Source organism: Rhinichthys klamathensis, unplaced genomic scaffold (genome assembly GCF_029890125.1).
Source record: "Rhinichthys klamathensis goyatoka isolate OS25496 unplaced genomic scaffold, OSU_Roscu_1.1 h1tg000281l_1, whole genome shotgun sequence".
Taxonomy (NCBI): domain Eukaryota; kingdom Metazoa; phylum Chordata; class Actinopteri; order Cypriniformes; family Leuciscidae; genus Rhinichthys; species Rhinichthys klamathensis.
Window position 1 is genome coordinate 4057605 of NW_026606800.1, and position 121836 is coordinate 4179440.

General features: G+C 38.1%; 5 protein-coding genes across 5 annotated transcripts; 4 read left to right on the plus strand and 1 right to left on the minus strand.

The window, feature by feature from the left end:
• Positions 1 to 28389: 28389 nt before the first annotated feature.
• On the plus strand, positions 28390 to 35151 carry hsf2 (heat shock transcription factor 2). Its single transcript, XM_056269343.1, has 12 exons — positions 28390 to 28591; positions 29003 to 29111; positions 29207 to 29334; positions 29509 to 29633; positions 30108 to 30183; positions 31474 to 31535; positions 32241 to 32319; positions 32648 to 32772; positions 32864 to 33115; positions 33942 to 34044; positions 34227 to 34290; positions 34375 to 35151. The coding sequence occupies exons 1-12, from the start codon at positions 28499 to 28501 to the stop codon at positions 34665 to 34667; spliced, it is 1509 nt and encodes a 502-aa protein (XP_056125318.1). The 5' UTR covers positions 28390 to 28498; the 3' UTR covers positions 34668 to 35151.
• An 871-nt stretch (positions 35152 to 36022) lies between these two features.
• Positions 36023 to 53049, minus strand: serinc1 (serine incorporator 1). The gene is made up of 10 exons (XM_056269344.1): positions 52910 to 53049; positions 50435 to 50596; positions 50114 to 50307; positions 49861 to 49940; positions 49449 to 49586; positions 42872 to 43041; positions 39528 to 39618; positions 39301 to 39442; positions 38987 to 39211; positions 36023 to 36622 (listed from the first exon to the last, which is right to left on the minus strand). Exons 1-10 carry the CDS (start codon positions 52946 to 52948, stop codon positions 36484 to 36486), a joined length of 1380 nt encoding a protein of 459 aa, XP_056125319.1. The 5' UTR covers positions 52949 to 53049; the 3' UTR covers positions 36023 to 36483.
• Positions 53050 to 57800: 4751 nt separating this feature from the next.
• pkib (protein kinase (cAMP-dependent, catalytic) inhibitor beta) lies at positions 57801 to 102850 on the plus strand. Its single transcript, XM_056269348.1, has 3 exons — positions 57801 to 57966; positions 98035 to 98203; positions 101796 to 102850. Exons 2-3 carry the CDS (start codon positions 98059 to 98061, stop codon positions 101879 to 101881), a joined length of 231 nt encoding a protein of 76 aa, XP_056125323.1. The 5' UTR covers positions 57801 to 57966; positions 98035 to 98058; the 3' UTR covers positions 101882 to 102850.
• Positions 102851 to 103332: 482 nt separating this feature from the next.
• On the plus strand, positions 103333 to 104970 carry fabp7b (fatty acid binding protein 7, brain, b). The gene is made up of 4 exons (XM_056269347.1): positions 103333 to 103497; positions 103911 to 104083; positions 104214 to 104315; positions 104718 to 104970. The coding sequence occupies exons 1-4, from the start codon at positions 103425 to 103427 to the stop codon at positions 104766 to 104768; spliced, it is 399 nt and encodes a 132-aa protein (XP_056125322.1). The 5' UTR covers positions 103333 to 103424; the 3' UTR covers positions 104769 to 104970.
• Positions 104971 to 105830: 860 nt separating this feature from the next.
• smpdl3a (sphingomyelin phosphodiesterase acid like 3A) lies at positions 105831 to 112141 on the plus strand. The gene is made up of 8 exons (XM_056269345.1): positions 105831 to 105984; positions 107880 to 108093; positions 108267 to 108411; positions 109203 to 109299; positions 110124 to 110287; positions 110476 to 110656; positions 110826 to 110950; positions 111692 to 112141. The coding sequence occupies exons 1-8, from the start codon at positions 105885 to 105887 to the stop codon at positions 112004 to 112006; spliced, it is 1341 nt and encodes a 446-aa protein (XP_056125320.1). The 5' UTR covers positions 105831 to 105884; the 3' UTR covers positions 112007 to 112141.
• Positions 112142 to 121836: the final 9695 nt, after the last annotated feature.

The window sequence follows — 121836 nt, forward strand, 5'->3', positions numbered from 1 at the left end:
CATTTTGTGTTCCTGGTTTCTAAATAATTTCAATTTCTGCTGTATTTGGTCTTGTTTTGCGGTCTTTTTCTTTTTCACAAAGATCTTATGAAGGGCAGATGGGTAGAACATGTGTTTGTGCCCTCTTATGTGATATAAAAGCGATGTGCTGAAGTCCACAATAAAGCACTGGGGCAGTTTGTCCCAACACATGGTAACCTGTCACAATAAAACTGATAAAAGAAGGACCTCTGCTGGAAGCTCCTCATTTTTGTCCGCATCTCGATGGTTCTTTAAAACAAGGAAACAGGGAGTTGCTTCAGGACATTCTTGACTTGGACATCACAAACTAACAAGAGGACACCAAATAACGTGACAAATGGAAAACACGTGACAATGTCCACTGTGATGTTTGTGAGATCTCACATTTTGCTTTGTACCAGATCTGACTTAACTGTTCTCATATGAGATCAAAAAGTTAGCCCTACACGACAAGTTAGGAAATCTGTGACTTTCCAGAAACAGCTTATTTTCATTTAAGAGCAGATGATATTTACCATATTGATGTTTATCATACGAATATTAACACAAACTGTCTTCAACCCTAAATGCTGTTTTAAGTCTCATGTGTCCCTCTGGCTATCACAAGGGTGATGTTTTAAGACCTCCAAACACTACAGAGGAGCCAGATGTCTGTGTCTCTGAGTGACAATCTTCTAACAGCGCTGTTTTTTATTTTTCATTTATTTGTAGAGCTGTTTTGTCTCGGTTCTGCGCACAAGAAATATCGCTTTTGTCAGCAGTTCGGTTAATTCAAGCGATGTGAGAGAGTGGTAAAAACGTGGACCTTTAGAGACGAATATGGTCAACGCTGTGACTGTATTTAAGCAAAACTACCTTGATTATAATCTCATAGGATCTAAATTGCATAAGGAGACAATTCACTCTCTAAAATTACACCTTTGTCAAAAGGTACAACAGTGAGGAAGGCCAGCATCTTATGCCATTGTCCAAACCATCACTTTGCAGTGTAGACACGTCATTGAATGCAATGAAAACGTGGAATTTAGTGTGGTCCCACACAACCATGTGTGGGGTTTCTCCGCCATTCAAAATTGCAAGTTAAATATGTTTTGTCCTCTAAGGATGCAGCCAGTGCATAATTAACATTCCCTAGCTGTTTACAGTTGATTATTTAACTCAGTGGTTTTCCATGGGAGCTGGTGATTATGCTGCTGCTCGACTACTAATAAAGAAATCCCTTTGAAAGTCAAAGCTCATATCAGGGAGATTTGGCGAAGAGGAACCAGTTATTACTGTAAGACGGAGAGCAAAAGATCAGCACCATCCTCACATTCAGGTTATGAAGCAAAGCTAAACTAATAATTGTTGAAGTATAAGACATGACAGACAGACAGACAGACAGACAGACAGACAGACAGACAGACAGACAGACAGATAGACAGATAGATAGATAGATAGATAGATAGATAGATAGATAGATAGATAGATAGATAGATAGATAGATAGATAGATAGATAGATAGATAGATAGATAGATAGATAGATAGATAGATAGATAGATAGATAGATAGATAGACGGAACAAAAGAGAGTGAGACAGACAGACAGACAGAACGATCGATATAACGTTAGAAAGAATGACAGACAGACAGACAGACAGACAGACAGACAGACAAACAGACAAGTGCCCACAAATAGAGGTTGGCTAGTAATGTGTGGACCACTGAGTTTGAGGACAATTTCTCACATTGGAGAACAAATGGAATGCACCAATAGATAGACAGACAGACAGACAGACAGACACACAGAAAAAGCCTCCTAACACTCTCTGTCCTCACATAAACACGGTTTGCAGTTTGGTTGAAGTGCCTATATGTCAAAACATTATCACATCCAGCTACAGAAATCTGGAGTTGGACAGCTTGTAGTCTCATGTTTGCTCTCCCCAGTCTTGCCACATGAATATACAGGTTTGCTTGCCAGTGTTTACAATTCGATAAGTGCACACAAGTTAAAGGCTTGTGTGCATATCGGCTGGTTGGTATAAAACAAGCAAACCACACACAAAACTAAACAGGCACATAGTGCTACTTTTTGCCAGGAACATGCAATTACTTGTAGTTTTAAGATCCAAACACTTCCTTTTTTTACACGTTTTCTTTTCCTCTTTGAGAATCCCATTCGGAGGAATAACCACATGTTGCACTGGAAGTGTCTTAAATGTGGTGACGGGAACACAGTGGATGAACTATTAAAATTCCTCTGGGATCATATGGTTGATATACACGAAAGCCATAAGGATCAGTGTCAATTTTCTTTAAGAGATACATGTTGTGTGGACTTCTGAACCCTGAGTGTTGAACACTTTAGCAACTTATATTACAGCAACCAGTGTAACAAAAAGCAATCCATGGCCATTTCAACATTTTTCTTTTTTATTGTATTCAAATATACTATGTTTTTTTTTTATTAGTCACCATTCATATTATTACTATATGTTGCTCATAACTACACTATCCTTCAAATGTTTTGGGTCAGTAAGTTTTTTTTTTGTTTTTTTGTTTTTAAAAGAAATTAATACTTTTATTCAGCAGGGATGCAAAAAAATTATCAAAAGTGACAGTAAAGAATTTTACATGTTACAAAAATATCTATATTTAAATCAAATGCTGTTATTTTCAACTTTCTATTTATCAAAGTATCCTGAAAAAAAAAATCACAAGTTTCCACAAAATTATTAAGCAGCATAAATTGACATGTTTTTAACATTGATAATAATAAGAAATGTTTCTTGAGCAGCAAATCAGCATATTAGAATGAAATTCAGCCATCACAGGAATATATTCTATATTTAAATATATATATTTTTTAAAACAATAATATTATTATTTGCAATATTTCACAATATTGCATTTTTACTGTATTTTAGATTAAATAAATGCAGCCTATACTGAGACTTCTTTCAAAAACATTTTTAAAATCTTACTGACCCAAAACCTTTGAACAGTATAATTTTAATAAATTCATAGAGAAGTGAACAGTAGGAAAACACTCTAGCAACCCCATAGCAGCGGTTCCAGAATCAAATCTTCTGAAATTAGTAAGGGTGCTCTAGTAAAGTGCAGATGTAATGTGTAAGCAGCTCTTGAGCACCACCAACAAGAATAGCAATGTACAGTGAAAGATTTACAAGATCATAAGTCATTACTTTTACAAATAATAATTACAAAATTATTTAATAAGAAAATTTGTTTACACTGTCTATACTTTGTTATAATGATTATTTGTTATAAGGATTCTTTAGCATGCAGAACTCAGAGTCAGCACTGAACATACATTTTGAGTGATGAGTGGATTCTGACTAACTTAAAGTTTCTAACTTAAAATGTTATCCCTTAAAACTCTTTGATCACCACAATTACACATTTAAACGTTTTTTTTCCTGTGAAAAAAATTAGTAATGCCTTAAAATAGCTTGAATGTATACTATACCCCCTTGCTTCAATTAGTATACGCAGATCCATGAATATGCAAATGAGCCCCGTCTCCACTCACTCATAAAGGCTTGTATACAAGTCTATGTATTAGAGTGGTAATGCGTTTAGTGTATCGCTCCCTACAACGTCGGACACATAACGGTGATTAATATGGTTAGCTTTTTGCTTGACTATGTTATCAAACAGCTAATAATGTGTTGCTAATGTTACACAAACCATGTTCCCGTTCGCATCTCAGAGTCAGACAGCTGCCTTCTAAAAATCAGCAATCTTACAAATGCTTTGAACAACTTAGAACGTCAGTGGAGAAAGGCGTATAGTTAATCATAACATCGTAATATGCATTATATACATAAGTCACCCGCTATATTGCTACATGTACGCGATATAAAAATAGGGATAACCTGGCTTCTCTTTTTTTTTTCACTGCAGATTTAAGGAGAAAATACTCAGCAATGGTGTTGACTTGTGAATTTGCACGTGGTTTGTCTTAAAGCATATTAGAAACACCACATAGACATATAAACAACATTAAAGACATGATTTTCACCACAGGGGGACTTTAAACACCTCTGAGGCCACTGTGCTCAAGAGATCAACAAACAGATGCTGCAAAAATGTTGTAAATAGAAACCTTTGACAATCTCTAGAGCACAAACACAGATATGCACGGGAGCGTTTGCCAAATCTATTTCACCAAAATACTATTATTACAGTTTCAAACGAGGATGCTCTTGCTTTTATTTTACACCCTTTAGGACCCGGCCTGCAGAAATGTCAGAGCAATGTGCTACAAGTGAAAAGCAACAAGCCAAATAGTTGATTTTCACCAAATGAAATTGAAACGAATAAGAAAGACCATTAAGGGTGGTCTTATCACTAATCAAAAGCCATAAACAAAAGAAAGGCAATAAGTGTTGGTTTTACTTGTAGCCAATGCAGTGATGGGAAAAAACTGTCCCATTGTTGTAAAGTCACATAAGGACTATACATCTGCTGAAATGAGCTCAAAGTAAACTACATCATATCTACACACCAACGGCTCTCACTTCCGATATCTACAAAATATTTTGATTATTTAGCCTTGACCCCTTTTAAGGATGTTTATAGAACAAATCACAATTATTTGATGTGCATCAATGACATTTCCAAGCGTCAACAAGTTGTTATTGAAAAGGTGGTTGTTATTAACACAAGCTTGAGTTCAGATGGCACGGAATTAAAGCCATTTATGTGAAATCACACTTGACATGGTTTATTTTTGCCATCTGGCAAACACTGCCCTTTTGATACGACCAACAAAGTAAAAATGCAGTGGGACTGATGGAAGCCATTGTTCACATTGAGTTCATCATGAATTATTTAATTTCCCCAATTCCTTCCTGTTTCTTAGATGCATTCATTTAATCCAGGAAAACAACTTCCAGTGTTCTTTAGTCTATTGCCTGATGCATGAATGAATATTATCTTAAAGCTAGTAAAATACAATACAACATTTTTGAATTACCTATATTTTTTTTTACATAAACAAATATTTGTCAGTCATACATAATATTTCTGTTATAGTATTAATAAACAATTTTTTTTAAATACACAATGTTTTAAATACACAACAACCAGATTTCTATATTTATAATCAATAAATCTAATTTGTTTCAATATCATACAAATAATAGAATATTGCTTGTTACACTCTGTCACAGTGCGCTCCGCGACGCCTCCTCCTGGTCTCTCCAGATCACTCTCCCCTGAGTTCTAGGACTTCACTTCCCATCATCCCCCTCACCACTCATCACACTCACCACCTTCCATCCCTGTCTCATCTCCATCATCACTGCCACCTGTTCTCACTCAGCTCCCTTTATCTGGACCTCGCTCTCCTTTGTTCCCTGCGAAGTCTTGTCTCTGCCACGGCGTGCAACTCTGAGCAATGTCCTGGTAACTTCCTCGTTTTCCTGGTTCCTCGATCCGAGCCCGTTTCCAAGGACTCTCTATTGAACGTTTGCTGCCTGCCCTGACCCTTGCCTGGTAACGACTTTGAGTTCTGGATTTCCCCTGAGTGTTCTTTAATTACTGTTTCTGCTCTGCTCTGTTTGCTTGTGTGTTTCAATAAAATATCTGCACATGGATCCGAACGCCTCTGACTCTGCATCACAGAAGACTTCGCCACCACAGGATCCAGCAGCCTTGCATCAACTAAAAAGTCTCAGAAGTCTCCAATCAAGCTTCAGTTCTGATTGCCCATCAGCGACAACTTGTGAAATTAACTTCACTTACCGAGGAATTGGTGAAATCCGTGCAGGCCCTCTCAATTCAACCCGCCGCTGCTTCTCAAACCACGGCACCTCCAGTTCAACCGTCTCCAAGTGTGAGTACATCTCCCAATAATCCTCATCTAGCCCTTCCTGATAAATACGATGGCTCTTCAGCAACATGTAAAGGGTTTCTACCACAATGCACTCTGTATATTAACCAACAACCCAACCTCTTTTCTAACAACGACGGCCGTGTGTCTTTCATCTGTTCGCTGCTGACTGGAAGGGCCCTGGAGTGGGCGACAGCGCTGTGGGAAGGAGGACACCTTGCTTTTCCCTCTTATGAGAATTTTCTCGCCCAATTCAGAGAGGTCTTTGAACACCCAGCTGGTGAAAAGGAAACGGGCGAGCTGCTACTGTCGTTAGGTCAAGGAGGATCTTCCCCAGCGGATTACACCCTCACCTTCCGCAACTCTCGGTCTCAGTCAGTTGATGGATCTAACCATTCGCCTGGATAACCTCATGTGCGTTCGCCGCACACCGCTCAAACACAGAGTCGTCGAATATCCTTCCGCCAGCTCTGAGTCAGAACCCATGCAAATCGGCTTCACGCGCCTAACTACAGAGGAGCCACGTGAGGGCGACATGTCCCGTGAGACCCACTTCAAGAGATTCTGCGGTGAGTCCCTGTGTTCTCTCTTCCAATTCTCTCACTTTAGACGTTTATCTCAGTTCTGATAAGGGGATTGTTAATGTTAATGCACTGATTGACTCAGGGGCAGCGGTCCTCATCCAGTGGTCCTCTCTCTGTTTAACAAACTGTCAACACGCTGTCCTTGGTCCTGAATCTGGTTCCAGCCGCTCCGGAAATCCTGATCTTCTGTGGGTTCCTACTGTTTATCATGATCTCGCTCGGGCTTTCAGTGGGGGAGAAGCGTCTCAACTTCCTCCGCACAGACCTGGGGATTGCGCCATTGAACTTCTTCCTGGAACTGTACCGTCTCGCGGGAGAGTCTATCCGTTATCCCAGCATGAGACCGACGCTATGAAGTCTTACATTGAAGAACAACTCTCGAAGAGCTTCATCACTCCTTCCACTCTCCGCCCCTTCATAGACTTTCGCAGTCTCAACGAGATCACTGTCAAGTACCGCTATCCTCTGCCGCTGGTTCCCGCTGGTCTGGAGATGCTTCGCACCGCCAAGTATTTCACCAAGCTGGACCTGCGGAACGCCTACAATCTGATTCGTATTCGAGAGGGTGACGAGTGGAAGATGGCTTTCTCCACGACTACCGGACACTACGAATACCGGGTGATACCGTTTGGCCTTTCCAACAGTCCTTCTGTCTTCCAGGCCTTTGTAAATGAGATCTTCGTTGACATGCTGAACTTGAGAGTCATTGTCTACATCGACGATATTCTGATTTATTCTGATACCCTCGAAGCACACATCCGGGATGTGCGAGCCGTACTTCAACGACTCATCGATAATCAGCTGTACGCCAAGGTCCAGAACTGTGAGTTCCACCAGACTCGGATCACGTTCCTGGGGTATGTCATCAGTGCTGAGGGAGTCATCATGGACGACAGTAAAGTCAGAGCAGTAGTTAACTGGCCTCGACCCACCACCGTGAAGGAATTGCAGCGTTTCCTGGGCTTTGCCAATTTTTATCGAAGGTTTATTCGGAATTTCAGCATCACGGCGGCTCCTCTCACATCCCTCCTACAGGGTCCATTCTGCCATCTACCCTCATCGTAGCTCCTGTCCAGTGTGACATCATGTCTGAGATTTCAGTCGCTCAAGGGAATCTTCCGACTCCTCCTGAATGCCCTGCTGACCGAGTCTGCGTACCTCCGAACCTCCGCACTCGTGTTCTCCAGTGGGTACACTGCACACCTAGTGCTGGCCATCCCGGGATTTCAGCCACTTTACAACTAGTCACTAACCGTTTCTGGTGGCCCACTCTTCACGCAGACGTAGTCAAGTTCATTCAACAGTGCACCACATGCAATATCGTAAAGGCTTCCCACTTAAAGCCGGCCGGACTTCTTCAGCCACTTCCTGTTCCTCAGCAGCCATGGTCCCACATTGCAGTGGATTTTGTCACTGATCTGCCTCTTTCTCAAGGTTTTACTACCATCCTCTCAGTGGTTGATCGATTCTGCAAGGCATGCAGGTTCATCCCTTTGGCTGGTGTGCCCACAGCTCTGCAAACCGCTGAAGCCCTTCACCATGTTTTCCGTTTGTATGGATTGCCCGAGGATATCGTTTCAGACAGAGGATCCCAGTTCACCTTCCGGCTCTGGAAAGCTCTCTGCAGTCAACTAAACATTAATGTCAGTCTTACTTCTGGTTATCACCCGCAGGCCAACGGACAGGTGGAGAGGCTGAACCAGGACCTCACTCGCTTCCTTCGAACATACTGCCACCGGAATCAACAGGACTGGAGTCGGTTCCTTGTGAGGGCCGAATATGTGCAGAATTCTCTTTGCAAGCCATCGACCGGTCACACCCCCTTCCAGTGCGTGCTGAGGTTCCAGCCTCCTCTTTTCCCCGTGGTCTGGTGAGCCCACGGATCTCCCTGCGGTGGACGCATGGTTACGGAGGAGTGAGGAGACCTGGAACACCGCCCACGTCCATCTCCAATGTGCGGTGCACCAGTTCAGGCTGCAGGCTGACCGACGCAAGAGAGGCGGCCCCATCTTCAGGCCGGGCCAGTGGGCATGGTTTTCCACCCGGGATCTGCGCCTCCGTCTCCCTTGCAAGAAGCTGTCTCCCCGTTTCATTGGACCTTTCCGGATCCTGAGACAGATCACCTCTGTCTCATTCAGGTTAGCACTCCCTTCCACACACCGCATCTCACCCACTTTCCATGTCTCCCTTCTCAGACCCGCTGCTACACCTAGGAGAGAGGACAACCGGGAGGAGATTGCGGCGAGCAGTGCTCCCCCCCATCGACATCGGAGACGAGGAGGCTTACCGGGTGCGAGAGATCCTGGATTCCAGGGACCGCAGCGGGGTTCTCCAGTACCTGATCGACTGGGAGGGGTACGGTCCTGAGAAGCGCTCCTGGGTGAGGTCCCAGGACATCCTGGACCCGGCTCTGCTCACCACCTTCCACCAGGATCACCCCGATCGTCCTGCTCCCAGGCCCCATGGGGGGGAGGGGGGTGGCTCTGTCACGGTGCGTTCCGCGACGCCTCCTCCTGGTCTCTTCAGATCACTCTCCCCTGAGTTCTAGGACTTCACTTCCCATCATCCCTGTCACAACTCATCACACTCACCACCTTCCATCCCTGTCTCATCGCCATCATCACTGCCACCTGTTTTCACTCAGCTCCCTTTATCTGGACCTCGCTCTCCTTTGTTCCCTGCGAAGTCTTGTCTCTGCCATGGCGTGCATGGGACTCTCTATTGAATGTTTGCTGCCTGCCCTGACCCTTGCCTGGTAACGACTTTGAGTTCTGGATTTCCCCTGAGTGTTCTTTAATTACTGTTTCTGCTCTGCTCTGCTCTGTTTGCTTGTGTGTTTCAACAAAATATCTGCACATGGATCCGAACGCCTCTGACTCTGCATCACACACAACTGCTTGTCCATATTTTTGCTACACTATGTTCATACATTTTAACTGAATAAATATAATTGTTTTTATAATGAACATATTTATGCTGATGCTAAGCTCCTTGAATTAATGCAGTTTAAAAATATGATAATTTAAATAAAAACAAATACAGTAAATGCAAATAGTTAATAATAAACTATGCCATATGTTTTTGAGTGAAAAAACCTTAACCGTTTCATTTATGCATGAGAAATATGCATTACATTAAGCTCATGTTAAAACTGTGTAATATAAATGGATGGAAAATTTATATGCAGTTCTTAAATTTAGGCCTAAATATTTTTTCAGTATACTAAAATATCTGACCGGATGCTGAGATTGACAATCAGTGTCAAGTATTCCAGAGAGCCGAATCAAATTCATACACTGTATACCCCCAAACACCATGTAAAAACTATTGTTGGCACTTCACATGTCAGTCAGGCGATAGCTTCCTGTCTAAGTGGCCAGCTATTGTCCAGAATAAGCTGCAAATGAACAAACATCTGCTGAGTGCGACTAGTTCTTAGATTTTTCATAGTAAGTCATTGATTCAACATCTTTATAACCGATCAAACATATCATACTGTTTCTAATTTAGCACTGGTCACCTCACACTAATAAAGATAATAATGTGAGACAGTAAAGAAGGAGAATGAATGAGACTAGTACAGTTTCAGTACACAATTGTGGCAGTAAACACTCACTACCACATGCTTTGAAATACTTGACACCCTGTGATTTGTACAAGTGGTTGGCTCCAAAGCACATATCTTTGAATTTGGGACCAATTTCCTTTTCGGTTAAAAGAGCATTGTTTGACAACAGGCTTTTCTGACAAATACCAGATAATTGTCAAGATGTTTTTTTTTTTTTTTTTTTTACATTTCTCCAAAAGGACAAAAACAAGTCATCAAGTCAGGGTGAATCATGGCTATTGACTCATAACCTCCACTTCAGAGTGATGTGAGCTGGAGGTTAAGTGTGTTGAATGCTTAAATATCTCCACAAGAGAGGAACATGGGAAAGAACGTTGAGAGATTAGAGCACCCACTGCGTTCACTGCTTAAACCCAAGTGCACCGGGGATCGAGGTCACGCTTCCAGAGACACTCAGGATAAGCTGATAACACAGGGAGTAGCTACAGTATGTGGATAAGAACACCTGTGAGTATACAGAGGACATGCTGATGTGCCGCTACAAACATTATAAGATGTATTGCCAATTGTTCCTTTGCAATGAGGCAGATACTGCTCTTTAATAAATAACATTTAATTACTAGGATTACTAAGTTACTTTTATTACACAGCTCTCCGTAATACTTGATTCTGATTGGTTAAATGCATCATTCCATTGCATTTCTCAGTCAGATATTTTTGTATAATGATGTTAAACTATATAATTGTTAAGGTTTATACTACATAGCTGTGCTAGATTCATGTCTTGTGGATCACTCTGTATAGCCTCTTTGTACTTAGATAAATAAAACATTTCAGTGAAAATCAGTTTTCCATGCCTCTCTTTTTTGATTGTAAAGAAATGAGCAACTTATAGGAATAGTTTCTGTTTTCATTTACTTCGCTGTTCCAAATATGACTTACTTGAAATAGAAAAGGAGACGTTTAGCAGAATGTTGACACCACTCTTTTCCATGCCATGAAGGTGATGGGTCATCATGGGGTTTCAAGCTGCAAAAAAAGACAAAAAGCAGCATAAAAGTAGTCCACACACTATATTTCGTATACAAGTCTTTTGAAGGCATGTAACAGTTTGAAAGAGGGAAATAATTAAAAATATAAGTCATAGTTTACTGATAATCTCATGTGAAAAGAGACACATTAACATTCTACTAAACTTTATTTCTGTTGTATTTCATTAAGGGTAAGAAATGTTTAATTTAGGCAATAAGAGGATGTACTGAATTAAAAAGGAGTCTTTAGGCCTCTAAACTTTAGTCCACTATTTCAAACAAACAAAGGGTTTCAGCAGTTATTTATCGCATTAGAAGAAAAACAAATGAGCTCAAGGCTAGATTATGAAAAGGCCTCTGTCAGTGTATCTGTAATCACACAAAAAAGCCATACAGAACGTCTTCAGCTGTATCCGTCTGTCACACTTTTTCAGAGATAATAGCAGGTGGCTACAAAGCAGATAATGAATGGACAAAGAACATTGTTATTGACATATCCAAAGCCAATATTTTTGCATGCTCACCTGCTCAGAACCAACACAACTGAACAACTGAGAAAATAAAGATAAACTGACAATGCCAACATCATTTGAAACATCAGTATCTTTAAAAAAAAATAATTCATTTGTTAATGGCTTTTGTCTAGTTTGTGTCCGATTGTACAACATTGAAACACTTCTGATTACATTCATTCAAACGTTCTATTGTACTCTGCAGGCTCCAAGAAATCCGTACAGAACAAAAGCAAGACTCAGATGAATCTCCATCTGATTTGTAATCACACCAAGCTTTTGAGTAGGATACAGTATACATGTGTAAGAAATTTAACTCTATAATAGAATACTATGATAAAATCTCACTAAACATGCCTTTAATATCTGGAAATCAGTTAAAGATTGATTCTAAAAACTATCCTATTCTTTTCAATGGTACCTGATAGTATGCGACTTGAAATCTGCCAATATTGCTTATGGGCACTCAGTTCTGTGGTTGTTTTGAAGCAATCGCCTGAGCAATAAATGCCATGAGAAGACCAGCTGAAAATGATATCATGAAAACACAGACTGTATAATTGCACCATAAAAAAACATGCAAATCCCCAATCCCTTCACTAGTGACAAACCTGAGCCCTATAAAAAATGATCTACTATAAAATAATGAAACAAATTGTGATATTGCTTGCAACAAACAAAAATTGTCAGAATGCAAAGTAACTTTTGAATAGCCGTTCATGTTGAAATATGCATTTTGCTGCCAAATGATACAGCATCTACAACACAGTATCTACCAGCATGGGCCACGCACTAGCCTAACAGTTGTCTAGGCAAGATATACACTACCATTTAAAAGTGTGAGGTCAGTACGAATTTTTTTTTTTAAGAAAGAAAGAAATTTATACTATATTCCACAATGACCGATGAAATTGAAAAGATATTTACAATGTTAAAAGATTTCTATTTAAAGCAAATACTGATCTTTTGAACTTTCCGTTCATCAAAGTATCCTGAAAAAAAAAAAATGATCACAGTTTTCACAAAAATATTAAGCAGCACAACTTGGGGAGCATCCTTGTGGAGCATAAAATACTTTCAAAAGTAAATAGGAAGTTTTACATATAGCATACAACAAAACATATAGCATTATATTTAGCAGCATCCGACTAATAAAGATATGGGTTGCACCAAATGACAAAAACATAAAATGCCCACCAAAGAAAACTATGTTCACTTGAATAGGTACTGTGTCTGAATGGGTTAACAAACCCAAAGGTCTGGTGGTAAAAACTGGCAGGTTTTATACCTTCATGTTCAGCAGTGGCTGTATTTCTTCTAAACCTAGAGGACACCCAAGTTGATGCCTCTAAAATGGTCACACTCCGTATCATATGCCAAAACAAGTCGTGGACCACGGGGGATAGAGTTGGATGTCAAATAGCCTGTATTAAAAACAGCTTTGCTTAGAAAGTAAATCCAGACAGTGGGTGGAGGACCAGACTTGCCCAGATCAAGTGGCTGGAGCTTAACAACTCATTCCTGAATGAAAAGCATAAAAAACGTGTGTAGTTCTTTATGCTGGATATGATAAGGGATGGTTAAGATGTTAGCGACGTGACTGTACACATGTACAGTACACATGTGCACAACAATGTACCAGAGAGTTGAGAGTTGAAATTATATCTAGTATCCAAAAATGCAATGTGCAGATCAAACAGGCAGCTGTTTATTTCCATTTTAGGCCACAGATTGTTGAATTCCATTCTCAGTGGAACTGTTGTTAGTTCATTTTAGGCACAATATCATGCAATGCAACTGTAAGATTAACAACAGCCAAGGAATTCGTTTTTGGTGTCGAAGTCAATTAAAAATAAGGCAACATGGATGTGATCATTAGAGCAGACGTATCAATATTATCGCACTACTTTCAGACACTTGCAATATAGTCGATATCATGGTCCCATTTGCCATTGCATGTTTAAAACAATAATATCTAAGTAAAAACCTAAAGTAATATTGCCAAACTATTAGGGGTGTAACGATACACAAACCTGACGGTTCAGTTCGTCCCACGGTTTTGAGGTCTCGGTTCGGTTCATTTCGGTGGGGTGGGGGGGTTTAGAAAGCTAAAATTGCTTTTATTTTTTATTAAACAGTGCTTTAATGAACAAATTGTGTCCTTGTCTTTAAATTAATTCAATTACAAGTAAACGTTTCTCAAGGATAACAAAATTATCTGCTAATGCTGTAAACTACAGCCCTTACTTGCACATTACTATAACATTAAAGGGATAGTTCGGCCAAAAATAATATTTAACACATGCATTACTCGCCCTCAAGCCGTTCGAGATGCATATGTCAATCTTGTTTCAGACGAACACATTTTCAGTTATTTTAGAAAATGTCTTAGACCCTTGAGTGGATATAATGTGAAGCAATGGGGTCCACCTCCTTCAAGTCCCAAAATGTGCATACATCCTTCACAAAAGTAATCCATCCGGCTCCAGGGGGATAAACGAAGGCCTTCTGAGGGTAATCCGTGCGGTTTTGTCGTAAAAATATACATATTTAAAACTTTATAAATGAAAATATCTGACTTCCGGCAACGATCGACGTGCGTTCACGGATGGAAGTCGGCGTACGAGGTATGACGTAGCCAGTGTTGGGGAAGTTACTTTTAAAAAGTAGTGTTTTCTCGTTACTCGTTACTTCTTAAAAAAGTAATCCGTTACTTTACTTAGTTACCCCCTTTGGAAAGTAACTTTTTATGTTACTCGTTACTTTTACGTTACTTTTATGTTGCTTGACTTTGGGCAGAACCCAATATCTGTTCCTAAATGTGTAGGCCTACATAAAATTCTACCATGAACTCTACTTATTGAAAAACTAGAAAAAAAAAAACTAAAAAAAGAGAGAGATTTTGAGATAGAAAAAAATATATATTTATTTAAATAACATTTGAAAAACCTGTATAAACTGAACACCAAAGCACAATATTAACTATTGAGCGGTGGTGACGCGTTCATGAAAAATGTCACAAAGAACCGGCAAAAGAAATGATTATGAATATCGAATATCAAATATAGCAAGGAGACATTTCAATTGTTTATTAATAAACAAGTGTTTTCTTTGTCAGTCAGTGTCGGCTGCAAAGATAAAGTTGACGATGCTGACTCGCAATCTTCACAGTAGTGAACGCGCCAGAGAGAAATGCACATTTCATACGGATTACATAAGCAGAGAGTCTGTTTTCTCTCGTTTTGAATAGTTTTGTTTTAAAGTACACATTTCAAGCTTTCTATATATTTCTCAGATCTTTGAGGCAAGTAGCTTGCGCTAAGTTTCGGTTCATTTATGAGACGAGCTCAGTCCACGCGCCGGCACGGAGCTCCTGAGAAATCCTGATTATATTGCCTGCTATATTTACTGCTTATTTATTAAAGACAATTGGTTGATGAAACATTGATTAAAATTAAGATACAATTAATACAAAACGAAATTCACTTTAAAGAAAGGCTTTCTACAAAAACAAACTTAATGAAGTGGTCAAAATCATGTCTGCCCACTCCATTTGTCTCCCGATTGCGCATCTTATGCTCTTACTCATGCTTTTCACTTTTCATATAATCAACATTGATGAAATTAAAAAATAAATTATTTTATTTAAACATAAATATGAAACTAAATCGTTTTCTTTAATGACTAGGCTACAACACGCAGGTCTATACAGAGAAATTTAATATCGGAGCGGGATTTGAGCGAACGCCGTCTTACTGTAAGCATGTGGGGGTAGAGGTACGATTTTCGAGCAATCATCGAATATTATTTTGCTTGATATGCCAATCCTTAATATTTGGTGTTTTAAATGCCTGTTTGAGGTCTCTGTGAAAGATTTAAAGCAGTCTTTTAGTGCCGCTTTCAGAGCGGTCAAGTCCGAAGAACTGTTACGTCCATATTGTTTCTTTGTGAAGTGATCCATGGATTACTTTTGTGAAGGATGTGTGCACATTTTGGGACTTGAAGGAGGTGGACCCCATTGCTTCACATTATATCCACTGAAGGGTCTAAGACATTTTCTAAAATAACTGAAAATGTGTTCGTCTGAAACAAGATTGACATGCATCTCGAACGGCTTGAGGGTGAGTAATGGATGTGTTAAATATCATTTTTGGCCGAACTATCCCTTTAAAGCTTAAAGGGGTCATATAATGGTACATGCACTTTTACAAGTTGATTGTACTGAAATGTGTGTTGGCAGTGCCTGTACACAACCATCATATAATGATAAAAATCCATCCAGTGTTTTTGTTTTAATCTCCTTATATGTTTTCCCCTGCCTCAAATTGAGCCGTTCGTTTTTGTGACGTCAATAAAACGGACGCCCCTCCCGCGATTGTTGATTGACAGCAGTGATTCAACACAGACCCGCCCTCGCTCGTCCTGTCAATCATAGTCCGCGCGGATCGGCGCGGTCATTGTTGATATGCTGGAGCACTGTCTATGTGCAGAATGGCGTCTAAGCGATTGTGGTGTTCTGTTCTTGGGTGCAATAACGAACACAGCAGTCATTTTAATGTTCCTAAATCCGAACCGCTGAAAACGCAGTGGCTGAGTTTGTTTTCGAAGGGAATATTCCCCACGAGCAACGTCAATGCTCTCATGTTTGCCGAATCATTTCTCACCAGACTGCTTTATAAACGAGGATCAGTGTAAAGCTGGTTTTGCTGAGAAGCTGCACCTGAATAAAGGATCGGAACCTATTCGTGTTCCTGCTGAACCTTCAGAAGAACTAAAGTGAGTGTAACGTTTTATTAATCTTTATATTAATATTTATATTAATCTTTGCAAATCGCCAGCTGCACGCTTCACGATGAATGCGTCGGTTTACACTCAGGGTACATTACAGCATGTTTTCTATGTACAACGTTCTCAATATAATTCATAATCCCACGTTTATAATGAACAACGCGTTATGGTATTGTGTTATTGTGTTACAAACGGTGTATGCGCAGAACAGAGAGGCGGGGTGAGCAAAGCTCATTATCATTTAAAGTCATATGCACTGAAACGGCGTGCTGAAAACAGAGCTGTTTTTGACCAGGTAAAATAAGTGTTTTCTTACAATACTAATGAGAATTTTTAATTAAAGTATATTACAAACTTTTAATTTAGACCCTAAAGAATCATATTAGCTTGTACAAAAATGGCATTATATGGCCCCTTTAACAACAGAGCCTAGACTTTTAGCCTAAATGATATAATAATAATCAACACTCAAATAACAAATTGTATGAAAACATGTAAACTGCACATAAGGCAATTTTTGCATTAACATGTTTTTACTCTAATTTGTTATTGTTATATAATAATTTACACAGTTGCTGTTATTTTCATGACAACAACTATTTTAAACATACATTAAATAATCAAGATATCATAAACAGGTTAAGTAAAATATAATATATAGGCTAATATATATCATTTATTCAGTGAAAGAGTTAGCAAACCAGCAAGCTGTGGACACTGAATGACTTGCCTGAGGTAAATATAAAGCTATGTGAAAAACTAAGCGTTTTATTGACGTATTTCCGCTGTTGAAACACTGATTGAGTGTTTACACGAGTTATGATGCCTTTCAGTAAGTATACTGTATCTTTCAACATACCTTCGGGTGTCCATTCATGTTTATTCTGTAACTGAGGAAGAGATGATCGCGCTCCGCGCTGCCGCATGCATACAGTGATATCTGTCACGCCACATCTAAGAGCGCCAAAACGGCATTTATTGTTTGCATTTCGTGATCAAATAGACATAATTTGAAAGATTACACCTTGCTTATTATCAAAAGTAACAAAACACTGAGCTTATTGCGATTATATGTGGTTAATGGTGGTTAGGCAACAGCCCTGTATTCCTTGTGTACACATAACACATGAGGTGCAATGAGCCGGGGCAGCAGGGGGCGGGGCGTGTTCGGTTCGCCATGAGAGTATCGCGATACGTATCGTGGGTGGTGTATCGTGGTTTTTCGGTTCGGTTCAAATATCGTTACACCCCTACAAACTATATATCATTTGAAAGCTTAAAATCTCTAGTTTTCATATTTGGTGGCTGTTATCTAAAATAAATTACAGAGGAGCAGTAATTTATCAATTTGCAACAAGAATATTTCATATTCATTAGGAGTATTTAGGCCTTTATTTTGAAATAACAATAAACACGAAAAATCATGAAAGATTGGTAGAAACCTCAGTTTGTTTTCATGCCATGAGTTCAAAAGATAACACCAATTCCATTTTATGAGAAAAAAAGGTCTGAAAATGTTTTAATTAGAAAGAAAAATGTATGGATTCTCGATTTGTGATTGGCTGCGAGCTATAACGCTTTAACGTAGTCTTTTTATGCATTTATTAGAGGTTGAATTCAAATCAAATACTGCCAAACCACCCATACTACTTCTGAATAGGATGTCTACTTCATAAATTATATGAAAATTATGGAAATACATGGTTCAGATCACTCAAAACATATATGAAAATGGAGGCGCCCTTATATGGGCAGTAATGGAGTCTAGTGAAAAAGTTGGGTACTGCGCCCAAATAAAATCTTACTGAAAGCTCATTTTTTTAGATATCAACCTAAAATTTGGAATACAACTTGTTCAGATTTTTGTCTTTAATTTTCTTGCAGTTTTAGAATAAAATATATTTTGTAATATATATATTTTATATAAAATATTAATAATTATATTTTTACATTACACAATTTCATAAACTCAAACTTATATAACTTTTTTTCTGTTTCATTTTTTATAATTTCTAGACTTCTACAATAATCTGGAAAATGTCTTCTTTAAAACAAGACCAGCCATAGGTCTATATTCCAAAGCATTCCTGAATTACAACCATTTAAGTTTGGATAGTGATTTTTATGTCTATGCAAAAAAAAGGGGGGTGACAGTTAACAGGATATATAATAAAAAAATATTGTAAGTCAAACTATAAGACTATCCTTACTTCTATTTTGCAGGAAGATGTTTGGCTGGTTAGTACGGCCCATTTAGCCCCTTCTGGTAGATGCTGTAATTACACACTCCGCCAAGGAAAAAAACATATTTCTCCAATGATCATTTAAAGGTATTGTAGGTAGGAATTTTATAAAAAACTTTTTTCCAAATTTGTTTAAACTTTCTATATATATATCAATGCATAATTAAAATGTAAGTACTCTGATAAAAAGAGTATACAAATCGAGTGACTCTAGACCGTTTAATCTGCACTAAACACAGCTCATTATTTCCATCCGGGACGAAACAAAGGATTGGCTTAGGCGACTGTCACTCTCTCGCAACCATGGCAACCACCCTTTTGCCACACAGGACCTGCCCACTTGCGCGTACCCGTTTGATTTGAGGAATTCAAGAGGCACGGAACCTAGGAATAGCAAAACAATGGCAGAGAAAGACCAATCAAAATTCACATATGCAGTTCGCGAAGGCAAACCAGCCAAAAAAAGGAAGACAGTAACGTTACTAGAAAAGGTAATGAACAAAAAGTCTTTGGATAAACAACGATTTATCTTTCCTCGAGCTGACGATGCGGTACTTGTCTCTGGAGAGTGATTATCAGATAGTCCTCATCAGAGTCAACAATGCTTTCATCATGGAAACTCTTACATGCAGAACACCATATATGTTATGAATCTTACACGAAATTCATCTTCATCACAGTGTAAATGATGGCAATGGAAAAACGTGTATCATGCAACCTGTTTTTAGCTTTGCCTTATAGATAACTAGCTCGTTAGCGAATCAACAAATATATATTTTAAACTTTACCAATATCAATATGCTAGCTTGATAGTGAGTACAAAAATACATCTTATTTGTTTATCTTCATAATGATAAAGTTAGATTTTTTTTATTACATGTGATTCTGACATGATGTCACAACATGCACTGCGCTCCTTCCTCTCCGCTCGTCTCGGGTAAATAATGCGTCTTCAGCTCAGCGGTCGGAGTCGCGAGTTCATGTGTTTTGGGGCGTGACTTTGGAAGGAGCCCAGAAGGGAGGGGGTGGAGTGAATGGAAATAATGAGCTGTCTTTAAAACAGTCGTGAGAGGTCTACAGACACTCGATTTTTATACTTTCGTTTTCAGAGTACTTACATTTTAATTATGCATTGCTATATACAGAAAGTTTAAAGAGTTTTTTTTATAAAAATCCTACCTACAATAAAATATTTCTTATTATTTCATATTGTATTTTTAATGTTTACTTTTATCATGCCTCTCACTGAAAAAAAAAAACAGTTTTCTTACTCATTTTTGTCTTGTTTTCCACACCAAATCCAAACCAGGGGTGTCCAATTCTGCTCCTGGAGGGCCATTGTCCTGCAAAGTTTAGCTCCAACACCTATTAAACCTGAACTAGCTAATCAAGGGCAGCGTTTAAGTCCAATTTTCAATTTTGTATTTCCTTCCCGCTAAAAAAATACAAAAACGAAAATGATAATACAATAAACTATAACTGTGTGTAAAAAAAAAAAAAAGTTTGCTTAAGGAAGCTATACAATTATAAATTGCGGTTAAATATCAAAATAACTCCAATATCATACACTAGATTTGTGTGGGGTGGGAGGTAAATTAAACGCGACCTGCTGTGACGTCACAATCGTGTTGCATTGTGGTCTATGGATTTGCCGTTTACCTATTGAGTAGACTCGCTCCCTCTGTCAAAAGTGAGGGGTCGAGGGTCTGTCCTAAACTTTCCTCGCCCACTTGATGAAGTTAAACGCACTTCAGAATGGTGGCGGGGATTCCCCGGAGGGAAAATGCTTTGGGGAGAGTGTATGTCTAAAAGTGGATTTAAACACAGCCAAGGTCTTACATGCTAGAAACTTCCAGGCAGGTGTGTTGAGGCGAGCTGGAGCTAAACTCTGCAGGACAGTGGCCCTCTAGGGCCAAGTTTGGTCAACCCCAACTAAAACATTCTTAAATCAAGACATTTACTTGAGAAGCACTATGACTTAAGATATATGTTTATTTTTGAAAATTGTATAAAAATTATGTGAGTTTTGCTTTAAACAAGAAAAAACTGCCAATGGGATAAAAAAGAAATCTTGTTTTTTTAATAAAGTTTATTTTTCTTACCCCTGTTTGCAGTGCAGGGATCATCCTATCTTATTACATACAATACGTATTATTAAATGAATTTTCTGACAGATATGAGAACTTTGAAACCTCAGAAATCCCACACTCTCAGGCAGATCATTTTAAATGGTAATTCCCATGTAAAGTCATTCTCAGCACACACAGCTCGTCGAACCTCCTGGTTTGCGGTCTGCCAGGGATATTTTAGTGGTTACAACTTGTACACAGTTGGCTGTTCCTCTGTATTTACTGCCTCTGTGTTTATGGGGAAGTGCTGAATATGCATATGAGACTCAACAGGAGTCCTAAACCTGGCATCATCAAATACCTCCCTCTGAATCCACTCTTTGTACCAGGTCTTTCAATGAAGAGGGATTCACGTTTCTTCACTATAACCCAAATGAGAAACACCTGGCAAGGTAAAGCCTCATAACTTGCTCTCTTGAGGGTATTTAGCACCCTCAAGTGTATTGAGCATCTGTCCAACATTTAAGCCTATAGTGAGCTAACTTGCTGCCTGACTGCTGCCTTCTAAGGCAGCATCCTAAAGACTGTGGAACCTCTAAAATCTTTACATTTTTTGGAAAGTCATAGAAATGCTATCGTGGATTTTTTTTTCTTTTGCTATTGGGGCAAATGGAAACCCAAAAAATGATATTTGTTGTAATTTCTTTTTTTATAACTGTAAAAGTTTACCCAACTGTGACGACTTACATTTCCGAACCCCAGAAATGAGAAAAGGATCCATTTGAAATACTCTACATAGGTAGCTTGTCGCAATGCATTATGGGATTGCCTTCTCCACAAGGACGCATGTAATGCTGCTATAGAACAATTTCAGAATGCAACAAAATTAAGTCACCTACATTTTGGAACTGCTTTCATGTCAGGAGTAAATGCATGATACATCAAAATGCTTTGCGTTTAGGCAGCTAACTAGGTTATGGAACAAAAGATTTGTTTATCTGAACGACTAGCACTTAAATACCTGTAGCAATATCTTCTGCTCGCAATGGAATTCCACCTGGGTCATGTGAAACTGCAGAATACGGCCAATCACATCCCCATGGCCTAATGACACAGCGCTAAGTGTTTTTTGAGCAATAAAGCACAAAAAAAATGTTAATACTGAAGCATATAAATGTACATGCCAGGTGGTTCAGAGAGTTTGGCTGCATTATTTATCTCTTTACTTTTATGACACTTGGCATGCTACGATGCAAACCCCCGATAGAGTGAAAACAGAATACATGCTGACTAAATTGCTTCATTGCTTCATTATCATGGAGGTGAATCGGGAAAGACATTTTGAGAAAAGTGAAGTTATTTAAATGGAAACCAGGATTGTCAGGCGTACAAATTGTAAAAGCTTAGGGATTTCAAACAAAGGCCTGAAATGCTTCAGGTTATGTAATAGGCCTACAAAAGTGAAGAAACAAAGGCCAGATGTGAACGTCTCCCCCGCTTTGATAGTGACTAATGCGTTAATGAGGTGGCAGAAGAGCTGGGTGCATTGGAAAAAGGCTAACATCGTAACCAATATTTGCAGACAAAATACCATGAATAATGATGATGATTTGAATAGACATTACAAAAATACCATTCAAAGTCAATATATTTTATTTCCATATTCCATTTTTACACCTTTAAGAAAGTGCATAGCAGAGTGGTGTGCGATAATGAAAATACTTGTCATTCAAACATTAAAACCTCCCTTATTAGAAAAATAGAGAAAAACTATTTCTTCACCTAATTTAACCCTCGATTCTGAGCTCCGTGAGGTCATACGTGGCGACTCCTTGATGCTGAGGCTAAATGTGAAAACATACCTTTTATTGCCCCTGGCTAGCATATCGTCTATAACCATTTCCAAGTCTCACCGGGCTGAAAGAAACTAAATGTTTTTTATGTTCTCTTTAAAAAGAACTTCCTCAAAGTAAAGAAAAAAGTTTTTCTCCCTGACATGCAACTGGTAAGGTGTGTTTTATTGTTGCAGTTTAAAACATTGGCTCTAAAACAGGAACTAGTTGTATGGTGAGATCATTTGATTTAAATTTGTGTGGTGGAATATGGAAATACTGCACCAATTAATATAGAGAGGCAAAACCATTCAGCTTCGCTTAATCAAAGATGTTTCGAACAGCAATAAAAAATGGTCTCCTTGGCAGCTCTGCGTGGCATAATCCAAACTTATCTATTCATTATGTAAAAAATAAATCTGCTGAGCTCAGCACTAATATATTTTTCTCTGTTTCATTTCGGTTCTCTTAGACTTCAGGATTAATCAAATAATGAGAGGGAACAACAACTATAAAACGGAGGTCCAAGTTCTACATCCAATGGAAAATATCAATTCCTTCCAGGCTTTTTGGTCCAACTCTGTTGGAAAAAAAGAAAAGACAAAAAAAAAAAAAGACAAAAAGAGAGGGCAAGGGAAAGTGAGTGTACTGCTTCACATCCAGTACCTACCTGAAGACATCAAGCCTGTCCAAGCAAACGGGTTCAATGATACAGTGTGTCAGTCCACCTCGGATGACTCCGACATCTGTTTTATGTTTATGATTGTTTGTTTGTTTACATTATGAGCATGCCATGAACCTTACGTTCGAGGAATTCGGCATCGGTTTGCAATTGTGCATGGCATGTGTTTGCACACAACAAAAATATGTAACATAATATCCCCTTTCCACTTTTTAAAGTTCCCCTATTATGCTTTTTTTTATATACTGTATTATATATTACATGCTGTGGGTAATATAGCTGCTTGTGAATGTAAAAGGTCTGCACATTTTTAAAGATCAAAGTGCATGACAAATAAAGTTATTGTCTCCTAAAAGAAATAATCAATTCTGAACTACTGAAATGAGTGATCAGCAATTCTAGACTCAGTTCCTGTTACATAACTACAAAACAACGTAACACGCTTGCATAATGCCAGCCTATGGTCTTCATTAGCTATGTTTCCATCCAAAGTTGCGAATTTACCTTATGCTCAAAATTGGAATAGAACAAAACATAAACATTCGCGAATAAAGCACCGTTTGTATCCAGTCAGTCGAAGTAACACAATCGCCACTTCCTGATAAACTGGTGATATATATCACAAAAAAATGGAAGTTGATGCAGTAGGAGAAGCCACTATATATACACATATATATATATATATATATAATGTTCGTATAAATAATATAGGCTATTACTCCTCAGAGTGCGCAGATAAAACACAATAAACACGTTCATGGTAACTTGCTTTCTGAGGCAGATGCCTGCTGTTTGGGAATGCAGTTGTTTAAAACAGTTTTGGGAGGAAATTACACCGAACCACTTTGACGACAGACTTTGCTTAGGCATTTCAGAATGAACAAAAACAGCATTTCAGATGCTGTGCAATGAGATCGGGCCACTGGTTGGTCCAGTTATGCCGTCCCATCCCAAAGTCACGTGTCTTTTTAGCGGTCATTGAGGAATCTATTCGGTAAATGTGTTTCCATCGGAGTTTATGCGCATGTTTTCTTATCGGATACATTTATCCGACTTTTTAAAATGTATGCGCATCTTGGCTTTTCCATCCAGCCCACGAACAACGTCTACTTTGACCCGCCCTCAAACCGTTGTAGATGGCGTCAGGAAGAGTTTGGTTTATGTTGTCGCTGTTTCAACGCTGTGAACCCACTTTGCATGCACTTCAAAAGGATGACATGAGGACTCGCGCTGGAATTGATGCAATAAAACCAATATTGTTCATGTCACCATGCACAAATCAGAGAAGAGTAGGTTCATGGAAAGGAGGGGTTTAGAGAGACTGAATCTTCGAACGAACCATTTCAGACTCTTTGAGACATGAGGTGACGTGCAATGTATAGAAAATGAAAGTGTTTTTTGACCTTGGATGCATGTAAACCTGTTGTAGGAGACCTCCAAAATAATAGCATAATAGGGGCACTTTAAAGGTTTTATTTTGCTATAATATTTGCACCTATCACAGATATATATTCAAATACAATTATAAGTCAAATGTTGTGGCACTTTCAAAACTTAGCTCTGTTTGAGTATCCTGACATAGCAACAATGACTAAACCAAAATGGAGCTTGCGGATGGAATATCATTAGGACCGTCCCAAAAAAACCCCGATAATAATTAGCATTTAAAATGTTATGTCATTATTTTTGCTAATCTGTTTGGTGATATTAATATATAGCTCCTCCGGCATTAACGTAAATCTCACCAATCTAGTGTAGAGCTGCTAAACCGTTATTATCTAGAATTGGTCATACTTCATATCAGATTAATTCCAAAATCCATTTATCCAAATATTTGCCTTTCCTTTGTTATGATAATAACAATGTACTACCTAAAGTCCTATCAAACACTTCAGATAAGGCCATTATAATACAATCTGTTCATCAAGAAAGAAAGAAAGAAAGAAAGAGTTCGGGTGTTATATTGCAATTTTCTATACTATGCAGTAGTGACTTTCCTATCACCTGTCTAACTATAATTTGCACTGATTCTTGTCATCTCCATAATCTCTCTTACCAAGAATCAAAGAATGTTGTAATTATGGCTATTAGGAAAGACTCTTTGATGTAATCGTTTGATGTGATATTACTGTCTGCTCTCATTAGTCAGGCTTGTCAAGTTCATTCTCTGTTACGCTCACCTTAATGTTCGTCTCATAGTGTTGTAAGTCCACTTACAGTTACTCTCTGTCCAACATCAGGTCTGGTTAATTAAATACAGCCTTTTATTTCTCTCAGAAGGCAATTTGTTTTGCAGCTGGCTTAACAAATTAAATCAAGTGCTAAGCATTTAAAAAGCACAATATTCAGATATTTATAACATCAGCTAAAACTGAAATTACTATCACATGTGTGTACGTGTGGGAGAGAGAGAGAGAGAGAGAGAGAGAGAGAGAGAGAGAGAGAGAGAGAGAGAGAGAGAGAGAGAGAGAGAGAGAGAGAGAGAGAGAGAGAGAGAGAGAGAGAGAGAGAGAGAGAGAGAGAGAGAGAGAGAGAGAGAGAGAGAGAGAGATGGGCTTTGGAGGGCAGCATTTGAAGGCTCTTTTTTTGCAGCTGCATAGGTAAAATCCTCTTCAGAACAGACTAAAGGGCTCTGAAGAAGACAACAGTTTAATCTTGACATGTTTTTGCCCACGGGTGCTTAGGTCTGTTGAAGAACACTGCCCTTTTAACTCCTTAATTACAACGTCTTGCATTCTGCTCTATATTACTACATGTTTAGCCTGTATTTTTAATTTAATGTACTATAATTGAACAATCTGAATGTCCTCGACAAGTCTAATGGCTAATGACACCAAATAATCAATCTGTTTCTGAACTTTTCAGACCAGATTGATATCAGTACACGCAATGCTGTGTAATGCTGACCTCTAGTGTTAGAATATGGCACTGGATTCTAATTACGTTTAAACATATAGATGTGTTTTTATTTTAATTATAGATGTGGCAGTTGTGCCCAGTGCTCGTATACGCATAAATGCAAACATTTTAATCATCCACACACTGGTAAGACATTATCTATTCGCGGTACTATTACATGTAGCACCACACATGTTATTTATTTAATCAGTTGCCCATGTGGTTTATCATATGTTGGTAAAACAACGAGAGCGCTACGGACCAGAATCAGTGAGCACAGAAGTACCATCAGAAAAGGAGATGAACGTAGTCCTGTCGCCGCTCATTTTAAATCAGCTGGCCACAATGTCAGCGCCCTTAGATACATCGGGGTGGAGCGGGTCAATAAACCGTTTAGAGGAGGAGATCATGGTAAAAGGCTTCTCCAACGGGAAACTTTTTGGATTTACTATTTGAACACAATGTCTCCTTATGGTCTTAATGAAGATTTTGACATAAAGCCATTCTTATAATGAATGGCTCTGTGTCATGTATATGTCATAATATAATGTGTATTTATGTAGCCTATGTATTTGGTTGTGGATTTATATATATATGACATCATGTATATGTGAGTATGCACTGTTTCTTGGTAGTTAATTGCATGTTTCTGACTACATTGTAGGAAGTTATGTGCATATGGAATTGATTCTTGTGTATGTTGATTGTTTTATCCATGCAAGTGTTCTCTTAATTAAGTAATGAGTGGGGTTATTAGGCTTGTTTAGACCCAATCAAGCTAATTGAAATCACGGGGTGGGTCAGATTGTAAGGCCTATATAACTCTGTATCAAATGTGTTTTGCTAATTGCCTGAAGAAGACCCAGTAGGGTCGAAACGTTGCCTTTTTTATTAAAATATGGGAGTAAGTAGCAGTGTTGCGGACATTATAATCTTTTCAATTCACTGGATTCTAATTAGGCATGAATATGTGCCAAAAGACTCTTTATACAATGCATCATACATTTCATTATATCCTCAATTCCCTAAAAGTCATTCAAAAGACATTTCCATCTACTCCACTGTTAAACATGTTGCTGGCAATTATTCTTAACATTGTTAACATAGCAGTGGCTTTATAATGGCAAAATGTAAACTAAAATAAAAGTGACATCTTAAAATGCATAAGTTTAATAATACTCACATGCTGCCCTTGTGCAAACTTTATGTTCTGAAACCGCAATATGTCGAACTGGATCTGTTGTTAAAATAAGAGACTGGGGTTAGTTCAGCTGGTCATGTGATCTCAATATGTCTGCCCCCATGAGGAAACCCACTCCGTGTTGAATAAACTTTTATGCAACAAAAATATGACTGGTCTTGTCATGTCATATAAGTGAACATGATTTTAAACATTTTGTAAAGCACTGCTCATACATAAAACATCTCAATAAAGCAAAATTAATTAATGCACATTTGAAGTCTTGGCAAGAGGCTTCAAAGAAAAAAAAGATATTAAACATTTTCACTATTCTTGCCCTTGAAACATTTTTTTTTATTATTGATACGCTACATTGATCTTTTGTGGGGCACTGTTTGGCACATGGCATTAAGTTGTCATAACAGCCTGTTTATTAAATAATTGAAAATTATAAATAATAAAAATAGTAAATAATATAAAATAACTTACATTTTAAACAAAAAAATGGCCAATTAGTTCGTTTCTTCTCCGTCAACGAAATAGTTCCAAAACAAGCCAAGGCATCAAACTTTGAGCATCACCAAGCAACCACAGGCTAAAATGCGTTATGGAATCACGTAAACGAGTGGAATGGAGCAAAACTGATTTCCCTCACTGCGTTCTGTAATCACTCTGCTCTAGATCAGTCCCTGACTAGATTCATTCCGGATTTTCCATTTCACGTTCCACGCAGACTCCGACAAGTGTGGACAAAAAAAAAGGCTACCAAATGTATGCTGTGGTTTTATTGTCTTTACTAATCTATTCTAAGAAGACAGACTTCATCAAAAATGTTCTAATTTAAGTTTTATAACAACTTGTGCTTTTGTTTAATGTTTTCTGAGAATGAATATAGTGATTTGCAACACACAGCCAAACAAAACACGAAGAACACTAGAACTACGCAGCTCATGATGAGCGCTGGCGTCGTTTTATTTCTCTTGGGTAAAAAAAGTAACCAATCAGTACTCTCTCCACCCAGCGGAGCGTTTTCATTGGCTAACACCAACACACAGATGCCCATACACGTGAGTAAACTTACGTAAGCCCGCAACGGACCAATCAGCGCTCTGAAATCCAACAGGAAGTTGTGTAGTTGCGTCGCTATTTTTCACTGTTACTCGTGTTTTGTCTAACCCAAGGGGAAAACAAATCTAACTGACTCGTATTATTTATACTTTGCAACGTTTCGTTTTCACTCCTGCAAATATGAAACATAACTCCAACGTCCCCGCATTTCTCACCAAGCTTTGGACCCTCGTCGAGGATTCGGATACAAATGAATTTATTTGCTGGAGCCAGGTAAATAAAAGCAAAAGACCTAACGTAAATGTTAGCATTCTGGCTTAGCATTCAGTGACACCGTTGTTTGTTATCCGGGACCTGTGTGATCAGTTGTTTATTATGATGGATGTATGTCAGATCATAGATATGATAGAGTGCTGTCTGTGATATAAATGTTTGGAGTCGTACCATTAACTTAACAGTTAATTGTTTTTCATTCCATTTTTTTTCCACTTATTGATCAGTAAGGTGAATCACTATTCTTTAGTTGTTTAGACGATGTCCAATGTTGCAATTAAATTAATCCTATGTGCATTGATTTGATTCGATATATAAATTAATTATGTTATGGTATGCTAATCTAATTATTTTCGTTTCTTTGTGAAGTCTGTTTTCTTTCGTTAACAAGGCTCTTATTTCTCTTTATAGGAAGGAAACAGTTTCCTTGTACTAGATGAACAAAGGTTTGCAAAAGAGATTCTTCCAAAGTTTTTTAAGCACAACAACATGGCCAGTTTTGTCCGACAGCTCAACATGTGTAAGTGGTTTCTTCACAAAATCTCCTCCTTCCTCATTGTTTGTCTGTAATCTGAAGTCAATGTTTGTTTCTTTGTTCATTTTCCTTACAAACAGATGGTTTTCGGAAAGTAATGCACATTGATGCAGGCATAGTGAAGCAAGAGCGGGATGGACCAGTTGAATTCCAGCATCCATACTTCAAACATGGTCAAGATGACCTGCTAGAGAACATCAAAAGAAAGGCAAGACATCTTCATGTTGAAAATTAAGAAATATGAAAATTAGTTATTGTCTTTTTATGCATAGAAGACCTGTAAATAAGTTGCAAATTTGCCGTGGTTTGATTTAAAATTGTTTTGCTGTTTAAAAAAAATCTGAATTTAAGATTAAGTTGATTGTTGTTATTATTGATATAGGTGTCCAATGCACGGCCCGAAGAGAGCAAAATAAGACAGGACGATCTTTCTAAAATTCTGACAAGTGTTCAGAATGTCCATGAGCAGCAAGAATCCATGGATGCTAGACTTGCCACCCTGAAAAGGTAAAGAAATACTCTTTTAGAAGCATAATCTATGCTTGTGCTTTAAATGATCCTGTATTAGCTCAATTTATCTGTGTGCATTTATCCAGAAGTTAAGGGAACGGACTGATTATTCACTAGTTGTGCTTAAAAATGCCCTGCACGACTAATGTCATTACCGTTTAAACGGAAATTTTACAACCGAGTAGTCTATGATTTTGTTTTCCGCTGCAGATATACATGACTTTTCAAGATATATTCATTTCAAGATGTGACAGTAACATGACGTTAATATAAGCATAGCCTTTGTAAAAAAACACATTAAATGTGCAAAAGGGAAAAAAAATGGTAAATGACTAGTATTTTTCAAAACGACTAGCAGCAGTATCGTTTAATCTAGTCGTATCTAACCGATTCGGCTAGTCTCACACATCCCTAAAAACCACTCGGAATATCTTAGCAACTACAACAACTTTTCTGTACTCTTTTCCTCAGAGAGAATGAGGCTCTTTGGACGGAGCTGTCAGACCTCAGACAGAAACATGCACAGCAACAGCAGGTCATAAAGGAGGTACGTTCTACCTGTGCGCTACAGTTTTGCAACCAGTGCAATAGGCCGTATTCACATGACGTCACGCAACTTCCGTTTTGACACGAAGCGGTGTATTTCTTACTTCCGTCCGCATAGTGGAATACTAGCACCACTCAAATGGAGAACACCCAGTATTTCTATATCTTCCACAAATACAGTTCGAGGATGACGTCAGCTGCATACTTTTGTCTACATTCACGGTGAGGCGTTTGCCAGATCCCAAAAGAACTTACCGATCGGCGAGATTTGCCGCTTGAAGTCGAGGGAGGAGTTGAAAATGGAGCACTGAAGTCGTGCTCTTTTCTCACAGTGTTGTCTTTAACAGTTGATTAGATGTATTTGTCAATAAACACGTTTTAGACGTTTACATGTAGCAACATAAAGGCTTTTCATTCAATATTTTATGTACTGCTTAATTCAGCACCTGTATGTACAAGAATAAAGGACGACAGTTTAAGGTTTTTCATTTCAGTTTTATTTTGATAAGCATGACATAACATAAATAAATATTGATATTTTTAATATTACAATAAATATATTTTTACGTGAGGACTTTTTAATGTTATAAAAACATGAATATTTAACATGAAATGTGATCAGTCATGAAATAAGTAATTGTTAATTGTCCATAGTTCTATGGCTTAAAAGTCCTTGCAATGTTTCAAAGCTTAACTTTAGTCATCAAATGGATAATATTGGGTTTCCTTTCAGGCAACTTGCATTAATGGATGTTAAATTTGCCATGTAACATGAAAATCTTAATATGAATAAAATATGACTCTGTCCATGTCATTTTTCCCATAGTAAAAAAAAACAAAAAACATTAGTCGTCGTTTGACTTTTTATTGCAGAACAAGAACGTCGCATACACAGAAATATACAGAGGATTTACACCGTATACTCACTGTTACAGCCATAGCAGCATCGAATGAAATAACATAAAATGAAAGCATAGAATGTGTTCAATCTTTTCTATGTCTTACATAATTTAGAATCTTAATATATTACATCAGTTTAAAAGGGTATGGAAAATGATCTAAAATCTTAAAGGGATATTTCTGTCGTCATTTACTCACCCTCAAGTTGTTTCAACCCTGTATGAATTTCTTTCTTCTGCTGAACACAAAAGAAGATATTTTGAAGAATATGGGTAACCCACATGGGCCCCATTGACTTCCATAGCATTGACTTTCAGTATCAGCATGTAACAGTGTGAAACCAATGTACAGGCTTGAATTCTAATGCCACTTTTTGCATTGCTCCTTCTAGCTGGTGCAGTTCATCTTCACATTGGCTCAGAACAATCGTTTGTTAAATTTGAAACGCAAAAGGTAAGACCAAGAAGTATGTGCCTACATCTAACAAAAGTACACTACCACTGTTCAAAAGTCTGGGGTCGGGGTTTTTTTTTTTGTTTGTTTGTTTTTTTTGAGAGAGAGAGAGAAATTAATACTTTTATTCAGCAAGGATGCAAGTATCCTGGAAAATCCTGTTTGGTTTTTACCAACAAACAAAAAAACACCAATGATAATAATAAGATATTTGCATATTACAATGATATCCATAGGGTCATGTGACACTGAAGACTGGAGTAATGATACAGAAAAATCAGCTTTTCCATCACGGGAATAAATGACATTTTAAAATGTATTCAAATAGAAAGCATTTATTTTAAATTATAATGGAATTTTATAAATGTACTGTACTTTTGTTCAAATAAATGCAGCCATGATGAACGTAAGGGACATCTTTCAAAAATATTTAAAAATCCTACAAACCCCAAACGTTTGAACAGTAGTGTATTTAAACATATTGTTTACCCTTGCCTTTTTTTGATCAAGTATCTTTGCTATTAAAGATGAGAATTTTTAAGTTAATTAATTAATTTCCAATTCCTTAAGGATTCTGTTAGTTGTTTTGAGAGAGAAAGAATTGATTTTTTTAATGTAATTTTATTTTTGGACTTTATTTCTAATAAGTTAAAAACATATGTTACCGTATTATTAATAAGCACCTTACTTGCTGTCTGATTACAGGCCGCTTGCACTGAACAGTAATGGAAAGAAGTCAAAATTCATCCACCAATTCTTTGAGGAATCCATGGACCACAGCAAAGTATGTGTAGAAGCATCCGTGAGCGATTTGGTTCCATTCACTTTATGTCTCTTCTTGCTCGAAAGAAACGTGCTGTTGAAAATCAGTTAATTTGTTACCGTAATGTAACTATTCATTATCTTGCGTTTTTCTCTCTTGGTGAGATTTAAGGCAGGGTTCACTTTGTGTGTCCTGCCCCTGGATATGAACCTTAAATTGTGAGAGTCACCGTCAGTTAAATGCACTTTGGTGGGGGACCGATTTATTTATATAAACATGATATTCCTCATTAATATTGAAACTAGGAAGATCTGTTTATCAGAGACTTATCCCGTGCCTTCTCTGTTAGTCCGCAGTGAATGGACTCAATGGACTACAGAACAATTCCGACATTTCTGAAGACGTCATCATCTGTGACGTCACAGACGAAGATCCAGAAGTTACAGATGGCCTATCTGTACCGGTTGACCAAGGGTAAGTATTTAGAAGTTGATTCAAACAGTTGAACCTCTAGTCTTTTGCAGGAGGGATATTAGAAATGAGTGTTCTTCTCAATTTCCTACAGGGATGCTGAAATCGTGGACGTCGCACATGAAAACAGCCCGACTGTAATAAGCGACAGCACAAACGGCACTGTAACAAATTCAACCACTCAGCAAGAAGCAGTACCCAAAAGCAGCCCTGACATTTCACAGACTGATATTGCTCTGCAACTGAACAAACCTTCAGGTCTAAGTTTAGAGGATCCAGTAAAGCTGATGGACTCCATTCTCAGTGAAAATGGCGCCATTTCACAAAACATCAACCTTCTTGGCAAGTAAGTCGGCTTAAGTTGCGCATATAAAATATAAGGAAAGCTAAGATTTAAAGTGCCCCTATTATGCTTTTTTAAATGTTACCTTTCATGTAGTGTGAGACATAGCTGCTTCTGAATGTAAAAGACTAACCCTAACCCTGTAAAAATGAGTCGTCAGCAATTCCAGTTTCATTTCCTGTTACATCCTTATGTAACAATGTAAGAAGTGTGAGATTTTAACCTGCGCTAGCATGCAGATCCGACAAAGCATTTGCTTCATTGATTATCTCTCCGTGTGCTAAAAGTTTGCGGTCACAACAGACTGGGCTATCTGACCAATCAGAGTAGATTGCAGAAAGGAGAGGTTTAGGGAAACTTCATCTTCGAACAAATAATTATGGGCACTTTAATATTCATCATGATGAGCTTCTAATTAGCTATTTTTAACAAAAAATGGTTTCTTGCTGTACATTTTGAGTAAACAAATGTTATTCTAATAATTATAATTTAGTATCTGTAAGTGTGACTTTTTACCTCAATTTTAACCTTTTCCTCATATTGACTTAATATCTTATAATTTATAATTTTTTTAACAATATTTTTTCCCCCCTTATGTGGTGGAAATGGGATTCCTTTCATATTAAACTACCAAATAATTGGTTCAACAACAAAAAAAATCAAGCTCTCTCTCTAATTTGTTTTTTTGGGGGTTTTTTTGACCGGTACTTCTGCTTTAAGCATATTTAATTATTATTTCAGATTGTATTATTTTTTGACAGGTACTTCTGCTTTAAGTATTTATTATATTAAAATATTTAATATTTCATTGTAAATTAAATCACTACAGAGTAGAGTTGATGGACTATCTGGACAGTATTGACTGTAGTCTGGAAGACTTCCAGGCCATGCTGTGTGGTAAACAGTTCAGCATCGACACAGATATCTTAGAGGTATGTTTGGAGATTCCGTAATCTCTTTGTGCCTTGTGTACTTTTTTGGGGGGTGAAAATGTTTAAGAATTTTTAGTGACGCATCATTCAGCTGCTATAATTTAACATTTCATGATGACCTGTTGAATTTTATCCTGTGTTGTCATATTTTTGATAAAGCTTTTTTTTTTTTTTTTTTACAGGAAACTGGAACAAAAGAGAACATCATCAAAGCCAACAAAGGGAAGTCTGAGCCTGAAGACATAGGTAATTGTTGCATAATTCTCTGTAAATCAAAATCCTCATTTGTGTGCCATCGCTGTGCTGCAGCATGTCGGTTTCTTCATTCAGATAAGCAGCTGATCCAGTACACGACCTGCCCTCTGCTGGCCTTCCTGGATGGATGCACCCCTCTGGCCCCATCAGATTCTGCAATTGAAAACCTAAGCCTGCCTCTACTGCCCCAAAGCCCTGAAGAACCCACAGACCTGTTGGACGAGGCCCTGGAGATGAAGACGCCTCGCAGCTCTCTGATCCGTCTGGAGCCCCTCACAGAGGCGGAGGCGAGCGAGGCCACGCTGTTTTACCTGTGCGAACTGAACTCTGACCTGTCATGTGTCGACACGCCACAGCTTGATATCTGAAAGCGAATTAGCATAGAAAACAGGGACCGGACCTTTTTGTAAATATTCTTCAAAATGATGATATTTATTTGCCAGAATATTTGTTTTTGGTACCATCTATCCATGAGTTTGACATTCCTTCATTTCACAGATTTATTTTTTACTGTTCACTACCTGATAGATACAGATACTGTTCACTTGATGGCATCCTTTCCACACTCTACATCAGGAGTTTGGGCTGCAGCTATGTTGCTGGTTTACATTGCAGCTGTTTTGTGAAGCACGTGTTTTCCTGTGTTGTTATTGAGCAGTTCAAAAAAATGTCATAGCTATCCTTTCATGTATATGGTATAGAAGTGCCTGCCTGATATCCTAATGTCACTATTATTAGACGTGAAGACTTATGGTTAGTCCCATAATGTTGGGCAATATACAGTGATTTCTTGTTACCGTGAGCTTTTTCATTATTAACTTTGCAGTAGCATTAAAGCAACTCAAAGGTCAATCCAGGAGTGTTTTTGTTTTTCAAAATGAGCCGAGTTGAAAATATAGATTTTAGCGAACCAATATTGGTCCTATCCTTTAGTCTATATTATTTTTATTTGATGCGTGAATAGAACTTAACAAACCAAGGTTTTTTCTATACAATAAGCTTTGTTACTTTTGATAAGAAATGATTTTAAAAATATATATAGATATTCTGACATTTTTGTCATGAAATTCAAGTATTAAATACTGTTTTGACGCTCCTGAATGGCATGGCGCCTTAGTTCCAGCGAAGTAGCATCACCAAGCGCTCTTGAAATTATCATTTTTAAATTCACTACTAGCTATAGGACAAAAAAACATGAATGAACATCAGAAGGCTTGGTTGAAAGATAATGTACAACTTACTGAAATGCCTTATCTCATATAATCGTGGAAAGCCTAAACACTAAATTACCTCAGGAAATACATTCATAGCTCCTTAGATAGCAATTTTCAAACTCCACTCAGGACATAATTGGGTTTTAAACCTTTAATAAGACGAAATTGAATTATTACAATGCACGTCAAAAGGCAAACAATAACACTGACATCCAAAAACAAAAAAGAAGGGGTATGCAACTACTGGCATCAATAAAATTACCATTATGCCTAATACAATGGATGATAAAGTCATCTATTAAAGTTTTATCAGCAAAGATAAATTCAGTGCAAAACATCGTTCAACACACACATTGGCTACAAGCATAAAATTAGTATTGCGCCAAACAACTAACATGTGCAAGTTGCAAAGGGTTAGCACTGTTACAGTCAATATTACAGTCATATGTTCATGGTGCAAATAATGGAGAAGCGAAAAGTATGTCAAAATCTACAATTGCCTGTAAATCTTTTCAAATGCTAATTCAACACTGTATAGCCTACATTGTGCGTTCTATAGGAAACTATGAATGTCATGACTTATGGGAAAACATTACCTGCATTTTCACTACTCTCCACAAATAACTTAAGATACATTTGATTTATTTTTTAAACCATACAGAGATTATTTAACAAGGTTACATTATCCTTAGTATTGAAGAACACACATTCTTAAAGGAAATATTAACATCACATCACAGGCAACCCAAGCCGTGTTCTTCATTTTTTGTGTGTGTTTGTGTGTCTCTTACATGAAACAAATAAACACCTACATAAAAGCATGCTAGATAAAAAAAAAAAAACTCATGTAGGGTTAGCTGAATGAACAAAGCACTCACAGTATTTACATTTAAACCCTCCTATCCCTATACATGTGGATATTCACAAAAGTAATGGCGGATTCTAATTGCAAGCTTTTATTTCCATCCTCTCAGTCGAAGTCACGGTTGGTGAGGACCAGTGGAGCCACCAGGGTCCACACGTACAGAGAGATGCAGATCCAGCTAGAGGTGATCTTCACCCACACAGAGGGCCACTTGCTGGTCATGGTCTCATAGGTGGAGTCAGGGCTAAAAAAAAAATCAGAGTTTATTAAAATCAGAGATAATTCTGTAAACTTTGTCAACCATAACCATTCCAATAAATAGTGACACACCAAAATGGCAGATAGCAATAACTGACCATTATTGTTATGGCATTTCCCAATGGTTTTATTACTAGAACAGCTTTCATTCAAGTTATTCATTTTAGTTTAAAAAAATAAAAAAGTTAAAAATATACAAACACATACCTGCCAACCTAGAAGAAATTTTATGAGTACAACCGCGCGTTGTAAAAATTTTACTTTTATGAGTACAATTTTTGTCATTATTTTGAGAATGCAAGACACACACAGACACATGCCTATCTTCATAATTCTAGTTTTGACCTCTAAAGGTTTTTTAGTTTGACACAAATACAAAATTTAACTTGCACTGCACTCAACACTATTGTTTTATTCATGATTGATATTGTATTCCATATAATCTGTGCTGGTCAATTAGTCTAAAATTAAGAAACCCCTAGATAACAGTCACAAAAAAAAACAAAAAAAAACAAAAAAAAACGGTGTGTAGCCTACATGTTATCATTTTAAATTGGCTACTTAATTTATTATTCCAATATACAAATATGATATTAAATCCCACAGGGAAAAGGGCTTATATTTGTGACGTGCTATTTTGACATTTGGACATTAGGCTACAAACAGGACACGCATTAGCTGAATAAACTTTAGCCAATCCAAACATATTTATAGAAAACAGTTAACAATGAATAGACAGGAGTCCTGTCACATGACCAATAATATAAGTTTTCGAATAAGACGAATCCGACATAATATAATGAGGGCTGTTAACAGTAAAGCGTCCGTCATTAACGAATTTTAAAAACACGAATGGATAATACAAAAAGCTTTGACATTTTGACATAAAAAAACACAAGCAAGACCTTTGCCTGTTAATTTTTATTTTATAAATATCTTCTCTCTCTGTGTGCGCGAGTCTGTGTTTGTGAGAGAGCTCGCGCAGCACTGATACATGATAGGCTATCATACAACGGTCATTTTTAATCCACAAATTCACCAACTAACTCGCTAGTTTTCATACAAAATAAATATGTAACATAATTCGGTACTTTAGTTAACATAATACATAACGTAACACATGCGATACGTTTCTCAACACTGATAATGAAAAAATAAACGCCTGTTTCTCCGGATTCGCGCTTATCAGTCATCCACAAATCACAGCACTTTCATAATCACTAAGATATAGCGATTTCAATTTTATTAGGGCCCAAGCCTTGAAAAGGCGGCGATTTATTGTTCAACATTACTTGAGTATTTTATAATTTGCATGGCTGAATGTCTTCCTCTTATCTGAGTTACCACGAATGAATTACGGAGTATTTTTTTTAAAATAATCCATGCGATGACCAATCCCGTTTGATGACCAATCCATTTTAAAATGAACTCAAATACAATATTTCAACTTTCCACATCCACCCCACCCCAGCCCGTTTACCTTCAGGAGTTAGAAGTACCGTGACTGTAGGCCGACTGTCCTCGCTTAAATCAGTCAGACCGCGGGCGCGTGGGAGTGGAGCGTGGATCGAGCGGGATTCTTTATTGGTGTCGATTTTCAGTGTCTTTTTAATTATAGGACTTACGCATCTGTCAATCATCTCCGCTTGCAATGTGGGGAATGAACCCAGCGCTATGATTGGTCGAACTCTTCTTCTTTTGCTGTTGCTTGATTTGAGGACTGCGCGTGCAAAGAGGCGTCACCAGGTTTTTGCGTAGTTTAGAGTGACAAATCGTACCAGCGTACTTTGAGGTCAAAATGCGTGCCCGCTACGCAAAATGCGTACATGTTGGCAGGTATGCAAACACTACTGTTCAAACATCTGGGACCAGAAACATTTCTTATTATTTTTATAAATTTTATCCAGGATTTTTTTAATCAATAGAAACTTTAAAAGAACCACATTTATTTATTTATTTACATTTTAAATGTCTTAACTGTCACATTCAACCAATTAAAAGAGTTCTTGCTGAATAAAAGTAGTATTTTCTTTCAAAAAAAAAAAATCTTAGTCACTCTAAACTTTTGAACGGTAGTGTATATTTGAGTATAATATAAATAAAATTATGTAATTATACAGTCATTATGAAAATGGTTATAGACAATAAATGTTAATATATATATATATATATATATATATATATATATATATATATATAATAAATAAGTTAAAATATTAAAAATATTACTACACCTATATTTTTATTTACAGAATTTTATATGTGAAATTAGACAAAAACATTATAATATAGGAATCCTGTCAGGAAAAGAGTTTTTTTTTTTTTTTTTACTTCTAATATTGGCACATACCTGTACCAGTTGGTCAGTGTCATCATGATGTACAGGGAAGCCAAGAAGAGCATGAAATGGAAGAAAGAATAGCTGTAGGTGACTCCATCCTTCTCGTTGTCAACGGCACGGTTGGAGCCATCGCCGACTTCAAAGTTCTCTGGAGCGGGACCATCCTCGATCAGAGCAGACTCGTCGCTGGTGAGGGTCAGTTTGTTCACCTGAGCATTGCTGGAGTTGCGGATACTGAGGAAATAAAAGGAAATTTGACTGCCGTGTTGAAAAATAGCGTCAAAAAGGCAACATATCTTTTAACAAATGTCAAGCTTTCGTACCTGGAGTACAGCACACACATCAGGAACAAGATCAACCCCACAATGCCCTGGGCATCCCACCATTGAACAACACGGTCCTGACCAGCAGGGCTGGTGCTGTTGAGGCCAATAATGCCAAGCAAGCTTGGGTTGCATCTGCGTTCTTTGGGAAAAGAAAATCGTTATTTTAGACCGATTTTATGAACGACAGAATATCTTCTTTTAGACAAATCTTTCACAATGCTTACCAGGTTCATTGGTCATGGCAGACCAGGTCAGATACATGGTGTACAGGGTAACAATGGAGGACTGCAAGAGACCAGACCTAGGCTGGGACTCCTGGAGGAGAGAAAATAAAGATTTAATTAATTAAATTCGATGCTCACCTGAAGCATGTATTAGGGGTGGCACGGTTCACAAAACCCACGGTTCGGTTTGTATCACGGTTTTAGGGTCACGGTTTTCGGTTCTGTACGGTTCTTGATGTTATTTTTTCTTTTAATCTTTAACACTCCAGAAATGTACTTCAGCATATGATATATAGCTTAATTATCCACAATTTAGGATACAGTATTAAAAAAAAAATTATATCATGCAATCATGCACAAACTGAATTTGACTTGACTTTAAGCACATTATTGGGACCATCTCCGAGGAAAGCTAGGTGAGATTTTGATACAGCAAGAGAGAAGACATTGATGACATGCTTTTCGTTTATTTGGCAAAAAAAGTAGAATGTGTATCACTATCTCTACAGGAACTTATGTGCATTTTTAGCACGCAAAGATTGAAATGAACTTGCCAAACTGCCAACTTAAGTGTAAAAATTGTATATTTTAAAAGAAAAAGAGAGGAACTCTTAAAACTGTCTTTTAAATAAGTCAAAATACATGAAACATAATTGCCTATAATTAGGCTATAGCAATAGCAAAGGCCATAATCATAAAGTGAAACATAAGTTCAACCTCAACACAAAAACAGTATCAACAATGCTTCTATTCCCTGAGAGTGAGTGAGTTTTCACTTGAAATTAAAGTGCAGTATTTGGAAACATATGACTGGAGTTCTTATCTAAACTTAAAGTGCCACTGTAGCTATATATTTAAATATCATAACATGAAATCCAAAATGTTCCCACACACCGGACTTATACGACGCTGGCGCATCCTCCAACTCCGGTTAGCCTTCCTTATCTCTCCCACTTGCCATTTCTACGCGTGACGTGTCCTGGAGCACTCCATACTCCACTTTTACTGGCTTGTTCGACTTGAACCGGCGCTGCACAGACTGATCGGTTTATGAAATCAAAGTATCGCGAGAGTGATTTAAAAGCATACGGAGCCGTCGCTCTCGCGGTACTTTGATGTCGAACAAGCCTCATATGTATGTCCACACACGTCTTATTTCGCACGAAAAGGAAACACACGTCTTGAGGTCACATGCGGGCACGAAGGTACATTGCGCATGCGTCGAACCGTGAGACGCACACACGCTCCGAACCGAGACAAGCGAACCGAACGGTTCGGATGTTTTTTCATGTACCGTGCCACCCCTAGCATGTATGCATTTTATGAATCACTAAGGACCACGGTTTCAGCTAAAAAATCTTATTTACATTTCTACTAAAGAATAAAATGTCACCTAAATCATGGATGGTAAATTAACAGCAAATTTTCATTTTTGGGTGAGCTATTCCTTAAAGGAGAACTCCGGTCAATTTTAACATTGAGCTCATTTTTTTGTACTGCTGTCAGTACAGACAAAAACGACAAAAATCGGTGTTGCCTACGCCGTGTTATCTCTATGCAGTAGATGTGCAAGATATTAATAAAAATGATGTTAATTCAGCCAGCTCACATACCTGTATTTACTTCCTGTTTTCGTTCGAAGTCCACAGTAGTCAATTGTCGAGTTCGCGCGCGCGATCATTAGTTATATTAGTTACCAATGATCGCGCGCGCGAACTCGACAATCGACTACTGTGGACTTCGAACGAAAACAGGAAGTAAATACAGGTATGTGAGCTGGCTAAATTAACATCATTTTTATTAAAGGTGCCCTAGAATGTTTTTTTTTTTGTTTTTTTTATAATGTTTCCTGGGTTACCCTTATAATGTTAGTATGTTTTTTAGATAAAAAATAATCATAATTTAGAAATAAATGGCATTTTTCCTAGCCTGCTTTTAGCCTCTGATTTGAACACTCTGTTTGAAGGGGCGTGTCTGCTGTGGGATTCAGTGTAACCGCGGCCACTGCTGTGATTGGCTGACATGCTTGCATATGAAATAGCAACGCATTACATGTGAAACTCTCTCCCGAATACTTTTACTACTGCTATTATACGTTTTTACTATAACAGCTATCGAGATTAACGAATCGTGAGATGTTTTTAAAGTATTTAGATCTATTCCCATCACATAAAATGTTGCCGTGATGAGCATTGAGCAGATGACAGTCTGTTGATCGCGAGACTGAAGATCTTATCATTGCAAAGCAGTTTCTGCACTCTCTCTGCTTTCACCAATGCAAACACGATGATGTAAATACAGTAAGAGCTTACAGTAACATTGATTTCATAACGAGTTTGGCAAGTGTCCAGATAAACTCGCGCTGTGTGGAAAGATTGTTCTCTGATCGCTTTCTGTATATAATTTGTTCACAATTTAAATACGATTATTTTCATCCTACTAAAAGAAACGATGTGAAGCTGATATTTTAGTCACTGGTTTGACTTACTGATGCATAAACAGTATTGAACGATTTTGAGAGAAAGATTACCTGTCTGAACTCGAACAATTACACATCAGAAAGTGTTGCTTGGTAGCTCGATCCGAGGCCAGCTCTGTATTGGCCCAAGTTGAGGAAACACTCGGTGAAATGTTTGGAAATTTCCAGAGAAAATAAAATTAACCCATTGTTTCTTCAAAGGCTCAGATGAAGGAACTAAAAAATACTTTTGTGTTCATGTGTACATCCACACTGAGCAACTGCCATGCTTCGGCTGCGCAGTTCCGCCTGGCATTATGCAAATATTTGGAGGCGTACATATTAATGATCCCGACTATTGCGTCACAGTCGGTATTGTGTGGAGAACCGACCGTTTTTCAGGGGTGTTTTTCATAAACGTGAATTAAATGAGAACGCGAAAACAGTCCAGTTTGAGATTCACTCTATGTCATGTCCATGCACTGAACTCTTGTTATTTGACTATACCAAGGTAAATTCAATTTTGAATTATAGGTCACCTTTAATATCTTGCACATCTATTGCAGTCAGATTGACCGTGGTCACTCTTAATAACACCACTCACATGGCTGTGCACTTGTAATGACACATTAAGGTTGTTAAGAGGCTAAAAGCAGGTTTAGAACTTGCCCCATTGAAGTCAACAGGGTGCGAATTTTAAAAAGAGGATAACACGGTGTAGGCAACACCGATTTTTGTAGTTTTTGTCTGTACTGACAGGACTCCAAATGTACAAAAAAATGAGCTCAATGTTAAAATTGACCGGAGTTCTCCTTTAAAGCATAGGAGATTATCACAGTTCCAACACTATTCATACAAACTCCTTCTGATGTGTTGTATTCATTACCTGGATTTTAGGCAAGATGGACAAGACGGATGAACCGACACACAGCAGCATGTTGATGCTGATGAAGACTTTGTTCTCAGTGCAGCCATCAGAGTGAGTGTAATACACATAGAACAAGACCAGAGACATCAGGGACAGAGCGTAGTTGATGGCTGTGGCAGACAGAAGAGCTATGGGCGGTAGAAAAATGTGTTAGAATGCAATCGATCTTCTTTATGATTGCATATACACCAGCATCGCAAGAAATGTCTAAACATAAAAGTGGGAATATCTTATATTTATGTACTGTTTGGGGACAGTAACTTTACAAAAAGGGGATTATTACATGTATTCAGCAAGGATACATTAAATTGATCTGAAGTGACAGTAAAAATGCTCTTTTGTGCTTTCTATTCATCAAAAAAAATCACAATAAAAATGTATCACAAACATTAAGCAGCACAACTGTTTTCAACATTGATAATAATAACAAATGTTTCTTGAGCAGCAAATCAGCATATTAGAATGATTTCTGAAGGATCATGTGACACTGAAGACTGGATTTATTCAGATTTGCCATCACAGGAATAAATTACATTTTAAAATATATTGAAATAGAAAACAGTTATTTTAAATTGTAATGATTTTTCAAAATATAACTGTTTTACTGTATTTTAAAGGGGACATATCATGCTAAATCCATTTTTTTTAGCCCTTAAATGCATTTTGTTGTATATTTGGAGTGTTTAGAAGTACAGAAAAGTTTAAATTATTCTCTTCAGGTGCTTCGTTGATATCTTTATATTCTGTTTTGGTCATATTTTTCAACCTGTTCCGATTTTTCTGTTCTCTATGATGTTTTTTGAACTATTACGTCACAGTATTTGCAGCGGAACTGCCAAATAAGGACATCGACTTCCGGCCCACCACTTCGAGCAATCCGCCATTTTTATTTCTCGCTGCAATATTGTAGTCCAAGCTAAAGGATGCAGAACTTACGAGAGGGTAAGTTAAAATGTTCGGTTGTTGGATGTAGTAACCCACAAGCTTCATTACACCGTCTAATGTAGATGAACTGCCGTGCTTGTGTTGTAACAGGGCGCATGTTTGCTAACTGAAAGAACGAGCAGAGAGAGAGACCCGGTCGCGCGCGCGCACTCTCTCTCTTCGGAGCCAGGCGAAAGTGTAAACAAGACTTCACCGTCTCCAAACTAGGCGCTGTCTTGCTCTCTCTCCCTCGCACATATTAATCAAAATAAATCGACACGGTGGTAAAAGGTCGGAAGACCAAAGTTTCATGTGTAAATACAGTAACACAGAATTGCGATACATCCATATGAAGACGTTGTTCTGCAGGTTCGTCGTCTTCATTTTCATCTCGCTCCGGCTCCGACTCTGGCTAGAACATGTAAGGCTGGCTGGACAAGTCTTCCGTTGTTGACATTTTGTTAATAACGTGTGAATAAAACGTCTCCGGTTACTTTCGTAAACCTCGGTTCCCTGAAAGGCTACGGAACGAGATATTACGGATGTCGTATATGGGAACTCCTCTCATCCTTCACTTCCGCTGAAATCTTATAGGCTAACGCCAGCAGAGCTGGCCAATTGACGCAAATATGCAAACACTGAACTTCGTAGCAGTAATAAGCAAGTGCAGCGTTAATTCCCTTCAGAATCGAACAAAAAACGCTAAATCAGTAGCGAACACGGCGGCTAGCGTAATGTCTCGTTCCTTGCCTTTCAGGGAACCGAGGTTACGAAAGTAACCGGAGACGTTCCCTATCAAGGCTACGGAACTCGACATTACGGATGTCGTATATGGGAACTGTATAGAATCCCGCCGTGGCAGCAAACAACCACTGACAACAGACCCAATACCAAAACCGCCCCTCCCCAGTATGCAAGCGTCTGATAGGCCGAGATTGACCAATAGCGAACCTCTAACCTCTGATTGGCCCAAGGGGACCAATCACAAGCTCACAAACACTGCCAGAATTTGCATATCCCGAGCAGTATAACCGGGGGAAGTTTGCACTGTCGAAAAACAGGGCAATAACAACAGTAAAAGAAGTCAACGCATAGCGGTGACAACAGTACAAACACACAAATAGCACACAGAACAACTCATAAGCAAAGCGCAGAGCAGCTCTATCCAGTGCTGTGTGTGCAATCAACTCACCGAAAGCACTTGAGACGCTACAGAGGGCAAATCCAACTTATAAAACCTGGCAAACGTGTTCTGAGAAGACCAGCCAGCCGCAAGACATAAATCCTGAATAGACATACCCTTAGTCCAAGCCCACGAGGAGGCAATCGCTCTAGTCGAATGGGCCTTGACGTTAAGGGGGCATTCCTGCCCCAGGCAATCATAAGCCAAAACAATAGCGTCCACAATCCAGTGAGCAAGCCTCTGTTTAGAGACCCCCCGTCCCTTGTTGCACCCACCAAAGCACACAAACAGCTGGTCCGATTGTCGAAAAGCTGCCGAGCGAGAAATGTATTCCCTGAGCGCTCTGACTGGGAAAATAGCACTCTGAGCAACCGAATCCTGGGAGGTTGATGGCTCAGTGGAAAGGGCAAGCAGAGAAACAATCTGCGCTCTGAACGGGGTATTGAGCGACTTAGGAACGTAACCCGGCCTCGGTCTGAGAATTACATTACAGTTTCCCGGTCCAAAGCGAATACAATCTTCACTTACCGAGAAAGCCTGTAAATCCCCAACCTGCTTCGCCGAGGCGAGAGCGAGAAGCAGTGCCGTCTTAACCGATAGCTCCTTAATGGCGATCGAAGCTAAGGGCTCGAAAGTCGGTCGCGACAAAGCGTCCAAGACCAACGTTAAATCCCACGGCGGCACCGAAGGCGGCCGTGCAGGGCATAATCTCCTAGCTCCCTTGAGGAACCGTGTCACCGACGCATGTCTACCGATAGACTGTCCGTCAACAGGGGGGTGAAACGCGGCAATAGCGGCCACGTATACCTTCAGAGTGGATGGTAGGCTCCCTTCGTCCATCCTGTACTGAAGGAAGCGTAGAATAACCGACACAGAGCAGTTCGCTGGGTCTATACCGACATTCTGACACCATTTCGAGAACACACCCCACTTCAAAGCATACAGGCGCCTGGTGGACGGAGCTCGCGCCTCCGCGATGGTATTCAAAACACGCGCGTGCAGCGTGTCCTGCCCGCTCAGCGACCCTGCAGCGGCCACACATGGAGGTTCCGCAGCCCGGGGTTGGGATGCCAGATCGTTCCGCTCGCCTGAAACAGAAGGTCCTTTCTGAGCGGAATCTCCCATGGCTGTCCTGCCAGTAACTCTACCAGATCCGCGAACCAGGGCTAATTCGGCCAGTTCGGGGCTACCAGAGTGACCGCCGCCTTCTCCTCCCTGATTTTGCACAGCACCATGGGCTAAATTTTCACCGGAGGAAAAACATAGAGGCGGACTCTCGGCCATCGCGCGATCAGCGCGTTTACCTCCCGGGGGGAACGAGACAGCAAGAAGAACATCTGACAATGCGCATTCTCGCTCGTCGCAAAGAGGTCGACCTCCGTTCTGCCGAAACGATTCCATATCAGCTGAACCGTCCCGGGGTGAAGCCTCCACTCCGCTTGGGGAATCCCGCTTCTCGAGAGCATATCCGCCCCGCGATTCAGAACGCCGGGGATGTGAGCCGCTCTCAGCGAGAGGAAAAAACGGTCCGCCCATAGGGAAAGGCGCGCTCTCATTCTCACTGAATCCAAGCACACTCCCAGAAATGTTGTAGTCTGGCTCGGTGTGAGCACACTTTTCTGGACGTTCACCCTCAAACCGAGCATCTCCAGTTGTCGAAGGAGGTCTTCTCCTTTCTTCGGTACAACGAAGTAGCGGCTGTAGAATCCGTCCTCCCACTCTTTCGGGGGAACCGGTTCTATAGCCTTCTTTTCGAGCAAGCTGCACACTTCTTGCCTCAGCATGTGAGCGTTTTGGGGCAAAGTTAATGACTGAATTACGCCGCGTAAGCGCGGTGGTCTGCGTTTGAACTGAAGTGTGTATCCGCGCCGAATTATATTCAACACCCACGGCGAAATACCCGGAATAGCTTCCCACGCTGCCTGAAAACAACTGAGTGTGGGCTGATCCAAACCTGCGGTCATCGCCGCTGCGGTCATCGCCGCTATGTGAGGGCTGGGAATATTTATTGACCGTGACTCTGCGCTGCTCGAAGGCAGGGCGGGTAACACAGTGTGTGGTGCAAGAGGAGAAAAAAGCTCTGTTTGTGAAGTAGTGATCTGCTTTATTTTTGAACAAGAAACAACATTGACAACATTCACAAAACAACTGCACGCGTCGCTCGCAGAACGCCGAGGGACCAAATGCATTAGAGCGCGCCGCTTGGACGCGGGGCCGACCTGGCGCTCTCTTCTCATCTTGCCCGAGCGGTCAGGGCGACTGCTTAGGCCTCGCAGGGGACGCGCTGGGCTTTCTGCGCGGGCTCCTCTGCGTCCTCTTGCTGCCCGCTCCATGCCACTGGCCGCTACGGCCTCTACGGGCATCCGGTCCCGGGCGGGGCGCTGCCTGTCTTCTAGCCGCGGCCTGAGGTTGGCGGCCCGAGGCGGAAGACGAACGAGAGCGAGGCGGCGGCGGCGCCCTTCGAGGAATCACGTGGCTCATGGCTTAAGCTTTCTTCTGCGTCTCGGAGTAACGCTCAGTGACTTTCTCCACGGCGTCTCCGAACAGGCCTGCAGGGGAGATCGGTGCGTTCAGCAGCGTCCTCCTATCGGCCTCCTGTACGTCCGACAGGGTGAGCCACAGGTGTCTGTGGAGGACCACCAGGAACCCCATCGAACGGCCAATTGCTTGGGCCGAACGCTTCATGGCCAGGAGCGCGAGGTCCGTGGCCAAACGGAGATCTCGGATGGCGTCAGCGTCGATAGAGGCGGCGTCATCCAGAGACTTGAGTTGCTTACCCTGCAGCACTTGGAGAACGGCCATGGCATGCAACGCAGAAACCGCCTCCCCCGCGGCACCGTAGGCCTTGTTGGCTTGGTGGGCTGTAAATCTGCAGGCACGGGACGGCAGGCTGCGGTCCGAGCCCAGGGCGGGAGCCAACGGGCAGAGGTGCGCGGCGACGGTCTCCTCGACGGGGGGGATGCGGAGGTAGCCGTGGTCCCCCGCCTCGTCCACGGGGGCAAACATGGCTTGGGTGGAAGTGAGGGTGCGCGCCGATTGCGGGGCCACCCACGACTTCACCACGTGCTCATGCACGTCAGGAAAAAACGGTGTCCCCCTTTTCGAAGCGGCCTGACGGCGGCTCGATTGGAGGAACCACGCATCCAGTTTGCTCTTTGAAGGTTCGTCGGGAGCCTTCCACGACAGGTCCAGTTCCTCGACGGCCTTCGAGAGGATACGGAAGAGCTCGTCCTGCAGGTCCGCCGGGGTCTCTTGCTCCGCAGCCGTCCGCGATGCGGCCTGCTCCGCACCCCAGTCGTTCTCGGAGGCAGACAGAGACATGGAGTCGTCTTCCTCACTCGCCCCGAAGGAAACGAAGTCAGCGACCTCGCGAGGGGGCTGAAAGGTGGGGTCGGGAAAGCTCACCGGGGGACGAACCTCGACTCCGCGGTTGGGGGGGGCTACCAGCAGCTCAGTGGCGGTAGGCCCGATTCCCGCTGCTGCGCGAGCCTCTTCCCTCCTGGCTTTGAGAGCTCGAAGAGACATGTCCGCGCAGTGGTCGCAGGACCCTCCGTCCCTGAGGGCTGACTCGGCATGGGCCAGCCCCATACACGCGACGCAGAACAGGTGCGTGTCGGGGGGCAAGATGTGGCCCGAGCACAAGTTGCAGTTAGTTGCCATCGGATGCAGGAGACAGTGCAAGTATCTCGGCGCAACTTCAACGACGGCGAAATAATCCAAGTTGTAGTGTAGTATCAGCTTTCTAGCACACGATTTGAGCGTGAAGAGAGAGATTCTGAAGGGAATTGATGCTGCACTTGCTTATTACTGCTACGAAGGTCAGTATTTGCATATTTGCGTCAATTGGCCAGCTCTGCTGGCGTTAGCCTATAAGATTTCAGCGGAAGTGAAGGATGAGAGGAGTTCCCATATACGACATCCGTAATGTCGAGTTCCGTAGCCTTGATAGGGAACGTTTCTGTGCCGCTAGATAATCGTATCTCTGCTATCAAACTACAAAAATGGCCGAACGGGGTGGAGTTGAACCGAGTGTCACCGCTACAACCTGGAGAGGGGGCGGGGTATGAAGTGTCTCAATTGTATTTAAAGAAACCGCACCAAAACGAGTTGCTCTCAGACGCACATCAGAAAAGGGGCCTGTGGAGCTATAATAATGAGGAATTCAGACCCAAGCGTTGCAGTTCCGCTTTATATAGACTACAAATGTATGATTTATATGTAAAAAGGAACGATTTAAAAGCATGATATGTACCCTTTAAACAAATAAATGCAACCTATGTGAGCATTCTTTCAAAAACATTGAAAAATCTCAACAACCCCAAACATTTGATTTTTGTCAACAAAAAAAAACTTTTTTGTCAAGCTACACTGCTGCTTAATGGAAAAAAAAGGGTGTGGCAAAACAAATCAAGTTCTCATAATACATACCTGCATACCAGCAGCGAGAGTTTCCCTCCTCCATTTTCTCCACCCAGGACTCGTTCCAAGAGTGAGCGAAGTCGATCAAGAGCACCAGCTGGATGAGGATAAAACAGAACGCTCCAGCCATGCCAAGGTAAAACCAGACTGGAAGAAGCCCAGCAGAAGATCATCATTAGATCCTCACAAATAAATTCAGGGAACAACTTGAGTCTGTCTAGTCCCACTCTTAAGTGAGCTTTACGATAAAGCCCACTGCAGATTGTATAATGTATACATATACAACTATATCACACGTTTAGCATTTAGTGTTTAATTAGGTCACTACTGACAATGTTGAGTGGACGTATAAAGTCACATACATTGTATTTATGTAATCGCAAGTATATTTCATATTTAAGATGATAAAGTAAGACTTTACCAGTAGTAAAAGGGCCCTCAGGAATAAAGAAAGCTCCGACTGTAATAGCAGTGGCGGCAGCAAACTTGAAGAACCAAAACCTGCAGAAGATCAGAATATTTAGAAGAATTAATGAAGCTCAGTTAAACATTTCTGAAATCAGTTTGCATGTTTTGAATACCCGTCTTCTTCAAGAACACAGTGATAGTTCTTGGTTTCAAACGTTCAACCTTTCAGTTACAGGTCAAGACTTTAACCACTAGGTCACACTAACCCGTTATGCACAGCGGCTCTTGGGTCCTGGCTGCTCTTGACCTTCACCATGATGAGAGAGAAGAGCAGGAAGAACATGGCCATTCCAAAGCACACGCGATACACAGCCTTATACCCAACCAGCACATCGCAGTTCACGTGACCTTCGACCCCTGGGATAGACGTCCCCATTCCTCCTTCACAAAAGCCTGGAATCTACAGTGACAAAAAAAACAACAACATACAAATGACCAGAATGCTTCAGTCGCAACCCTTAAACATCAAATAAGGCATGTACAACAAATTTTAACTTGTTTAGAATAAAAGAAGCACTCAGTATCACCTTCTTCAGATGCCCTTCCATGCCTGGCATGAGCATGATGCAAGCAATGCCCACACCCATCAGCATGAAGAAGGCATAGATCAAGCGAGTGACAGTGGAGTTGTTTCCACTTGGGCAGCATCCGCACAGCAGGCAAGGAGCACTGCCACAAAGACAAGGAATCTACACAGGAGACAAACACACATTGAAGGTGATGTAAGCCATTTTAGATGTTTTGCTAACTTCAAACACGCACTCCCAAACCAGATCTAGCAGCAAATTAATTTAGGCATTACAATAATATAATATATAAAGATGGGTAGATATTTCTTTTGACACATACAATTAAAAATATAATAAAGACAAAAGTCACAATAGCCGATAAGCAATATGATGTCGATAAATCATCCCTAGCTATAAACAGCTTCATTCTTCATTCGAAAGGAGCAGTGACTCATATCAGTGCTTAAAATGAAAGAGACCTCATCCCTCACTTGTACATTGGGTACCAACCAGACAAAGCTTGTGCCTAAATTTGTCTGGCTTTACATAAACACAGAGGGTTTAGATGTGATTAGTTCAAACATTAAATCCTTCCTAAAATAAATATATATATATTTTTTAATAAAAATGTTTACACTACTAAAGTTTGGAGTAATTAAGAATAAGAACATTAAGACTTTTTAATGTTTTCGTAATGTTTTTGCAAGAAGTCTCTTATGCTCACCAAGGCTGCATTTATTAAGTCAAAAATACAATAATATAATGCAATGCTGTAAAATATTATTAGCATTTAATTTTTTTTATATATTTTATTCCTGTGATGGTAAATCTGAATTTTCAGCATCATGACATCATTACAGTCTTCAGTGTTACATGATCATTCAGAAATCTTTCTAATATGCTGATTTGCTGCTCAGGAAACATTTATTATTATTTTCAATGTTAAAAACAGTTGTGCTGCTTAATATCTTTGTAGAAACGTTTTTTTTTTTTTTTTTTTTTTTTCAGGATGGTTTGATAAATAGAAAGTTCAAGAGTAGCATTTATTTAAAATAGCCTAGGTTCTTTTTTGTAACAATGTAAACATCTTTACTCTCACCTTTGACCAATTTACTGCATCATTCATTGCTGAATAAAAGTATTAATTATTTTTTAATATTATTTTTATATATTTTTTATCTTAAATCTAATTTTTATCTTAAATCTAATTTTTGACCCCAAACTTTTGAATACATACATAACATAGATACCTACATATGTGTCTCATCAAGCTATTATGAAGTGTTACTGAATAGTAAATAGTGCAACATCTTGCCGGAGGTGGTACGAAAAAAAGTACCCGAAAGCAGGTACAGGTACAACTTTTACACAGTGGAAAACCAAACAAAGGCGAGTCGAGTTGAGCCGAGGCGAGCTGGTACTGTGTAGTGGAAAAGCTTATTATAGCCTCAGAATCTAATGTTTTCCAATCTCTCTCTCTCTCTCTCTCTCTCTCTCTCTCTCTCTCTCTCTCTCGTGTGTTAGGACACAAATGTGTATAATGACATGGGTATTACAACGTAAACATGGATCCTATGTTCTCGTATTCTTAAACCAAATAGGCTAGCTTTTGAAGAAAAAAAAACATACTAAACATGTGTTGTTTTTAATTTTTAAAAATGCAATACGTTTTCTGTGATGGGGATGGTTTGGGGTAAGGGGGTACAAAATTTGGCTCAGTATAAAAACAAATTACGTTTATGGAGAATCCCCGTAAACCACAAATACAGGTGTAAGAGACACTGATACAGAGAACATCATGTATATAGATCAGTGGTAAGAGCTGTGTGAGTCATGACATGAGCTGCCATTTGATCGGTGTTTTGATGTCGCAACACCTGAAATCCTAACAAACATGTGACCTTCTACGAAAACCTCATGTTATGGTGGCAGATCATCTGTACTTGTGTTGTAGTCCCATTTAAATCCCCAAATCACACGTGTTGGGGACATGTGTCAAAATCAAACATTCATATCAAACGAGCAGCTGTCATGATCACAAGAGCAAAGTACAAAACCATTATTTGCCTGCAAATACGAAAATAATATAAATATAACGTTATACGTTCGGTGATCAAAAAATCACGCAAAAAGCAAAACATACCAACACAAAAACATTTGTCTGCTTCATCACAACAAGGGAACCACCCAATATGACATTGTAACGTTACATTTCGTGAAGCAGAAACAACTGATTTAAATCACGCTTAAAACATATAAAAATTAATTAATGTGATGTTATGTGTCATTATTGGTAATTATTCTACAGATGCAGTGGGTTTTATGAATTTATGGAATCGCGAAAGGCCCAGACACCATTTTCTCTTGTCTCTTTGCCGATGCGGATGTCATCAGCTCGCAACTCGCTGAAAACCCGATAACGTTAGTTATTTTTCTTCGCACATCCATACGATTATATTTAGATTCCAGCAGTATATGAATATGCAAACTCACCCAACTGGCCATGGAACAAAGCCCGAGTACGGCCCCCATGTTCAGCGGTGATGTGCGACGTTTCTCTCTGGACTGGTTTGAAAATGGACGCGGTGTGTTTACAATCTTGCTCCGCTGTCGGATGAAGCCGGAAACTACAGGTCAGTTTCACATTGACCGTTTCAAAATAAAACGTCGGTCTTTCACGCTAACAAAATAATGGGGGGGAATTAATAGGAGGTTGCTGGATTTTTTGTAGACATTTAATAAGTCCCAAAATGAGGAATAGATAGATAGATAGATAGATAGATAGATAGATAGATAGATAGATAGATAGATAGATAGATAGATAGATAGATAGATAGATAGATAGATAGATAGATAGATAGATAGATAGATAGATAGATAGATAGATAGATAGATAGATAGATAGATAGATAGATAGATAGATAGATAGATAGATAGATCGTTTCTTTCTAAGGTAGGCCTACATGTTATTTAATTTGTCTATAAGAGGTTTTAAATAACAAATGCTCTTTATCATCTGTTGTTACAGTGCTAAAACAGTGCTAATTCAAAAAATAAATCTACATTCTTAAACAGTAATATATATATATATATATATATATATCATTATACCTTGGTGCATTATACCATTTTTGAATTTGATTCAATTTGAATTTTTTACTTTATCGGAATGGTTTTGGCACTTGCTGTGTGAACACACACACACAAAATCATAGACATGATTCAAAAAGGTTAACTGGCCCTGAAAAAAATAGTCACTCTTGGATCTTGGACTCTTGTTCGCAGTCAAAAATGCCTGAAACGAATGGGGGACGAATTTCATCTATTGGAAACATTTGGTATTGCGTACAAACAAATTCTTACTGAAAGTTTATTTTTTGAAATATCAACCTCAAATTTGGAACATGGCTTGTTCAGATTTATAGCTTTGATTTTCTTGCAGTTTTATAGTAAAACGTGTTTTGGAAAATATAAAAATTGTAAAAATTTAAATTTTTAACTTTTAATAACAAGATGTAACATTTTAACATAACATGACTTAACATAACTTTTTTTTTAGCAATATCAGCAATAATCTGCCAAGTGCCGTCTTTAAAAAGAGACCAAACTTAAGTCTGTGCTCCAAAGCATTCAATATTTATGACAGTTTAAGTTAGACATTTACACCATGCTCAAAAAGTGAATAAATGGATTATAACTATTGCATAAATATAATTTAGTACTACAAAATCCTAGCCTGGTTAAAACCAGACCATTCTCAGTTGTAACAAAATTTGCCGGAAGTTGTCTGGGTTTTCCCAGGCTAACAAAATCCCCTAAAAATACAAAAATATTAAATAGTAAATTAAAAGAATTTGACTGACACACGAGCACCAAAGGTTAATAACTTAATAATGTAAAAGCAAGGTGATCAGAAATTGTGCAACACAGCCATGTACGCTTGGTCAAACGCTTATGGTGAAATCAAACATCTACATCATTAGTTCATGAAAACAAATGAAATAGAAACCAAGAAAACCTGGAGTCAGTTCATGGAAACAGCTGTACAGTCATGGAAGTCAATCTGTTGCTAAATCCAGGTAATTGGCACTGAGGCAAATGATTAAATAAAATGGAGGTCTAGAATATCTGTGTTCTGAGAAATGTGATCAGGGAAATGTTATTGGTCATGATGTGAATATCAGATTTGCATGCACTATTATTAGAACAGCACATCATTTTAAATGGCAGTAAAATTCTAGATCATGTTTCTCAACATTAACTCAACATAATCTTGTCTCTTTAGTTATTTGTGAGGATTAAACATATTTTCCTTTTTCATGCAGCCAATTTAAAAATGACTTCAATCGGCTTATTTGTGGGATGAAGCAGAAGTGATAAGAGCTGTAATTGGCCCATAATGTCTTATGAAAGGGCCACCGTTCTGTAATACACTTGGTCAGTCATTTCCCCATTCCAGGAAAAGTGACAAGTGGTAAATGTGTACTTCTGGAATCTGATCTTTTCCCTTTTAAAGCATTCATTAAGTACAACCTTTTCATGCCTTCAATGTCTCCGTGTCTGTATTTCCAAGTAGATGACACTAATTATATTAATGGATCTCAGGGAAGATTAAGGACATTCTAATCTAGCCACTGTATATGTTACCATCACATCAGAACCCAAAAGTGATAGGCCTATTTTAAACTGACCCAGCCAATACATGTATGTGGGGCCCATATGGATATGAAATGGGCTGAAAAACTGGGCCCTGTTTAGTATTGGCCACATATTCCATAATGGCCCCATGCCAATTGACCACATGGATTTCATGCTAAATTGCACTTGCCACTATGTGGGTCCCAACTGGGCATATTATATTATAACTAGGCAACATGTGCAAGACCCATCAAGACCCAACATGTGTGGGGAGTAAAAAATTGAACAGCATCAGTTACTTAGTTCTTCCAAATAAATTCTAATTAATACTAGTTTTGATCTGTGCATCTGGTCATTTGTTTGAACAACTTTGGCTTAAAAAGCTTTTGTTGGGGTTTATCCTGTTGTTTGTCTGACAATAGGTAAAATTACCATACCATACAAACCAAACCAATCAGGATTATGCAAAGCAATAAGACATGTGATGTGGTCATATTGCTTTAATAGTCAAATTTAGATTGGTAACTGCAATTTCTCCCTCAGTTCCTCCACTATGCCTTTTCTCAAGAGAGCTGGGTTGACTTTTTTTGCAGTTAATCACTCCTTCATCAATTTTTCAGAAAATAATCTATTTTTGTCAGTCTTTTAGATCAATACTCTTTTGGTCTAAGACATCCTCTATCACTTCATAATTAAACACATGCCTTTGGGCCACCAGAGTTCATTTTATTTTTGGAATTGACAAATGGGACGAAGTCGCTGCCATGTGGAGCAGGATAGTACAGAGGTGATTATCCTCAGCCAGTTCAGATGGTTGCCGTTTTGTTTGTTGAAGGGGATGATTGTGATTGCATAATGTGTTTAAAGTAGTAAGAGATAGGTAGGTAGGCGGTAGGTCACTGAGTTAGTGTTTGGTAAAAATATTATAAAAATATTATGTTATATTATATTATATTATATTATAGGGTGACTTCAGGTAAATTGGGACACTTTTGCCATTGAGATAAGTTTCGAAACATTACTATTTTTATTGTTTTTGAAAGAAGTCTCTTATGCTCATCAAGCCTGCATTTATTTTTTTCAAAAATACAGACAAAAAAACATGTAATATTGTTTTGTAATATTGTACAATGTTATTTCAATTTAAAATAATGGTGTTCTATTTGAATATAGGCCTACTTTAAAATATTATTTATTTATTTGATGCAAATCTGAATCTTCATTAACCATTACTCCAGTCTTCAGTGTCACACGATCCTTCAAAAATGCTGCATTCTGCATTCCACAGGGCAACATTTTAGGTCCTTTACTTTTCCTTAATGATCTTCCTTATGTGTTTAATTTTTCTAGTTCTTTGTTATATGCTGATGACACTGTTTTTTTTTTGTCTGGCCCAAACATTGACACAATTAATTGCAAAATTAACACAGATCTGCAGCATTTACATAATTGGCTGCCAGATAACCATTTAACACTTAATATTAAGAAAACAGAATGTATGTATTTTTATTAATCTAGGAGACAGCTATCTATATCCAATCCCATCACCTTTTCTAATCAAAAGCTTTCAATCGTATCTACGTATAATCTGTGAGTCTCTCTTGACTCACATCTTACTTATCGTGACCATGTCCAAACCTTAACCAGAAAGTTAAACCAAAAGTTATTTGTTTATAGTAAAATTAGACCATATTTATTGCTTTCTGTTTCTAAAACATATCTTCATGCCATCATTATGTCCACTCTGTATATTGTTTACCTGTTTGGTCACTCACAACAAATGAGATCCTTGAACCTGTAACAAGACCCTATAATAGAGCCTATAAGATCCACAACAGGCTTCCAGGCTGGACTCACCACTGTATTGCATCTTTGAGTAATGCCTTGGCATTTCAGAACTATAAAATAAGCCATGGATTAAACTTGTATTATCAAATCTTAAATGGACGCACTTCAGCAGCATTGACTGCGTTGGTTCCAAAACTCAGCTCAAGGCTCGAGCGCACTACGAGATCTGTTACAAATGGACTTCTGCCTATACCGGCTTTTAGGAACTGTTTTGGACAGAGATATTTTTTTCATGTGCTCACTAAAGCCTGGATTGAGACCCCACAGCACTATCAGAACTATAACATCAATAAGAATATTTAAAATAACATTTGCTCGCCATCTAAGGCTATATCTGTGACCACTGAGATGGCTTCATGGCCTCCCTCTGATTGTGTTTGTTGCTGTCTTGTCGAGTTTTGTTGTGTATGACGTATTTATGTTCTGCAGAACAGGAACCTGCTGAAAATCAGTTTTATACTGAGTCAGGCCCGATTGTCTTTAATCTTTTCCTGTTTAAAAAAAAATATCTATAAAAAAAAAAAAATATATATATATATAGCCTATATATATATATATATATATATATATATATATATATATATATTGTATTATTGATACAAAATAGGCTTTTAAATATCCATGTAATTATTCCCATTCACATATTAAATAGCCTATAATGTGTGTGCCAAAAATTATTGTATTGTATTGTATTATATTATATTATATTATATTATATTATATTATATTATATTATATTATATTATATTATATTATATTATATTATATTATATTATATTATATTATATATCATTCGAGTGTAATCTGCCAGTTTATATACACTAGACAAATAAACATACTTTTCTTTGTCTGACAGGCAGTGTTTGGCTATGCGCGCTCTCGTGTGATGTCAGCAGCGCGCGGGGTAGTTGTGCTCGCTCGCGCTGGACTCAGTGTCAGAGAAGGAGAATCACGACGAAGATGGTCTCAATATGCGGAGTTCCCCTCGCGGATAGCCTCTGTTGGTACTGATTCGGAGTGTTCTCCCGGATAACTCTGCTTCGAGGAGTTGCTTCGTATTCGGAGTGAGTAAACGCGCTGTTGCAGGACTGTCATAAGACAGACAGAGAGGGTTAGAGATGTGCCAGAATTGTATGTGGAGAGCATCACTGCGCGCTTTGAAGTTCTTTATGTGCGCTTGTCTATCCAGATGCTCACTGATGCATTACAACTAACCGTTTATTTACATGCCGCCTAAACGACAGGACAGCACGTAAATTAATGAACCACGTGTTTGTTATGAATGTGTATTGATAGTAGGCTAGTTAAATAATCCCAGCTGTCCGTACGGAAAAACCTATTGTTCCTATTCGAGTGTAATCTGCCAGTTCATATTCACTGTGACCATGCAACATACCCTGTACGCGTCTGACACATGAAGAAATAGACTATTTTAAGATTTTTATTTATTTCTATGATCTATTTATTTAACGAATGCAATTTAATTAATGCGTTTACGAAAGGTTTTTATAATGAAAGGATAAGAGGTAATGCTAGAACAGAACTAGGCTTTATTATCTTTTTTTATTTACGGTGTTTATGTGTGTGAATTCACACTGACCTTGGATTGGATGTAGTCTTGTACACCAGAAGTGAAATTGCATTCTATTCCAGCTGGTTTCTAACTGATCTGAGGTAGTTGCTGGTCTATGCTGATCATATTGGATCATGCAGCAACAAACTGGCTGTCAGCTGGTCATGCAGGTTAAGTCAGTCAAATTGTTTTTTAGAACATGATTGCTGGTCAACCAGCTAATGACCAGCTAGAAACATGTTTCAAACCAGCTTAAACTGGATTTTCCAGCAGGATTATTACAGTTGTAATATATTAATTTGAATGTAAATGATTAATCTACAATGCTTCATGGTTGTAAATTAATGCATAACAAAAAGCCAATATAAAGTTAGTGTCTGGGCTAGGCAGCACCTTCCTTCTAAAAGTTGTTATTTCAAAACACAAATAGACCACCATTAGTTATTTTTCTATCATGAACATTTCTTTTTCATTTCTGTTTTTCATTTTTAATTTGATTAATTAATTTTCCTCTTTAAAAGCCCTGCATGGAGAGAATGCGCAGATCTGATATTGTGACATTTGTGATCATTTAGTTGCTAAGTTAAAGGTGGTTAAAGTTGCCTAGGAGACACAGCAGTTTCATTATCTTCTCATCTAGAAGCATTTACTCAAACGGGCACCGTGTCCTTTCCACTATAACGAGTTTTGCATTTACATTCTGGTATAAGAGCCCTTTGTTCGTTGCTATGGGTGCTGTCTCTTTTTATTGTGTGCTATAGTGTTTTTGAAAACAAAAGATTGTCATATTGCTGCACTGTGACAATATGAGCCTCCAGCAGGGTTAAATCACACATGAAATTTCATTGATAAGTCCTATATCTTTCCCCAAAACAGCTCAGTAACCCTCACAAGATTTACTGATAGGATCTGGTGCAAAGGCTGTCATTTTTATTGCAGCACACTTAATAATATAATAGCCTTAAGTATACAGGTTATCTTCTGTTTTCTGGATCCAAATAGTGGATGATTTCTAATTGCCTGGGCAGTTTTGTCCAAATTATACTGAAAACAGATAGACGTTTCTATGAAAATCATACATCAAATCTCATGATAAATTGCTTTAGATAAATTGCTTCTAGAAGCCGCCCTTCTACATCAATCAATCTCGGCGTCAGAATGTGTCTCGGTCACGCCGTGTGTGTGTGTGTGTGTCGTGCCATGGTACAGTAGAGTATCTCCTGCTGGGTGCTGCATGGAGAATCTATTTTTAATTGGCCTTGTTGATGATAACAGAAACTTTGCAGCGGTGTCTGCCTGCTCATGAAGTTAATTATGCTCACGGGACTAGACAGTATCGTTTGGCACAGTTTATTTTCTTCATTACCGCTGGTGCTGCACGTTCACACTTGCTCGTCTGCTTTCACACATGTCAGAAGACCGGCAATTAGACAAGAAAAGCAGATTTGATGCCCAGACTTCTTGTTTTATTCCTTTAGGCTATTTTAACATGTAAAGTTATAGGTTTTACATAATGCTGCAGTTAGAAAATCACAAGCCAGAAATAGTTTAATTATACGAAAGGGTTGTGCGGGTGATATGTTGTTTTATGGATCATATCTAAAGCATTTTTTAATGGGAAATATCTTGTAAATCATAGTACTGTAAGAGAGTGATGAAACTGAGCCGTGATGTAATTGCAGTAAAATGCAGTTCCAATGTTGTTGTTTTTTATTTATATATTAAAATAATCTTATAGATGTGTCTGCATATTAAACCTAATATAACTGAAAGCATTTTAAGCCAATTATATGATTCCCTCAAGAAGTTTCCTTCCAGCCACGCCAACAAAAGCTCAACCAATGGTGCGAGTTTGAAGGTGGGTCTGTCGTTTATTGACCAATGGCAGGCCCCCGCGAAAAATGTTTGAAACACTTCACTTTTACATTTTTCTTCTCTTTTACATTTACCTCTGGAGTTTGAGGAGGATTATTAAACAAATTCAAATAAGTTAACATATTATTACGACAAAGCATTGAGAGCTTCAGGTGCTTATTTGTAACCCATAGTCTTTTAGAGCAGCCATTTAAAGATATTTAAACTGACAGTATGCAACAGATCAAAATTTGGCCTTGAAAGAAGCGCAGCCTCTATTTTCTCTTTGAACAGCTGATATTCATTCTGTTTCAGCCCCTTTCAGAGTATCATCAAGGCTCTAGTGAAAGGCATGACAGCTTCTGTTCAAGTGTTTGACTGGCGAGATCCCAAGAGAGCTGAACGCTCCATTCATTCCACCAATTGGTCCATGCATTACATACATATTCTCCTGTAAACAAACAATTGAAAACATTGCACCATGCAACACAAACAATCTACTTAACAGTGAATTTTTTACCCAGTGCAACTTACAATACCACACAGTTACTTGGCATTTACTGTATAATAGACATGTAATACTGAAACAAGGGTCTTGTTTCAGTATTCAGTATTAGATAGGGTCTTTTTGGATCTTTTGGGTCTTTTACACAGTTCATCCTAAAATAGTGAAATGCACAGAAATTTGTGATCATAACAGGTTTTGTGTGTGTGTGTGGTCAAATAGTGGCCAAAAGGATGAACCAACCAAAAACTGTTTATTTTATTTTATTTTATTTTATTTTATTTTATTTTATTTTATTTTATTTTATTTATTTTATTTTTATTTTATTTGAAAGAATTGCGTAATTAAGTGGTGGCACCAAAATAAGTAAAATAATACATGAAAAATAAATTCATAAATAAAACCTGTGATCTCTCTATATGACCATATCATTAACCCTCTACAGCATAGCGTTGCCCTCAGGCAACAGAAAGTTTTCTTAAGCCTTATGTTTCTTAAGTTGTTATTTCATAAGTAAGGTTCATGTTGGTTTCATATAAAAATTATGATAAAAAAGAACATTATAATGTATTTGTAATGGGTTGTCACTGTGTAAAGGCGCACAACGAAGGAGATTCAAAATAGTCAATTGTCTTTATTATTACAAAATACAAAACATAGTCTTTATTATTATCCACAAACTAAAACATATGTTTTGCTCTCGGCCAAATGAATAATTTACATTATTTTTTTGTATTACCCCTTTTTGTGACTAACATGTGGGCTTATATTAATCTCACCATATGGGGTATATCATGTGGTGTTCCTAAGGAGTTAAAGACCACACAGTATTCTAGTGATAAGGCCTAATCTTAGGCTCTATATAGCAGGGCTTGTTGTATAAAAATCTGCCACCGGAGGGTTATAAAGTGCCAGGGGTCACACTCTTATCTGTTATTTGTTATCTTAAATCGCCGGATTTGAGCGCATCATTTCATCAGACCTAAAAATACACCACAACAATCTAGGGACCAATCCTGGCTTTGAGTCTGATCTTCCCCTGCTAACTGTCAAAATGTCTTGCACCAAGACAACAGCTTATTTTATTGTCTTCTCTGAGCTGTACATACCATATGTCAAGTAAATAAAACAGATTGTTGCATGTTGTGAAGCTTTACAACTCTCCCTTTCTGTCAAAGAAACCCTGTGCCTGTGTTTGCGCTGGATAAATTGTCTGTGACGGGAGAATAAGGGGTCACATTCACACGGAGCTCTTATCGATCGCACACTGGAACCCTTAGATGTGAATTATTTATCAAAGCACACTGTCTTCATGCATGGCACACTATTTGTGTCATAAGCCTAGACTAGGTGTACGGTGAATGTTGTAAAATACGATCAATGCTGTTTTGAAAGACCTGTCTTAAATTTTACATTTTGTGTTTGGCTAAACGCAACATAGTGAGAGTTTTATAAACCCAATGATGCCTGTGTTAAGCCCCACTCACATTCTGACAGCGATTGTCACCAAAAATCGTTGCTCATGTCATGTCGCTAGAAATTGGCATCTCTTACTAATAAATAAGTAGGAATATAATGGAGCGTGCCATTAATGATTCTATAGTTATAGGCCTAAGGAATACATATTTGTAAAAAGAAATTAAAAATTACACAGACTTTGTTTTAAGAACCGGCTCATAATAGTCACATAGTTTGAGGGTCAGAATAAACTGGTTGTGTTTATTCACTAAAAAGAACCTATACTCTTAAAAATAAAGGTTCCAAAAGGGAGTTTTCTTAGTAATGCCATACCATGTTGGCTTCTCCAACTAACCTTTCAGTGAACCGTTCTCTTAGTATGAAGAACATTTTAATAATCTAAAGAAGCCTTTTCCACTATAAAAAACCTTTTGTGCAATGAATCCAGTTATTCATGGAAGGTTGTTCAAGCCAATTTGTATTTTATTTTTTAATGTCAATGGAAAGCAGCAACAGTCAGTTCTCTGCCATAATAATAAACGATTTCTGGTCGTTTTGTTGCGCAAGTTGCTGTCACTTTGAACTGTGAACTACAGACTCTTAAAGTTTAGGATTTAGCAGCCATCATTGCATACTCATAATTGTCCATCTATAATAACAAAGCAAAAATGAGCAAATTTGCATATTTGGTTATAAGGTTATCTGATAATATGTCCCCTCCAATGGAACAATTTTAGGGCTTTTGATTGAAGGTCAAGTTTCTATGGGTGCATGTTCCTTATGGCTGCATTTCTATTGACCAGTCCTAGTTTTGCTCCCTCTCTTTTCTATACAGCATATCATAAATCTTTTAACAGTGTTTTTATACTGTATAGGGGAAGCAGCGTCAAAATCTGTGCCAAGCAATAGCGAAGAGCCAACTGACTCTCAGGCTGATGAATTGTTTTTTTTAAAGCTAACGTGGACATTTAATGATTAGAAGCATTTAAGTGTACCATATATTGATTTGCAAAATAATGCTTTAGATAAATTAACCTGATTGATTTAATTTAGTTGTAGGCTGCTTTTTGTGAAATCTCTCCCATGCAGATTCACTTAAATGTTCTGTGAAAGAAAGTCCATTTACTTTATTGCCCTGCCTGTCTTGTTGTTTGTTACTGCATATAGAAATCATTACAGTCAGCAGAATGGTTGGTTGAAGCCATTTAAAAGAAGCAATGCATGAAATAAGATGCATGACAATTGTTCTACAAAAAGGGATAAAAAAAAAAAAAATCACAGTGGAATATCCCTGTGAGACTGTTATAGTGCTTTATAATAGGCTACTGCACTGTTTTGTAGGCTACAACTAGATTCTAAGCTTTTTATGAAGAAAATGTGAATGATGCTTGAAGTCTCGGTTGTGTTTGCCAATAAATTGTTTACTGTTTGCTAGGCAGTTGCTATGGTGTTTGGAGTGGTGGTTTGGTCTTTGCCAGGGGATTTGCTAACTGTCTCAGTTAAACCAAAAGAGCAAATCTTCTCTAAAATGTTCTTGTTTCTAGATCCCTCCAATGAGATTTTTGGCCCACTTTATCATCTACCCAGGCAGTCAAAAATTGTAAGTTAGATTGATTATCAAAGTAATAGCACGTCTTTTTTAACAATCTGCACAATTTGAGATACCATTCATGTTTGTAGCACGGATAGTACAATGAAATCTCTAAATGTATAAGCAATACTAATAGTGATGCTTGGCTTGGCAAGTACCACTAATCACACCAATCAACATTGCAATCAATCCTTGAAATACAGGTGCAAAAATCATTGCCATTTCTGATATATTTGATTGTTACAATATTACAGATGAAATGATTGTGTTGCAAGTGGCTTGTAAAAGCCTAGAAATAATATGGAAGGATAGTTGAATCATGATAGTCCAAATATAGATTTGGATAATGTCAAATCTGATTGATGCCACTTTGCCTTTCTTTGGTATTCCAGCAGCGTCCGGAGCACATTGATGTTGCGTCATTGAGCACGATCTTTGTTTGGGGAGGCAGATAGCCAATGGGAAAATCATTCCCTGGGGATGCACTGTGCAGGGAACCAAGGTCTGCATTTGAAACGTGAGAAGATGAATCACATGTAATCTGTGCTTTGTTCTTCTATATCCCACACGTATGGGCTTTGCCCTCAAGCGGCTGGCATCTGCTATTAATAGGCAAAGATTAAAAAAACCTTTGTTGTCCAGCTAACCTACAGTTCATCTTCAATTTGCTGCTGCTAAGTATGTATCTGATCCTCTGTAGATGATTGGATGTGACTTGGCTTGTGTTATTTTTGGCCATACATGTGATGTGATGCAGTAAACAGCTTTGATAGATATGGGTATGGCTGGAGACGTCGCTGTAATGCAGCGCTAATTGGCTTTGTTCACCATGCACAGATGTGTCGGAAGGTGTTGGATTATTCGAACGAGTGACCAGTTGAATTGATTTAATCAGACTTTATTTAGGCCTTGAAAATTAAATCAACTACATTGTAGGAATATTTGGATGCATTTGAGGCTAAGGGATGCTGCAGTCAAAACAATATTTTCAAAGGTCTGAGGTGGAATAAAGACCGGCAGATGAAAATATGTGAGAAGGGAATGCTTGGAGCAATTTCATCGGACACAGCTGGAGCTCTTTGATAGTTGTAGTGTGATGGCTGTTCCTCCAAGCATTAATGGCATTAAATCCTCCTTAAAGTCCCCATGAAATTAAAATTTTAGGTTTTTTGGCTTTTAGTATGAAGTTGTTAGTCTTAAGGTTATCTATAATGTAGTGTGCTCCAAAACAATGACAAAATTCACATTTGGAAGATATAACTTATAAGCATTCAAAATTTCCAGTCTCTCACTTCCGCCAATATGGATTAACGATTTTGATGACATCACTCTGCACTTCAGGTTCTCATCAGATTTTATGTCCAATCAAATGCTCTCTAGAATCTAAAGCGTCCCGCCCCCTACACTATAAATAGACACTGAAGCTGCGGCTGAGATCGCACATAATGCACTACAGTAGGGGATAAGGAACGATTCAGACTGGTCTGGTCCGGTCCAGAGACACGATCGACCACAAAACTAATCGGACCATTTGAATTCTACACAGAATGCTATATTTTAAAGCGATATGGAGGAGATTAGGAGGAGAAACGGTTAGACAGACTCGGCGCTAGAAACAGCACTGACGAGTAGAAGGGATAACACCGGTGCCATGCACCAACATAAATTACACACATAAATTACAAATCCTCAGCATGACTATCTTTACTCTTTTGCTTTAGTAACAGTTTCATAATAAATCTAAAAGGGGAATCTATTAGACTGTGGCTGTCAAATGCGGCTTTGGCTCTGGCCGAGCTGTGATATAAACAAAACGCTATTGGCTATTTAAAAAAGGGGAGGAGCTGTTCGTTATGTCCCGCCCTGTCTTCCTGTTTCAGTGGAAATTGCGTCAACACACTGAATAATGCTGCTCGTTTCAAAGCACTTCAGTGGGCCGTTAATTCCTTCTGTAGAAATGTTTGCTATGAGTAACTCAGCTGAAAATGCAAACTTAAACCAGTCTTATTAGCTAGTTTAGCTAGTTTAGCTGGCTCCCAGACTAGTGTTCAGCTGTTTTCATAATTGTTGGGCAGTAGCGTGTCTAGAAATTTTCTTCTTCTCTCCATGAAATGTCCCCTTTAAAGCGCTTGAAATAATGTGTAAAAAGTACTGAAGACCATAATTAAACAGATGTAAGAACATTATTGAAATTCGTCAAAGTTATTTAGCAATAGCTTGCTCATGCTCAGCATATGGATGAAAATAATTATATATGTCCATATATTTCACTGGTGAAGCTGAGGTAGTAGGGTTACTATTTTTTTCAGTCATGCAACTTTTCATTTATAGCTATCACTTATTCAGCCGGAATCATTTGAACAGCTCACGAATGCGCGCTGAATCGTTTAGAGCGGATTATCACTCATGAACTGTTTAGAACACAGAGAACAAAGACAGCACCAAATATTTAGGCGTCTGCAGGTCACTGTGTCTGCTGCTTGTGAACGATTTGTACTGCAACAAGGATCACCATGTTATTACCATGTTTTTTGGACATGTGCCATGGTTATACTACCATGGTATTCTTTGAAATACCTTGGAATACCATATAAATATAATAGTGGAAAAAGATGAATTGTTCATTTAACTATAGCTTCCCCACAGCCAAATATTGGGTTACATGGCATTAGGGAGTTGTCCAGATTACCTTAATTAAGTAAGCAACCATGTCAGATTTGCTTAGAAATCTTAATTAAAAAAAACATGTGGCCTTAAAAATTGTCCTGCTGTTGTATATGATGACTTAATTGGTGTTTTGAACCTCAGGCTTTTATAAATATTCAGATATTCAGTGTAAAATCTATTTTTATTTTTATTAGTCATGACAACCAGCAGCTCCAAAAATGAGTTATTTCACAGTGTGAAACTGCTAATCCACTGGTATGTCAATACAGATGTACATTTTCAGTTGTTTATAATCAGCATTTGTTGATTATTATATATTTTATGTGATTCTATTGATAATTAAGAGTTCAATATTATTAAAAATATTTGTGTATTCTATATATTTCTATGCTTATTAGTTTACCACGTCATACTTATCAACATCTAATTATAGCAACATGCGAAGGTAACTGCTTTTATAGGCAGTAGAGAGCTGGTCAGGTTTTTTTTATTGTTTTATTTTTTGACCTGGGAAAGACTATCTTTAATGGCTCAGATTCTGCTCAGGGAATAGCTGTCAAAAGCTTTATCATATCTGGTACTGAAACTGCACAATAGAGCAGTGTCAAAACAGTGTGATTGTGGCACTCGCTTTGTGCACTCAGAATCAATCAAAAGATGCCTGGACCAAGAACAACTCAAATATAAAAAATAGTTTTTGTGCTTTCATATTTATTTTGAAGATCCTGAGAGACAATATTTTGACAACATTGTCGTTTCAAAGATGGATATGTCTGTTATATGCACACACAGTGTTGATATATTTTCACAGCTGTGTGACAGTTATGGGAATGACAAGTGAAGGTACAGTATGTTCAGCTGGATTTATTATGTGCACCCACCACAAAGTATGAGGTCTTGACCTACACCCCCTCAAAAATCAAAGAGCTAGTCCCATAGATAATTTATGTTGCAGTCACATGGCATGATCATACATTAAGGACAATATTAAGAGTGAGTGGTATGGTAAAAGCTTTTGTAATGGAATATTGTATATTGTAATATTTCCGAAGATATACTTATTTTAGCTGAAACTCAAAAAACATGGTATTTACACTACCATTTAAAAGTGAGGGTCACTAAGATTTTTTAAATGCTTCTGATTAAAAAAAACAGTTGTGAAATATAAAATGTAATTTATTCCTGCAATGGCAAAACTGAATTTTCAGCATCATTCTTCGGTGTCACATTATCCTTCAGAAATCATTCTAATATGCTGATTTGCTGCTCAATACATATTTCTTATTATTATTAATGTTGAAAAACGTTGTGCTGCTAAATAGTTTTGTGGAAACCGTGAGACATTTTGTTTTCAGGATTCTTTGATAAATAGAAAGTTCACAAGAGCAGCATTTATTTCAATTACTTTTTTTGCAACAATGAAAAAGTCTTTATTGACACTTTTGATCAATTTACTGCATTCTTTTAAAAGTATCAGTTTCTTTAAAAAAAATGTTTTTGATATTAAATATTTTTTGATAATCTATCGAAATAATAACCTCACAAATTAAAGGATATCATTTGATTATTTTCTCATTTTATTTGGACTTCATGCAAACCAAAATATACAATTTCAAAAACAAAAGATTCAAAGCACTGAAACTAAATATAAAATTGATGAGCTGTGACTCATAAGGAGATATGTCAAGGGACTATCAAGCTCCAAAAATGAATAAATCAACTTAAAAGAAGTGCAAAAGAACTCATGCTCTATATCCCAAGTCTTGTGAATAGCTTTGTGTGAGGAACAAACCACATTTTAAATTGTAAAATTCACCATAGCAATAAAATATTTTTTTGGTGATTTAAATATGCAAATATGCATGTCATGATGAGTTACAAGAAATATAAGCATCATTGGTCAAACCTGGTGTGACTGTGACACATTTCGAAATGCCATTATTCAATATGCACATGTAAGGCGTGTGCCAGAAAGTCTGGGCAACCCTTCGAGAGAGCAAACGGCTCCTGAGAATTAACATTTGAACCCTCCCCTGCATAATTATGTAACAGCAACATCCGAGACGCAGCACACAGTGCTGTCACACAGTCACACCTCACTTTGACACCCCTTCTCCCCCCTTCTCCTCCTCAACTAAAACTCACTGAAAACCCATGAAATGTTAAGTGCGTACAAAAAAAGTAACTGTACATGTGTGGTAACGTTTAAAATGTCTCAGTGCGCCTGGTAAAATCGTCTCATTCTCCCAACCATAATGAAAAGCTAAAAGAAGTTATAAAATATGAGAAAAGTGATGTGTCCCTCAATGGTGTTCCCTCCCCCAGATCCTCTCCTGTATGTAAAACAAATTCTGATCTCACAGTTGTAAGCCCCTCAATAGGGGACCAAAATCTAGTTATCACGACAGACACCACCATTTGGTAAGAATATTGAATTATCTGGGTTTATAAGGAAAAGGGGCAAAAAGGTTCAGGGAGTCTGTAACTAGAATTCCCACACGATCGCTGTGTGTAGTATTTCATTGCCAGGTAAATATTTCTTTTATGATTTTATTCTTATGAATTGGATTTTGAATTATTGCTTCATTACCGGGTCAATAAATTGTAAACATTTGATTTTATTCTGACTGATTCTAAGATTGTTTTCCCAAGTAGATTATCGGATTCGTATATTCCCACAAGTTTTGACATCAATTCAAGTGTACTTGGTTTGCAGAGATAAGTTAGTTCCGTTTAGGGCAGCGAAAGGCTGTTTTGATCAACCTAAATCTGGGTGTGTCTAATTACCTCTGTTTTTAATTTAATGTTACTTTAGATAAGTGTACGTGAGAAATCACAGGCTTGGGCAATCTAAAAGCTATTATAAGAGAAGTAAAGTTGATCGACTGACTCATCTGTAATAGTGGCCAAAACCTCTACTGAAGTAAAACGATTAAATTAAGTTCAAGTGTATGTAATTCCAAGGGGGCTATCAATGTAAGGGTGAATCCGACCGTCTAAGATATTAGCCAATTACCTCTGTTTGATGAACAAGACTGATTGTGTCGTGAGACCGGCGGAAGACGCAAGGAGCTCTAAGTGATATAGCTTCCTAATCTGAGCAGGTAAAACCGAATTAAAGAGTTAAAAAATAATAATCAAACATTCGCTCACATTTAATGATGCACAGATATCATTAAAAACCTTTTTCATTTATGGAGTCAGATGAAATGACGAGAAAGTACAGAAGAGAAAATGTATTTCATTTAATCAAATTACTTTGTCACGCGGAAAGACAGTAACGTTCATATAACTGATCAAATGCCGCCATTGGGTTGATTTAGCCGGGCCTTACACACATATGACATTTCAGTATGTTCCTTTTATAGTTATCATATAGTTATAGAAAACTTATGCACTCAATTCATATGGATTAACTTTGAGCTGGTTTTAAGTAAAGGCACAATATGTAAGATTTTTTCGCCACAAGAGGGCGCAGTTTCCAACAATAACAAAGGCGTAGGTTGATGGCGCAGTGATGAGCTGAATGATGGGACTTGCTGTCAAGCTGATGGATCTAATAATGTTTATGGATGAGTTCAAACATTCATGTTTTTTAACATTACAGTGGTATGAAGCAGGTCGCGATTGCTAAAGAGACAGATATCACACGCGAGTCCCACGTATATAAAGGTATAAGGACATTTAATTCTACCGAACTACCCGTAGACGAATTAAACTTGTGAGGTAACGCAGCGCTGCTTCACTTGGTCTAACGTTACACTATCACACTAAACAGCATTTAAATGTGTGTTGAAAGCAGAGATGCTCACGAGTCTCTGAACTAGAGTCCAAGTCAAGTCTCAAGTCTCTGAGCTAGAGTCCAAGTCAAGTCTCAAGTCTTTGAGCTAGAGTCCAAGTCAAGTCTCAAGTCTCTGAACTAGAGTCCAAGTCAAGTCTCAAGTCTCTTGTGGTTATAATAAGTGTTGCATCACGAACAGCGACCCATCCAGGCTGCTTAGAACACTTCATAGCTATATATAAGGAATTCAAAGCATGTGTGTTATTATGACTCCTTTATCTATTAGCATACAGTATCAGCTTTGATTTAGGTATATAATCAGTGTAAACAGGCTATTTCAACATGACAAAAACACCAAGAATGCTTTACTTTTAAGTTAATATCTGCATCTGTAAAAATTGAGGTTCTGAAGAAAAAGGACTCTCATGTCTGTTGCTGAATTATAATTAAAGGCCTTGGCTCCTATTGTGCTGGCTCTGTGGAGCTGGAGCCATAAGACCAAATATAGAAAATGTTATAGCCTACCTCACAGCACTAAAATTGACATTGACATTGACAGTGTAGCTAAATGCAAAACACTATTGGAACCAAATGATGCGAAATACATGGTTCCTCATACGTTCATATATTTGTGGCGGCCCGCCACAATATCAACACTGGCTGACCGCCACACATTGATTTTCGATTTTTTATTTTATTTTTACTAAGCCTATTTAAAATCGTATTTGATTGCAATGCAGAGCGCCATAGCGCATTCGCGCCGCACTACCTCTCGCTCGTCCCTCTCTCTCTCTCTCTCGTTCACCCATACCTCTCGCGCTCTCTCTCCCTCATGGAACACCATGAGGTGCACGCGCGCAGATACCGCATATTTTGCATTGAGCGCTTCTTTTATTTGGCCCGTCTTGTTTGAAGTTTTTAAACCCAAAGCTTACGATGAATGGCACAGCAGCGGCCGGTGCAGTCGACATGTTTGTTTGTTGTCCTCTCATGTGTGGCCACGCGCACGTAGTAGGCTACGTGTTATGTAGGCAGGTTTAGGTAACGGGTCGGAGGGAAGGGAATAACAGAGAGCTCATCAGACGTTTCCTAAAAATAAACATTGTTCACGAGTCCCGCAGCTCGAGTCCGAGTCGAGTCTGAAGTCTTTCGAGGACGAGTCTCAAGTCGAGTCTGAAGTCACTGTGTGTGCGACTTAAGTCGCACTCGAGTCCGAGTCTCAAACTCGAGTCCCCATCTCTGGTTGAAAGTTATAATGTTATACTACGTGTTAGTTCGTTTGCTATACGAAACTAGCAGAAAGCTAGATCAACATTAGAATAACATACTGACCATTAGGGATGGGACGGTATAAAAATTTCACATCACGATTATAGTGTCCAAAATTATCGTGATTATCAATATTATCACGGTTTTGTTAAAATGAGATGAAAGTGTTCAAAAAGAACTGATGCTCACACTTAAAACATTTCAACAAGTTTTATATTTGAAAATCAACAAACAACAAATAAATTAGCAGCTCTATGCAGATTTTTAAGCAAGATTTTAGTCTGTGCCATTTCCTTCTTTATAATGACCGTCGTCAATAGCAACGCATTATTACACAGCGCGCACATCCATGTATCACAACGGACGCGCGCTCTTGTTTCATTCAAATACAACTTGCCGTCTTGCGTCTCCCGTTTTTGATTGTATTAAAAATGAAATCAGAGTTGATTTATTGTTTAGAGAGTTTGATAATATTGTTGTGATCATATTGTCTGGACGATTGTTTTGTACGCTGTACAAAATGGATTTATAAACAGGTAACGTTAAGATTTAACACATTCATCTCAATTCAATATGTCCCCATAATTATGTGGGGGGGGGGGGGGGGGGGGGGAAATCGGTGTAATAAGTGTACAATGAATCTATACATTACTATCCCTTAAAATGTCACTCTTAATAATAGTCTTGCTTGAAGTTGTTCGTTCGTCTTTGGCTCAAAGCCACTTGCTGCGAACTTTTCTTAGCGGAAGCTTCACGTCTATTTCAAGTGAGATAAAATATTTCAACTCAAAACAACATTTTGTGCCCAATTATTTCCCAGACGTAGTTTTGGTATTGAGGTCAAAGTTAACTTGCCTTGCGTTCGCTATTCAACAGTGGGTGATGTTCACACAAGACGACTCGGCAGATTTGAAGTGTTTCTATTGCAGCGACTTTTTGTTCGGCAGACAGGGTGACCATCCTCGATCAAGTTTCCCTCAGGACTTTTGTAAAAGCCAAAATATGACCACACCTCAGATTTCGTCCTCTTAAAAGGCTGGAAAATCACCCGATCACGGTCACTCCCTTTCGCCATTCCTTCTCGAATAAAAAAAAAAATTATTGCGCGCTGCGCCTGCGTCAGACTGTTGCTGGCTGGACAGGATTTACAGTGAGTTATTAAAATCGCGATAATCAAACACGGTTTTAATGATAATTAAATTTTAAACGATAATACTAACCGTCAGTACATTTTAGCGTGGTTTATTGTGAAACCGGTAATCGTCCCATCCCTACTGACCATATTCTAACATTTCATCATGTTGAGCTAACGTTATGTAACATTGATTTGTTTTATATACATTTGGTCACCTGTCTAATAATAAAGCTGTCAAGTCGTGACTCGTGAAGCTCTGTCAAGTCCAAGTTAGTCGCGGACGTGGAGCTCTCGGCATCTCAAAAAGGCCACGCTGATATTGATCCTCATTTTAGTTCTCCTTGTTTGTCCCAAAGTCTGCTTGCCGCTAAACGTTACGCACTACGCAGTTGTCCAAGTCTGTCGCCATGGTTACGTCATGGCTATGGCAGTATGAACGGAAACCGAGGATAGCGTGGATAACATAGACAGTATAAGAAGTGGACAGAGCCATCTCATTGGAACTCAGTTGAGACAGTTGAAGCCCATTTTTAGCGATTTTTGAGCACTTCCGTTCCTGACACTCAAACCGACTCAAACTAAGCTTGATGACGTGAGCAACCTGTCTGACAGACATAAATCTTCTAGTAGCTGTGCGTGAAAATTGCCAACGTTAATCTTGCAGAGACGGGGAACTTGAGCAAAGAGTTCTTTGGCGTGAGTGAGCAGGAGTAAGTATTCCGTTGCTTTTATGGACTCAGTATCTATGGGCTTCTCCCTTGACGGGGCGTCCCCCCGATTGCCTGCGAGCTTCTCCTCCTGTCTGTACGGTCATTTCTGTACAGCGCGACAGAGAGTCGAGTGGTTATGACGCAATTGTTAGCCTATTTTTACAAAAACTGTTTCTACGGGGCCATAATGTAACATAGAAGGTAATGGAGCCCTTTATATACATTGTCGTGTTTCTTTAGAAATAAATAATGGACAAATGGAGTCTTTAAACGCCTCAGATGTAAAGTTATTCGCTGTCAAAGTGACGCCAAAATGAATGGGAGTCAATGGAAATGCTAACGCAAGTGAAGTTCTGCTACAAGATGGCGGCACCCGGCCGGCTTCAACTTCCGGTCGATGGATTACCCCCTTGGTCATTGACAGGCGACATTTTTTTCCGGGACGGCCACTTTTGGGATATTGTAAGTACACAACTGCAGGAAATATATCACACTGTGCAAGTGATTTTTGGATATTTTATTACAAAATTCTTACATATTGTACCTTTAAGTAACCATGAATCAAAATCGACAATTCTTGTTTTTGTTTTTAATGGAAGATTTCAGTATTTATCATAATTGATTTAATATTTATTGTGCACATCTTTATTTTTTAAAATGTCATGTGCCCTCGTAATCTTTGATCAAAATAGCTTCCCCTCCCTCTTGAAGCAACATCTCTTCTCTGATAACATGTTTACTGGCGCGTGGGCGGGACAACCTGTCACTCACATGACATCACAGAAATAGCAAACCACAACCATCCAATCATTTCCTGATGGACAAAATCAAGTCCCACCTATTTTCTTCTTTTTTTTAAAAGCCGTTTCACTCAGAAAATACATCACAATAGAGAAGAAAAGAATATTGCTATTTCCTTTTCATGCCGACTTTAATGGTGACCTTGTTGTAAATTTTGGAATTTGACACCCATTCACGTTCATCGTACTGAAAAGATCAACAATCTGTGTCATACAGGCATGAAACACGCATATACCATCATAACCATCAGCTCTAGTGAAGACCAGCAGTGCGTGATATGTGGCATTTATCATCAGGGTTGAAATAGGATAGTGAGGTGTAGTGACAGTGGTGTTGCAGACTTACTATTCACTGCTCATCCACTTATCTGTGTCCATGTAAGCCTCCTGAGGATGGAAACGCACAGGCATAACAGTCCCGCAATAAGTTTGTTCAGAGGTCAGGCAGCTTTTTTAAGGATCAGACTCAGTGGTTTCGAGGTTGCTTGGATTTATCTGGGTTTGACCCTGATTACCTAATCAATGTCCTATTAGCTGTTCTAGGTTCCATGAGTAATGGTTATGCTCAGGTTGTCATCAGGAGTAGGACAACCACAAACCTCGTCCTGGGCCCTGTGATAAGTGAGGACAAAACATTTTTGTATATTGGGGTCCACTCTTATTTTAGCCTGGGCCTGTCAATTGAAACATCCAAAAGTGACAGTAAAAACATAATGTTACAAACATATTGTACTTCATAAAAATGTGTTTCTTATTCATCAAAACTGAATCACAGTTTCCACAAAAATATTAAGCAGCACATCTGTTTTCAACATTGATAATGATCAGGAATATTTATTGAGCAGCAAATCAGCATATTAGAATTATTTCTGAAGGATCATTTGAGACTGAAGACTGGAGTAATGATGCTGAAAATTCAGCTTTTCCCTCACAGGAATACATTACATTTTAAAAATGTATTTAAACAGAAAACAGTTATTTTTAATTGTAATAATATTTCACAATATTACAGTATTTTGTTATCAAATAAGTGCAGCCTTGTTGAGCAAAATAAATTTCTTTCAAAAACATTAAAACTTCTTACCGACCTGAAACTTTTGAACAGTAATATAGATGCAAATAGTTAAGATGGAACACCTGCTTCATGCTTTGCTGATTCATTAATTAGAATAAATGATGATTGCAGCTGTTTGACGTATATTGATAAGTTTCATTTGCAGTTGAAAGCTTTTGAACATGTTTCAGCGTCATTGTAAAATTCTCATTATTGGATGTGAATATAGTCTTTCTTTTTTTAAGTGATGTAGTCCAGCTGCAGTACTTTAAACCATCTAGGGCAGTGATTCATAACAAAAATGGGTCGCATAATCATGCATAGTTGTGATAGCACATAGATAGGCTTATACTGGAGAAAATGCTTGTTGTTGTTGTTGTTAAAGGCTGTGTGTCCAATCAAACTCTACCATGTTTTGTCAGAGCTGTGACACAGTGAACTGTGCACATGTTGAAGACATGAGGCGTTTTCTCATGGGACGCAGGTTCAAGTCAGGTTATGTCCTGATTTCACTCTCCCTCTCTCACTGTCTCCAGTTTACAATTTAAAATAAAGGCAAAAAAAAAACAAAAAAAAACAAAGAAACAGATTCCAACATAGATGGGATGACATTACCTCAAACAAACAAAATTACACATGGCAAAATAAAATGTAGATGTATGATAATGCTTTTTGCGCAGTGAACTACAGCATGAACACAAAACAATCAAAATTCCGTTTGTTTTTCATTAACAGATCATTATAAATATTGTCAGGGTCTGATTTTAAGAATGTTTTTATTTACTTTTGTGCCGTGAAACAATTTGTTCAGTGTTGAATTGCCAAAAAAGTCCTACTCAAATAAATATTGAGGGCCAGATTTAAGATTTATGTATTTTAATTGCATAAACTTTCCACCCATGTGGATTTCACAGTTTAAACATAAACTAATAAACTTGATGTGATGCCGATCATCCATTTGAACTCATTTCACAACAAGCCCTATTTTTAAAATGTTCATACATTTTAACTGAATAATATTACATTTCCAGAATAACTGGTTTATGCTGATTCTAAGCCTTTTGAATAAAGGCAATTTAAAAAAAAAAATCTGATTTAATGATTTAAATACAATCAAACTAAACAGAAACTGTACTCTTTCCTGTTCCATACATGCATGTTTCATGTATGTCTGACAAATATACATCACATTAAGTTTATTAGTTTGTTCATAAAATTGCGTAATCCAAATGCATTTTATTTGCAATTCAAATATAGTATATCTTAAATTTAGGCCTTACTATTTAACCACATAAGAACCACTGTTCATGTTTTTGTTTTTAATACTTTACATTTTGCCATAGATTGTTCCAACTTTATGACTTATGAGTGATGCATTCGTGTTCCTCATGCAAATGTTGACAGTCCTCCCAGGCCCCAGCAAGTCAACACCTTTACGTTATAGCGTTAGCCTCAGGTCATTGCTCTTGATAAATTGCTAGCTGTCCTGTCATCGCTTGACCTTACAAAATCCCAGAGAGGGGAAATGCAATAAAATAAACACCTCTGCACAACTGCAGAACCATCGAATCAGACAAGCTGCTTTCTCGCAGGCTTATCACACTAGCCCACGCGGTTGTAGGTCATCTGCCACATTGTTCTCACTTTTATGGATTGGCAGTTAGTTTGCCATTAGCAGATGAGTTTAGGAGACTTGCATGACGTCTCTCCTCCTCAAACAGTTCCTCTGACTCAGCTTCTGTTTTGTTCAGTTCTCAGAAGCAATGGTTTTATTACATAACCATGTGCGAACAAGCTATTTATTTCCCAAATGCCGTCATCACGACAATGTCACTGAGAGCTACTCTTGCTTCTTGTCAAGTCATGCTTTACAAGGTTGTGTCGTCTTGTTGCAGACTGTCAAGGCTGTGTGGAAGCCGAGTGGAAGATGAGATCAGGCCCTTGTCCTTGATCCTCAGAGCGGAGATTATTCGAACAGATCCAGCTCTATTTTTTCCCCTCTTATATTGTTTGCCTGGACAAAGGCCCTGAGGGGCCCTGAGTATTTGGTCCAATAAATATGAGACTTTTGTTTGTGTGAATCGTTTTTTTTTTTCTGTGCTTATATTCAGTGTAAGTGTTTACTCTTTTTAATTTTAATTATTATTCATATTCATAATTGTCCTTTATTTCAAATGCACTTTTCATGAGCAATTAAGTTGGTGCTTCATTAGGCAAAGCAAGATGTTGAATACTTATTTGCCATTGAGTGCTATAGATTTATTATAAAAGCTATGATCTACTCATACTTCAATAAAATACAATACAAAATAAGAGTCTCATTGCGTCCGAAATCGCATACTGTCTGAGTAGGTGCTACATTTTAATTGAACTTCGCGACCGTTAAAGAAGTATGTTCTATAAAGTGTGAATATGGGTTGTATGAAAGAATTTCTGATGTATACATGCATCTGTGCACTACTACTGCATCACTTCACTGCCATTCATAAATCCTCTCTCTTGGCCTCATGGGTTATTAACCCCTCATTGTAACGTAAGAACTACGGAAGCAATTGCAAGTAACAATATTTATTGGAAAACTCAGAACACAGTCCACAGACAGGCAAGGTTGAAAACTCAGTACACGATCCACAGACAGGCAGGTAAGTGGCGCAGGGACTCGATGGTCAGATGGATACAGTGCAGGTGAAGTGAGGTGACGATCAACAAGACGAATCCAGAACATCCACAGGGAACAGACAGGAACAACGAAGGATACTGGAACGTAGAGGGATCAAACACCGGACATCACAAACAACGATCTGACAATGGAGATGAGAAATGGGTGAGATTAAATAGACCGGGATGATAGACTGCAGCTGGTGATGAGTGATTACTGAATGAGCTCTGATGAGCAGCCACGCCCCTCTAATCAGCACACACACACATGTAACAACAGAAACACGAGACATGAATGAGACATAGGATTTACCCACCGTGACAGTACCCCCTTCCCTAGGAACGCCTCCTGGCGTTCCCAGACTCCCTTACCTGTCGATTGTAATCATCGATAAGGGAGTGATCCAGAATGTCTCTAGCTGGCACCCAACTTCTCTCCTCCGGACCGTAACCTTCCCAGTCCACCAAGTACTGTAATCCGCGTCCCCTCCGTCTCGAGTCCAGAATAAGATTAACCGAATATGTGGATTCCCCATCTACGAGGCGCGGCGGGGGGGGGAACCGGGACTGGCGGATTAATGCGAGCATAAAAGACGGGCTTAATTTTGGAAACATGAAAGACGGGATGGATTCTCCTGTACACTGGAGAAAGATTCAGGCGGACTGTCACCGGGCTAATGATTTTGGTGACAGGAAACGGGCCAATGAATTTAGGTGCAAGTTTATTCGAAACGGAACGGAGAGGAATATCCTTGGTAGAAAGCCACACTTTAGAACCGACGACGTATACGGGAGGCTTCCGCCGGTGGCGATCGGCTTTGGCCTTGGTGCGCGCCCCCACTTGGAGTAGAGTCTCACGGGCTCTCGTCCAAGTGCGATGACACCTCTGGACGAAGGCGTGGGCGGAGGGGACCGCGACTTCGGATTCCAGACTAGGAAAAATTGGTGGCTGGTAACCTACACTACACTCAAATGGTGATAGGCCCGTGGATGACACTGGCAACGTATTGTGGGCGTACTCCACCATAGAAAGTTGCTGACTCCACGAGGAAGGATTCTTGGACACTAAACATCGCAACGTTCGTTCCAAATCCTGGTTGGCTCGCTCAGTTTGACCATTGCTCTGGGGATGGAACCCAGAGGACAGACTCACAGTCGCCCCCAGAAGTTTACAAAACTCTCTCCAAAATTTGGATACAAATTGGGGTCCTCTGTCAGAAACCACGTCTGTCGGGAGGCCATGAATCCGAAAGACGTGGTCAACGACAATGACCGCTGTCTCCTTGGCTGAGGGTAATTTGGGCAAGGGAATGAAATGGGCCGCCTTCGAGAACCGGTCCACCACGGTCAAAACTACCGTATGACCCTGGGAGGGTGGGAGGGCGGTAATAAAATCTAGTGCGATATGGGACCAGGGTCTCGAAGGCACCGGCAGCGGTTGGAGTAACCCGTCCGGAGATCGATTGGAAGTTTTACCTGTGGCACAAACTGAGCAAGCCAATACAAAACTGCGAACATCACAAGCCATGAGAGGCCACCAGAATCGTTGCTTGACTAAAAACATAGTACGATTGACTCCTGGGTGACAAGCCACATTGGAACAGTGACCCCACTGAATAACGCTGGACCGTAAACTCTCCGGCACAAACAACCGGTTCGGTGGGCAACGAGTCGGAGGCGTTACCCCTTCTAAGGCCTTCTTGACCTTCGATTCGACCTCCCATGTGAGTGTAGAGATGAATAGATTCTCAGGTAAAATGCACTCGGGAGTAGACGGGCGATCGGAACGGTCAAAAATGCGCGATAAAGAATCGGGTTTGATGTTTTTGGAACCCGGGCGGTACGAGAGAGTAAAGTCCAGTGTTTCCCACAGAATTTGATTCTATTTGCGGTGGTGGGGTGTCGGGTGGGGCGGGTTGGTTTTTTTCGGGTGGGTCGGGGTGGGTTGGTGTGGGGGGTGGTAGGGGGGTTAATTAAGGCACAACAAAAGGGTTAAATATATCATATATTTTTATTGACACGTATCTTTCTATGACTGCTCCACAGACTTCTTGTTGCAAATTTTGCACCCTTTGTTTGCACATTTAATTTTACGGGACTTTCTGAAAAAATATTCCAATGCCCTATCATATGGGAAGGCCTCAGGACAGGGTCCATTGATGGAGATCCTCAAGCAGGCAGCCAGGTGATCTCCTTGAAGCTGGTTTCGGAGGTCTGTTTTCACCTAAGGACAAAGCAACAACAACAAAAATTCCCACAAAATGCACTAAAATAAATAAAATGTATAATTTGATTGAATTTCGCAAAAACTCCCATTTATCACAAAAAAGGTTTTACGCTCGCGTGAGGTGGTTTTTCAGGCAATTCGGATTTTTTTTTTTTTTGCAAAACTGCAATGGAAACAGTTTTTGCGCATTTACAGTCACCTGACTTAGAAAGCGCAGTGTGTTTGGACAGAATACGAGACAGAGTTCTTTATTAAATTCATAAAAGACAAAATAATTACAGGAATACTGGATTCTAAACCTTAAAGAAATGCCACAATCAAGAGCTCGGAGCAGAAATGAGTGAGAAAACACCTCATATGTGCCGCTCACAGTATAAGGGTCTTTCCTTGTCATTAATGCTTGGGTAACACGCGGCCTACGTCTCTTTACATTAATAGGCTAATGATAATAATGTCTAGTGCGGTGGCTGTGAAATAAACCTACCAACGTCCGTTGCCATGATTTTTGGAATGACTGATCGCGAGAGGAAAAAAAGGACGTTTTAGTCGCGCCGTCATTTCGCAATAGTTTTTTTATCGATATTTAGAAAAAATCTGTAATGGAAACGCGACAGCGTTTAACATAGACTAACTTCTCAGAGTTATGTTGTGCGTATACTAACCTTTCAACTCCGGGTCCGGATTGATTTCTGGAATCTTCTTCGCTGGGGAATAAGCACCATCCTCCTACGCATGCTCATGTTTTGATGCAGATCGTGCTCAAGGAGGAGGAGGGGATATTCGCGCGCGCGCCTCCGTTGTCAGTTTGTGTGTGTGAGAGTGAGAGAGAGGGAGGGAGCAAGCTAGCTGCGCGCAGCTCTACAATAAAATACTATTTACCCATATTAAATAGTTAAAAATTTGAAAATCAATCCGTGGCGGTCAGCGTTGCTATTGTGGCGGGCCGCCACAAATTAATGAATGTATGGGAAACACTGAAGTCAAAACGTCCGAAAAAAAGAGCCCACCGAGCCTGCCTGGAATTGAGTCTTTTAGCCGTACGAATGTATTCCAAATTCTTGTGATCGGTCCAGACGATAAAAGGTACCCCCGACCCTTCTAACCAGTGGCGCCACTCTTCCAATGCTAACTTGACTGCCAACAACTCTCTGTTGCCAATGTCATAATTGCTTTCGGCAGGGGACAAACGATGGGAAAAAAACGCGCAAGGGTGCATCTTGTCGTCTGAAGGAGAGCGCTGGGATAACACTGCACCTACCCCCACCTCTGACGCATCGACCTCCACCACGAACTGACGTGATGGATCAGGGGTTATCAGGATGGGAGCTGAAACGAAGCAGCTCCTCAGTTTGGCAAACGCAGCTTCTGCTGCGTCTGACCACCTGAACGTCGTTCTGGGGGAGGTCAAGGCAGTCAGAGGCGCGGCTAGTCGGCTGAAATTGCGAATAAAACGCCGGTAAAAATTGGCGAACCCCAGAAACCTCAGTAGGGCCTTACGGGAATCAGGACTTGGCCAATTTACCACAGCCTTAACCTTGTCAGGATCCATGCGCATTCCCTCAACCGAGATGATGTGACCTAGGAAAGGAACAGACTGTGCATGAAACACGCATTTCTCCGCCTTGACAAAAAGCCCATTCTCTAACAACCTCTGAAGCACCTGTCGTACGTGTTGCACGTGTTCCTGGAGAGACGATGAAAAAATCTATATATCATCCAGGTAGACATATATGAATTGATCGATCATGTCTCGCAACACGTCATTGACAAGTGTTTGGTAGACCGCTGGGCTATTGGACAAACCGAAAGGCATGACCAAATATTCAAAGTGCCCCCTAGGGGTGTTAAATGCGGTCTTCCATTCATCCCCCTCCCTAATGCGGACCAAATGATAAGCATTTCTTAAATCCAATTTCGTGAAGACGGATGCTCCTTGCAACCTCTCGAAAGCTGAAGACATCAATGGCAAAGGATATGTATTCTTTACCGTGATGTTGTTCAGCCCCCGGTAATCAATACAAGGTCGCAACGATCCATCCTTCTTCCCCACAAAAAAGAACCCCGCCCCCGCAGGAGAAGAGGAAGGGCGGATGAACCCTGTTGCTAGAGAATCAGAAATGTATTTCTCCATGACCTCTCTCTCTGGGACAGAGAGTGAATATAATTTGCCCTTAGGCGGAGACGTACCTGGCAATAATTCTATAGCACAGTCATAGGGACGATGTGGAGGGAGAGAATCAGCCCGAGACTTACTGAACACCTCCTTCAGATCCCGATACTCCGTGGGCACGTTAGATAAATCCACTGTCTCCTCTTGTAACACATGAACAGAAACAGACGGACAAGCAGAGACAAGACAGGACTTATGACAAAAGCTGCTCCAAGCCGCTACGGATTTGAGTTGCCAGTCTATTTTGGGATTGTGACGAGTGAGCCATGGGTGACCAAGAACTATGGGTGCAAGCTGAGTGTCCAGGATGTAGAATGAGATGGTTTCTGAGTGATTTCCTGATGTGGTGAGGATGATATCTTCAGTAACCAGAGATATGGTGGGGAGTTTCTGACCGTTGAGGGCGTGCACTGCAATCTGATGGGTGAGTGGTTTGAGGGGAACTTGGTGCTTGAGTGCAAAGTTGTGATCCATGAAGTTACCTTCGGCGCCCGAGTCCAGAAGTGCATGACAATCGTGACGGTGGTTGGACCATCGGAGTCTAACCGGAAGGAGAGTCGATGTCGATGAGGTCTTCTCGGCGGAGATCCCACCCGATAGTAGCCTCATACTTACTACCGGGCTGGGCCTTTTAACGGGCAGTTGTAGGCAAAGTGTCCCGCTCCTCCACAGTACAAGCAAAGGCCCTGGGATCTCCGCCTTTCCCTCTCCTCCCGGGAAAGCCGGGCTCGACCTACCTGCATGGGCTCGGGATCGTAGACGGGGCTGACCGCGTCCCCACCTCCAGCACGGTGACCCTCCGATTCCGCCGAAGAACGGTAGTTGGGTCCTTTTCGCTCCACACGAGACAGTCTGGCGTCCACTCTCAGTGCTAGCGCGATTAAATCGTTGAGTTTCGGTGGTAAGTCCATGGCATAAATCTCCTTTTGGACGCGGTCAGCCAACCCATGCAGGAACATATCCCACTGCGCCTCCTCGTTCCATTGGCTCTCCGCCGCCAGGGTCCGAAACTCGATCGAGTAGTCCGACACGGATCGATGTCCTTGACGTAACTCGGCCAGCAATCTGGCCGCTTCTCTGCCTCCCAAGGCACGGTCGAAGACCCGTTTCATTTCGTCGGAGAGCGCTTGGAACAAGGTGCAGCAGTCTTCCTGGTTTTCCCACACCGCCGTTCCCCATAGTGCCGCTCTCCCAGTCAGCAGCGTTAGCACGAAAGCCACTTTAGTTCTTTCCTCCCGGAAGGTTCTGGGCTGGAGAGAGAAATGCATGGAGCATCTAGTTAGGAAAGCTCGACAAAAATTGGGTTCACCTGAGTATGTCTCTGGGGCTGGTAATCGTGGTTCCGACTGGGAGGGGTCCACTGGTGGTATTTGGGGAATCGGCGGTGGGACCGGCGCAGCGGGAATACGCAGCTGTTGGACTTGCTGGGTGAGCCCGGACACCTGCGCCACTAACGCCTGAACAGCACGAGCGGTGTCGTTGATATTTCTCTCTTGATTCTCCATCCGCCGTCTGCTGTTATTGACGAAATCCTCCAACGTCTCAGGATTGTCACTCGCTGCTTCCATTTCTGGTCAGATCGTTCTGTAACGTAAGAACTACGGAAGCAATTGCAAGTAACAATATTTATTGGAAAACTCAGAACACAGTCCACAGACAGGCAAGGTTGAAAACTCAGTACACGATCCACAGACAGGCAGGTAAGTGGCGCAGGGACTCGATAATCAGATGGATACAGTGCAGGTGAAGTGAGGTGACGATCAACAAGACGAATCCAGAACATCCACAGGGAACAGACAGGAACAACGAAGGATACTGGAACGTAGAGGGATCAAACACCGGACATCACAAACAACGATCTGACAATGGAGATGAGAAATGGGTGAGATTAAATAGACCGGGATGATAGACTGCAGCTGGTGATGAGTGATTACTGAATGAGCTCTGATGAGCAGCCACGCCCCTCTAATCAGCACACACACACATGTAACAACAGAAACACGAGACATGAATGAGACATAGGATTTACCCACCGTGACACTCATGGGTTACTTGCACTTTGAAACCTATTTCAAAGTTTGCATTCTCAGGCCACCAAAACGCTGTGTGTAAATAAACGGCCAGAATTCTGTTTTCAGTTGAAAATTGTGTTGTGTAAGCGGCCTTTACGTTAATAACTGATGATTTTACAGCAGAAATGAATCAATTCAAAGTTTCCTTAAGCTAGACAATGACTATCTTCTAGAGCTGCTGTACAGCCAAAACAATCTGTGTTGCATTCATTTCCTGCATTATCATCACTGTAAAGCTGCTTTGAGACAATTTGTATTGTAAAAAGCACTATATAAATGAAGGTGACTTGACCTGACTTGAGTTTTCCAGAATTTTGACAGAAGTAATATCATCCAGGTACTTTTTCACATACTATAAGTAGGGAAGGATTCGATTTCAGACCTCTGTCTGTTTGGTTAAAGGATTTGGTTAAAGAAATTCGTTCACACAATAAACATTCTGAACATAAATTCATACAATTAACGATGGTGGATTGAAGCGTTCATGAATTGTTAGTGAGGCAGTAAGTTGAACAAAGGGACTAGATGAGTTTGAATTTGAGTCTTTCAAATTTCAGTAACTAATCTCTTAAAAATCAGTCACACAATGCTATTCTATGATTTCAGAAGAAAAATAGTGCATGAGTCTTATGGACTACTTTTATGATACTTATGCTTTTTTGTGATATTGAAGTTTTACAGCCTAGGTTATCTTTACAAATTCACAATTTTGTGTTCCATGGAAAGGAGAACGTAATTTGAGTTTGGAATAACATGAACTATTCCTATAAAAAAAGCAAATCACCACCACAACATTTTTTCCCCCTCATTATTCATAATCCTTCACGTTCATGCTTGTGAAAAAAGGCCACCTTAGCCATGCTTAAAATGGGCCTCATAATACAAGGAGATTTAACTTGACTGTTTAACAATTTCAGTCATGTTTTTCATGCGCTCTTTGCAGTGTGGTCCATGAGAGGAAATGTCATTATATTTTTTTAATTTAAGTGCAGATTGCATATCTAAAGCAGAAAATTAGCTGTGTGAAGGTAAAGTGTGTGGAAAGGAAAGTTGCAAACACCTCATCCCTTCTGTTAGTGCTATTTTAAAGCTTGTTACTGGGCTGTACGTATATGGATTAAGACCGGATTAACCTTGTTTGTTCTGACATTTAAAGTAATGCTTCTTTATATTTAGCACATTTTTGTGCACAAACTTCACATCTGGGGTACATGCTGAATCCAAGCCTTTTTGCATAGTGCTGTATATACAGTATATATTGAGAGAGAGAGAGAGAGAGAGAGAGAGAGAGAGAGAGAGAGAGAGTTAGAGTTCTTACCACTCACAGTTTATGACTATTATGACTAAACAGATGTCTCTGTGGGCCCATTCTGTGACTGGTAAACATGGTAAAACTCTGCCTATTGAGATATGGGCACAGGTGTGCGCAGTAGCAGCTCCACTTCTTTTGGTGCAAATCTCTGTTGCGGGTTCACAAGAGGGCTTGACCTCATATAGCGATCTGCTGCCCTTGTTGCTCAGTTCTGGTGCTGGTTGCTAAGTGCTCTGTCTCAGGTGGCAGAGCTCTTCTCAGCCGAGAGAATTGTCCTGAAGCATATACCAGGGGCGTGCATACCCAAGCCATTTGAGAGAATGAGTTTGTGGATTCGCTAATGAATTAACACTATAAATGAATAAATGCCTTGTCATTGGTAATACTCATTGGTAATACGTGTATAACTGTCTGTCATTTATTTATTTGCCAAACGACTGTAATTTTCTTTAAATCGGTGCCATTTAAACAGGGTTTCGGGTAAGCGAATCCACAACAAAGTAAAAATACTTTGTTACTGTCCACCATTATTTGGTCAAAATATCTTCCTTTATGTTCAACAGAAGAAAGAACAATGATATAATATTTATTTTTTTGGGTGAACGTATTGTTTTTATTTTACTATTGCTATTTTATGTTGATAAATCCTTTGAAATACATGTTTTATATGTTAGTAAATGTTACATTTTCTCATATATTTTTGCATGGTTTGCAGTCTGATTTATTTTTGTCATTTTGCGGACTTGAATTGAATGCCAATTTGGACAATATGACTGAAATGACATGACAAAATTGACTAAATTTAAAGGACATATTTGTTGACGCAAAAACTGTGATTGGAACAAAAAACTGGAAAAAACATTTTTCTTGCCCTAAACCCATCAAGAACATGCTGAGATGTTATCTTCTGGTGGTCTTGTTTAGCGGGAGCTAGATCAGCCAGCTGGCATCATCAGAAACCAGATCAATTATCACTGATAGTGCCTCAATGCTGAGCATTTGGCACTGAGCTTATTAACACATATGGAGCCTTTGTATAGTGTCATTGAAAGTCACAGTGTGCATCGATTTTAGTAGCTTCTGATCCCGGGATTGAGTGAGACAGAGAAGAGCTAAGTGGCTCAGGTGATAACAAGGTGAGGCCATAAATAGCTATGGAAAAGCACTTTGAAAAAGCAAAGCATACTTGTGGTGTTTGATAAATGTCTTAATTCAGCTGCTGAGCGTTTGCCCCTCCTCTGGAGCACCTAATGTACTTATGATGGGACACCATCTGTAAGAGACCGTGTGCGTCTGAGGCTGATTATGGATTGCTCGTCAACTGAGTCTTCCTCGATCAGAAGGAATAGGCAAATCCAATGATGCAGTTTTAGTATTTATTGAGGAGAAGTCAGGTACATGGAGATGATGATGGTTTACAGGTATCAATATGAAGAAATAGGTGTGTTTGTAGGTGTGTGTGTGTGTATGTGTGGTTATCTGAAACAGAAAATACAATAAAATGTATATTAATAAACATGTAGGCTATGGTTACATATAGTTGCATAAAGAAATGACCCGCAGTACGACCAAAATCCACTAGTGGGAGCTCTAACACTATAAATTAACTTGCATAGATGCCATAAATCTCCACATGGTGAAAAGTGCCAAAATAGGCGAACTATACATTAAATATAATATTTACGGTTATTTACAAGGCAATAACTAAAGTATATACAGTAAATGGCTACTTTATGAGCGCATATGGAGCGCCGTAGCGCATATGGAGCGCCGTAACGGCAACAGCCGTATAGCAGTAGTGAATAACACGAGTATAACAACTTCGCCATCTGGGCTAATAACTCTGCAATAAACGAGTCATTCATGCAAAAGCCGTACTTACATCTTAAGGACGCACACAGCACTCATACACACACGATTCGCGCAGGATAAACAAAGGATGGCAATTCTCTGCATCGTGAATACTGCTCTCATAGCACTGACTGGACTACACCAAAGTGAACGCGCCTATGGCAAGCCGTTTTAGCTTTAATTGTACCCAACCTTACGCGTCGTAATTACATTTTTACTAGTAATAATTCAATTAGAGAGCTCTACAATTCAATTCTTACTAGTAACAATTACAATTAGAGAGCTCTCTAATTCGATTATTACTAGTAACAATTACAATTAGAGAGCTCTCTAATTCAATTATTACTAGTAACAATTACAATTAGAAAGCTCTCTAATTCAATTCTTACTAGTAAGAATTACAATTAGAGAGCTCTCTAATTCAATTCTTACTAGTAACAATTATTATTAGAGAGCTCTCTAATTCAATTATTACTAGTAAGAATTACAATTACAGAGCTCTCTAATTCAATTCTTACTAGTAACAATTGCAATTAGAGAGCTCTACAAATGAATTTTTACTAGTCATATGTCTCCATTGACTTCCATTCATTTTTAATTAGAGAGCTCTATAATTGAATTGTTACTAGTAAGAATTACAATTAGAGAGCTCTCTAATTCAATTATTACTAGTAAGAATTACAATTAGAGAGCTCTCTAATCCAATTCTTACTAGTAACAATTACAATTAGAGAGCTCTCTAATTCAATTCTTACTAGTAACAATTACAATTAGAGAGCTCTCTAATTCAATTCTTACTAGTAAGAATGCAATTGCAGAGCTCTCTAATTCAATTATTACTAGTAAGAATTACAATTAGAGAGCTCTCTAATCCAATTATTACTAGTAACAATTACAATTAGAGAGCTCTCTAATTAAATTCTTACTAGTAAGAATGCAATTACAGAGCTCTCTAATTGAAATTTTACTAGTAAAAAAACGAATTAAAGATATGTATAATTGGAGAGCTCTGTAATTGAATTAGAGAGCTCTGCAATTGCATTCTTACTAGTAACAACTGAATTAAAGAACTCTCTAATTATAATTGTTACTAGTAATAATTGGATTAGAGAGCTCTCTAATTGGAATTCTTACTAGTAATAATTCAATTAGAGAGCTCTACAATTGCATTCTTACTAGTAACAATTGAAATAGAGAGCTCTCTAATTGAATTAAAGAGCTCTGCAATTGAGTTGTTACTAGTAAGAATTGAATTAGAGAGCTCTCTAATTGTAGTTCTTACTAGTAACAATTGCATTAGAGAGCTCTCTAATTGAATTGTTACTAGTAAGAATGCAATTAGAGAGCTCTATAATTAAATTACAGAGCTCTTCAATTGTAATTGTTACTAGTAACAATTCAATTAGAGAGCTCTACAATTAAATTGTTACTAGTAAGAATTGAATTAGAGAGCTCTCTAATTGTAATTGTTACTAGTAACAATTGAATTAGAGAGCTCTCTAATGGTAATTCTTACTAGTAACAATTCAATTGTAGAGCTCTCTAATTGTAATTCTTACTAGTAACAATTCAATTAAAGAGCTCTGTAATTAAAAATGAATGGAAGTCAATGGAGACATATGACTAGTAAGAATTCATTTGTAGAGCTCTCTAATTGGAATTGTTACTAGTAAGAATTGAATTAGAGAGCTCTGCAATTGTAATTGTTACTAGTAATAACTGAATTAGAGAGCTCTCTAATTGTAATTGCTACTAGTAAGAATTGAATTGTAGAGCTCTCTAATTGAATTCCTACTAGTAAGAATTGCATTAAAGAGCTCTCTAATTGAATTAAAGAGCTCTGCAATTGCATTCTTACTAGTAAGAACTGAATTAGAGAGCTCTCTAAATCAGTTTTTACTAGTAATAATTGCATTAAAGAGCTCTCCTAATGTAATTCTTACTAGTAAAAACTGATTTAGAGAGCTCTCTAATTTAATTGTTACTAGTAAGAATGCAATTGCAGAGCTCTTTAATTCAATTAAAGAGCTCTGCAATTACATTCTTACTAGTAAGAATCGAATTAGAGAGCTCTCTAATCGCAATTGTTACTAGTAAGAATTGAATTAGAGAGCTCTCTAATTGTAATTGCTACTAGTACGAATTGAATTGTAAAGTTCTCTAATTAAATTTTTACTAGTAAAAATGAAATTACAACAAGTAAGGCTGGGTACAATTTAAGCTAAAACGGCTTGCCATACGCGCCTAGCGTAACCACGAGCGATCGGAACTACAACGAACGCATGCATTATGGGTAACGTAGTCTATGTCACCATCTGTTTAGTCAGTTATGTCTTAGCGGAACAGAAACACATTTATTTATGTATTTATTTTGCATGTTTTTTTCATTTGTGCATCTACTCCAGCATACTGCTCTTAAACATAAAGCTTTTATTGTGCATGGTTTTGTATACTTAAAGCCAATATTAAATAGTATGTTGCATTTTTACATACTTCTGAATGAAACAATATTTTCAATGCAGATTTTTTAACACTTTACAATAAGGTCTTCTTTGTTAACATTAGTTTATGTATTTACTAACATGAACTTAACAATGAGCAATACATTTGTTACAGTATGTATTCATCTTTGTTAAAGGTAGTTAAAAAAATTGTCGATCATTGTTCGTTTATGTTAGTTCACAGTACATTAAGTAATGTTAAATACAACTTCTGATTTTAATGATGTATTTGTAAATGTTGATATTAAGATTAATAAATGCTGTAAAAGTACTGTTCATTCTTAGTTCATGTTAACTAGTTAACATGTTAACTAATGTACTGTGTTACCGTTTTATTTATAATATTTTTTAAAAGGATTTTTTTTTTTACATACCAATTGTTTTAAATGATAGAAGTCAGGTTGTTGGAGGGGAGGCATGGGAAAAATAAGAGGGCTTGGTGGCATCAGCCGAAACAGGAATGTTTACCCCCAGGCAGGGACGTGCACAGACATTTTGAGGGGCAGGGGCTCAAGTGAAAAAAAAGGGCACTTCTCATAATTCGTTTTTTTTTTTTTTTTTTTTTACTTTTTTTAAACAAAAAAATATATTAACATAACTGACATTTAAAAAAAAGTATTAAAAAAGTTAATTTTATCTTCCTCAAACTCACGCAATTGTTTCATTTTCTAAAGATGTCTACAAAATAATCAGTTCACACAGAAACCATGGTCTCCTTAGTATTCATAGGTTTATAGAGCAGCAAAGGAAACCATGCCACAATGTGCATGTTTTCTATGCTACTAGTTTCAATCAAGTATATATTTGATACACCTGATGGTGACATGGACTTAGTTTCACATTTGAGGGAGGACTGTATTATCATCATCAAATAAAACCTTCAAAATCCACATTTAGATGGAGTTTGTTTTAAACCTACTATCCTCCATCTGTTTGCATCTGTAGATTTCTTCTAAATTCACCAATTTAGATTTCTACATTTCAGGGGGAAAGACTCTTGATGTATGTAAGTCATTAACTTTAATAATAAGAATTTTAGGCCATAAAAAGTCATAAAAACGTCCGGATTTTCCATACAAGGTCATAAATTACATTTAGCCACGTCTTAAATTGATATGCTCATTCATTCATTATCGCGACATAATTTTTCTCGATAAAACGATATCGAGTTCGAGTCAATACTCGATATCAATATCGAGTTCAATAAATGTTCGATTATGTGCCAAAAGCGGAACGAAACTCATTTGAACCGCGCGCGCCTCACGGACTGTTTATCCCGCTCGGCTCAAAGTCCAAACGCTCACTAGAGCAGACGCGTTTACTCTGATCGGCGCTTCAGAGAGGGAGCGCTTCAGAACTCCTGGCCTGATATTTAGATACACTATTCAATAAATATATTTGTTTGACAGGGAAGCTGTGCGCAAACAGGAATATATATTATTTTTCAAAAATAAAAAATAAAGCACCCCAGAAAAAAGGGCACTTTCTCTCCAGGAATAAAAAGGGCAGGTGCTCAAGCCCCCTTTGATGTCTATGTGTGCACGTGCCTGCCCCCAGGCCCCAGTCTTTGGGATTACATTTATTTTTGTCATTTTTTTCCACTTTAGACATATTTTTTTAATATATTTTAACTAGTTTTTTTTTCTTGTTTTATGGATAAACCTCACTATTTTTTTAGATAACAAGACATTTGTTAATAGAATAAGACAAGAGGTCTTGATGACATCAGAATAAGACGAGGTCTTGATGACATCATCCGGAAAAAAGGAATGTTTTCCCCCCTTCATATAACATTTATTTGTGTCCTGTTTTTCAGTAAAAATGTCTAAATAGTTATACAGACATACTTTTCCTATAGTTTTATAGATTTTCGTTGTAATAACAGGGTAAACCTGTCTCGTTTAAGCTGGTCAAATAGCAAGACGAAGGACATATACTCAAATAGTCCTTATTCAGAACACGGGAATACACAGAACACGGGAAACTTGATACTAACGTCAATGAGAACCAACAATCAAGAACTGAAACACAGGAACTTAAATAGAAGAAGCAACCAAGAATAAACGAGTAACAAACAGAGTGAGAATGAGTAACTAAGGGAACTAATTATGAACAGGCAAATGGGAACAGAGCAAACTGACAGAAAATGAAACCAAAATAGAATGAAACTAAACCAAAATATAGCAATCACGTTACAAAACCTAAACCTAACAAGAAATTTGCTGATAGAATTAGAAAAATAAACTTAACCAGAGATATATGATCAGAAAATGTAAGTCTTCATGTGAAATCATATGCAATTTTGCTTCTCAAGTAAATCTTGTTTTGAGGATGCTTGTACAAGGTAAGATAATAAAACCAAATAAAAAACTGATTTAAAAAAGGGAATTTTTTTTAGAGCAGGACTTTTTAAAATGAAAATATAGGGTTAAGGCTTATTCACACCAAGAACTATAACAATACAGGGGTGCGTTTCCCAAAAGCATCGTTGGCCAACTATGATCGCAATTTCCATTGAACTCTATTGGTAACGAAGGAACTTGCGACCATAGTTGGCTTTGGTAAACGCACCCCAGATAAACATAACTATCGTTCTGTTTATTTTAATCGCGCACTGCAGTTTTGTCATCTGCCGCTTTAAAGGCTCGAGCTCTGAAAGCAGGACAGATTATTATTGACTGTCAATGTTTTGATCATAAATCAGCTGGAAAAAATCATTGTGAAAGTGATATTGTTTCTCTGTGCATGCCATTATAGTGGTGTGGACTATTATTTTATATTTAGAACTACATCTTTGGTTATCGTCCTTTCGTGTTGATGTCAGTTTTAACCGATTTCTTTTAATTTAGCACTAATTTATATTTATTTTGTTATGCTGTTCAGTAACATTGAGCTGATGCAGTGGCAGCAGATGTCTCTGATGATTTGGTGTCCCACATATCTCTCTGCATCAAGATCTAACCAAACAATTCGCACTGAAGCATGCAAATCTGTCACATTTCCAAGCAATGTTTTCTTCATTATTAGGCCTCCAGCAAAGGCTTTTTCCATACTGACCGAGAAGGATATAACCATTCTTCATATTTCAATCTTACTGTTGTAAGATTATATCTGTTAAAAATCAATTAGCTTGAGTTTGTAAGAGTAACAAAAAACAAAGCAAGAAATATACATTAGAAGTGGTCATACCCGGTTTAAGGAGCTGCGTTAAGGTTTAAAAAGAAAAAGTGTAGGCAAGTGTGCAAAATTTGTTCTTGCTTATCATCCTAGATCTTCACACTCAGACAGAGCAGATGAAAAAAGGAAGAAGCTGAAAAGATACAGTTTGATTGATGTTACATTTATTTCTCACGGCAGAATGTACAGGCGTCATGCACACATTCATTTTTGAGAGGGCACCACTGCAGACCTGGCACACATGGTGCCCTTGACAAGACAAGACACGACTAAAGGAGAAAACAGTTTTAACTGTTGGTCTAGAGGTTTTTTTTAGTGTGCAAGATGCTTCAGGTTCCAATTCTGAACTGATGTGTATGTTAATAAATCAAGCAAGATTGCAGTAGAACATGATTGTAAGTGATCACCATGCAAGAGCAGCTTTGACATTTTGAAAATCCATTCTGTTGCCCACAGGAAGAGGTGACATGACACTCAATTCAACTGACCAAATTTAGACATGAATGTGTGATTTCTGCCACACAGTGGTTTAAAAAAAACAAAAAACATTTTGTACCTAATTATAATTGTGCTTCCGTGTTGTTACCGTTAACTAAAACTATTAAATATAATAATTACATTTACATTTGCTGAAAACGCATTTTTTTAAGCAACACTTGACCCATTAATACTAACACTAACTATTCTATATCTATTTAAAAAACTTGCTAGGTGTACTGTGCTAACTGGGACTGGTCACAGCACTTGCATATTGTTGCCCTATTGTTGGTTTGATTGCTTCTATTGTTCTCCTCAATTGTAAGTCGCTTTGGATAAAAGTGTGTGCTAAATGATATGTAAATGTACATTGATGCTTTTGTCCAAAGCGACTTACGAATAAGAACAATAGAAGCAATCAAATCAACAAGAGGGCAACAGTATGTAAGTGTTGTGTCAAGTCCCGGTTAGCAAAGTGCACGTAGCAAGGTTTTTTTTTTTTTTTTTTTTTTTTTTGATTGAATAAATGAATAAAACATAGTAGAATAGAACAGAATAGAACAAGTTAGTGCTAATATTAATGGGTCAAGTGTTGACGAAAAAGATTCTTTTTTTTTTTTTTTTTTTTTTTAAATGGCATAAGACTGCTTTGATTGAGTTAGGCAGGTCATTCTACCAGCATGGATCAGACAAGGAAAAGGTTGACAGTTGTAATCAGACAGTTGCAGAGGTTTGACAGACAGTACATGCTGGAAGGCCTGCCGAGAGAGCATCTCAATAGTCCAGGATAGAACAAGAGCTTGGACAAGGAGTTGTGTAGCATGCTCTGATAGAAAGGGTCTAATCTTCCTAATGTGGTATAAGGCAAATCTGCAGGTTGTAGCAATATGGTCTGTGAAGCTTAACTGATCATCAATCACAACTCCAAGGTTCTTGGCTGTCCTGGGAGGAGTTATGGTTAATGAACCTAGTGGAATGGAGAGGTTGTGATGAAGTATTGGGTTGGCTGAGACCACAAGCAGCTCTGTCTTTGCAAGGTTGAGTTGAAGGTGGTGGTCCTTCATCCTGCCAGAAATGTCTGTAGGGGCAGGCTGAGATGCGAGCAGCTACCAAGCAGCTCGGATCATCTTTTTGGAATGAGAGGTAGAGTTGTGTGAAAACCATGTTTCCGAATGACAGATCCCATTGGTGACATGTAGATGGAGAAGAGAAGTGGTCAAAGCACTGAGCCCTGAGGCACCCCATTAGCAAGATGTTAATTAGACAGCTCACCCTGAGAGGTAAGACCTGAACCACTGGAGTGCAGTTCCTGAGATGCCCTTTGTCATGACGGTTGAAAGGAGGATCTGGTGGTTAACTGTGTCAAAAGCAGCAGACAGATCCAACAAGAGCCAGTCTCAGGGCTTCAGTAACCGAGAGCAGGGCAGTCTCAGTTGAGTGGCCGCTTTTGAAGCCAGACTGGTTGTTCTCCAGGAGGTGGTTCTGTTTGAGAAAGGTAGAGAGTTGGTTGAACAAAGCTCGCTCAAGTGTCTTTGCAATGAATGGAAGAAGAAATAACGGTCTGTAATTTTCTAAAAGTGCTGGATTTAGAGTGGGTTTCTTAAGCAGTGGGGTTATCTGAGCCTGCTTAAATGCTGTGGGAAATGTAGTGTGAAGAGAGGTGTTGATAATGTGAGTGAGTGCAGGTACAACTGAAGAAGAGATGGCCTGAAGGAGATGAGCAGGGATAGGATCAAGCGGACAGGTTGTAGGGTGATTGGGAAGGAAGATTTTGGAAACTTTCTAATAATATTTAAAAAGTAATAAAATATAAAGATAAAATACAAATACAAATATTAGATGAAAAACATAATTTCAAGATAATTTAAAAACAATTCAAAATAAATATTAAATAAAATATTAATATAAAAGCCAGTTAATTCAAAATATGAATACATATAGCCTACTAATATAATATAGCCTATATATTATATATAATAATAATAAATATATATATATATATATATATATATATATATAAAAATATCATTGATTAATTAAAAAAGAATATATACTTTTTGAAGTTGCATTTAAAATAGACTTGGTTCAAACATCCGTGGGGATTTTGCATTGGCATTACACTTTAGGGGTGCAAGAAAAGCCGTGGTAGTTCATCACTGATTTTATAGAATATCTTTGAATCTATACAATAAAACGGGTATTTTTAGCCTCCTTCATGTGAAATCTCAGTTTACATGGATGCAATGCATGCCCTCTGCTGGCCAGATTGAATATGTAAAGAAAATCCATCTTAAATCCAGCTAAATAGCTCTCATTAGCAAAAGTGATGTTTTGATTCCATAATATTTAGCACCAGTGAAGCAGGGATGGAAATCGATTGGAAATTTTTATGATTAAGCTGCAGTGGCGCCGTCTAATTTAAAATAATGGTTTTAACTGGGCAGGATATCGATTTTTCTGAAAAGAGAAAAATACTCTCAGTTCTGGAGAAATTATTTTTTAATTTATAAAGATATTGATTAGATATCAGGATGTTGCTCACAGAATCAGTAATTGATACAGTATTAGACTGCAGAGAAACGGACCCAGATATTATCACTGTTTAATCTTATATTTTATCTGATAAGCAAGGCCATCTGGTTTTTTTAGGATGAGAATGAAAGGTCATTTGGTTGGGCTGACCGTGCAATTTATACGTCAGTCTGTTTTCCCACATTCCCATCTGCCTTTTCTAGTAGTGAATTTCCCCCTCAGGCTGCATGTACAGTCAGGTCTGATTTAACGATGCTCAGACTAAACAATTACTTAACTAAAGGCCAGTCAAGTTTGTCTGCAGATTGAAGGCATTGCCAAGTGGTTTGGAAACTCTGTCTTGTACTGCCAGCACAATGAATGTTATTTGCAATCCTCCTTGACACTGGAGGGATTCTGGCCAAATTCCTCAAACCTACTTCATCTTGCATAGTGTGGTTGACTGAATGAGGAATAGAGAAGGTACATGTGAAAAATGCCCCAATAGGGCATTTAGTGACAATGCAATGAGGATATTAAGGGATGTTGTAATGCAGCTGAAGGTACTGTAGACAGTGTGTGGGGAGATAAGGAGTAGTCAGGGACTCGGTTCAGTCACTCCCTGTTGAGAAGAACAGTCTCATTAGAGATGCAGTGGAGAACAATCTCCATTCATTTTGACACTGCTGCTCCTTTTGTACTCTTGACTGATCAGGGACAACGATGATAGTGAACAGGTACAATATCATCAATTTCTCTTAGGGCTATTGTCATTGCCCAAAATATGCTGATTCATGCCTCACTATATGGATATTAATTAGTTTATATGAATATTAATTTGTGATGTTTAATTTGGGATTTTTCAAAGCTTAACATTAAAAAAAAACTTTGATATGCATTGATGGAAGAAACCCAAGCCTTATCTAGGGATAAAAATATTATAAAAAATCGGGGTTGGGCTATTTTGACTTAGCTCAGTTGGTAAACACCTATAGGTGTTTTAATATAGTAACCACCCAGAACACCCTTGCAACTGCATGGCAACAGGCTAAAAACCACTCAGAGCACATAAGCAACCACATAGCAACACCCTGGCAACCACCTATAACACCCTAGCAGCAATTTTTTTCACTGGCGAGCAACATTCCATTTTCTTTAGAGAATGTCAAACACTAATTGTGACCCAGCTGGTTATGTAAATATTTATTTAATTAATCACGCAGATTTTGAAAAGTAAACTAATACTACAAATCAAATTGTATGAGTTACCTTACCTAATATTTCAAGTTAGCAATTAATATGCTTGTGTAGAACAAAACAAAAATCTAAAGTTCCACCCAGAACACACTAGCAACCACATAGCAATGGGCTAAAAACCACTCAGAATGCCCCAAAAAACACAAATCTCTGGCAACCTACAACATCATCATCATAGCGGCTTTTTTCGCACTAGTTATGAACCGTTGGCAGTCTGTTTTATTAATTACACAGAATTTGAAAAGGAAACTGAAAACTAATCCCATCACATCTACCAATCAAGTTGTATGAGTTACCTTACTCCGTATTTCATGTTAAGGCCAATTAATATGCTTGTGTAGAACAAAAGCAAAATCTAACATTCTACAAACCTTATCTTTAAGTTTAGTAACTTAATAAGATGAATTATTATTATTATTATATTTTACAGTGTAGAACTGCTAATGATCTGTCAAACAATCCTCTAATGTAACCCTCATATGTCAGTCACTGAGCGAGTGCATTTCATTTTGTTTATTTCAGATGATGCTATGAAGACCACCAGAGATGACTGATGTGGAACCTGTTGTCTCTGACTTTGCAGCCACGGGCAGGACTGGCCGGCGGAATGCATTGCCAGATATTCTAGGTTCCACTGCTGGTTCTGGAGCCGCTGACCTACCTGATAAACTAGCCGAGCTTTCAGTAGGAGGTACTGTATAGTCCTGCATTGTTTTTTTCTGTTCAACTGGGCTTATTATTGTAACAATGTTCAAAGTTCAGGGAAGAAGGAGGCGGGAACCGCCAAACAATGAACGTAAAGTTTAATCACAGCAAAACGAAAGTAAGCAGCAGCCCCTCATGGACGACTGTCGCATATAAGCATAAAAACACAACATAAATGTCTTAGGCCTGGTCCTTTCTCGTCTTCCACTGTCATCACTCATTTTATCCTCGAGACCGGTGTCGTGTCGCTCATTAACATTCGCTCAATCTGCTTCCACGGTTCTCGCCCCCGCCCTTCTTCACGCCACAGTTATGTCCATTAGTCTCAATGTATATGCTGATAATCAAAAAATATGTCTTTGCGAGAATGCTGGTCTCACAAACACATGTTTTTGGTATATACATTGAGATTAATGGACAGGGCAAGGCAAAATATGGGGAAAAAAATGAAAAGGATTCAATACAAATTAATAAAAAGTAAAGAAAACAACCCTCCTAGCTCATGAAATATGACTACTCTTACTTATTGGTGCATTCACTGGATATCAACAGCTTTATCACTCTGCAAGTGACTTTCAGTTAGAAAATATGTCAAAAAGTGTGTGAGAGATTCCTTAACATTCCTTCAATTATTATGTTATTTAGACTAGAGAATAATTATTAAATATTTTAAGTAGCCTATTACTTTTTTAAATATTTTTAAATAAATATTTGTATTCAGCAAGGATGCATTCAATTGATCAACAGTAACATTAAAGACATGTATAATGTTCCAAAAGATGTCTATTTTAAATAAATACTGAGCTTTATATTCATCAAAGAATCCTGAAAAAAGGAACTTGGTTTCCACAAAAATGTAGCAGCACAACTGAAGAAGGAGAAGAAAAATTGTTTCTTGAGCAGCAAGTCAGCATATATCATATAATATATCATATTATCATGTGAGACTAAAGTAATAATGCTGAAAATTCAACTTTTCCATCAGATTAATTAAATTACATTTTAAAATATATAAAAATAAAATAAAACATTATTTTATATTGTAATAATATTTCACAATATTTTCACAACATAATATGCACCGAAAATGGATAAAGAAATAAAAGTTGAATTTAAAAATGATTTGATAAAAGGAAATAAATGGTGTACATAAAATAACATAACCAGAATGAAATACTGCAGTGTAATTAAACCGCAAACTTATGCAATATATGGGATTAAGAATTAACAGGGCTGAAAACTAGTTCAGTGCACAAGTTAACTATAGGCTAATTTAATCCAAACAGTAAAACGGGCCATGATGTTGTCAGAGTCTAGCTTCGTCCCTGTGCGAGACTAAGCAGTGATCGACAAAAGCACCTCTCTTTAAAAGGTGCTTTTCAACAGAGAAAGGAGCACTCTCTCATCACAGATACACTTAAGTGCTTTTGCGTGATCAAGCTGTCATCACAGGGCCGGCATGTTAGAATGCCACCAGATGCTGTCAGAAAGTCCTTATTTTGTTTCTGTGGTTGCTGGTGAAAACCTGTGATTTTCAAAAAACTAAAAAAAGAGAGAGTGATATCAACAATTTAATGCCCTAGACTAGGCAATGACCTTGCTTCAAAGCAAACATTTCTGATCAAATGATTTCAAAATGCCTTCTCGCAGGATTAGATAACTGAACCTGCTTCAATAATTGCCTGCAGTCAAACACTTTTGATCTGCTCTGTGTTACCCAGAAGCCTCAAGGGCATAAACCAATGATGTTCCATGAGCTGTTTGTGATGACCGTGGAGATTTTCAGCAGGAGAGTGATGAATCATACATTATTTATCCTGTTTTAAATAATAAACAGAATACTGTTTCTAAGTCGGCGTCTTAGAGGGATAGTTCACCCGAAAAAGAAAATCCCGTCATTATTTACTGACCCCTGATGCTGTTCCCAATCTGAATGACTTTCTTTTTTTGCCGTGATAGCAATGTGTTGTAACCGGGTCCTGTTGAATAATAAACTACCTCTTCTGCCATCTAGTGGTGATGAGTATAATTGTCTTTTAGTACAAAGAACATTAGATCTGTGACATTTTCAGCCGAGTTCAAAGGTTGAGGTCTTCCTCTCATTTAAAATGAAAGCGGATGGTGATTATTAATACTTTCAAGCTCCAAAAAGAAACACAAATCCACAGAGAAGTATCATAAAAGTAGTTTATATTCAAACAGGGAGCCAAAGGGGTGTGCTATAGGGGTTCATACAAATAATAATAATTAACAATAAAATAGTTTTAAAAATACTGAAATTGACATTATTACTGTCTCTTCTTTCTAAAGACTGATCAGAAATCATAAGAATTATTTTATTCCACAGCCAACATTTTATGTTTCTCTTCAGAGATATAGAGTCAATAATTGAAAATCAATGTTCTCCAGGTAATATTAAAACATTTATAATATTATTACTTTTCATTGTCTAAAGGGGTGACTTTAGCAAGGGGACTGGGACATCAAAATGTTTGAAAAGCCCTGGTTTATACGACTTGTGCAGAATGTGCACTATATTCCAAGTCTTCCAAAGCCAAATGGAATGCTTTTGTGTGAGGAACAGACTGAAATTTCCCTTTTTCTTCTCAACCGAAGCTTTCAAATCTCATTGACGCTTGTGTTGAATAAAAATAAAATGGTGCTATTAGATGTGCAATCACAGGTTTGGTGACACTAATGCCAAATGCCATTGGTTCTGGCATGTCATGTGATCAGTTGACACACCCAGAAATGAGATTTGAGAGCTACAGGGAAGATTATCAGTGGAAAAACTACTTAAAGTCACCATGAAATCAAAATTGACTCTTTTTTTTTTTAACGGAATATTGCAGTTTTTATTATAAATGATTTATCCGTGCACATCATTTTTTTTTAATTCATGTGTCCTCGTAATCTTTAATAAAACTTACTTCCCCTCCCTCTTGCGTCGACATCTCATCTCTTCTCTGATGATGTATTTACTGCAAGAGGACGAGACAACCTGTCACTCACATGACATCATAGCAATACATAGATAGATTAAAACTTTGTTTATCCACAAGGGAAAATTTAGACGTTACAGCAGCATAAACAAGACGAAAACAAAAATTATACTTAAGAAGACAAAAACATGTATTCTGAAGATAAATTATGTAGGGAGACCAAAAATATTATAACATATCATTAAATATACATTTAAAAAGGTTAATAAATAAATAAATATCCTAAGTATATGGGTAAATATACTCTACTAAAAAAATTAAATTGGTCCCATGGAAGTTTTTATTTTATTTGTATCTATCAATAGCAAACCACAACCATTCATCCAATTCCTGATGGACAAAATCAAGTCCCACCCTACATTTATCAATTCTATAAACTACTTAATAATATTTTTAGTGGGGTTTTTTTTTTTTACCTTTTCGTAGCTTGATAGTATAAATCACCATCCATGAATTCGCTTAATGTGGCACTGCTAATGTTGCTCCTTGTGTTTGAATTAGTTTGGATGAACATGTCTGCTTAAAAACAAATTCATGTACCTCATTTAATAAAGATTATTTTTGGCCTTTGCACAGATGATGGTGAACAGGGCGGAGAGAGCTCATCCTCGGCCGACCCACCTAAAGAAGCCACAGGGGAGACAAAGACAGAGGGCTCATAACTTGACACCAACTTGAGAGACTCGCACGTGACCTGCCTCTACTCTTGGCCCATTGACCAAACAACTGTTACACTCTGTGCTATGCAACATCAAGACCACCAGTGATTGGCATTCAGGCATGCATGGGTCAGCAGGAAACAGCTCATTCCCATAGAGGAACTCATCTGAAGTCATGTTTATCAAATGGATACGATTGGTCATTTTCACCTCAATGACTTTGACTTCTTTTTCCCAAAGACTGTCATGATTTTCTTAATAATCGTCTGTTTCGTGTGTCTTATAAAAACAGACGTGACCTGCTTTCCCATTTGAAAGGAACATTTTGTTTAGTTTTAAGACTTTCCATAATGGCATTTTCTCTGAATGTTGACATGTAGTGGCAAAAATGTCTCTTTTTGCACAAAAAAAGTAAATACATTCCATTTGGTGATGTAAGTAAAGTTTTTTTATCTTACAATATTTGTCTGTCCTTGTACAACACCACATCTGTGTTTTGTATTGTAAAGATATGCATTGTTAACATTCTAGCCAGAGGACAAGAAACAGTGCTGAATAACATGAAATATGATATTTTCTTCTTGTAAATAGAGAATTGTACATTATATTTGCTAGTTTTGTTTAAAAGCCTACCTTTGTGTGCTGTCAGTGTTGCCCTGCGTGAGCTGGAATTGGATTGTTAGCTGTCTGATGTATCGCTGCAAACATCTGTGGTCATGTCATTTGGACGTCATCTTAAGTGCTTGTCTCAGATATTTCTTTACTGTTGTCAATGGCAATGATTGTGGAGACGTGTTGTTCTTCCTCTCTTTCGTCTTTTCGTCATGCTTCTGTCAGAGGATTGCATTTTATTTTATTTTATTTTATTTTTTACCTGCCCATAAATCTTGTGTTATTTTGTCTGATGTAAGCTACATATAAAATGGCATTCTGCTATGTTTAAAAATTACAATAAATCCCGTGCTTAGTTTTTAGTAGTTTACATTTTTTGAACCGTGGACCTGAGGTGGTAATTTATGTAACCAGCAGAGGACACCAAAGGTATCTTTTATAATGTGTGGGCACAAAAAAATGTCACCATAATTTCCCATTCAATTTTTTGGGCAAAAAACAATATAATAATTTTAAAACAAAAGAGGTTTATAAACTAGCAAAAATATCTCATATATGTGTGCAATATTACATGTTTTGTTGCTGTTAATGGAGTTAAACAAAGCATTTTATTTTATTTTCTACAAACTAGCATTGTAGATTTGTTTACAATTAAATCTGTATTTACAATTTAGAGCATAAATATAATTATTGCATATAATCTACATTTATTTACTTTGTAAAAACTTTTACAAACTCAACAGTCAAATGTTTCACTTTCGACTAACAGCCAATAGGAATACTGACTCCTCCCACTCATGTTTAATCATTTTCATGTAGTTGAACAAAAACTATTTAAGATCCTTTGCAAAGAGAAAATGCATCTACATATTCTACAGAGCGTTAATATAAAGTTTAGTGTTTGCTTATTGATAAGAAAAGCTTAGTTTTGAAAATGGTAGAGGCTTTCTGTGGCACTTGGAAACTGGTCAACAGTGAGAACTTTGATGAGTATATGAAAGCTATAGGTAAGTTTTATGATCATAATAATTATTATTAATATAGTTTATTATTTCTGATCTTTTTCTTTTGTATTTATAGTGGTAATACTATAATAAGGTCTCATTTGTCAACATTAATGCAACAACTAACAATGAGCAATATATTTGAACAGCACCTTTGTTAATGTTAGTTGATAAAAATGTTCATGTTAGTTCAGTGCATTAATGTCAATAGATACAACTTTTGATCTTAAAAATGTAGTGGTAAATGCTGAGATTAACATTAAGATTAATAAATGATGTAGAAGTTCATGTTGACTGTGTAGTTTACTTTTGTTAACACATGAAACCTTACCATTATGGTTTTAATTTCAGACACATCCTATTAAAAACCCTATGGGTTTAGTGAGCAGATTTCAATTAATGTGATTCTTTCTAAGGTGTTGGGTTTGCAGTAAGACAAGTTGGAAATGTGACTAAACCGACCCTCATCATCTCGAAAGAGGGGGATAAAGTGGTCCAAAAAACACAGAGTACTTTTAAGAACACTGAGATCTCATTCACACTGGGTGAGGAGTTTGATGAGACCACCGCAGACGACCGAAACTGTAAAGTAGGTTTATGCTTCATAACATGGTTTAATGGGAACTCTTACAACTGGGCACAATTCATTCCCATTTCAGAGCTTCTGTCTGAAGCTTTCTGTCTGAGATGAATAAGCAGTAATGTGTTATTTTTACCAGTCCACGGTGGTAATGGATGGAGACCGGCTTGTTCATGTGCAGAAGTGGAATAGAAAAGAGACCACCTTTGTCCGGGAGATCAAGGACGGGAAGATGGTGATGGTAAGGCTCTTTACAGCAGTATTCAGTAGCCTATATTTGGTCAATAAAATCAACTTTAGTTTATATTCATATTCATGGTTGGAATGGCAATAAAGCACTTTGAACTTGAACAAATATCAGTACAAATTCAAAGTGCTTTATTGTCATTCCAACCATACAACAAATAGTATACAGCAGAACTAAATTAAGTTTCTCCAAGCTCAAATGTGCAAAGTTAGAACAAGCATAAGACAACAACATAATGTAGTACAAACAGGTGGATGTAACATGCACCATTATAAACAAAATAACAAATCAACTTATAAGACAGTCAAAACTATAAATATATGAAAATATACAAAACATGACATTTGACATTTATAACTTGCACTTTATTGTTTGCTGATTTAAATTTTGTTTCAGAAACTCACCTTAGGGGACGTGGTAGCTGTGCGGACCTATGAAAAAGCATAAGTTTTGGGAATATCAGGATTTTTTCTTCTTCACTGGGCAGCAAGAGATATGATGTGCTTTGATGCTTTACTGAAAGCACAACTTGCACTTGGTTCCTTCAAATCTTATCTGTGAAAGAATGGACTACCAATATTTTTGATCATTTAAAAAAAATACATTTCAGTCAGTGTGAATCATTTAATAAATAACCAGTCAAAAATGATGACTTGTGTGTTCATTCATGAGTTTAATGTAGGCCTACGTAGGCCTATATATTAAGAGGGTTGACGAAAAGTGAATTCAGTACTAATATCAGGTTATGGTTGTTTTGTAATTTTACAATGTACAGTTTCTGTTGAACAAAACAATTAGCTGTTTTTATAAGCTACCTTTTACGTTTATGCACATATATAGACCCCTTCAGCGCTGCACTCGTTGTGTTCTGTCTTCCGGTTTGAATTTCCACAACATGAAGGTGATCTTACGGATTTATGAATGAACCGCTCGTTTTAAAATCCCTACAATAAGCAAATACACTTCACCAGCTAATTGAAGTAATGAAGTACCGCATAAACGGAAGTTCAAACCCCCCCATATATATATATATATATATATATATATATATATATATAATAAATAAATAAATACAAAAAAAAAAATACAGACACTAAAACACAAGATTATTACTCAAATAAACACATTAAACATAGTACAATTAACTACAGTTTTAACAGCTTTTTTGTTTTGCATGGAAGAGATGGTAGAAATATATTGTTCCATTTCAGTTTTTAGCACCGAAAAAAGTGTTTTTTATTACTGTATTTATTTACATTTAGGGATATGGAATTTGGCAACAAATAAGATTAGGTTTACTAGAAAGAGAGCACCATTGTCCTTCCCACAGTCACTAAAACAACCAAAAATTACATTTTTGTAGTACAGGGAGAAAAGTCTGGTAAGGTGATGTCCAATCAGTGATGAGTGATGACCAATCAGTGCGCGTGACTGCAAAAGGTTGCGCAAAACAAAGCGTCACGTGAGAGCCATTGCGTTTCCTGTTTTAGTTTGCACCTCTTTTTTGTACAGTCTATGGTTTACACAAAGAGGGTGTAATAATATAAACAGGGACGCGCAGGAATGACTTTACTCGTTCTATTATGCGTGTTTAGTCATGTTTTTTACCTTCAGGTTTCTGCTGCGCCGGTTAATAATTTCTTCAAACACCTGCAGAGCGCATGTAAGTGTTTCAGAGCCTGATCAGCTGTTAAAGGTGCTTCATGTCTCCTCCTGATGTTGTCTTTATGCATTAGTTTGCTCTATCGCTCACACACTTTACATATGTTTAGGCATTGCCTGGTCTTTTATTGGCGGTTTTACAGACTTAACTCGTCAGAGATTCTTGTACATTTAGCTGTTGTTGTTGTCCATGTTTGCATTTAGTTTGCATGTTCTGTTTGGGACTTATACTCTTAACATCAAGGGTCGTGTATTGATAAATTGTAACATTTAAATATATAAGCATGTACACGACAATGATTTTGCATCAACTGATATTAGTGCAAATAAATGAAATATCTTATAATAAATTGAGTGTCATTTATATACTGTAAAATCAAACAGACTTTTTAAAATGACCCTTTTAATCAGGTTAGTTCATTCAAAGTAAATAAATTATGATAGTCAAGGAAATGCATCTGAAAGAAACATTACTTAAATTACATTAAGAAGCCGTGCTGAAATGAAATTTTCTGGCGTTAAGAGAAATATGGAAAGGTTGATATTTAACTTGGATATTGAATTAGGCTGATGATGCGTAATGGTTTTTCACAATTTTATGAGCAATTATTGTGAACAAGATTGCTGCTGACATGTTTGAAATGTAATTCAAATGTTATTAAAACACACACACACACACACACACACACACATATATGCATACATTTACACACACAAAGAATTTTCAGTTGCAAAGATTATTAAAATGGTGTATTACATATGATTTGACTATGAAGTTGACTATGTACATTTTATTTTATTTAAATTAATGTTATTATTTTCAATATTTTGTGGATGTGTTGAGGTCCAGTAAGTTGTCCCTAAACAAAAATGATGTATTATCATGCTGGACAACAGTAATTTTTCTTAACAAAACAAAAATGGTACAAATAAAATGAATGGGTAAGAGTTCAATAGTATCTTTCTACTCGGTCAAAACAAACAAACAAACAAACTAGCAAGATTAGTTTTGAAATATTTGAATGAGGAAGTCGATATAAGAATGAATTAAGAATTGATTTCAAGTTGATTGTGCTCTTTTAAAGTAGCATTGGCCTGATTTGCTGTGAAATAGCTTCTGAATGGGACAAAATATTTAACACATCAGTATTTAAAGGGATACTCCACTTTTTTTGGAAATAGGCTCATTTTACAACTCCCCAAGAGTTAAACTGTTCAGTTTTTCCGTTTTTGAATCCATTCAGCCGATCTCCGGTTCTGGCGGTACCACTTTTAGCATAGCTTAGCATACATCATTGAAGTGGACAAGACCATTAGCATTTCTAAAAAAAAAAATGACCAAAGAGTTTTGTCATTGACCATGTGTGCAAATGACCAAATGACCATGAGTGCAGCAGGCGTAATGATATGACGCAGCGCCTGAAAATAGGCCACCTTCCGTCAACACAACGGAACTATTTTCAGGCGCTGCGTCATATCATTACGCCTGCTGCACTCATGGTACGGCAGTAAAGTTTCTTGATTATTACGCAGGAATGAGAGTACAGTTCCTAGCCATATCAGCCTAGAAAATCGCAACTTTACATTTTCCGTCGGTCTTAGTGCACGATGTAACTACAGAAGAGTCAAGTTTTAAATAGGAAAAATATCAAAACTCTTTGGTCATTTTTTTTTTTAGAAATGCTAATGGTCTTGTCCACTTCAATGATGTATGCTAAAAGTGGTACCGCCAGAACCGGAGATCGGCTGAATGGATTCAAAAACGGTAAAACTGAACAGTTTAACTCTGGGGGAGTTGTAAAATGAGCCTATTTCCAAAAAAAGTGGAGTATCCCTTTAAGGGGAGTATTTTGCATATTTGTCAAATGGCTTTTAACTGCCCATTTTAAATTCCAGCTAAATTCTGGCATATCTCAGACCTGCACTTGGATCCAACCTACCATGTCACAGAAGACCACACCAAAGTTTGTTTTTCCTCCAAGGGAGTTCCTGCATTGGATCCAGGAGTGTTTGGAGATTTCCTGTGTGATTCTCCATACCAGCTCATTCTCTCAGCGTTCAGTTACATGAAACAAGTGGACCTGCAGCCCGACTTCATTATATGGACAGGGTATAAAGCAAACGCATTTTTTGTCTCGCAGCTGTTCTGTGTAATCAGTTGGTATAATTTTTTCTACTTGAAAGAGGGAGATTATTGAATTTGGGAGCTAATGATCACATCATGGTTTTTGTCTTCAATATTTTTTATTAACTTTTATTTAAATGTTGTGCCCCTCACTGCAGAGACAGCCCTCCACACGTCCCAAAAGAAGAGCTTTCCACTGATATAGTGATCAATGTTATTGCCAATATGACTCACACCATACGTCAGTTCTTCCCAGAGCTACCAGTTTACCCTGCCCTGGGAAACCACGACTACTGGCCACAGGTATTTCAAATCCAAGGGCAACTAGAGCTCCTGGAGTTATAGCCAAGATGACAGTTCTGGGGTCAAATAAAGGGCAGACATTTTTATGTTGTTTGAATGGAATATTTCCATACTGCTTGCTGCAAAGCATACACTGAAAATGTATTTATATATTTGTTTATATTTTATTATTGTATTATGTTTTTAAGTTGTCTATTTAAAAAATATATAAATGCATTTAAACAATTATGCGACAATAAAACTATTCAACAATTGCATCCAGTTAAGCATTTTTAATTACATTTTACGTAAAATATGTCATATTCGTTACTGATATTACCTCTGCTTCCTTTATGAAAATAGAAATGGTGAGTGCATTGCATTGTGGGACCAGTATTTGAAACGGCGTACTCTGTCGTATATGGCTCAATTTGGCACAGTATGATTGCTGCATACTGCTGAAATATTAAGACTATACTCTTAGGAAGAAAAGGTTTAATCGTGTTCTATATAGAACCCTACGGTACTTGACTCAATTTTTTCAAAAAGGAGAAATGTCTTAAATGATTGCATAATACTTTCATGTTTAACAGTTTTTTTAATTAATGATTAAGTAAGTTTATGAGCTGTGCAATTCACATTCAAATGTATCTATTTATGAGTCACCTGACAGAACCTTTTAAGGAGAGAGAGAGGAGAGATGTTTTACTCTAAAAGTGCAGTGTAGTATGCTATTTTGAATATTAAAATATTTTATGCTGGGTTTTTTTTGTGTGTGTGTGTGTGTCTAATCTTGCTTTAAATCATTTTAGGATCAGTTGCCAACATCTGGAAATGCAATTTACGACGCTGTAGCCAAAATCTGGTCTCCGTGGTTGAACCCAGCAGCTGTAGCAACTTTGCAAAAAGGTAACTGCAGATAAGGAAGTCATGAATGAGAACATTTAAATTACTATATTATTTTGGATGCTGATTGGTCAATGCAAAGTTTTAGCCTTGCTAAAATACTTGGATGCAAACGACAGTATGATGTAAAATCTCTTTTAATCTAGCCACTGTTTTTGTCACTAATATATATAGGGATGCACTATATATCGGCCACCATATCGGTATCACCCGATATATGATCATTTGTGGTGTTATCGGCCCAATAAGAAAATGTAGCCGATATATTAAAGCTGATAAATAATGGATTATTTCCTTGAGCTGAGACACTTCAGATGCGCACTGTTCACCATCATGGTTTTGAATTGCTTGAAATATGATTGGAATCACTTCAAAAAAGGAAAATACAGTTCAGTGCAACATGTGCAGCACAGGTCTGTCATATAGGCTGCATACAATTATAATGAGAACATTATAGTTGTGTGTTTGGGTCATGGCTTTTAATGGTGAGACTTTTGTTTTTGTAATCAGGCTCTCAGAAATTATCTAAAAATTTGGATTTAGATTTATCGCTCAATATATCGGTTATCGGCTTTCAAATATAAAGAATTATCGGTATCGGCCAAAATGTTCATATCGGTGCATCCCTAAATATATATATGTGTGTGTGTGTGTATGTGTATATATGTATATATATATATATATATATATATATATATATATATATATATTACACATACACACACATTTCTCTATGTTACTGTGATGCATGGTGCCTAACAGTGACCTTTAGCTCTGTGAAAATATAGTGAGCTAATACTCTTCATATGTTACTTGTTTGCATGAAGGTGGCTTTTACTCTCTTGTGATCAAACCCGGCCTACGTCTGGTGAGTCTCAACACAAACCTGTACTACAGTCCTAATGAAGTGACTGTAAATATGTCTGATCCTGCTGGGCAGTTCCAGTGGCTGCAGGAAACGCTTGAGCTCTCAAGACAAAACATGGAGAAGGTGAATATATTCTGTCTGCTTTTACAAGACAGTTTAATTTTAGAAAGAGCCCGCTGCACTGATCATAAGACGCCATTTTGTTATAAGGCTGTAAATTAAGAGTTGCAAAGTGGTATGTCCATGTAAGTGACATCAGCAGTGTGTGAGTGACTGCTGAGTTGAATTTCACTGTCATCTGTTCCTCTGAGGTCTATGTAATTGCTCACGTCCCCATCGGTTACCTACCCTTTGCTATAAATACAACAGCCATCCGAGAAAGCTACAATGAACAACTGGTCAAAATATTTCGCAACTACAGTGACGTCGTTGAGGGTCAATTCTACGGTCACACTCATCGAGACAGCATAATGGTTCTGCTGGATCACAAAGGTAACAACACCGCAGTACATTCATATTTTAAATAAGAGATTCAAAAGATGTTTTTTTAGTTCCAAACTGTTGACTTAGATAAAATAAAATACACATCATGTATATGTGTGTGTGTATATATACAGTATTTACCATTCTGATTTATGTACCATCAATTCATCTGTTCAAGGGAAACCTGTGAACTCTATATTTGTCACACCTGCTGTTACACCTATCAAAAGTCTATTGGAGCCATTCTCGAACAATCCTGGCCTCCGTGCGTATCTGTACCACCCTGAGAATTATGGTTTACTGGTAAGTCTCCACCTACTAGCAAGTTCAAGCACTGATTTATTTACTTTTAGCATGCCTTTAGAATTATTAGAACATTCTTATAATTATTAGTATGGAAGCTTGCTTCCATCATGGAATAAAACGATTAAAAATGTAATTGCAGCTTTTTATCTCACAAAACTTTTTCTTCTTTTTTTTGCAATTCAGAGTTTAAAGGCCCGTTCACACCAAGAACTATAACTACAAAATGATAACTCGCAAGAAATTTTTTTCTGAAATGTTTCTTGCAATTGCGAGTTTAGATATCGCAATTTAGATATTCTCTTAATTCCAAGTTTATAACTAGCAATTCTGACTTTTTTCTCAGAATTGTGAGATATAAACTCGCAATTGCAAGAAAAAAAGGTCAGATTTTTGAGATAAAAAGACGCTATTACCTTTTTCTTTTTTTTTTTATTCCATGGCAAAAAAAGCTTCCATATATTAGGCAAGGCACTGTGTTAAAATGTCTTATAATTATGATATTCTGAGTTGTTTAGAGCTGAATAGTTGGCTTAATTCTAATACATGTGAAAATATTTTTTGTGTGAGGTCATTCCTGCACCACTAATGTGTCTCTTCCTTGAGCAAGTCCTGTTTCTGAATGATTAATGGTAGTGTCAGTTCTAATTACATGCTGTGTTTTAATCAATGTGTCAGCTCAAAGCATGGCTCTTCTATTGTATCTCTTGTAATAATCACTCTCTTTTTTTTCTTCTACAGGATATTTGGCAGTTCTATTTAAATCTCACTGAAGCAAACCTGGAAAAAAGGTCAGAGTGGAAGCTGGAATACATTATGACTGAGGCTTTTGATATCGAAGACATTCAGCCCCACAACTTGCATGAACTTGCTCTTAGATTCGAGCAGCCACAGAGCAAAGCCTTTGAGAAGTATTTTAACCATTTTATGGTGAGCTACAACTTAAACATCACATGTGAGAGTATTTGCAAAATGGTTCAGGTGTGTGCTGTGCACTTTTTGGATCGAGAGACCTACTTGCAGTGTATGGCGAGGGCCAGGAGACCAAAAGATTGAGCTGAAGTTACAGTTCTGGAGTGGATACTCAAAAAAAAAAAGGGGGTTTAAATTTTTTTTATTAATAGAAATCAGGGAACATTTTTATTTAAATAATAATAATAATAAAAGAGGGAACCTCAGGAAAACATGTCTCACTTCACCCCAAAACCAAAAAGAGAAGAGGGGAGGGAGTGGAAGAACTCCAAATTTACGTATGTAAAGAAAATGAAGCCTAATTTAAGACTATTAAGATTTTTTTTCCATTATATTCATGACCATTTAACCACATTTCCCCCTAGACATTCTCAGTATCATAATGTGTCCATGATTTTATTATTATTATTATTGGTAAATGCCACTATTCGTAATGGTGTCTTTGCTGTAATAGTAAAAAAATATATAAATATGTAATTAATTTTAAGCAGAAAATAATGTCGTTATTCTTATTCATTTTGGGGTGAAACATTACATGGTTTTTAAGATTTACTTGTTAATAAACTGATTTTAATGCACTTAAAAAAAAAATCTTTCTTTTAAAATAATTGAGAAATTAATTTCTGCTAGAAATTAAAGGGAAAAATCTTTTTATTTGATTGGACCACTCTTCTATGTAGCTGAATGTAGCCACAGTCTTCCTTGCACAAAAAATAAATAAATAAAATATGACACTTTTTGCAAGCTTTTTATTGTTTTAGTGCTTCGTGTCTTTCTAATCCTGGAATCATCAACAAGAATTTAGTTTTGCTTTCATTATTTTGAAAGTTTGTTGTGTTGTACCAGTTATATCTTGTCAATCTTTACTACACCACACTAGTTGTAAACATGGTCACTATTAAACCGAAAACCATGCGTAAAATCCAGTCCCCATACACACTCAGAGGCCCCATACACACTCAGACCCCTCGCAGGGATACTGTCTGCTCACTGCCTCCACTGAGGGTCTTATGAAATGTTCTCTAGTTCATTTGTCTGGACCCCCTCCTCGTGTGGTCATCGGCATTCAAGTGCTACACTGCCTTTGATGACTCACAATGGTTTGTGGAGCCAGAAAGTTGACACTGAGATAAAGGGGGTGCCGTGGTGACTCTGGCAGGTTGTTTTAACGACTGACTGAGATGCTCTAATCAGCATTCATCAGTGGTCTGCCAATCGTGTTCCTCAGAGTTCCCCACAGAGACTCATCTGTAAGAGGGACTGGTCAATATTTGCCCTGCTGCACTGGCGGCACTAAAGGAGGGATGTGTTTTTTTTTTTTAAGCACGGGCCACACAGGACTGTACTGAGTTGGGCCAGAGTTTGACAGGCACATACATCTCAGAGAGCTTTGTCTCCCTTCATGGATTGGTTAGTAGAAGATGTTATCCTGGAACAGAGAGTATTTCAAATGGTTTAGTTCTGTCCATAATTAGGGTTGGGTATTATGGTAATGGGGTTGATACATAGCCTGGAGAGTATTTCAAATGCTGGGTTCAGTTTCGTCCGCAATTAGTAATTTTATTTTTTTGTTTTGCTTTGACAATATTACGGTAACGGGATGGATGCATATACTGGAGAGTATTTCATATGCTGGGTTCAGTTCCGTCCACAATTAGTATTTTTGTATTGTTTTTGTTTTTGGGTTGACGCATAACCTGGGGTCAACTAAAATTTAAACTAAAGTTACTGGGGGGTGTTGTGTTGACAAAAATGTCTTTATTAACACAGTAAAACACAGCATGTATATAAGGGAGAAACGAATGTCAGACATTTAGTAAAATGACCCTTAGGCCTATATTACAAATACATTTAGCAGTTCGGTAATCGTCCCAGAATGCATTGCTTACTACAAATGTATTTTAACATCAAATGTCCTCTGTTGTAAACATATGAGACCCCAGGGTCTAATCATAACAGATTACTCTCTGGCCGATTAGCTAGTTATTGCTGTCACATATATTCAGCTGGGCTGGCAGTCTTGTGTCTACTTTAAAAGTTAAAGAGCTGTAACAGGGAAGGTCAATGCTAGAGACCGGCATGGGTCAACTCGGCACTGATTACAGGGCCTCATTATACTTGGGCAAACCCTCATCAGAGCCTGTTCAGTCGTCAAACTATTGCTTTGATGGGCATGCTTAACCTACTGAACTATTTAAGCTGTGGATTACTGTCGTGATTGTGTAACCATGGCAGCCCCCGGGGAATTGGAATTCATGGAATATGCTGGTTAATTTTGAGCTTGGGCAGCGACTGCGTGAACGTTTGGGATTACATACCAGATGATTAAGTTCAGGACAGAAATGATTACAAAGCCCTTGACCTGTTTTCATGTAGCTTAGTTCTATAACCCTGTGTGTTTTAAAAAAAAATAATTTTTCAAAGGATTTTTAAGAATTTTTTTTAATTTAAACTAGTATTTATTTGAATCCTGTAGTTATTCAGTACTACTCCCAGTGCTGCAGTGATGACATATTTTTGTTGGCCAACAGTTTGCACCACCCTGGTTCCATCGACAAAAACCCAGTTTTTTTTTCTCCATTGATTGGCTTTATGAATGATTAAAGAAATAATGATTACAGAGATAATCTCTGCATGTAACCAACAAAAGTTTATGATTCTTACTCTTTTTGTTCATCATGATAGTCTTCACAAATTAACACAACGTCTATGAATTTTGAAGCCTAAATACAATCAGCAGAAGTAAAAAGCTAAACATAGACATGCCCAAAATGATTAGACACTAAGCTTTTTATTGTCATAACCACAAATTATTGGGTCATGAATTTAGCTCAATTTAAGCAAATGCACTTCTTAAAGCATCTAAGACAGAATTAAGTTTTTGGCAGGATATGGGAAGTTGTGTGTGAAGTGATGAATCACTGATGCTCCAGAGCGGTGTCTTGGAAAATCTGCTGATAAATATTATAATAAATGCTTCTCCTCCAGTACAGTGAAGCATGGAGGAAGAGGTGTCATTGTCTGGGGAGCTTTTTAGCTGCTGGTGTTGGTGAGCTGCTTCCCTGTGAAAGATCATTTAATGCTTTAGTTTAGAGCAGAATATTCCAGAATGGCTTGATTCGCACAATTGAAAAATTGTTATCTAAAGAGGAATGATCCGATGTTCTTTTTTAATAAGACAACACTCCTGCCCACATTGCAAAGTCAACCAAGAAGCGGCTTGAGAATAAAGTTCATTAGACTCATGTTTTGACCTGGTCAGAGTCCAGATGTGAACCTAGTGAATATTTGCTCTCACATTAAACTCAAACGAACTGGGAGACATTTTTCAACTATGAACTGTTTGAAGCCGTTAACATTGAGTGAAACCACACTGACTGTTCTTCCTGTAAAAAGCTGTCTGTAAGTTGGGAGTGGCTATGTGCTGTTTATGCAATTTATTCTTATTTCCTGACCAGTGATTTGTGATTAAAACAGTTAAGACCGTAAAAAATCCAATAAACATTTTGCCATTTTTGGCTTGGCCATTTTTTTGGCCCAGGAGTTTAGCCATTGTTCATTTGTCCGAGGTCTCTTGGCAGTAAATAATGACCAAAAGTTTAATTGTTGTGGTGTTAAAATGTGACTTACTGGATTGTTTGCATGTGCACACTCAGCACTGAATGCCATAAGCCACTTCCTTTTTCCTTTTTAGCTTGTATAGCTCTTTTGTCTGGAGTAATGAAGAAGTTTGCATTCTGAGTCACTCAGAATGGCTCAGAGATCTGACACCATATCAGTGACTGTTAAAAGCCACAAACATAAGTCCTGGGAAAAGTTACTTTCTGTTTGAAAACTGAGGAACAGTAAATGGACTGTAGCTTCCCTTTGTGGCATGCATTGTCTCTCTAACCATGACCATGTCCTTATAAAGGCTCAGATTTCAAGGACAACTGATTGAACTGAAATAATGCATTGCTTGCTGGATCAGGATTAACTGGCTCTCTAGTTTCTTCTTGATGTCATACTGTATTTTAATTATGATGGGCCTAGGAGATTTTGACACGTAAATGAAAAAGAATATACACTCACCTAAAGGATTATTAGGAACACCATACTAATACTGTGTTTGACCCCCTTTCGCCTTCAGAACTGCCTTAATTCTACGTGGCATTAATGATTCAACAAGGTGCTGAAAGCATTCTTTAGAAATGTTGGCCCATATTGATAGGATAGCATCTTGCAGTTGATGGAGATTTGTGGGATGCACATCCAGGGCACGAAGCTCCCGTTCCACCACATCCCAAAGATGCTCTATTGGGTTGAGATCTGGTGACTGTGCCATTTTAGTACAGTGAACTCATTGTCATGTTCAAGAAACCAATTTGAAATGATTCGAGCTTTGTGACATGGTGCATTATCCTGCTGGAAGTAGCCATCAGAGGATGGGTACATGGTGGCCATAAAGGGATGGACATGGTCAGAAACAATGCTCAGGTAGGCCGTGGCATTTAAACGATGCCAATTGGCACTGAGGGGCCTAAAGTGTGCCAAGAAAACATCCCCCACACCATTACACCACCACCACCAGCCTGCACAGTGGTAACAAGGCATGATGGATCCATGTTCTCATTCTGTTTACGCCAAATTCTGACTCTACCATCTGAATGTCTCAACAGAAATCGAGACTCATCAGACCAGGCAACATTTTTCCAGTCTTCAACTGTCCAATTTTGGTGAGCTCTTGCAAATTGTAGCCTCTTTTTCCTATTTGTAGTGGAGATGAGTGGTACCCGGTGGGGTCTTCTGCTGTTGTAGCCCATCCGCCTCAAGGTTGTGCGTGTTGTGGCTTCACAAATGCTTTGCTGCATACCTCGGTTGTAACGAGTGGTTATTTCAGTCAAAGTTGCTCTTCTATCAGTTTGAATCAGTCGGCCCATTCTCCTCTGACCTCTAGCACCAACAAGGCATTTTCGCCCACAGGACTGCCGCATACTGGATGTTTTTCCTTTTTCACACCATTCTTTGTAAACCCTAGAAATGGTTGTGCGTGAAAATCCCAGTAACTGAGCAGATTGTGAAATACTCAGACCGGCCCGTCTGGCACCAACAACCATGCCACGCTCAAAATTGCTTAAATCACCTTTCTTTCCCATTCTGACATTCAGTTTGGAGTTCAGGAGATTGTCTTGACCAGGACCACACCTCTAAATGCATTGAAGCAACTGCCATGTGATTGGTTGATTAGATAATTGCATTAATGAGAAATTGAACAGGTGTTCCTAATAATCCTTTAGGTGAGTGTATGTGTAATATAATTTATACAAAATATTATAATTTATATAATCTAACTTATTTTTAAATGTATATGTTTTCTGTTTTAATACATTTAAAAAAAAAAAGAATTCTGTGATGGCTGAATTTTCAGCAGTCACATCCTCAGTGTCACATGATCCTTTGGAAATCATTCTAATATCCTGATTTGCTGCGCAAGAAACGTTTGTTTTTTCAACATTGTTAATAATATAAAAAAATGTTTCTTGAGCAGCAAACCAGCATATTAGAATGATTTCCGAAGTATCATGTGACACTGAAGATGTGACATGCAGGTAAATGAATAAACTATATTTGTTAAATATTATTTGTACATTTATTTTGATTTGTTTTTGTTTTAAAATGATTAATTTTAATGTAAAAAATTAAGCAATTCATGTTGAAAACAAAGAATGGAAAATATTGTATTTCTCTTTGTATTATCCTGTTCAATTCAATGTGATAAACGATTAGATAAAATGTAATCAAAAAGTCAGATTATATTACCTTAAATGTGTAATGTAATGGACGGCGTTACTAAAAAATATTTTCATGTAATTTGGAATCAGTAATGGACTACAATTTGTAAGTAATCTACCAGCCAGCCACTTTAGGGACACATGTTCAACTGGTCAAATATCTAACCAGCCAATCACATGGCAGCAGCTACATTTAGGCATGTAGACATGGTCAAAACGATCTACTGAAGTTCAAACTGAACATCAGAATGGGGAAGAAAGGTGATTTAAGTGACTTGAAAGTGGCAAGGTGGTTGGTGCCAGACGGCTGCGGTCTGAGTATTTCAGAAACTGCTGATGTACTGGGATTTTCACAAAAAAACATCTTAAGCCATTGTTGATGCAAGAGGCCAGAGGAGAATGGCCAGACTGGTTCGAGCTGATAGAAAGGCAACAGTAACTCAAATAACCACTCGTTACAACCAAGGTCTGCAGAAGAGAATCTCTGAACGCACAACACATCGAACCTTGAAACAGAAGGGCTACCAAAATTGGACATTAGAAAATGTTGCCTGGTCTGACGAGTATTGATTTCTGCTGCGACATTCAGATGGTATAGCGTCAGAATTTGGTGTAAACTATAAGAGCATGGATCGATCCTGCCTTCAATGGTTCAGGTTGCTGGTGGTGTAATGGTGTGAGGGATATTTTCTTGGCACACTTTGGGCCCCTTAGTACCAATTGTCATCATTTAAACGCCACAGCCTATCTGAGTATTGTGGCTGACCATGTCCATCCCTTTATGACCAGTGTTCACATCTTCTGATGGCTACTTCCAGCAGGATAACGTACCATGTTAAAAAGCTCAAATAATCTCAAACTGGTTTCTTGAACATGACAGTGAGTTCACTACACTCAAATGGCCTCCACAGTCACCAGATCTCAATCCAGTAGAGCACCTTAGGGATGTGCTGGAACGGGAGAAATCTGCCGCAACTGCGTGATGCTATCATGACAATATGGACCAAAATCTCTGAGGAATGTTTCCAGCACCTTGTTGAATCTGTGCACGCAGTTCTGAAGGCATAAGTGGCCGGTGAGTGTGTATAAATTATATAATATTTTGTACAATTATTTTGAAGACAATTTTACACATTTGAAGGCATTTCTTATAATCATGTGGAGTTCTGCCCTCTATTGATTTGATTTATAATTAACATTTCTCTCAGACTATTTAAGTCAGTTTGTGGAGATTTTTTTTTCTTTTTTTTTAGTATTATAGTATTAAACTTACCGTCATAATGCTAATGTGCTGAAAGGGTGTTGCTATGCAGTTCCTAAGGTTTTTTGTGTAGTTGTTAGCTCCTGGCTGTGGTGTGGTGCCACTAATAAGTATGAAGGGCAATGAGCCAGGCACAATGTCATTTTGGGAAAAGCCTTTATGATTGTGTAATTCCCTTACAAAATGAGGGTGTTTGGAAGAGGGAGGGGAAACTTACTTTAGTGAAAGCAGGGAAGCACACCCTACTGCGGCTTTCCTTTGGTTTCATGCTCGAGTGGCATTTCTTCGCTTATTAATCCATATGAAGGCATCAGTAGGGTTTCAAACTTTATTGAATCCTAAGTTGATTGTTCTCATATCTTTGTGTGAGGCAAGAACAGGCCAGCGTCTCTGCAGCCAATGGCCTTTCACTTTGGCTGTGACATCAGTGTCAAACGATGCTCATGCAAGACTCACCCTGATGTTATGCTTTTGACTGCAGAAAGGCATTCTGGCAAAGAATAGAACTGCAACAAAGTCTTCATTAGACCTTCAGATATGCTGACTTAATACAATGTGCAAGAGAGCAAAGCTGAGCAAAAAGAAACCCGTCTTACACGGAATGTTGAAATAATACAAGTCTTCAAAAGTCATGTAGTTTGAATGAACTTTGAATATAAAGCATGTACTGGAATTAAATGGAATATATATGAAATAAAAAACAGTGGTTTTCGACTGGTGGGTTGTAAATCCAAAATTTGATCCGTTCCCATATCTTTGGTTGTTGACGTCAAAGGCTTTGTGTCCAGTATAAGTAGTATTTTGCCACAATTTAATGTAAAATATTGGTATTGAAATGCAGAATTGTTGTACAGTCCTATTAAGGACTGTATAATTAAGGACTGTACACACTTTGTGGCATTTAAACTATATGAAAACTTCTATAGATATATTAATTAAACAGTTTTGCTGTGTTGACGTCTCAGATGGGATGTGATAGACCATCATTTTAACCATAAACGCAACCAGACAAGGGCATGACCTCTCTGATCATAGCAGAGCTGTGGGTTACAGTGATGTTGGCTTATTCCACATGGTCAGTTCTGCATTCACCACCTTCTCCACAGGTGATCTAGAGTTGAAGGTTACGCTGATATTAAGAGGAAGTTTTGACTCATTACACTCCCTCATTGTATTACCTGACAGCCTGTTATCTGTAATTCTCAATTACAATTCTCAATGTAATTCCTGTTAGTAACTCACAAAAAAACTGTTGTACCCCTCAAATGTAACATGATTAGCAATATCGTATAGTAGGCATGTACTTTGTTTATGTCTCTAATGTTATTGTCTTGTTAAAGAATGAAGATGCTCATTGTGAGTTTTACAGATTTGTTTAATGACATAGGAATGACAGCTGACTCATGGAGCAAATACAAAGTGAAGGTATTTCATGCACCTATTTGTAATGCATGTGATGTTAATCCACCGTTTTAGCTCAATACTGCCATCATCTGGTCAAGTAGACAATAATCATGCAAGTTATTATACATCAAGATGATTTTTTTGCAGTTTGTTCTACATATATCCATAGGCTTTGGCTCATAATGTAACTCAGACACAGATCTCAGATTTCTTTTGAGTATAGCATGACATCATAATGTCACTGGATGTACAAAACTGAGTTTATTGACATGGTATTTGTAACTGTACTGTTGAAAAAAGATTTTTCAAAGTTGTAAATAAAACAGATTATTGCAGTACGTTGTACAAGAAAATACTATTTCGCTCTTTATTAAAAATGTCATGTTTCATTCAATGTGTTACTTGTAAATTCGTTGTTAAAATTCTAAGTGAAAATAGTTTCAAAGTAAATCCTTGACCAATTTTCTTTTTCAGTGTACTATGTAAGGGTCTGTGCCAATAAAACATTAATTGAGAATATTTTAAATATACAAGAAAAAGAAAAGAATGGAATGGAATTCCCATAACTGTTCCAAATGTAATTATAATAATACATATTTTTTTCTGTATTTTTCAATAACATTTATTATTATTATTATTATTATATTTAAATATTTTATTTAATTAATAATTTATTATTATTACCAATATTTGATACATTTAATTTAATTTTATAGACCATGTTGGAAGAAAGTTACTGAGTCAAGCATCAACATAATAATAATAATATTTATATATTAATTATTAGTTAATTAGGTTCAGTTCACATTTATTTTTATAGCGCATTTCACAATACATATCGTTGTAAAGCAGCTTTACAGATTTAGGTCCTTCTAAGACAATAGCAATACTTTGTAATCGAAACGGAACTTAATAGGTAACCAGTGTAGAGATGATAAAATTGGGGTTATATGATCATATTTTCTTGACATACTAAGAACTCTAGCAGCTGCATTTTGGACTAACTGTAGCTTACAATAAATCAGTCTAGAAGTCATGAATTAATTCTGGCACACTATACATTTATTTATGTATTATTAGTGTGCATTGTCCCTATTAAATAAACCTGATTTTTTATTTATTTATATAATACTATACAATACTAGCTTTTCTGCATCATAAAACCGATAACATGTAAAATTATTTTCGAAAGACTAGTTGCTGTCTAATATAACACCCAGGTTTTTAACTGTAGAAGATAAAATAATAATCCACCCTTGCAAATTGTATTCTAAAAGATTATGTGTACAGGTTTTAATATCCGAATGTAATAAGAAAAAATTACTGGCCATCCAATGTATTATATCTTTAACACACTCTGTCAACTTGGATAATTTCGAGATTTCATCTGGTCGTGATGGAAAAATATAACTGAAAATAGCAGAGAGCCTAAAACAGACCCTTGCGGCACTCCATACCGACTTTAACTTGGATAATTC

What these genes read in the sequence shown, in the direction of transcription:
- fabp7b (XM_056269347.1), top strand. Translation starts at nt 103,425, where the DNA reads ATGGTAGAGGCTTTCTGTGGCACTTGGAAACTGGTCAACAGTGAGAAC. An exon ending in TGAGTATATGAAAGCTATAG is followed by an intron (nt 103,498 to 103,910) that starts GTAAGTTTTATG and finishes ATTCTTTCTAAG; the next exon opens with GTGTTGGGTTTGCAGTAAGA. An exon ending in AGGACGGGAAGATGGTGATG is followed by an intron (nt 104,316 to 104,717) that starts GTAAGGCTCTTT and finishes ATTTTGTTTCAG; the next exon opens with AAACTCACCTTAGGGGACGT.
- smpdl3a (XM_056269345.1), top strand. Translation starts at nt 105,885, where the DNA reads ATGACTTTACTCGTTCTATTATGCGTGTTTAGTCATGTTTTTTACCTT. An exon ending in GACTTCATTATATGGACAGG is followed by an intron (nt 108,094 to 108,266) that starts GTATAAAGCAAA and finishes CCCTCACTGCAG; the next exon opens with AGACAGCCCTCCACACGTCC. An exon ending in TGTAGCAACTTTGCAAAAAG is followed by an intron (nt 109,300 to 110,123) that starts GTAACTGCAGAT and finishes GTTTGCATGAAG; the next exon opens with GTGGCTTTTACTCTCTTGTG.
- serinc1 (XM_056269344.1), bottom strand. Translation starts at nt 52,948, where the DNA reads ATGGGGGCCGTACTCGGGCTTTGTTCCATGGCCAGTTGG. An exon ending in CTCTCGCTGCTGGTATGCAG is followed by an intron (nt 43,042 to 49,448) that starts GTATGTATTATG and finishes TACCGCCCATAG; the next exon opens with CTCTTCTGTCTGCCACAGCC. An exon ending in ATGTGTGTGCTGTACTCCAG is followed by an intron (nt 39,212 to 39,300) that starts GTACGAAAGCTT and finishes TTATTTCCTCAG; the next exon opens with TATCCGCAACTCCAGCAATG.
- hsf2 (XM_056269343.1), top strand. Translation starts at nt 28,499, where the DNA reads ATGAAACATAACTCCAACGTCCCCGCATTTCTCACCAAGCTTTGGACC. An exon ending in TGTCCGACAGCTCAACATGT is followed by an intron (nt 29,112 to 29,206) that starts GTAAGTGGTTTC and finishes CCTTACAAACAG; the next exon opens with ATGGTTTTCGGAAAGTAATG. An exon ending in AATCCATGGACCACAGCAAA is followed by an intron (nt 32,320 to 32,647) that starts GTATGTGTAGAA and finishes CTTCTCTGTTAG; the next exon opens with TCCGCAGTGAATGGACTCAA.
- pkib (XM_056269348.1), top strand. Translation starts at nt 98,059, where the DNA reads ATGACTGATGTGGAACCTGTTGTCTCTGACTTTGCAGCCACGGGCAGG. An exon ending in AGCCGAGCTTTCAGTAGGAG is followed by an intron (nt 98,204 to 101,795) that starts GTACTGTATAGT and finishes GCCTTTGCACAG; the next exon opens with ATGATGGTGAACAGGGCGGA.